The sequence below is a fragment of the Dendropsophus ebraccatus genome, chromosome 12 (genome assembly GCF_027789765.1).
Source record: "Dendropsophus ebraccatus isolate aDenEbr1 chromosome 12, aDenEbr1.pat, whole genome shotgun sequence".
In the NCBI taxonomy this organism is placed as follows: domain Eukaryota; kingdom Metazoa; phylum Chordata; class Amphibia; order Anura; family Hylidae; genus Dendropsophus; species Dendropsophus ebraccatus.
Genome location: NC_091465.1, coordinates 48,804,812 through 48,948,990, shown reverse-complemented (window position 1 = coordinate 48,948,990; position 144,179 = coordinate 48,804,812). Strand labels below are relative to the sequence as shown.

Below are 144,179 nucleotides of genomic sequence, written 5' to 3'. Positions count from 1 at the left end.
CTGTCGGTTTACACCCTAGATGGCGGAGCTGGTTAACAACAATTGAGTAAGTGTAATAAACCACACTTGCCGGGTGGGGAGCACGTTGAAGGGGGCCCATCTGCAAAAAAAAACATACAATAATTTGCACCACTTTGTAATATGTGTTTGTTAGTAAATTATGTGTAAATGCCGCATTACCCGTTATGTGTGTGTGAACCATATTGGGCCCATGAGCATATTGACTACCATAACATCTATTTGTTACTCTGTCAGTCAAGAGTGGTCGTTTTTGTTAAATTAGTGTTGGTTAATCCTAAGTAAATCTGCACAACTGTAATTTGGATCTGCCTTTTTATGTGCCCTAATGCATGGACAAATGTTGAGTTTAGTTTTTGATAATTGTGTAATATTTGTTATGTTCATTACAGTGTCAGCCTGTGATGTTTTGAATCTCAGTTATTTACTCAACCCACTTGTGCAGAATGGCTTAAGTTGTGCATTTTATCTCCTTGGGCAGATGTGTACCATTCATTTAGAAATGTTACCATTTTTGGTTTTCTTTTATTTGCCCAATATAAGTAACATATGTTTACACATACAGATATGGCAAATAATCTCTAACCACACTGGGGTGCAAGTGTTAATGTTTCCAACATGACCACATGATGTCTATTTTACATTTTGGAACCTTTGGTCCCCTTATGGGGACATTTAGAGTGAAGAGTTGGGGTAAGGGGTCTCCCGGCGAGGAACCATAAGGGGGGTCTCTGCGACCACGACCGGAAGGTTGCTAGAGGGTTTAGTTGTAGTGGGGGATAATGGTGGTTTGGTCTCATGAGGGAGTTAAAATGGCTGCTGGAGTTAGTAGAGTGGGTGGGCTTAGCTGGGGGGCTTTGTGCAGAGACAAAGAGAATTAGCTAGGCAGCGGGAATACCTGTGGGAGGTATGTCAGGTGAGATAGGTGTGAGAGGGGGCGGGGTTAGGGGAATAAAAGGAGAGGGAGTGTAGGATGGGTTAAGCACTTTTTTGCAGGTACCTGAAGAGTGAAGACTGCAGCCATACGACCAAGATGAGCAGCCAGGAGATCCAGGACTTCAGCCCTTCCCAGATGGTCGGAGGAGAGCCCCAGGCGAGGAGGACCCGGCGGCAAGGGAGAGCGACTAAGAGGAGCCAGGCAGCCACTAGAACTAGTAAGCAGCCCCTTAAATTTACTGCTGGAAGGGCGGGTGGTGCTGGCCGTGGGAGTGGGGTGGGGGGTTCTGGCTCCGTTTCCCCCTCTGTGCCCGGTCCTTGTCCTTTTCCCCCTCCAGCTCCTTCCATTGCGTCCCCTGCTGCTCCCCTGCTCCAGGCTCCTTCCTCCTTTCCTTTCCCTGCGTCTGTCCCCCCTCCGGTTCCCCCTGCTGTGCTTTCCTCTGCTCCGGCTCCCCACCCTCACCCTCTTTCCTATTTCCCGGGCACTTTCCCCCCCTCCCACCTTGCTCCGTTCCCCCCGTCCTCTGCCCCCTTTTCTCCCCCGCTTGCTGCTCCTGTTTTCCCGGCTCCGGCCCCTCAGTCCTCCGCTCCAGCTCCTCCTTTCCTGGCCCCCGCTCCGGCTCCCCCGGCATCCGCTCCCGCTGCACCTCCGGCCTTCTCACCTCTTTCTCTGCCCCCTCCGGTCCTGCGCTCTCCGCCCGTGCTGCTCCCGGCCTCCGCCCGGCCTCTGCCCGGCCTCTTCTCAGCTCGCCGGGCCACGTGGATAATGGCCGCGATGCGGCGCATCCACTTCCGGCCAGCGGTCACGTGCTTCCGGTCCCGACCGGAAGTGACGTGTCCGGAGCGCAGACGCTCGCGGCGCACGCAGCGATCCCGGCTGCGAGCGCCGTGCAACCCCTGGCCACCAATGACTACACCAGGTACCCCCTGGCCACCAATGGTAGCAGTCACGGGCCGCAGCAGTACGCTAGCGGACTTGTGACTGCACAAGGTCTCTTGGGTCCTGTGGACCCTGCATCCTGTAGCAGCGTGGCGTTGGCCCCCTACCCCCTTCCAGGCACACAGCAGTTCCCCCATGGCACGGTTGCCCAGGGAGCCACAGGCATAAGTGGCAGTGTCATGGGGCAGCAATTGGGGGCTTTCAGTGCTGTCCCCCCATATAATTCTGTTTATGGTCCGGGTTTGGGGGGTGCTGGCCAGTGGCAGGGGAATGTTTTGCCAGCAGTTTGGGGGGCAGGGGGTGTATGGGGTCCTGCTTCACAATTTGTGCCAGTGGGAGGTTTAAATTCAGCCCAGTTGCCAGCCCCCTATAGTTATATGTATCCTCAAGGGGCGGCTTGGCCCATTCAGTTTCCCTATGCTCAGGTGAATCAGGGGGCTAGTGTTGCGCTTATGCAGGGTACGAATCCTCCTGTTGTACATTCCCAAGTAGCGGGGGGTGCGGGTGGTGCCCAGCCTGCTACGTGGCAGGTGGTGAACAAGCAGGCACCTTCAGGGGGCAGGGGTGAAGACAGAATGATCAATCAGCCGCAGGAAGGTGTGGGGACGACATCAGTTGTGTGGAATGGAAACTGGCCTTCTGCTTGTGATTCCAGAAACCAAAGACCGGAAGAGGACGGCGGGCAAGGAGCAGGGAGTTCATTGCAGAAGACGGCGACCGCAGAGGAACAACTGGATGTCCAGGAGGAGTTCGAGCTGGGTGAGTCGTCCTCTGATTCGTCAGAGGACGAGGAGACGGAAGAAGGGGAAGGGGGCATGTTGAGAGCCTTTAGGAAGTGCGTTAAGCTATTGAAAAGGAAGGGTAAGAATCGGGGGGATAGTGGCAGTAAGAAGGTTAAGGCCCTTAGAGGGGTGTTGGGGGCTGGGGATACTTATGCTTGTAGCTTGTCCCCCACCTACTCACATTTACCTCGTAAGTTGATTAAAAAAATAAGGGAAGGGAAGTTTGTCGATATCTTTGAGCTCACGAGGGAAGCAGTAGCAGAGAGGGACGATAAGAAAGGGGTGGGTGAGAAGAAAAGGAAGCTTATTGTGGATTGGGTTAAGGGCTTTGTAGTTTTTGCCAGTATAGTGACAGAACAAAAGCCAGAATGGTGCGGGGATCTGTGGCGTTACATGGATTTAATTATCGATGCTTATTCTTTTTATGGGGGTGTGGGTTGGTATGAGTATGACAGAGCATTTAGGAGGAAGATGGTGGGGAGTAAGATCTTGGGGTATGGGCAAAAGGATCTGGATCTGTGGTCTCGACTGATTGCTAGGGAGAGGCCAGTGGTTTCAGGGTCCAGCATTGGGGCTGGTTTGGGTAAGTCTAAGGCAGTTTGCTGGGCTTATAATGAGAAGCGGTGTAACAGGGGGTTTGCTTGCAAATTTCGTCACAGCTGCAGTGTTTGCGGTTTTAACCATCCTCAGGTAGATTGCTTCAGGAAGGCCCCGGGTAACAGGAGTGTAGGGCCGCAGTCCTTTCGGACTGCAGGAAAAGGGGGCAACTCCAGTGAGGGTGGCCAATTTAAGGGAGTGGCTCAGAGCGTATCCAGATAAGGGGAAGGCAGAATTATTGGAGAATGGATTTTCTGAGGGATTTATATTGCCTGTAACTGGGGTAGTTAAGATTTCGGAAGGGGTTAAGAATCTGAAGTCGGTAAGGGAGCACCCAGAGGTTTTGAGGGAGAAGTTGGGGAAGGAGGTGAGCTTGGGCAGGATGGCTGGCCCGTTTGCAGATCCCCCTTTGGGAGAGTTGGTCCTTTCTCCACTTGGAGTAGTCCCCAAGAAGGAGTATGGTAAGTTTAGAATGATTCAGCACTTGTCTTATCCTGAAGGGGGTTCAGTAAATGAGGCGATTGAGAAGGAGCTGTGTGAAGTGCGTTATCAGTCATTCGAGGAGGCTGTACAGCTGGTGAGAAGTATGGGCAAGGGGGCTTTGCTAGCCAAGGTAGATATTGAGTCGGCATTTAGGTTACTCCCGTTGCATCCTAGTAGTTTCAGGTTTACGGGGTGTTGTTTTGAAGGGGGTTATTATGTTGATAAATGTCTACCAATGGGGTGTGCTATCTCGTGTGCATGGTTTGAAGCGTTTAGTTCATTTTTGCACTGGTGTTTGGTGGAGTTAACAGGGTGGGACAGAGTTGCACATTATTTGGATGATTTCTTGTTTATTGGTCCGGGAGGGTCAGACAGGTGCAGGTCAGCGGCAGAGGCTTTTGGCGGTTTATTGGGGGAATTTGGTGTGCCGGTGGCACATGATAAGACTGTGGGACCTACAACTAGGCTGTCTTATCTGGGAATTGAAATTGATACGGTGGCTGGGGTGTGTAGATTGCCGAGAGAGAAGGTTGTTGCTTTGAGGGAATTGGTGAAGAGAATTGGTGGGAGTAAGAAGGTTAAGTTAAGGGAGATGCAGTCTCTAGTTGGTTCCCTTAATTTTGCTTGTCGAGTGATTCCCATAGGTAAGATATTCAGCAGACGGCTGGAGAGGAGCATGGCGGGGGCTAAAAAACCGTTTCATAAAATCAGGGTGACGAGGGAGTTGAAGGAGGACTTGACTGTTTGGGATACCTTTTTGCAGAAGTTCAATGGGACGGCAGTATGGATCGAGGAGCCAGCTTCTAATTTAAAGTTGAGGTTGTTTACGGACGCAGCAGGTTCTTATGGCTTTGGCGCATATTTTGATGGTAGATGGTGTGCGGGGAGATGGCCTGTGAGTTGGGTAGACGGGGGTTTAGTTAAAAATCTGACTTTGCTGGAGCTATTTCCAATTGTGGTGGCAGTGGAGTTGTGGGGGGAGGAGTTGAGCAATAAGTGGGTTGAGTTTTGGTCAGATAACATGAGCGTGGTGAACGATATCAATAATCTCTCCAGTGGTTCCGGGCCGGTCATACACTTGTTAAGGTTCTTGGTGCTCAAGTGTCTGCAGTGTAATATACAGTTCAGGGCTAGACATGTACCAGGGGTAAGCAACGGGATAGCAGACGCACTGTCGAGGGGCAAGATGGATGAATTCTTTACACTAGTGCCTAAAGCAGAGAAGATCGGTGAACACTGCCCCGCTTGTGTTTGGCAGGTGGTGACCCCATTCTGAGTGGACTTGTGAGAAGATCGTTGGCGGAGAAGACGTGGAAGACATATGCCAAGGAATGGAGGAGATGGAGGGCATTTTCAACTCAGTATCCGGGTGAAACTGTGGCTAACATTTTGTGGAGGTGGTTGGGGAGCATAAAACGGGCTGGTGCTGGGAAAGGAAGGGCCTCCACTGTGGTAGCTGCAGTTTCTTTCTTTTCTCGAGTATATGGGTTGGAAGACCCCTCGAGGTCTTTTGCGGTAAGGAGGGTATTGAGGGGTTGGGCGAGAGCTGAAGGAAAGAGGAGGGACAGGAGGAAGCCGATAGACTCTGGGCGTTTGGTTATACTGTTAGAGGTTTTGGAGTCTGTATGTAGGGACAAGTATGAGATAGTGTTGTGGGAGACAGCTTTTGTGTTGGCTTTTTCTGGGGCATTTAGGGTAGGAGAGTTGGTCGCGGAATCGAAGCAGGGGCAGCTGGGCCTGCGGTGGGGAGATGTGCAGTTGTCAGGGGGGAATGTCATGTGTCTGATTTCTCGGTCCAAGACAGATCAGATGGGTAAGGGGAAGTGGGTGTCCCTGAGGGAGATGGGTGGGCGGATATGCCCTTGGGGAGCGGTAGTGAAGTATATGGCGGTAAGGGGTAACAGGGATGGAGCTTTTTTGTTGCATGAGGACGGGAGTGCGTTCTCGTTTTCAGTTTTGTGCAATGTTGAAAAAATCTCTGGCAGCAGCTGGTTTGAATGCAGACGAGTACGGTTCACATTCGTTTCGTATTGGGGCAGCCTCGGAAGCAGCAGCGAGGGGTCTGGGGGAGGAGCAGATTAAGAGGCTGGGCAGATGGAAATCGGCAGCGTTTAAGACCTATGTGCGTGATATTGTCCACTGATGGGGAAGTGGATTGATAAACTTACTGGTTGAAATGTTTGGGTTATGGTGTACTGTCACTGTTTCTGTTTTGTTTCAGGAAAGAAGTCGGTGTGGATTGTGGGGCATTCGTACATCCATTGGGCAGAGAGACGGGCCAGGAGGCGTCCTTATGGCCGGCAGTTGGGCTTGCCCATGGAGAAGTGCATGGTCAAGTGGTGTGGCAAGAGAGGTCTGCACTGGGATGAGTTGCCAAAGAGGATTGATGACATATCCAGAGGGTGCGCACCCCCGGACGTGATCATCGTTCATGCTGGAGGCAACGATTTGTGTCGGATGATGTCACTGGAGTTGATACATGGTATCCGACGGGAGATGGACAGATGGCTGGCAAGGTGGCCAGGAGTGACCATCATGTGGTCTTGTATGGTGCAGAGGAGATGGTGGAAGGAGGCAAGGTCGATGCCCGCCATTGAGAGATCCCGGAAGAAAGTCAATAAGGCAATCAAGCAGTTTGTGTTGGACCGGGGTGGTGTGGCTATTGATTATGACGAACTGATTGACTATACATGTGAGGGTCTGTATCATACAGACAATGTACACCTGTCGGACATTGGGCTGGACATTTTCAACAATGCGCTTCAGGATGCGCTGGAGCAATGGTGGAGTCCGTGAAGATGGTAGGTGGTGGCGGAAAGTAGGGCATGTGGGTGGGCCCTACTTTTGGTGGCGGAAATCACGCTCCCCTTTTCCAGGTGGTTCCATTTGGTGAGGGGCCCCTTGTCGTGGTTTGGCTAGGCGGCTGCCTGCGGTCAATGGGGGAGGAATGGCCTAGGCGGGTCACCCTCACCCTCACCTTGGTTCCTGCGGAGAAGGAGGGCGTGATTTGTGTCGGGCCTCCCCATATGTGTAAGTTATAATAAAAGGCAGCAGACGCTGCCAAAAATTTTTTGCCAAAAAGGTGTGTGTGTTATTTATTTCTGTATTATGTGAGTTTTAGCGAGGGAGGGAGTGGGGTTAGCAGGTTCCCCCCTTATGCCTGCTATCTTCATCCACTTTGAAATCTGGCTGAAGCAAGCGGCTGAGTGATGGGTATGGCCACAGGGATGTTTTGGGTTGGCCTTCTGGATGATCACTTATTTATTTACCACACTCAAGGCATACATCAGCGTGCTTGTGCCATAACTTCTATTTCTGGGTACTAGGGCCTAACAGGCAATACCTCTTACAATTTTGATTATTCACATGTGTAGTAACAAACTAATGCACAATTCAACCACCATGTTGGATTTTTGCTGATTGTTGCCTTTCATTACCTCCACTGATGCCAAAATAATAGGCAATATTCACCCAGTAAAAATATTTTAAATTGGGTCATTTGCACTTCAAGTCCAACAGGATATTAATATTAAATTTTATCAAACATAAAGTTCAGCCCCCATACTTGGGTACCAAATTTCCGAAATTATTTAGTTTTTGGATGTGTACTCTACATGTGTTTGAGTCTCTCTGTATTGCGCTCTCTCTTTCGTTATATGTGTATATATGTGTATATATATATATATATATATATATACATATGTATATGTGTATGTTCCTAGCTAGATTTTTAGTTATCTGTATCTAGATAGATATATCTCTCCTGATAGATATATCTCGCTAGATAGAGAGACCTATATCTCTTAAGTTAGATACAGCTATATCTCTGTAGAAAGATATTGTAGGGATCTTCCCGGGGGATGGTGTGTTTGGACACAGTTCACAACAGACTTGGTTTTATAAAACAGGAGCTTGGCGTTTATTTGCAGCATAAACAGTCCAGCAAACAAAAATTTAGCAACACTGTGCTTTTATAAACAAAACAAAACAAGCAGGTCACCTGTCTGACACTTTAATAGGCTGTATCGCAGGGTATGAATAGGCCCCAGCAGCGGCAGTATTCCTTGCTCCCAGGAGAACCAGCATGCAGGCTGTTCACCCCTGGCTGAGAGCAATCCCCTGTAGCTCTGTGGAGCTTTTAACTTGTTGCAGGCTCATCAGGGCACACCTGACTGCAACACCCGAACTGGATCGGGGGGAAGGGAATGGCAGGTCCCACTACCAACCTACCCACCATTCCAGTAAATCCAGGCCCGGAAAATGGAAAGAACAACTCAGCAGCATAATACTGCTGAGTGACAGATCTCACCTGGATTCACCATCTCACCATATGCCTTAGCCTGGGTGAGATGTACCTCCCCTCGAACACTTTTCCAGTGACACTTCTACAATATATATACATAGAGAGAAAGAGAGAGAGATATCACCATCTGATTATATATTGGTATCTATATAGAGATATATGTTTAGATCTATATAAATGGATATAGATATATTTATCGTAATATAACAAGATATGTATCATCTTAGGCTAAGCTGCTTGATGTAGCCATATATCATTGTGCCAATCTATGTATGTCATTTACATCACCATTTGCATCATATTTGTGGTGGCTAATGGCCACAGAACAAAAGTTAAAACGTAGTCAGACACAAAAGAAGGAAGATACGGTATTTTTGTCATTTTGTTGTTGTTTTTTTTAAATTGCAAATCATGAACCCTTTGAGGGCTGTGACCAATAATTGCCAAATGCCACTACACACTCACACATGGATGCTGATGGTAAGTATTAATTATTATTATTTTTTTTGTTTGGGTGGGGGGGGGGGGTAAAAAAACACATAAACAGTATATACACATAACACACAAATCAAATAAAGTCCAACCATTCTGTGTGGTTCCCAATCACCACATCAATTCCAGAAATCAACAACTGGTTGGCTGCTGGCAGTGTGTCCAATAGGTTGTCCTGGATGTAGAGGTCAAATCTTCAAGCTGCAAGCGTTGATTGATGAGACATGTAGTGTGCATCCATGTCCATTCCCCCCTAGGCCCTGGGTGGATACTCATCACCAACACAGGAGTTTTGCCAGGGCACGGCACCTTCAGGAGTTATTAAATAGTCAGCAAACAGATCTCGAACCTGCGCACCCAGATTGGATAAGAAACCCCCACGCCAGTTGATGCCTGCATCAACTGGGGCTTGCTGTGCCTCCACAACTACGTCAGAGATGTTAGATCGACTGTAGTTGTGAAGAACACAGCAAGCCTTGATAACCAGATCAACCGTGGGGGTATCCAATTGGATGACAGTGTTCAAGACCCGCCACTGGCTACACATAATCCCGAAGGTGCACTCCACAACTCTACGTGCCCTAGACATCCGGAAATTAAAAATCCTCTTCCGGGGATCCAGTTCTCTCCGTGGGTATGGGCGCAGCAGGTCTGGCATTATTGGGAAAGCCTTATCCGATACCATCACAAAGGGTACTGGCTCTGTAGAGCACGGAAGAGGTCGGGCGGCTGGAAGCGTTACGCCCTCTCGGAGAACTTGCAGTCCAATTTGAGATGCTTGCAGCACCCGAGAATCACCCAAACTGCCATAGGCACCAACATCAATGGCTACAAACATGCAGTTAGAATCAGCCACAGCCATCAAAATCACAGAAAAGTACTTTTTATAATTGAAAAATCTGGATCCTGAGTGCGGTGGCTGCTTCACCCTGACATGTTTGCCATCAACCGCACCTAAGCAGTTCGGATAGTTGGCTACAGTTTGAAAGCCTGCCGCGACCTGGAGCCAACGTTCTTCGGATGGGCGCGTCATCACCTTAGGCTGCAATTTCTGCCAGATTGCGCTGCATGTACACCTAACTATTCCAGAGATGGCAGATTTACCAACCCGGAATAGAAGGTGCAGGGATGCATAGCTTTCTCCTGTGGCTAAAAAACTACATATGCAAAAAGAGAAGAGGGGGGGGGGGGGGAGACAAAGAAGACAAAAACATTAAAATCAAACAAATTATGAAAAGCTTAATGTACATATGTACACAAGCAAGTAGATGTGCTGGCACTATCAGCAAACCGTGGTATTCTAAGATTATTTGTATGTCCAGGTTAAGTGATCTTACGTGATAGGGAGCGTTGTGATCTCTGTTTACTGAGTGATCTCAGTGCAGTGTCTGCATCACAGTGGTGCTCAGCATGAATAGGAAAACAGTTCATTCAATAAGCACAAGCCATTGAGTTAGACAGTAGAAACCAGCTGCACTCACCGGGTTAATGCAGTAATCGTGGTTTATTTACAAGATGTCCTCATGCAGGCAACTTCAGGGCAGGGAGAGACAGGTCCAAGGGAGGCCAGATGAAGCGGGAAAGTTAGCCCGCAAAACGGTTGTATCTTGTAAATAAACCACGATTACTGCATTAACCCGGTGAGTGCTGCTGGTTTCTACTGTCTAACTTAATGTACATATGTAATGTTAAAAATATTCACCGCAAGGTGATGAGTAGTCTTTCCTCAGGGCAAATTGACCTCCGCATCCTGGTGTTCTCAAATGTAAGTGGCAGTTTCACAATCTGCAGTAATTCATCGAACTGCTCAATGGTCAGACCGCAGAAGCTGGTAAACTTGCATGGGTAGCTGTCATTTAGAAGACCACACAAGAGATGAACAGTGTGCAACGACACAAACTTCTTTTGTAACACTCTGTAATTCACCAAGACAATAGTAGACTTCAACTGCATGCTTACCGTCGCAAATCCCCATATAGATTGTAGAAGAAGCCTTTGGTGTTATGCTCCCGAAGATAGGGATGCACCCACAGACGCTTGAAACGACACTCCTAGAAAGAATAAAAGCCAAAGGAATATTTTGGAGCAGCACGGCACATCTCCCAAGCACATTGGAATCTATATTAGGTATATCTAATAATCATTTCCAAGCTAAAAAATCACTGTGTGAGGTGAAAAAGGAATCAAAAAGCATAACCCACAATGCTGCATTCATAAATTTGTGAGCCACGCCGAAAGAAAACCATTACTGCTTACTCTTTTCTAAACCTCCTCAGATCTGCTGCTCCCACCATACCACAAATTATGAAATTCAGCACAGATCCAAAGAAGTGGCGTAGCTACCATTAAGGCAGGGAAGGCTTTTGCTATGAAGCCCTGGCCCTAGGGGTGGCCGGCCCCCCCTGGCAAAACGTGGCCTGTCTCCATGGTGCTACAGCAGTGGCAGTACTGTTCAAGACCCCCCCCCCCCCCGAACAAACACACATACACTGTTGGACAACCACCTAAAGGGAGCCGCATCAATCTCCCATCAAGGCCCTGGCCCTCCCCTGGACACATTGTCCAACAGCCACTGGCAGAGATGATCCCTCTCCATAGTTGACAACAGCCCCGGTTATTTCCTGGTAAGGCCCGGCCCCAATATTGGCAAATCCTGGCCCAGTGCAGTAAGCCACGCCCCCTGATGCCCACCACGGATACTACCTAATCCCAGTGGGCCAGAGGAGGAAAGAATCAATGGGACACAGGAAGGAGGGTAGGTATAGTGGGGACACTGAGGTTCCCTAGCATGCTGTGCCATGTGGTGACTCAGTTTGCCCATCATTATATATAATGGGGTCACTCTTCTTCCCAGGCATCCTGTATAATGGGGTCACTCAATTTCCCTGGCATCAGGTATAATAGGGTCACTCAGCTTCCATGCCATCTGGTATAATGGGGTCACTCTGCTGCCCTGGCATCTGGTATAATGGGGTCATATGGCTTTCCCAGCATCTTGTATAGTATTGAGTCTAATCGAGGTCACCCAGCTTTCCTAGCATCCTGTCTACTAGTCAGTATAATGGAAGTCACCCACCTTGCCGAGGAACTTGTTTAGTAGTCGGTATCGTGAACAGCCTGCAGTGTCAAACCCCACTCTCCCTCCTCCGCCTCAAAGCGGTCCCCACACCTGCAGGGACTCAGTGCGGCACATATACTTAGAGCAACCTCCTACTCCTCACCAACCCCACCCTAGGGCACAGCGTCTCAGAGCTGCTGAAGGGGGGACAACACCATATTGCCGGGACAGATGAGCATGTTGGGGGCCCCATATAAATTTTTTCAATGGAGCCACCTGCTTCCAATTTACGCCACTGCTCCTAAGATGCAATTCTTATTGAGATGTCAGGAACTATGACTAAGTTTTAGAATTGAAAAAGGCCAAAACTAATAATAAGTGTCGTCTCTCAATGGCCAAACAGTGTAATATTTTTTACTAATGTGTTAAAACATTTTTTCGGACCTTAGTAATAAACATTTCCATCTTTCCACTCAACAACACAGATATGGTTGCAAGTCACATATTATAATCTAAAAAAAAATTTCCTTGTGAGGAGGGCATCACTGACATCTGAAAATACAACTATCTACAACCACAACTGCATTTCATGAGGTAAACAGAAAGACAGATAAATTAAATTATAATGTACCAAATTGACCAAACAAATGCCACCCAAGACTCCAAAAAACCAAACACCAGTGAACACCATTGAAATGAAGCGTTTCATTTAAAAAAATTTTTTTACCTCATGCAGAATGTTTTGGTGACACAGCGTAAACGCTAGTCGCAGGAGTAGCGGACTGTAACGTTGCCTAAGGCGAAGACGGCCATGTGAACCTGCCATTTTGTATGTAAATAGGGGCTAAATTCACCACAGTGGCCAAATTTTACCACACTGAAGTGATTCCTGTCACGGATTTAGTGAGGCTAATTTGATAAGACTTTTTTTTTATTATTTCAATTATATGCCAGTCAACTTTATTCAACATTCTATCATTCAAAACGGACATTTCAGTTGCGATAAACTTGCTGCAGAAAAACCGCAAAACGCACACATACGCGGATTTCTCGCAGGTTGAAATCTGCGCTACCAGACCTGCGGATTTTCGCGGAAAAATAAGCTGCGGATGCGGAAGGTGTGAACGCACCCTTATAAAACAAATTATTTTGACATAACCAACACTCTAAGCAGTGAATTTTATGTACAAAGACAGTTCCTGTCGGGAGTTTATCACGTATACTTGAAATAAACAAGAACCACTTGGAATATTTGATGTAAGCCGTGTTCTTGTTTTCTCCTTTATACCATCGTGAGTTTTGCACTCCTAATCTTTTGCTGTCATTTTCGTCTCACTGAAGCCTCCTTTTTAGTCAAATATTTGTCAATTAATGAAGCTGTACAAACTCCTTGTGCCGCTGTACGGGTCCCAGCAGACCAAAGCTTCTAGGGCAGAATACCTGTGTACATACTGAGCCTGATGAAGCGTGCCTCAATTTCATTTTCCTATATTCATTTGGAATGTCATAGAAAAACCTACATGTGGCTGTGCAAGGATGCCATCGGAAATTCATGGGCACCATAGAGCTAAACACCCGGCCCCCACCCCCATAATGGGTTGTGCCAAAAACAATATGCCCTTATAACAGCTGTTTTTATTTTATTTCCCCATAATAATTCTTTAGCATTTATTTTTGTAAGCACAAAAACAGCTTTTTTTTTTCTTCTTTTTTTTTTTTTAAATCTAGGGCATTTTATTTACCAAGACCGGCATTTCACAAACTATTCTTATGCAAGACCCCACTTGTGTTTTATTTTGCAGATTTATTAAGAGGTGCACTGATGTCATAAACAGGCAGCTGTATGGGGGCTACACATGGGGGCCATCTACTCAGGGCCGCTTTAACCAGAGGGCACATGGTGCACGTGCACCGGGCCCACTGGTTAAAGGGGCCCACCCTGCGCAGGGCCGACTTTTGCTCTGTGCGACCAGTGGGGTCGCACAGGGCTCCGGCCACCAGCCTGCCAGGGGGGCGCCATCGGGATGGGTAAGTTACCCATCCATGGCGCCCCCTGCAGGGCCCCCCCGCCTGCTGCTGCGCTCTGTACTGTAGCTATGAGCGCTAGTAACGAGCGCTCATAGGTACAGGCAGCAGCAGCGGCACTGACAGGTCGGGAGCCATTGGCTCCCTCGCTGTCAGTCATCCCTGTGGCCGCAGGCAGTGCTTTACCTGCGGTCACAAGAGGCCGCTCTTCCGTAGTGGTATCGGCGCTGAGTGACGTCACTCAGTGCCGACACCGCGAGAGGGGAGAGCGGCCTCTTGTGACCGCAGGCAAAGCACTGCCTGCGGTCACAAGGGTGAAGTGATGAGAAGAGAAGAGGAACGCGCGGACCCAGGTGAGTATAAAGTGTTTTTTTTTTTATTTGCTATATGGGAGGGGGGAGCACAAAGGGGGGCTATATAACGGGGGGCAGCACACAGCGGGGGTCTATACTACTAGTGGTGCCTCAGGAGGGGCCTATATACTACTGGGGGGGGGAGGCACACAGGGGGTATATATAAGTGGGGGGGGCACACAGGGGGTATATATAACTGGGGGGGAGCGCACAGGGGGGTATATATAACAGGGGGAGCGCACAGGGGGGTATATATAACTCGGGGAGGGCACAGTGGGGCTATATACTACTGGGGGTGCATAGGGGGTATATATAACTTGGGGAGTGCACAGGGGGGCTATATACTACTGGGGGGTGCACAGTGGGGTATATATAACTGGGGGAGTGTACAGGGGGATATATATAACGGGGAGCGCACAGGGGGATATATATAACTGGGGGAGCGCACAGGGGGTATATATATATAACTGGGGTGCGCACAGTGGGTATATATATATATAACTGGGGGAGCGCACGGGGGGTATATATAACGGGGAGCGCAAGGGGGGCTATAGACTACTGGGGGGTGCACAGGGGATATATATATATATTTAACTGGGGGATGCACAGGTTATATATATATATATATAAATGGGGGGTGCACAGGGGTTATATATAACTGGGAAAGCGTACTGGGGGGAGCACAGGGGATATACATACTACTGGGGGTGCACAGGGGGACTATATACTACTGGGGGGAGCAGAGGGGATATATATACTACTGGAGGGTGCACAGGGGGGTATATATACTACTGGGGAATGCACAGGGGGACTATATACTACTGGGGGAGCACAGGGGATATACATACTACTGTGGGTGCACAGGGGGAGTATATACTACTGGGGGAGCACAGGGGATATATATACTACTGGGGGCTGCATGGGGGGTATATATACTACTGGGGGATGCACGGGGGGTATATATAACTGGGGGAGCACAGAGGGGGCTATATACTACTGGGGGCAGCACCTAGTGGTCTATAGTACTGGGGGAAGCACACAAAGGGTCTATTTACTAGGGGCAGCACAATGGGGTCTATATACTACTGGGGGGTGCACAGGGGGTATATATACTACTGGGAGCAGCACCTATTGGTCTATAGTACTGGGGGCAGCACACAGGTGTCTATATACTACTGGGGGCAGCACACAGCTGTGGGGGAGCACAGAGGGGTGTAACTACTATATAGGGGGGTAACTACTGTATAGGGGTACATAGGGGGGTAACTACTGTATAGGGGTACAGGGGACCTTACTACTGTATGTGTTGGAGCCTAAAATGTTTCTCTGGCAGATTCTGGAGAGAAGATTCACAGCCAGGAGAAGACTTCATGGTGGCCCACGCTGGATGGAGTGAAAGAAAAGGTGACAGACTCTGATCCGAGAAGACGCCCCCTGTGAGTAAATGGATGTAACTGTTATAGGGCTGTAGTGATAGTGGTCATGGTGTGGCGGTATTATATAATGGTATCATTGGTGATATCGTTATGAGGTAACTACCGTATGTATTGGAGCTCTTAATACAGTGTGGGGGCATTTTCAGGGGATCATACTGTGTGTGGAGCTCCGATTCTGACAACGCTGGGTTGGGGGGGGGGGCCCACTCTTGAGGCCTGTGCACTGGGCCCACCAATGTATTAAAACGGCCCTGCATCTACTAAATAGAGACTGTCCATACTGGGCCATCTACTGTATGGGGGCTACACATGGGGGCCATCTACTAAACGGAGACTGTCCATACTAAGCCATCTACTCTATGGGGGCTACACATGGGGGCCATCTACTAAATGGAGACTGCCCTTAGGGGGGCATCTACTGTATGGGGGTTGCATGGGGGGGGGAAATCTGCTTTATGGGGACTGCATAAATGAGGTCTACTACTATATGGAAGTTGCATAGAGGGGGCACTACTATATGGGTATATGGGGACTGCACAGAGGGGGGCATCTACTATATGGGGGATGCACAGAGAGGGACAACTACTATATAGGGACTGCAGAGAGGGAGCTATATACTGTATTGAGGCTGTACAAAGGGGCCTAATACTATATTGGAGCTGCATCGAGAGACCTAATACTATATGGAGGCTGCACTGAGAAAACTAATATTATATAGAAGCTGCACAGAAAAGCCTAATACAATATGGGAGTTGCACAGAGGGGCCAAATACTGTATGGGCATAAAGGGGACAATATGGGGCACAGTCTTGGGCCTACTTAGTATATGAGAGGACAGAGATGTGAAGTTTGTTAAGTGATGAGTATGTTGCGAGAGTAAGGAGTCTGAAATGTTTGTCTAGCAGATACTGCACGATAAGTCAAAGCTCTGAGAAGTCCTCATGATGGCCCAAGCCACATAGAGAAGAAAAGGAAAAGTGAACGACTCCACAATCAGAGATAACACCTCCTATAATTAACTTACAAAACATGCCCCCCGTAACTCACCAGATATAACTGCACTGTATTTACTTACAGTAAATGGTGTGCAGAGTCTGTGCAGTGCTGGTATTTACCTCTATATGGTACATATTGCTCTTTGTTCAATGGATTTCATTCAGTAGCAGTGTGGAGGCATTAGTCAGTATGTGGTGGTAGTAGTAATTATGTGATGGCAGTACACTATTTGTCCCTTGTAAACTTGTACTGTTGGCCTTATTGGCTTTGTATACTGGATTTAGTCGGTAACTCTATGGTGGTAATGGCAGTGATCATGTTGGGGCGGTAATATCTGCCTTTTGTATACTGGTGTTATTCATAATTATGGTCTCAGTTTAGTGGATTTGGTTATTAACAATATGATGGTAATATGTATGTGATAATATTTCCTTCTTGTATATTGGTATGATTGGTAATATTGGTTTTGGTATAGTGGATTTGGTCAGTAACAGTAAGGTGGTAATATGTATGGTCATTACATTTGTCCTTTATATACTTATCCACTCTTCCAACAAGCACAATGGCAAATAATGATCAGGAAGAAACACATCCAAAAATGCACTCAGACAGCCAGTCTATCTTGTGCAGATTAAAGCGTTACAAACCAATACAAATGGTAAATACTAAAACTAAGGTGTATTATAAAATGTGCACCGTGTTTTGGCTACAGACATAAAAACAGCCTTCATCAGGCATATACAACATCATTTACTCATTATCCTTAAAGACTTCTTAAAGAATGGACTCTTCATTTTTCAGACCTGTGAATCTCAAGAGTTGGTTGCGCTTATAGTGCTGGTTTAAAGGACTATTACAGTAACAGACAGAGGCAAATTAATGAATAGGTGGATATCTACTGTATATGAGTGACATAACATTCACACCTCTAAGAATGAAAGGGGAAATGGAAATGGATACTTGAATAGTTAAACCTCTATTATGAAAAATCTTTGCTATAAGCTTGAAAGCTTAATTTAGACTGAGATATCTTATCTTTAGAGATGTATGTGAAAGAGAAAATCATTCTGAGGGGTTTACATGTGCCTAATAAATCATCATTTCTTGATGACTTTGAATTTACTAAAGAATTGGATATATTGTTGTAAGATAGTAGTTGTAAAATTATACAGATCATTGTCGCTAAAAGATCGAAAACATGTAGAGTATAGTCGGGAGAGATTAAAGGTATCATCTTGCAGTTAAAGTATTTTATGGATCATTATATATGGATAATGCAGACTATGCACGGCTTTATTTAACAAACATTTATTGAACCATGAGAGTTAGATAATCAACAAGAAATCGGAAAAACAGGGTGGATTACAAAAATGATTGTTTTTATCCTGAAAGTACCAGTTTAGTCTATAGAAGAGAAAAGAAGATAGAGGAGACAAAATAAGCTTCTAGTATCCATTAGAAATCGGGGAAGACCAGAGAACAGGGGAAGGGTATATTTACAAAAGCAAAAGGGATTTGATGGTCTAAAGCAGGCATGTCAAACTCTGGCCCTTTGGCCCTCCTAGAAAATCAAGTAATTTCCTACAGCTGGCCCGTCGATGTATAGGGCCGATGAGGAAGTCAAGTTATTGCATAGAGCTATGGCTGGCCTTCCGATATGCACCAGCTCTTCCCATGGGTCCTGCTGGGCATGAAACGCACACAGAATCCTATGTACGCACAGTACGACAGTATGTGGTACAGGATCCACCTCCAGAGAGGAGCCTATAGCAGCGACAACAGACTAGGTGAGACGTTGGAGGGGTGGTTAATAGCTGGAGTGGAGGGGTGGAGAGGGTTAATAGCAGACATTGGGTGGGCAGAGAAGGTTAATAGCAGATTTGTGCGTGGAGAGGGAAGAATAGCTTTTTTATTATTTTATTTATAACCAATATCAAATAGCCCAATATCAAAAGTTTTTTAAAAAGATATCCCTTTTAATTGCTCTACCTTCCTATCCTATACTTGTCATACTATAGCAATTTATCATATCGAGTATCAGGACAAAGTGTCTGGAGAGGCACGCCACTCTGACAGGAACGCCACACATGCAGTTCAACATCGAGGTTGGCCCTTGACTTTGTGTCACTCTTATTTCAGCATATATTTTCATATTTCTATGGGCTATTGTGATTTTAGGCATTTGCTCTCATGCAAGTATATTCTTACATACTGTATGTGAAATTGATCTCTCACTTGGAAATGGAGAGGACAGGTTTACGCTTGTTTTAATGTATTTAAGGAAAATCAGTGAATGATGTTGTGTATGCCTAATGAAGGCTCCGTTCTTATTTGAGGATCATCATCATTTTATTGGATTGGTTTGTAATGGTGCGTTTACACAGACAGATTGTTCTGACAGATTTTTGAAGCCAAAACCAGGAACAGACTATAAACAGAAAACAGGTCATAAAGGAAACACTGAGATTTCTGCTCTTTTCTAATCCATTCCTGGCTTTGGCTTCAAAAATCTGCCAGATAAATCTGTCTGTGTAAACGCACCATAACAGTCTGAACCGCACAAGATAGACTGAATGTCTGAGTGCATTTTTGGATGCATTTCTTCCTGATCACTGTCTACTACTGCACCTGTTGGAACGGAGGAGTGTTTTGTACCAGTCCAGTCCAAGATATCTCTTTGATATTTCTATACGCCCCAGGATATTACCGTCAGGGTTCCTTCTAGAGCAGCATTGGCGTTTACATCATTAGTGTCCCTCCAGTACGTATCAGCTGCTGTATGTCCTACAGGAAGTGGTGAATTTTTTCCAGTTTGACATGGTGATCTCTGCTGCCACCTCTGTCCATGACAGGAAATGTCTAGAGCAGGTTTTCTATAGAGATTTGCTACTACTCTAGACAGTTCCTGACATAGACAGAGGTGGCAGCAGAGAGCACTGTGTCAGACTGGGAAGAATACATCACTTCCTGCAGGACATACAGCAGCTGTTGAGTACTGAAAGACTTTAGGTTTTTAAATAGAAGAAATAACTTTCTGCTACCAGTTGAAAAACAATGTATTACCTCCAGAATACCGTTTTAATTAAGGTGTTATAATGCATGGAACATTGTTTTACCTTAACTTAGATAAGTGTAGTAGCTGAAGGGTGGGCCCCAAGAATGATTTCCTCTGGTGGGCCCAAGGTACCCAAGCCTGAACCTGGCAAAAGGGGTCTAAAATTGCCCAGCCATGTGTATAAAGAAATTCTCCTTTTACTGCATACTACAATCATAGTTTTTGCCTGACGAATATTTCCACTATTAAAATAACACATTATTATTACATTGTATAATACATTATTATTTTTCCTCTTGCTTTTACAAAACCACTATATTTTATGGTGTTATGCAGAGATCGCCATTACCATCAGTCCTGGTCGGTCTTAATGGGTTTTATAATCTAATTTCACAGTGCTCCAAGGTAAAAGTGCTAACTGCCAAGCCACCAGTATATGCCAGTAATGGGAAACACACAAGCAAGGCTCTGTTCACACCTCCAGTAATTTGCTCCAGTCAAGGCAGGTTTCTGTTGCTTTTTGACGGTGAGGATAAAGTAGTATAGTGTATACAGAGGTTTAGTAGACAGTTCATAACGGATCCATCGTTTCCATTACGGCTCATGTCAAAATGGAAGCCATGATGTCAGTGTGGAAGGAGTTAGGAAGTTACTAGTTTGTTTCTATTCTTTTTTTTTTTTTTTTTTTTTTTTTACATTAGACGAGTATGATCAGAACACGTTTCTGCTTGTTTGTACAGATATTGGATAATGCTGACAGCTCACAATGTGTCCAAGGATTTCATTATATTTCATTCGTCTTTGTTTAAAATGTTTATGAAAAAGATATTGCATAGTGCTGGGAATAACAGGACATGTCCCGGCGGCTTCCAGCCAAGTCTTTCTTTTTTATAGGAAACTTTCTAATAAAACATATATGATTATGCAGAGATGCTGCAGTGATCAGACCCTTTATACAGTATGTATGTAGAGGTTATATGCCCTTTATTTTATAACATGCAGCTATATAGCTTATTGTATTACCCTCTGCTTACATATAACCTTATATACTTAAAGTGAACATTCAGTATTTTGGAGAAAGAATTGTGCCATTACCATGATAAGCCAATGACCTCTTCCTTATCTCCTGGTGCACCTCCTTAGGGTCCTTTTACACAGGCCGATTATGGGCCAGGATCGACGCTAGAGATGCTCCTGCAGCAGATAAATGGCTTGTGTAAAAGGGGCAGTAATCAGCTGAAGAGCGAGCAAATGCCCGATTATCGTCTGATCACATCTTTTGTGACTGCTTAAACATCTATCTTTATCGTCCGCACATCTCCCTGTGTAAACTGTTTTTTGTGCAGGCGAGAAAGATAAAAAGAAATGACAGCACAGATCACAAAGCAGCAGTCTCTATATACCAGCCACACTGCTTGTAATCCAGCATCTGACTGTCTGGTCCTCGCAGCAGCTGTATCTTCATGCCACCGACTCCTCAATTATTCCGTCAATCATTCCGGAGGAAGATACAGCCACCACTTGGACCAGAGCGAAAAATGCCAGATCACAAGCAGCGTTGCTGGTATGTATAGACTGCGGCTTATGATCTGGAAACTGACAGCACAATAATATATGTATATGTGCTGTCAGTTTCCAGGGCTGCACGAAGGCCATTGTGCCGTGTAAAGGCACAGAAAACGAGACGCCGATCTCATGGATGAGAAATCTGTTATCAACCTGTATGCCAGTAGTTTGTAGTCAGTGTCACCTGTCTAATGGACAGAGGCTGACTGGCAAACTTTAGCCCAGGGCAAGCACAACCGGGTTTGATTTGTTTGGGTACTATTTTTATTAGTAACATTTTAGGATAGAGTCTTTTAAATTGCTTCAATTTGACCAAAAATGGCAATTCTACCATTCATTTACAACAGTAAGTCAATACTGCTGTATGTCCTGCAGGAAGTAGTGTTTTCTTTCCAGTCTTTTACAGTGCTCTCTGCTGCCACTGTGTCAGTCCAAAGCAGGAGAGGTTTTCTATGGGGATTTGCTGCTGCTCTGTACAAATCCTGTCATGGACAGAGGTGGCAGCAGAGAACACTGTGTCAGACTTTAAAAACCAAAAAAAAGAAGAAAAGTATGTCATATAAATATGGGTGGCACATCCAAGGTGATAAATAACTATATCTCTCATAAATAAATGCAATATATCTTAGTAGTAGTATCTTATTAGTATATCAGAAAACTACAAGTGCAAGACAAACATCTAAAAACATTTAAAAACAGAGAAAACTTCATTGAACCAGGCAAAATAGCCACGGTGCCAAAGCACCCCGACTGTTACAAGTATAACCCCCCTCCTATGGATACAAATGATATGCAATAATACAAAGAAAATAACAAATGAATATAATTGTGCACAGCTGTATCTCAATCTAGATCTGAAATGGACACAAAACCTAGGGTAACTCAGGAAAATGGAAAAAAATGCACATAAATATAATATAAGAGCAGATATCACCATAGGAGGGAGTCCATGTCGGGGTCTGAGAACCCCACGCGTGTCCCGAGACTTTCTTGTACCAGTCGGGGTGCTTTGGCACCGTGGCTATTTTGCCCGGTCCAATGAAGTTTTCTCTTTTTTTAAATGTTTTTAGATGTTTGTCTTGCACTTGTGTAGTTTTCTGATATACTAATAAAGATATATTGCATTTATTTATGAGAGATATAGTTATTTATCATCTTGGATGTGCCACCCATATTTATATTAGAAGAAAGAAGGAAGGAAAAAGCGCCTTCTGGTGCAATATCACTCAGGCAAATAATATCTTAAAAATGTGTGTGCAGATGCACTCACCTTTTAGTGTTGTGCTAATATAGGCACAACACTATTGAAGGCTCACAATATACACCGCAGCCGAAGTCACTCGGAGTATTCCAACTGACCCAATTGTCAGCGGGTAGATCCAACAAGAGTTCTGAGGGGAGTCAAAGGACCGACCCCAACCTCCAAAGTGCTCCTTGAGTGTCGTGGCGCAGATGTATAGTGATGTCCACAAGATTCAACATCCAACCAGTGGGATAATGATACAAACCGCTACTTTGTATCATTATCCCACTGGTTGGATGTTGAATCTTGTGGACATCACGATACATCTGCGCCACGACACTCAAGGAGCACTTTGAAGGTTGGGGTCGGTCCTTTGACTCCCCTCAGAACTTTTGTTTGACCCATATTTATATGACATACTTTTCTTCTTTTTTTTTGGTTTGGTTGTTTTTTTATGTCATTTTGGGTTTAGCACCCCTTACTCTACATTTCATTCTTTGAATTGATCTAAGTAGTAGTGCCTTGTCGTTTCTTTGTATAGACTTTAAAGAAATTCATCATTTTCTGCAGGACATACAGTAGCTAATCAGTAAAACTTAAGAATTTTAAATAGAAGTAAATTACAAATCTATAGAACTTTCTGAAACCAGTTGATCTAAAAAAAAAAAAAAATCACTGAAGTATCCATTTGCATATATTGAGTATTGTGTAAAGGGGAGATGTGAACAGGATCTTAGCCTAGCAGCAGACACTAGCTACAGATGACAGGTTATGTCTGCAGCTTTGTGTACACATTAAGGCTATGTTCACACTACGTAAAACTACGGCCGTAGTTTTGCGGTGTGTAACATAGCCTTATTTTTAATGGGATCCCGGCCGGAGCGTACACACATCGTATGCACTCCGTCCGGGATCCCATGCGGCGCCGGAAAAAACTGACATGTCAGTTTTCTGCGGCCGGAATTCAGTGAATCACACAGTGAAGCGAGCGGCTCCGGCCGCTTGCTTCACTGTGTGCTATGGGAAGCTCTGATGCAGGCGCTCACTGATGCGCCCGCATCAGAGCGCCGCGGCCGGAAAGATCACCCAGCCTAATAGTATATAGTATATCAGCCTAGCCTTATAGTATATAGTATATACAGCACTCAGCATCATTTACAGACCACAGTGTAGAATCAGAATTCCCTATAAAAGAGATCATTACTTATATGTAAGGGAACGACTGCTCGTATGTGTGCGTAGCATGCCATTATTGTAGCTCTCTACTGTGATGACTTATTCCTGTCTTATCCTTGCTTCACAACATGTTGTTATATAATTCCCCTGTTTTCTTACTGTCACAAGCTGCTGAACAATAACGTGTCATGACTCTTTACTTCAGGCACCAGTCAGGAGTGAAGCAGAAAAAAATGTGTTGTGACAATACTTGCAGCACTATGGCTTCAGCAGTCTTGGTTTAATGTGTTTTCCTTCCTATACCAAAATTATAGAACAGATGTATTAATAATTAAACATTCTCCTGCGCTTACAGTTTATTAGCTACTGTATGGCCGGACAAGACGGCAGCAGGTGGAGAAGTAGAGCTGCATCCCAGGGGGCAGACATGAAACATGATATGGTCTGTACCATATGAAAATCTGTGCTTCTGTTTTCTCTTATTGAGTTGTGTTCATTTTGGCAGAATACAAAGATAAGGCGAGGTTCACACTGGTGTTATTCTCTCTGCCAGATTTCTGTTTAGCTGTTTCGTTTTTAAACTACATAAAGGAAATCTGACATATCCGTCCAATGCCCCACTCCTTGCTATGTATTTTTTAATGTGCTCCGTTTGTCATAGCTGTGCTCCGTTTGTATGTATCCTATCAGTGTTCAGTTTTTGGTTGTTCTTTTTTGGACAGAAATTAAAAAAAAAATTGCATGCAATTTTTTCTTCATTATAGTCAATGAGCATTGATCTAAACAAAAGGTATTTCCGTTCACATCCGTTTACAAGTTATGAGTTTTCATCAGTTTTTTTTACCAAGCATGCGCAGAAGAAGTGAGAAACCAAAGAAGAAAAATAAACTGACATGTAATGGATGCTGACTCAAGCACACTGATGCTGACTCAAGCACACTGATGCTGACTCAAGCACACTGATGCTGACTCAAGCACACTGATGCTGACTCAAGCACACTGATGCTGACTCAAGCACACTGATGCTGACTCAAGCACACTGATGCTGACTCAAGCACACTGATGCTGACTCAAGCACACTGATGCTGACTCAAGCACACTGATGCTGACTCAAGCACACTGATGCTGACTCAAGCACACTGATGCTGACTCAAGCACACTGATGCTGACTCAAGCACACTGATGCTGACTCAAGCACACTGATGCTGACTCAAGCACACTGATGCTGACTCAAGCACACTGATGCTGACTCAAGCACACTGATGCTGACTCAAGCACACTGATGCTGACTCAAGCACACTGATGCTGACTCAAGCACACTGATGCTGACTCAAGCACACTGATGCTGACTCAAGCACACTGATGCTGACTGATGCAAATGGATGCTGACTGAAGCACACTGATGCTGACTGAAGCACACTGATGCTGACTGAAGCACACTGATGCTGACTGAAGCACACTGATGCTGACTGAAGCACACTGATGCTGACTGATGCAAATGGATGCTGACTGATGCAAATGGATGCTGACTGAAGCACACTGATACTGACTGATGCAAATGGATGCTGACTGATGCAAATGGATGCTGACTGAAGCACACTGATGCTGACTGATGCAAATGGATGCTGACTGAAGCAAATGGATGCTGACTGATGCAAATGGATGCTGACAGAAGCACACTGATGCTGACTGATGCAAATGGATGCTGACTGATGCAAATGGATGCTGACTGAAGCACACTGATGCTGACTGATGCAAATGGATGCTGACTGAAGCAAATGGATGCTGACTGAAGCAAGCGGATGTATAAAAAAGTTTGTTTGTAAAGCCAAAATGGAAACTGACCATTAGATAAATGAATGTTTTGCAATCAGTTTGCATCAGTCTGCTCCTCAGTTTATGCTTTTCCTGTCAATTAATATAGATTCCATTAGCAAATAAGAAAAACGCTAGTGTGAGCCCAGCCCATTATGCATTTGAGACAAACTGATGAGAAATTGTGTTGCAAAAAACAAATTTTTTTTCAACAGGGATGGACTTTTATTAGAGTGACAGTTTAGTCATCTCAACCACTGTGAGCTCCATCATACTGAGTACAACATGCTGGGAAGCTGAGTGACCTTCATGATACAAGATGCTGGGAAATCTGGGTGACCTCTAAGTGGCAGTGATGGAGTAAATATCCCACCTGCTGCTGTATAGCCCCTCTCTCCTCCTCAGGCCTTGTTCATTCTGGCAGAAATAGGGTTAATATCCCACCCGTGGTCGGGGATGGGGCTTGTCGGGATATACCCAGGACATTAATTTACTGGGATAGTCCCAGCAAAAACGAGTGCCACCCCCACCCCCAGGCTGTAGGTCCCCGCTGTCCAGTAAGACCCCCACTGTGCAGTGCAAGATCCCCCCTTCTTCTTCTTGTATAGTGGAAGTTTATAGAACACACACTCACACACACCTACTCACCTCACCCGCTCCCCAGCTCTTCTGCAGCTGAATCCTAAGGCTGCATTCACACGTCCGCAAATTTTGCCACTGGGCTCTGTCATTACAGTGCAGTGGAGATTCAAACAATTTACCAGCTGTCGGCATGATATTGATAAATCCTGGCAAGCAGGGAAACCATGAAGGGCAGCCATTTACCATCCGTAGGTCTGCAAAATTTGCAGACATGTGAATGCAGCCTAAGCCCATCCTCTTTTAGCTTCTGGTGTAGGAAGCCAGCCTGACTTACAGACTCTGCCTACACAAAGTTCCAGGGTGATGTTCTCTCGGGCTCAGGGATCTGGAATCTAAATTTCAGATGCCCTGGTGGGTTCCCTTTGGTCGCCGAAAAGAGTGGCTTTGGCCCTAAGCAGCTGTTGGGGGACTGGCCCGGGGGCAAATGCAACCCTGCTCCTGGGCCAACCCATCTGTGTCAGTGGGCCCCCCTCTCCCCTTATTTCACTACTGTTTTAATATATAGCTGCCTTCTTGCAGAAACATCACCACTCTTGTCCTCAGTTTATGTGTGGTATTGCAGGTTGCAACACTAGAGTGACATGCCTCACACAAGCATAGTACATTGCTCTTTACACTTTAGATAGAGATGCATATTTCAGATTGCCTTGGCCAGATACTTAGTGCCAAACCCATGGCATCCCTGCACAGTAAGCTAGAGATTCCCTAGTTTACTATTAGTAGACTTTCTCTCTTCACTGTGTGCTGCAAAAACAGCTTCTGCCCTTGAACTCCATAGCAATAAGCAGGTGGCAGCTGTACGCAGTGTTGACTTTCTGTGTAGTGCAGGGGGGAAACATTCTACTGACAGTAAACTAGGGATACATAAAGCATCCCTAGCTTACTGTCCCTACAGTACTTCCCAGGATGCCTTACACTGCAGCCATGGAAACTAGGCAAAGGAGTACAAACATCTCACAAAAGCTGCTTTGTACACGATTGTTGAAGCAGGTTACATCTGTAGTTCCAATAGTGAGTGGTGAGTGATCATATGACGTGAAGACTGGTATGATGCTGTTATTGTAAGAAGCAGCTAGGCTTTTCTAATCCTAAAAATCCATAAACCATGTCTTTACCTCTATGTCTCCAGCATCCAGGTCCGACAGGCTTGTTTCATAACCTGGGTGCCTGACTTCATACTTTGTGACAAATATGTATTTTAGTAGCAGAACCGCTACACTCTATAGGCATCAGGGAATTTTTCTCATTGCCCCCCCCCCCCCCCAAAGCATAGTTCTATTTTTCCACAAAACTCAAGAGTGAATGACAAATAACAAAAAAATAATGCAATAAAATTTCACCCAGTCTCTGTTCTAAAAGTAGCCTAAAACTACAATAATAGCTTTTGGTGAAATTCTTACTGAAAATGTCAAACTTAACTTTAAGTTCAAAAGAAAAGCAATAAAAAGCTTGGAATTGAAGGAATTCTCGTTGCTCTCAAACATAATTGTTATTCTTTGTTCTGTGAGGATTTGTCTAACAATGCATTAAAGTCTAGCATCTCCTAGGTCAACATGATGAGAAATGGATTGCTGACTACCGTATGTCTGACCAGCATGCTGTGATGAAGTGGAACCTGTATTGTCCTCGTCTAAAAGATGAAAATATGTGGGTAAACACACAGGACCCATTTTGAAGACTAGAATCTTGCAGCACCTCAGCGCTGTGTTTGCGTTTTGACATTTATTGTGACATTAGCGGCGGAATATTTACTAATAACATAGGGGAAATAAGTGGTATAACGCTAGAAGTAGCAGACTCAATAAAATGACTTCCCCATGGTAACCAGTGTAATGTACTGTACTATAAATGCATCCTCTGGGTACAATAATAGTTAACATCAAGAGATTTTCTGTTGCACTATACATTTACTGGAAACAAGAAAAATAATAACAACCAGAATGATAGACTGATATGGCGTACAATCAATGACAGTAGAAAGACTGGATGATGCTGACACAAAGCACCCAGCTATACTGTTCTGTATGTAGAAAGGATAAAAAGCTCCTCTTAACAGTCGCCTTTTAGTTTCTGGGAAAAGAGATTCTGAAGGAATATATAAATAGTATTTCAGCCTATTTATCCTTTTTTGCCTCAGTACATTTTAAGCTGCTAGGTAAGGTTTGTGGGTTTATTTTTTACTTTTTTTTTCATTGCAGCACGGGCAACATCTGCAAAGAGTTTGTATGTTCTCTCTGTGTTTGCATAGGTTTTCTCCAACACCCAAAAACATACAGATAGGTGAATTTAGATTGTGAGCGCTAATGGGCACAGGGACCAAAACTGGCAAACTATGTAAATAAATAAAAGCTTTATTGTTCTCCATAGTTTCATTGAGCATGGTAAATTATATTCAAATTAGTACTGTCTGTCAGAATTAAATATTCAATCTCAACTTCAGCTACTGTATGTGCTGCAGGAAGTGGTGTTTTCTTTCCAGTCTGACACAGGGCTCTCTGCTGCCTCCTCTGTCCGTGACAGGAAAAGTCCAGAGTGTAAGGGTCCATTTACACAGAAATATTATCTGCCAAAGATTTGAAGCCAAAGCCAGAAACAGACTATAAACAGAGTTCAGGTCATACAGGAAAGCCTGGGATTTTTCCTCTTTTCAAATAAATTCCTGGCTTTAGCTTTAAATCTTTGGCAGATAATCTTTCTGTGTAAATGGACCCTTAGCAAATCCCATAAAATAGCTTTTCTGCTTTGGACAGTGCCTGACATGGGCAGAAGTGGCAGCAGAAAGCATTGTGTAAGGGCGCGTTTACACTATGGAATTCACGCGGAGAACTTCCTGCAGATTTAAACGTTGAGTCTCTTAAAGAGAAGTCATTTACAAATCTGTACAGCTTTCTGACACCATGTGATTAAAAGAGTACCCCTTTAATTTATTAGCAGGCAATAGTTAATTTGGGCCAGTCTAATTCTGTAGCAATACTCCCTTTTATCTGTGTTATTTCTTCTCAATCATCCGAATGCACGTATCATAACAAAAGGAATAGGGTGGATGTAAGGGAGTAGAAACGCAACAGAAGTAGATCTAAGTTGTTTCTTTATTTTTCCTATATAATGCATCGGAAGGAATACAATATAACCCCAGCTGTACTCTGCTGCCTGTAAGGCTGCATTCACATGTTCCGTGTTTTGCACAGAACACAGACGTGGAATGCCTGTAATGGACTCTCCCCCGCCCGGGCAGCATCTGTAAAAAGATGCTGGGAGCGGGGGAACTGTATTCATATGTGCCGCGCTGTAATGACAGAGTCGTGTGGCTGATTCATTACAGCGTGGAGCATATCTGTACAGTTCCCCCGCTCCTAGCATCTTATAACAGATGCTGCCAGGTGGGGGAGAAGTCCGTTACAGGCATTCCACGTCCGTGTTCCATGCAGAACAAGGAAGCCTCAGTGTTCAATCGCCTTGCAGCTCCACAACAGTGGGAATAAAGTATTACACTGATCTCATTCAAATCAATGCATCATAAACATGTGATAACACAATATACGGCAGTAAAAGCCTCCAGTATACACAGAATATGCCTGATAACACAGTATACAGCAGTAAGAGCCTCCAGTAAACACAGTATACATCCGATAAACCCCAGCCCTCCACCTACTTACTCTCATGATGTTTTCTACATCCCAATAGCTGGTAGTGACATAAAGAGGTGAGTCCTGTACATAATCCACCCCTGCTTCAGGCCATCAGTGCAGAGGGGTCATGGGATTTCTGACTTGGCCTGGGGAGGGGCCTCGGCCTTGCAGACAGCGGCTGGAGTGTCTTGGCAGAGTGTCAGACACACCGCGGGCAGGCCCCCACCCAGCAGCCCAGTATAAAGTAGATCCCAGGACTCACCGATAATTTCTCAAAGTTTTGTAAAGGAATTCACATATCCAATATAGACACATGACGTTTCGGCATCAGCCTTTCTCAACTTTCTCAACTGTGTCTCAACCATGTGCAGCACCTTTTTTATCCAGAGTGCCATCCAGAAGTTGTGTTTCCCACCCAGCAGCCTGCATCCATGGATCTGTGTGACCTATGGAAGCAAGCAACTGTGCAAACCAGGTTGTTGACATTGTGAGGTGGCAAGCGTGGCCCTGAAGCAAGTGGGCCCAATGCAAATGCACCATCTACCCCAATGCTTCTCAATTCCGGTCCTCAGGCCTCATCAACAGGTCATGTTTTGACGATTTCCTTAGTATTTCACAGGTGATATCATTATACTCAGTGCATCAGGTATCATCACTGGTGTTCTTTCTATGGCATATCCTCAAAACATGACCTGTTGGTGAGGCCTGAGGACTGGAATTGAGAAGCACTGTTCTACACTATGGTTAAAGCGGCCCTGCATAAGGTAGTAGATTTGCTTTAATAAAAACCTTTGACATGTTTTTATTGGTTGGGTCTGAGTGTTTAGACTGTGACCGTTAAGGAGAACAAGCCATAAAATATGCAAGATGCTGCATGCCTCTCCCCCTGCTCTGTGTCTATGTAAGTGAGACAGCCCCATAGACTTTCATTGTGTGGCTGTCGTGATCAAGAGACACAGATCCAGGAGAGAATGTCTTCTCCTGGTTTTCCCGAATGGTCGAGATCTGAACACTCAGACTCGACCACTGAAAAATTTTAATATGTACAAAGTCTTTCTAATGACAGTGACCATTTTTTTTCTTTTTAACTAGAAAACCTATTTATAGTTTCAAGATAACCTCTTAAGCAATATGCAGTATATCATGTATGTATTAGGCACATAATATACCTAAGAGCATAATTTCAAGGGGAAGTGGTATGTGTCTTGGGTACTAGATGCCTGGAAGGTGGCACCAAGCCATTGATTGAGCTGGGGCATTTTGCTAAAGGACTATGGGCAGCAATCTCAGTCTCAGTGAAGAGAAATAAATATATATATACATATATATATATATCTTATAGGGGTGAGATCTATCTTTTTATCCTTATCCTTGTAAAGGAACCCTACATAAAAGGGGAAACCCGTAATGGGGATGGTTACCTCCAATCCCTCCCCCTCCAAAGATTAAGTATGGGAACTAACCTTAGGGACTCTTTGAGATTCTGCCCCTATTTTGTAGTTGAATGAAAGAAGTATTAAGGATGTTCTCTTTTATGATTCCCGACTATCGATCTCGGGGACCGTGCCTGCAGGTGTCCTTTATTATAGGCATTATGTGTTATTATGTAGTAGCTGAGACAAAACTGAGCAGATGGGTAAATTAACTAGTATCCTATTAATGCAGTTTATAGTTTCAGATCAGTGAGAGATTATATTGGTGACAGTAATTGCCAAAGCAGAGACATGAATCTTTGTTAATAGGTGCTCTAGAATACAGATGGACTAAAAAAGATTATTTTCAGTACAGCAGGTATCATATCCGCACTGATCTACATTGTTATGATGATCATCTGTATCCCTTCCTCACAGCAGGTACCAATATGGACCACAGACGTTATACACACACTTTATCATTATATGGGATATGCTTTCTTCTCTCGGATACCCAGCTGAGGAACAGCCGGACAAGTTGATTAAAATGACAGGATCTTGCGGGGAGTTTCTGTGGGATTTTTGACACTCTGTGTGTGCTCAATATGTTTATAGGAACTTAATGACATATCCAGTAAAATTTTATCATAGGCTAAAGAGATACGACAGAGTCTGGAATCATCCAGAGATTACACTGAGGCTAACAGTATTTCAATGATATGAACCTAGAGATAATGGAAAATGTGTATTTTATAGGTTTATGATTATGGGATCTGAATCCTAGAAGTTAGTGCAGATAAGTGATAGAATCCATATTGAGAACATTCAGAAATACAACACTGGTCAGCTTTTATCTTGTCTCTTATAAATAGTTTACACTAGATAGCTTTACAATGAATTGTGTTTGTATATTAGGCAGGTTGTAATGTTTTATAATGATTTCTGCCCTTGGCCCAGAACCAGCAAAATTTGTATGAATTATTGACCATTGCACTTATGTAATTCGGTGTAACAATGCACACAAATCGCCTTTATGTATAGCCATCTTGGAAACCTTCACCTTCTAACAGTCACATTAAAAATTAATAAAATACACCCCCAATAATGTCACCTTTTATTATAGATTTTAAGTTTCGTTTGTACATAAACCAGGTGTCTTTCAAATATATTTAACCCCTTAGTTGTATAGCTAATATTAGCCTAAAAGAGGTTATCCAGGATTAGGAGAAAAGGCTTTCCACACTCAAAGTCTGTGTCCACACCCAATCTGAGAACAAGAGTGGTGATGTTTCTGGAAGAAAGCCGCCATGTTTTTTAAGCCTGGATAAACCTTTTAAATGGTCACTGTTGTTTTAAAAAAAATACCAAAAAGAGTCCTTATCTCCAGAAAAAAGTTCTGTCTTAGCCACTAGGTGTCTCCCTTCTATGCAAACTGTTTGTGCTGTCAGTCAATCTCTAGAGACAAAGACACCAGGATGGAACACAGAAGGTAGGCATGCGGTTTAAAGGGATCACCACAATCATTACAAAATCGGACCAGGTATATTTCTCCGCTCTTCAGAGACTCCGACACTGTGAATGAAAGGTAAATCAAATATTTCCTCTTATCTCAGCAGCAGCAGTAGCTCAGTGAGGAGTCATAAGTCCTTTTTTGCAGTACTGCTCTTTGCAGTACTTTTCAAACCCAGTGCATCAGTAACCCATTTCTCCCTCCCGATACCATCTAAAGAAGTATACTTTCCCCAGTATGGTACAGCCTGTTCAATCGGGTGCGCATTCACCAACTGTAAAAAGTCAATGCTGAAAAGTAGGAATTACTTATGTGTGCACTACTGTCAAACAGCACAACGTTGTCCTGCCTTCTGAAATGTAGAAAAGTAGAAATAGCTGTGCACCATGAAGGGGGCTCTCAGGAGCTTGAAAACCGCAGTAGGAACACTAAAATCACCTTGTTACCACTCTGCAGGGATACTATAAGAACACCATGTGGGTTTGTAACAATAAGCCAGCTCCACTTTAGGTAAAGCAGACAAAGCACATAGCATGCAGGAAGGATGTAAAACTCTAGTAACTCTAGTAAAATGATGGGAAGAAAGCATATGCAAATAGCTCTCACACTACTTAGGCAAAATGGAGTCCCCTCTAGTCAGTGTTTCACTCTATCTAGGAGTCTTTGAACATTCACTGGAGATATATTGCAAACAAAAAATTTCTCCAAAAGGAAAGACTTTCCATCTGCATACAGCTGTTTCGGGGTTGTTGCCCCTCTTCAATGCATAGCAGGGTGTTGGCTGGCTAGTGATGAAAACTGAAAGCTGTGGCTGTATAAGACCTTGTACTTTAACCCCTTCAGGACCGTGCAAATTTTCGTTTTCTCTGCTTTCGTTTTTTCCTCCTTGCGTTTAAAAAGCCATAGCACTTCCTTTTTTTTCACTTTTTTTCAGACCCACATGGACCCTTATTTTTTGCGACACTAATTGTACTTTGAAGTCAAGATCCTCAAGTCAGTATGATTACAACTATATGTAAGTTGTATAACTTGTATTTTATTTGAGGACTTTTAAAACATTAAAACCTTTTTAAAAATCTAAATGCTCCTTTAAATTGCTCTATTACCAGGCTTATAACGCTTTTGTCCTTTGGTCTACGGGGCTGTGTGAGGTGTCATTTTTTGCGCCATGATCTGTACTTTCTATCGGTATCTTGATTGCTTATACGCGACTTTTTGGTCGCTTTTTATAAAAATTTTTGGGGATTTAATGCAACTAAAAATGCACAATTTTGCCCTTTGGCAGGTTGTTGCGCTTACACCATTTACCAGATCAGGAATGTGATAATTTAATAGTTCGGGTGATTATGCACACTGCGATACCAAATATGTTTAATTATTTATTTTTATTTATAAAATTGGAAAAGGGGGGTAATTAAAATTTTTATTAGGAGAGGTTTTTTTTTTATTAATGAAAAAACTTGGGGGACTTCTATATACACAGCATTGATCTCCCATTAGATCGGTGCTCTGTTGGTCTGGCCTGCTGTAGACCAGATCAGCAGAATACCGAGCCGGGATCAGCATCATTATGACGCTAAGGCCCGGCCGGGTAATTTAAGCGGATCGCCTCTCCGCGATCGCATACTACTGCTCCTCCAATATGCAAGACACAAACAGTTTTTATAGTATAAATGCCATAAACAAAAGCTATATAAAATGGATATCACTGTAATCATACCGACCTGGCAAATAACGATAACATGTCATATGTAACGTATAGTAAACGGCGTACAAAAAATGTTGAAAAACAGCTGCTAAATTGTGTTTTTTATTCGTACCACCTTATAAAAATGTAATAAAAAATGATCAGGGTGTCACTTGTCCCCCAGAATGGTACAGATGGAAACGTCAACTTGTCTTACACAAATATTTTGGCACCGCAAGGCCTCTGTGACATGGTATAATGGCTAAAAAAAAAAGGCACCAAAATTCCCCAGGTCCCTTTAACATCTGCCCAAAAAATGAAATTTTTAAATTTCCCCTCCAACTTGCCTAAATTTCTGCAAAACACCTAAAGGATTAATAAACTTATCAAATGTTACTTTGAGGGGTGCAGTTTTTACAGTGGAGGGATTTATGTGGATAACTAACATACAAATCCACTTCAGAACTGAATTGGTCCCAAATAAAATCAGAATTAGAAATTTTCATGAACATTTTAAAAGTCCTCTAACATCCTAAAAAGTAAAAGAAAATTCACCAAATGACTTCACCATAAAGTAGACATGTTGTAGATGTTGCAGTAATAATAAGTTGTGTATATGTATATACATACAATGTACTGTGCAACAGCAGCGGCTAAGAAGTAGTATATAATACATTATTACAGATACATAGCATGACAGTACAACACAGGCATCTCTACACTAGACATCATACCATGTTATATAGTTACCAAGATTAGAATTCTTCCATAGACATTTCAGCTCTAACAACTAGAGGTGTGGCTTATTGTGGATGTTACCTGTGTTAGGTGTAGGGGGTTTGGCTTGTCACTGTGAGGGTTTTTTTCTGAATTTTCCTGAAAAATCGCTCTTATTGTACACACCGTACAGTTAGGACAATACAAAGGGAGCAGGGTTGTACAGCATGGCAGCTGACAGTCATCCCTATTCAGGGATCACCAGGAATACTAGAGCTGGGGGCCTGATACAGAGGTCTGTAATATGCTTGGGGCCTAATAGAGGGGTATGTAATATGCTGGGTGCCTGATACAGGGGTCTGTAATATGCTGGGGGCCTGATACAGGGGTCTGTAATATGCTGGGGGCCTAATAGAGGGGTCTGTAATAAGCTGGGGGCCTGATACAGGGGTCTGTAATATGCTGGGGGCCTGATACAGGGGTCTGTAATATGCTGGGGGCCTGATACAGGGGTCTGTAATATGCTAAGGGCCTGATACAGGGGTCTGTAATATGCTGGGGGCCTGATACAGGGGTCTGTAATATGCTGGGGGCCTGATAGAGGGGTCTGTAATATGTTGGGGGCCTAAAACAGGGGTCTGTTATATGCTGGGGGCTTAATACAGGGGTTTGTAATATGCTGGGGGCCTAAGAGAGGGGTCTGTAATATGCTGGGGGCCTGATTCTGGGGTCTGTATTATGCAGGGGCCAGGGCTGTATTAACAGTTTGTACTGCCCTAGGCATTCAGACTGAATAACCCCCATTAGGGCAATTCCACAATGACTTACATGCGGATGTTGTCACAGATTGACCTTAGATCTCACCCCCATACAAAGAAAGTAGTGAAATCAGTCAAAACTTCTACAGCCACAACATGGTAGCCAGTGGCGTTTCTAGGCATGAACATTCGGGGCTTGGGACGAAGCCCCCCATACACTGTAATAATCCCTCCTATACCCTCATATACCATAGCAGAGCCCCCTTAGCCCCCCATACACTGTAATAATCCCTCCTGTATCCTCATATACCATTGCAGAGCTCCCTCAGCCCCCCGCACACTGTAATAATCCCTCCTATGTCCTCATATACCATAGCAGAGCCCCCTCAGCCCCCAATACACTGTAATAATCCCTCCTATATCCTCATATACCATAGCAGAGCCCCCTCAGCCCCTCATACACAGTAATAATCCCTCCTGTATCCTCATATACCATAGCAGAGCCCCCTCAGCCCCTCATACACAGTAATAATCCCTCCTGTATCCTCATATACCATAGCAGAGCCCCCTCAGCCCCTCATACACAGTAATAATCCCTCCTATATCCTCATATACCATAGCAGAGCCACCTCAGCCCCTCATACACAGTAATAATCCCTCCTGTATCCTCATATACCATAGCAGAGCCCCCTCAGCCCCCCATACACTGTAATAATCCCTCCTATGTCCTGATATACCATAGCAGAGCCCCCCCATACACTGTAATAATGACCTGGACCATGAGCTGTATTACATTGGGCTACAGGCAGGCACAGCAGAGCTGAGTTGTCAGTGTGGTAGGAATTCGTTCAGCAGAAGCAGATTTATATACTATTCCAGGATGGGCACACACACACACACACACACACACACACACTCTCTCTCTCTCTCACACACGTGCACACACACACACACTCACTCTCTCTCTCTCTCACACTCACACACTCTCTCTCTCACACACACACTTACTCTATACAGGGAAGCTCCAGGCCCGTCTTCTGCTCCTCACACAACGGCTCCTCCCCCTCCCTCTCATGTTCCGACCTTGCAGCATGTGAGAGAGAGGGAGGGGGCCCTGTGTCTCTACCTCTTCCTTCCTGTGTGGTACAGCTGTAAGGAGCCTGTATGAAGGGAGGCTGGATGGCCGGGCCCCCCTGGATCCTAGATCGAGGCCGGGCCCCTTACAGCTGTACCGCCAATACTGCCCTGATGGCGGCCCTGCCATAGACTGCCATTGTGCAACCTTCTGCTCTCATGACACAGAGCCAGGAGAGGAATGCGCTGAGCGTTATTTCTCCTGAATCTGTCTACCGATTGGTTGCATTCTGAACACAGAGATCCTGACCAATCAAAACTTTTGACATGTGAAATGTTTTTATTCATGACAGTGCCTCTTTAAATCTTGCTTGCCAAGTAGGCATGGCTTAGCGTAAAGTGGGCGTTGTAGTAGACATGGCTTCCTGCAGTGCCGGTTTTATCACGGTTTAGAGGGCAGAGGTCACACCATATGCAGCCAATGACACAGAACATGGATTGCATACTCAATAAAACTGAATTCTTTATTTATGACTTCTTGGAATTATAATAGCATATGTGGGGGACACACCTATACTTCAGCAACCACCTCTGTAACGGAGTGCCATAGACTTTTGCTTGTTGCTACAATCAATGCTATCTCACATCTAGTGTAGGTTTTATAGGCATGGTGCACGGCCTGCTTCACTGTCTGATTTATTAAGAGGCGTGAACCTCTTAATAAATCTGGAAAGTGGAAAGCAGCACCAAACGTGTTTTGATCAATTCCCCCCATAATCTTTTATATGTGGATTTGCTGTCATTTTAGATGTTCTTTAAGCACTTTTAAACATAAATTCTGATAAATATTCCCAATATCACAGAACATTAATCTTACATACATTAACGGCAGCAGGGATGAAAATAGCAATATATTGAAAATCCAATAGAATACCTCAAATGATAGAAATAATAAAGACCGTCAATAGTAATTGTTGGTGTGACTCTGTGATTGCATCTTCTCTACACAGGGGATAGATATTTCTAGTTAGATGGGATGTATGGCTGATATGTAATCACAACACAGTTCATCTGTAATATGTTTCCTTGCAATTCCTTTTATTACATTTTTGTGCGTCTTTCCTCTATGCCCTTTTTGATATTGTTGAAGCAGAAGTGGAATAACACTTCTGAATCTATGGCGCAGTGTACAGGAATAAGCGCTTTGCACTACATAGATATATCAGTCTTTTCTTTTGTCTTATATTCCTAACCAGACTCCGTGGTGATACAAAGTATTTTGTGATTACCCTTCTATATGAAGATTCTAAATAAGCATAAATTAAATTTACAAAATTAATTTTCAAATTGTTTCTTGTGACAATTAAAAATCTTGGGGTCAGGGAGTGATGGTAAAAATACAAAACAAAACATGACTTGGCACGCTTCGGGTATCACAATTATTTATTTTTAATTATTTATTTATTTAATTAATTATTTTTGAAGGGAACACTTAACTCTTTTCAAGCTCTTCAATCCAAATATAACTTGCCTCTAAGTTTCTACAGCTGCGCCGTTTGCTGACCAAGTTTAAGCCTTTACCACTGAAGGTAAATTCTAAAATATTTAAATATTATGGGGCGGATGTTAAAGGCCTACATTTTATCTATGACTGTAACTACACAAAGTTCCGTAAATCCCACCCTTAGGCTATGTTCACACAACGTATCTTTTCCTAAAAGTACGGCCAATGTTGCAATCGGCAACAACGGACGTACTTTTTACGAATAGATACGCTGCCCAGCCTTCTATGGGATCCTGGCTGGAGTGTATACAGATAGTATACGCTCCTGCCGGGATCCCTTGCGGCGCCGCAAAGAACTGACATGTCAGTTTTCTGTGGCCGCTATTCAGTGAATAGCGGCCATAGAAAACCATGTCAGTGCACACAATGAAGCGAGCGGCTCCGGACGCAAGCTCCATAGTGTGCTGTGGGGAGTTCTGATGCGGGCATGCACGGATGCGCCCACATGAGAACACTACTGCCTAAAAGATCATCCGGCCGGTACTGCAGTAGATCTTTGCAGGGACCGGCTGCTACATGACCCGGCCGGGTCACGGAACGGCCCGTCTCTTACGCCATGTGAACATGGCCTTAAAGGGCATGGGAAACGGACCTCAACCTTTTTTCTAGCACATGGGAAAGGGCCTTCCATGATTCACAAACACCTACATTGTAGTTCGCATGTGGAGGCTGCTATGAAGACCATCCTACGGTGGTATTAAACACCAACCAAATTGGCAAGAATCTTCCAGGGGGCATCTGATCTGTGTTGGAGACAGTGTGGCCAAAAGGGGTCAATCATGCATACTTTGTGGTCATGCCCCTTAATACAACAATATTGATGGGAATGTAAATCCCTGATAGAAGAGGTTTTATCTCTGAGAGTTACCTGGGCGCCAGAACTATATTCATAGGCCTAGATGACTTACTGTCTCAGCCCTCCCACTAGCCTGTCAGTTCTTCTTGCTGGGGAAAATCCCAGACCCTACCCCCAATAGAGTAATTTAAAACTGCAATAAACACGATCTATTCATACAAGAGAACAATAGCCATAGGAACCACCTCCTACAAACGATGCCACTGGAAATGGTCCTACTGGATAGAATCTAAATATTGTGTTGCTACCCACAACTAAAACTGGCCCATAACGCACCCACTAGACTTTAGCGCACTGTAGACTCATTAGCATATCACTGCAATGTCTCTTTACATTCGTTACATGCACTGTTACGCTACCACAGAATGGTACCACTGGTTTTGTTCACTTTATTGTTGATTTACTGTTTTGCTGTCTATTACTGTAGTTGGCACCAAGACTCGCATTTGCTGTAATACCTTTCTTTCTACTGCATGCTTGCCAACAAAGTTGGTTCTATGTTTTGTTTGTGTATTCTACCCCTAGTACATGTATACGATGTACGTGATTCACTGCACAACAACAGTGTTTGATCTGATCAATATGATCTTTATTAAAAAACTGAAAAATTTCAATAAAAACATTAAAACGAAATACAAAACAACCTATGTTCACTTCTGTGCTGGCTCCCCATCCAGCTTGGACGTTCTCGGCAGAAAAGCCCATGCATACAGTATCACTGGGTGCTGGATGCTGCAGCCAATTACTGGCCTCAGTGGTCACATGCACTTGCCCGAATCTAACCTGATATCTTCCTTTTGTGAATGGGACGCTGAGGATAAAGGTAAGCCTTTTACCCTCCTCCTTTGTTCCATTTGTCCTCTGTGTATTTCGTCATATCCTCAAGCCAATCAGGGGGTTTGGAACACTGGGGGCGGGGCTACCGCTGCCAGAGCATGGGACTGCCCCCAGCTGGCCCATCCCTCCTAATGAATATCAACGGAGTGGGGGGTAGGATTAGTTTAGTGCTCTGAAGACAGTAGTCCCACCCCCCAGTGCAGCAAACTGCCTGATTAGCCTGTGGATATAAATACTAGATACACAGAAATGGCGAAAAGGTAAGGTAAAATGAAGGTGAAATAAGGGAGGTATCAGCAGGTTGATTCTTCTAACCTGCTGATGGTTTCCCTTTAACTTGGAATACCCCTTTAAGCTACAAGTTAAAACACTCCTGCACATTCTGCACAGTGAAAAGAAACTATTTTGGTATTGGGGGTTGATCTGTATGAAATGGCCATACTAACTTGCAAAATGTTTGCTGATTGCTCTACAACCATTCAAATTCAATTGCAAACCATAATAAAATCTGAAAAACCTTAATAAAAAAAGAAGAGTTTTACTTTTAAGTGTTTATCCAGGTAAGATGTCCTGAAAAGCTATTCACAGGATGGGTCATGAGTAACTAATTGGCGGGGTATGTTTGTCCTTGTTCATTGTGTAGCGGTGGCCATGTACAACTGCAGCTCAGCTCCTGTTCAAATAAATAGGAGCTGAGCTGCAGTTACAAACTCCATTCCCTGTGTAGTGCAGCTCTGTACAGCTGATTGGAGTGGGTGCAGGGGATCGACCTCCCAAAGAAGTCGGAAGGTGAAACGTGCATCGGGTCTAAGGTGGGGTCCCCCATTTTTCAAGCAATTAAATGGTGTGGCCAGCAAACTGTGAAATATATACCTCTTCTATGTTTTATTTGTGCTGTGCTACTAGAAAAGTTTTGTTACTTCCCAAGCATGGTCCTGGTGTGGCTATTCAGAGGTCAGATAGCTCAGTGGTGACTGTCAGAGGAGAGAGCCTGTGTTGTAGCTTTTAATTAACTCTTTGTTGTCCTGTTTTGGTTTTTTATTTAGCTTTCTCCATAGAAGAACAATGAAGACAGGGGGGAGAGCTTCAAACTGCTTTTTCATGATAAAAATTCATTTTTCGGCTAATAAACCCAATTACAAAGTTTCTTAAAATCGCCTGGACTATTGATTTCTGCAAAAAAAATTTCACGACAGTGACACTATAATGTTCAAAGCACAAATAAAAAAGTAGAAGAGGTTAGTATTTCAAAATTTACTGTCCACCCCATAGAATTACTTGAAAAATGGGGGACCCCACCTAAGACCCAGACTCACCTTCCAGCTTCCTCGGGAACAGCTGTCTCATGTCATGAGGGCTGTATCTTGCTCCTGGTGCTTTCAAATCTGCCCTGAGCTGAGACACGTGTTCTTTCTGATATTAAAAGAGCCAGAAAAAACATCCCTAAAACCTTCTCGCCGCCTATCCACACTCAGCCTCTCTTATATAAGGGTGATCTACACATCTTCCTGTGCTGAGGGTCTATTTGCTGAGGTTTTTCTGGATCTGCTGATGCCTCCTCTACTTCTCATCTGGCTGATCTGGATTCAGTTTCGGGGGTATCTGGAGCCCACCAAAGGAAATGGTCCTGGGGGCCCACCAATGAAGAACCAGTGAGAAACAACATGTCAGTCAGTGTTTGTGCAGGTTCTAAAGCTGGTAGCCCACCAAAGGACCCTCCAGTCCTCTGGTGGGCCAGTCCGACTGTCTGGATTGTTGATGCAGACCCAGATCCTGTGCCGTTTGCTTCAACCCTATTGCCTGTTACATACTCTGCTTCTGCCTGACCTCCATGTACTGTCATGACTCTCCAGTGCTTGACACCATGATGCCACACACCACTACCATCTGGTCTGGTTCCAGTAGCTACCCAACTACTGGGCAACTAACCTTCGCTAGTAGTAGAAGTCCAACCTCCATATCCTAAAGCAGGAGAGAGAGTGAAAACCTAAAAAGCACTTAGACTCAGCTCCTGGTTTGTTAGCACAGCCGGTTCACACTGGTTGCCCGTTACACCTACAGAGCTAGTTTCTCTTCAGATTCCATATTCTAACAAGAACCTTCTGGGCTCTATTAGATGGCATATGGCAAACAAGAGTTCCTGGAGCTTCACAGTATGGAGTATATACCCGTGTACAGGCTCTGTGCACATGCATTTGTAGGGCCTTTTTTTGCGCAGGGCGCTCCATGAACATTGTAAATACAATGTCTGGATTTTTTTTTCTTTTGTTGCCAAACCTAATTTAGGAAGTTTTCTAAGAACTAATTCTAGGAACAAAAGAGGGATTGCATTTGCATTCCAGCAGGCCATGTAAAAATGAAAGAATAATACATATAATGACATATCATAGGGTGAATCATTATGTGCTAATTTTATGCATGAAGAGAATATACTGTGAAACCAATATTCTGCTATTGTGTTCTTTCCACATGTTACTATAATAGAAACATTAGATACAGAGATACCTAGTCAGATAAAGCCAACAAATGGCTGGTGTATCAATGATAGAATATTCTTAATTTCATTAGGTAAACACTGAATGAGTTATGATCAGACAGAAAGCACATTTTCCAATTTCCATATTTAATGCTGAAATGCTAATTATTTGGCTGTAAATAGGTTTCCATGAAGGGCATCAGTTCCTGGAATTGTCAAATAGTTCTCGTGATTGTTCTTGGAAAGTGTAAGCAAAATGTCAGTATCCCCCGAGAGCCATAGTTTACAGAATAATCAATGAAGGTACAAGGAAGTAACAAAACACAGATTACCTATGTGACATAAATATAGCAGTTATGTATGTGTCCGCCTCAAATAGGAGAACTGCTATATTTATTAAGGCTAGGTTCTCTCTTGTGGTATTTCACAGTAATAATTTTTCATTATTTATCAGGTTTTTTTTTCAGTCAGCTGTAAAAAAAAAGTCAGCAGATGGATGAAATAAATGACTTAACATAAATAGGTTATATCAATGGGTCCAATCTTTTGGCTTGTAAAGATGTAAGCTATATTCACACACAGTGAAAGAAAAACAAATGACAACAGTAAAATTGGCTGTATTTTGAATTTAATAATGTGCTGCATTAAAGTCTATGGAAAAACATCAGTCTGCGCACACATTGTATAAAATAAATTTCTTAATGTAGCACATTGATTGAAAATATAGCAACATTTTATCCCTACTTTAATGTCGTATTGTGCTTTTATCTTCTGTGTGTGAACATAGCCTTATACCTATTTTACTGTGGTGTTTCCTTTTTATTTTACTGTGTGTGAACATTGCCATAGGAAGGAATTTTTTAAGACTGGCGTCTCTAACTTGCTCATATAGGAATTTTTTAAGACTGGCGTCTCTAACTTGCTGATATCTCCCTAAAGGGAGGATGAAGGTAAGTTTCATCCTTGGCTCAGTTAATCCATATGCTAATGAGGCTCTGGGGCAGGATTTTTGCACTGGCCAGCCCGCCTATTCAAATGAATATTATATGCATAAAGAGTCTCGAAACACAGGACTAGCCACATATCCCTCCAGGGAGGTGCCCATCCAAGAGCTGGCTCCAGTAAGGAAGCCACCAAAACCATCATTTTAAGTGGCCCTTTCAGTCAATATCCAGCTCAAGTACAGCTATTTCAGAGTGTTTCCCCTCATCAGCATGGAGCAGGATTTTGGCTAGGTGGAAGCAATGCCTAGTAAAGGCATATGGTAAACAGATCACTTAATCCTACTGAATCCTACTCCACACTGATGAGGGGCAACACCGTGAAACAGCTGTCTGTTCATAGATACCTGGCTTTGGTTTTCCCTTGTCATGTCATGTCATTGATATTGAGCTGAATATTTACTGAAAGGAACACTTAATATTGTGGTTGTGGTGGTCTCCTTCCAGGGGCCATCCCCTGGCTAGTTCCTTTCCTGGAGAGATATCGGGCTATTCCTGTGTTTTGAAATTCTCAAATGAGGCTTCACTGATTCTTTTTGCATAGTCATGTTTCCCAGGAAGAAATGCAACTAGGATTTTACTGTATTGAGCACTTTAACCAGCAGCCAACAGTGTTTTCTTTGGCTGGCCTCACTGAGATCAGTGATGTTTCCCATATGGCTTTACTAGGCATTGCTCGCACCTAGCCAGAATCCTATTCCACACTGTTGAGGGGCAACAACTTAAAACAGCTGTTTGACGATGGATACCTGGCTTTGTTTTTCCCTTGTCATGTCCTGAGACTTGTAAATTGAGCTGGATATTAACTGAAACGGCAACTTAATATGGTGGTTTTGTTGGTCTCCTTCTAGGAGCCACCCCTTGGCTAGTTCCTTTCTTGGAGGGATATCTGGCTAGTCCTGTGTTTCGAGATTCTTAAATGAGGCTCCACTGACTCTTTTTGCATACTGTATTTCCCAGTGAGCAATGCATCTAGGATTTCACTGTAATGAGTGGTTTAGTAAGCAGCCGACAGTGTTTTCTTTGGCTGGTTTCCCTGAAATCAGTGATCTGTTTACTATTTTTCAGATTAATATTTTGGGTGGCTATCTGCAGTAATGTCACTCCAGCAATTCAGTGACTTGGGGCATTAGTCCTGCTCCCAGTCACCGCCTGCCTTAGGGTAGATGCCCTGATGACCCGTGCAGAATTTTCTTTTTACACCCCTTGTGGTGCTTAGTAGATGTATACTGTAGGTGTTGTTGTGACAGCTCAGCCAAAGATGGTATATTCATGACGCCAGTGCTAGTCTAGCACACAGGTATGGTGGTACCTGCTTTGTGTTGTGGCTGGCTGTACTCCCCAAAATGGTCGGTGACCTGCCGGGTTGCGATGGGTCCCTTGGGCTCTTGTCATGGTAGTCCTGAGTGGCAACTGACCCACCTGTACTATCAGTAACGCCACCCACAGAAAGGGGGAAAATAACCCAAGGTGTACGGCTACTGTGTATAGTTGCTGGTGTGGAGGAAAAGATGACAAAGTCCCAGTGATAGAAAAATAAAACAGTATCACCTAAAGGTCAATAGTAACCCGCTCAGCTGTGCAATACATAAGAGCATACATACTGCCATCTAGTGGTGAAACCTCACAGCACACTTCATTACCACTTCACCTGGAGTAAGAGGCTTTTGCGACAGGTTTACCCATTCTTCCCCCAAATGGTAAATAAAAGTAATATAACAATGGCATACTGCTCCTGCTTGTAAATCAAGCCACTGGCCTGCACGATTCTGTAACACCTCTGGGACTTTTTTACACTACCCTGCCCGTCCCTAGCCTAGCTGATTTTCAACCCATCCCCATCCAATTCCTTATAGATTGCAATCCACAGACAGCTTTGGTTGGACAAGGGAAAATGTAGCATGTTTTTCTATTGCTAGACAAACTCTTGAAATTTTTTTTTCTTTCCTTTTTTTTGGGTGAACCTAAAGTAGATATTCCTTCAGGGGTTAGTAATACATTTAGTTTTAACTAGTGTAAGCTCTCAGTGGATGGTACATACAATTCACAGAACAGCGTCAGTGTTATGGATTCCTGCCTTTGGCTCTCCAGTAGATATAACACAATGTGTCAGCGTTGCCCACAGTGTTCCTCTAATGTGAGATAGGAATAAACATTAATGTAGTATAATAAAGGGCTTTTCTAATTTCTCTAGACAAGATGCATTTTAAAAACAACTACTATGTGAGTCAAAGTTACAAACCATTGTTACCCAGTGTTTAGAGATGCTTCCCCCTGTTCGAGAAGATGATGGAACAATACACATAGATTCCTCATTCTACCCTATATTACTAGCCAGAGAACATTTTTTATTAATTTTATTACATTCTGCAGAAAAAAATTGTTACATACGACTCCCTGATTCAGCACAGCTCCTCTTTGTCTTGCTATCATGAGCTATCATGTAAGCTGAGCACTTGGCAACAACATCACCGACCTTCACCTTCATTAGCCTGCCAGTGATCTGACCTAACTCTCCCAGCTAGCCAGGGCCTTACCACTAGGCACCCGTGGTCTGGTTCCTAGGGCAGCACCAGGGAGCAGGGGGTAAGTCTCCAATCCCCGTTCAGACTTGCCAGTGTCTTTTTGAGGAGCGGGGGGGGGGGGGGGGGGGGGGGGTTGGACAGGTCTGGAATGGAGGTGTTAATCCGGGTGTTGCCAGGATTATTGGCCATACGCCTATTGGTTACCGAATGAGGGTCTGGTTTCGGCTGTGTGTGGTGACGTACAGTAATGTGGGAATGCGGCCTAAGACTGATCAGATATCAATATGATGTTCAAAACTTGAGAATTCTGATGCTAATTGGTGGGTGAACATGAAGCGTCTGCAGGTTTAGTGCCCAGGGCAGCAGCAGCTGGTAATACCGCCCTGCAGCTAGCAATCCTGAATTTTGCCTTCTTCCATAAAGTGTTATTCTGATTTGTAATAACTTCTCACTTGTCATCAGACATGTCAGAAGTTATTGATTGCAGTGGGTGTCACTCCTGAGACCTACTGTAATCCTGAGCTACAGCTGGGGAAAGAGCGTAGCAGTGCATGTCTCTCCCCAGCTTTGAATTAAATCTGACTTCTTCGCTTCATTATACTCTATGAAGCAAAACAAAAAAGTTGGATCTTTGGCTGGTCGGAAAGTAGGCCACCTCCGACTGTATCTTACTGCGGAGACCTGCTCAGATCAACATTTGTCCCCTAGTTGCCCAGGCATCACAACAGTTGCATGGCCTGCCTTTACGGTAGCTACGCTACTGCCTCTATATATAAAATTCCCCTAAACCCCTCTAATATGTCTATAACAGATACAAGCTGGCATAGAGAGGGTTAGTTCAGATACAAGCAGGCATAGGACGGATTAGTACAGATACAAGCGGGCATACGGAGGGTTAGTTCAGATACAAGCGGGCATACGGAGGGTTAGTTCAGATACAAGCGGGCATACGGACGGTTAGTTCAGATACAAGCGGGCATATACGGATTAGTACAGAAACAAGCAGGCATACAGAGGGTTAGTACAGATACAAGCGGGCATATGGAGGGTTAGTTCAGATACAAGCAGGCATAGACGGATTAGTACAGATACAAGCGGGCATATAAAGGGTTAGTTCAGATACAAGAGGGCATACGGAGGGTTAGTTCAGATACAAGCGGGCATACGGAGGGTTAGTTCAGATACAAGAGGGCATACGGAGGGTTAGTACAGATACAAGCGGGCATACGGAGGGTTAGTTCAGATACAAGCAGGCATACGGCGGGTTAGTTCAGATACAAGAGGGCATACGGAGGGTTAGTTCAGATACAAGCGGGCATACGGAGGGTTAGTACAGATACAAGCAGGCATAGACGGATTAGTACAGATACAAGCGGGCATATAAAGGGTTAGTTCAGATACAAGCGGGCATACAGAGGGTTAGTTCAGATACAAGCGGCATAGACGGATTAGTACAGAAACAAGCAGGCATACAGAGGGTTAGTACAGATACAAGCGGGCATATGGAGGGTTAGTTCAGATACAAGCGGGCATAGACGGATTAGTACAGATACAAGTGGGAATACGGAGGGTTATTAAAGATACAAGGGGGCATAGGGAGGGTTAGTACAGATACAAGCGGGCATTTGGAGGGTTAGTTCAGATACAAGCGGGCATTTGGAGGGTTAGTTCAGATACAAGCGGGCATATGACAGATTAGTACAGATACAAGCGGGCATTTGGAGGGTTAGCTCGGATACAAGCGTGCAAAGGCAGTAATAAATACAGGAGGGGGCAGCGCAGAAGCAGTCACTGCAGAAAGAATGGCCACTACAGCTTTTTGTAGGGAAAGCAAATTTCATTCCCAGGAGATTCCTGCATACTGCACAAGTTACTGCATTTCCCCCTCCTTGCAAGTGCATATGCGCTTTTTCACATTACAGTTACATCTGATTTGACTACTGGCAAATAAGGGTCCTCAGAAATTGTGGAGGCATCACAGCCATGGACCAGATGTCAGTCACAGCAAATAAGACTTCAGCTGCTTCCCTCCGTCCTAGTGCTGCTTCTGCTTTCCATCTCTTCTCTTATCCATCTACTATTCCTTTTTATTTGTATAAATATGTGACTCTTCTCACTGGGTGAAGAGACCTAGGTAGTCTCAAAAGTTTTTTAGTTAGCCATGTACAGATATCAATGATAGAGGACACTTATCTTTCCTTACTAATGACTAATATGGTGCAAAAACTTTTTCCCTTTGAAAACTGAAGCTGTTAGTTACTATATACAGCGATAACAGATAGGTAAGACCCGAATAGTAGTGCATTAATGGGTGATAATGCTTCCATTCACTGGATATTGAGGTTAGTTATTTATATCTTTGAAGTATGATTGACATAATCACCCTTTAAGAAGCTAAAATTGCAAATACATCTAAGTATTCACTGGAAGGAATACTTTTTTTTTTTTTTTTACTAAGAATAACCCCACATAATATTTTTAGATGACCCACAAAGGATTATGCTCTAAATAAGCAGTAGGCTGTAAAACACTATATGCCTGAGGGGAGGCAATCATTAGTGGACTATAGGGACCCATATCTGACCAAGAAGTTTCCATAGCTTAGGGCAAACATGGTCCCTAGGGCCGTCCCATGAAACTGTCTTTTGATCATGGATTCAGCGCTAATTTTGACTATGAAGCCTAATATCTTTGTGTGTTTAGTAAAACATTGCTTTTCCAACTATGTGATATAGTAAATTAGGAAACCCCACTCACTTTCCTATGGACCCTCAGTCCAGTAGTTGGTCATATGACATTCCAAGTAGGTGAAATAATACCTAGTATTGTAGATGTCTCAATGTAAAAAATAAGTATGTAATGTATTTACTAGGCCAGTCTGTCTGGATCAGTTTGGCATCACCGCTCAGCAAGTGAACAACAATGGTGGCTTTCAAGAGCGCTCCTGCCCATCTATAGTGTTTAGTTAGAATCTGTGTATGGACATCCGAAGGATAAGTGACAAAAGGAACAGCGTGTTTTGAAGGTCCAATATCACCTTCTTCCTCAGGTCCCCTCACTTGGACTGTTGACATTGTATTTGTACCTACAACTTGCTAGCCCCTATGGCAACTATTTGTATATTTGCTCTTCTACATCACCTCCTAAATAAGCTAAGAAACTGTAAGTATACAGTCAGGGAGGCGGAACTGTCATCTCCCCCATAACCACTATCTGACAGAAGCTGTAGAAGCATCCTCAGTAACTGTGATCCCCCCTCATGAAGAGCTTATGTGGAACAGTCCATGCAGCTGGATCATATAGGACATTCTAAAGACTGAGATGCTTCTCTGTATATATACTACTGACTAGCCCTGTATATACAGTACTCTCTGCTATGTCTGTATATATACTACTAACTAGTCCTGTATATACAGTACTCTCTGCTATGTCTGTATATGTACTACTAACTAGTCCTGTATATACAGTACTTTCTGCTATGTATGTATATATACTACTAACTAGTCCTGTATATACAGTACTCTCTGTTATGTATGTATATATACTACTAACTAGCCCTGTATATACAGTACTCTCTGCTGTCTGTATATATACTAACTAGTGCTGTATATACAGTACTCTCTGCTATGTCTGTATATATACTACTAACTAGTCCTGTATATACAGTACTTTCTGCTATGTCTGTATATATACTACTGACTAGCCCTGTATATACAGTACTCTCTGCTATGTCTGTATATATACTACTGACTAGCCCTGTATATACAGTACTCTCTGCTATGTCTGCATATATACTACTAACTAGTCCTGTATATACAGTACTCTCTGCTATGTCTGTATATATACTACTAATTAGTGCTGTATACACAGTACTCTCTGCTATGTCTGTATATATACTACTAACTAGTCCTGTATACACAGTACTCTCTGCTATGTCTGTATATATACTACTAACTAGACCTGTATATACAGTAATCTCTGCTATGTCTGTTTATATACTACTAACTAGTGCTGTATATACAGTACTCTGCTATGTCTGTATATATACTAACTAGTGCTGTATATACAGTACTTTCTGCTATGTCTGTATACTGTATATACTACTAACTAGTCCTGTATACACAGTACTCTCTGCTATGTCTGTATATATACTACTAACTAGTCCTGTATATACAGTAATCTCTGCTATGTCTGTATATATACTACTAACTAGTGCTGTATATACAGTAATCTCTGCTATGTCTGTATATATACTACTAACTAGTGCTGTATATACAGTACTCTCTGCTATGTCTGTATATATACTACTAACTAGTCCTGTATATACAGTACTTTCTGCTATGTCTGTATACTGTATATACTACTAACTAGTCCTGTATATACAGTACTCTCTGCTATGTCTGTATATATACTACTATATATGGATTATATATTCATACAAATATATACACACAAGTAGGCTATGGTCACGCAACGTCAAAAATATTGAAAAGGCGTCCGATTTTGGTATTTCAAAAAACTTCTGCCGCAATTTAACTGATTGCACTGGCAATGCATTGTAGTCAATGAGAAGACGGACGTCCAATGCACACAGTGTATTGAATAAGGGACGTTTTTTACTGCAGACGTTAAAATAATGAGCATGATCAATATTTTTGGACGTCTTTTGCAAACAGCGGACGTTTTTAATTAGTTGTTCAAGCACAGTTTTTCTTTTGTCACCGTTCTTTCTCCGTTTTTACTATTAAATTCAATGGACTTTTCAATTAAGCCACAGCCAAAGGGCAATTAGTAACCAAACTAGAATAATGTGCAAACACCAGTCATTGCACTAAGGGTGCTAAATGATGTGTTATTTTAGACTCAAAATAACGAACGTCATTTTAAACAGAGCTGAAAAACGTTTTGTGAACATAGCCGAACACATACATTCAGGCACATGCACATATAGTCACACACTGTATATACACCCAGACACAGACACACATTCAGGCTCATATACATACTTACAGGCTTAGGTCGGGTTCACACACAGTTTTTTTCAGTCAGTATTTTGCAACCTCAACCAGGAGTGGAATGAAAACACAGAAAGGATCTGTTCACACACTGTTGAAATTGAGTGGATGGCCGCCATATAATGGCAAATATTTGCTGTTATTTTAAAACGGCTGTTATATTGAAATAATGGCCCTTATTTACTGTTATATGGCGGCCATCCACTCAATTTCAACATTGTGTGAACAGATCCTTTCTGTGTTTTTAATGCACTCCTGGTTGAGGTTGCAAAATACAGACCAAATACTGACAGAAATATACTGTGTGTGAACCCGGCCTCACACTGTAGATACTGTCACATATACACATACTGACAGGCACATACTGTATATACCCTACAGAAACACACACACCTACACATATACAGGCACTTAAAGTAAGCCCTCCCCCCCCCCTTTCTTCAAAGAACATTGTGTGGACGGGGCTTCCTCCTGCAGCATGTGGGCGGAGCTTCCTCTTCCATTCCCCTCTCATTCTGTTTCCTCTGCGTGTAAACCGGAGTCGCAAGCAAATTTAAAATTGTTCCTGCACTTAGTAAAACATGGCAGGTTATGTCAAGGGGCACCCCCTTCCTACCAGAGCACTGTGCTGGCACACCTCTAAGGCCTGCCCTGTGAGATAGTAATGCAATTGAGAGCACAGAAACACATGTAATTTCCAGGGGGTCATTATTACATCATATGACTCAAATGAAGAAAAGGATGCCAGGATTTGTAAGACAAAATGGAACAACTAAATGAGCTGGCTGAACTAATATATCTATACAATGATGCCTGAAGTTACAATATTAAGTGGTTCCAGTACAACCATTGTATGTTGAAATTACTATCTAGAGACCAAAACTCTATGGAAAACTGGTAATTGTAGTACCTGTGTGCTATAGCCACTTTTATTGGCTGATCATCCACTCAATCACATGTGTTGCTAAATATTGTAACCAGAGGCTAATGTGAGTTGAGGGACCACTGTATGTGTGTGTATATATATATATATATATATATATATATATGTAGTGGTGCCAGGGGCGTAGCTAAAGGCTGATGGGCCCTGGTGCAAAATGTTAGCTTGGGGCTCCCCAATCTCACCCGATCAGGCAAAGTCATATCTAACGTTATATCCAATTACTCTAATGTGCCGCCATGTTCTAATGCCCTGTCACTGCCTCCACCTCATGTACTGCACTACTGCCCCCTATAATTAATGGACTGTACTGTGTCATTATCTAATCATTGTATTCCAATCTTTGACTCTCCAGCTGAAAAACTACAACTCTCATCATAAACTGCCAGTTGTAAAAGATGGGGGATGTAGTGCTGCAACCTGAAGAGCCACATGCTGCAAAACTACAACTCCCATAATAAACTGTCAGCAGGGCACGATGAAGTTTGAACTTCTGCAACTTGGAGAAGTCACCTGATATCACCTGCAGTCCTATGTAACACCACAGATAACAGTGATATCCCTCTGAGTACAGATAATGTAGTAGTCACCTGCAGTCCTATGTAACACCACATAACACAGTGGTATCTCTGAGTACAGATAATGTAGATTTCACTTGCAGTCCTATGTAACAGCACAGATAACACAGTGATATCTCTGAGTACAGATCATGTAGTAGATGTCACCTTAAGCCCTATGTAACACCACAGATAACACAGTGATATCCCTCTGAGTACAGATAATGTAGTAGTCACCTGCAGTCCTATGTAACAGCACAGATAACACAGTGATATCTCTGAGTACAGATAATGTAGATGTCACCTGCAGTCCTATGTAACACCACAGATAACACAGTGATATCCCTCTGAGTACAGATAATGTAGTAGTCACCTGCAGTCCTATGTAACCTCACAGATAACACAGTGATATCTTTGAGTACAGATATTGTAGTAGTCACCTGCAGTCCTATGTAACACCACAGATAACACAGTGATATCTCTGAGTACAGATAATGTAGTAGTTACCTGCAGTGACACCACAGATAACACAGTGATATCTCTGAGTACAGATAATGTAGATGTCACCTGCAGTCCTATGTAACACCACAGATAACACAGTGATATCTCTGAGTACAGATAATGTAGTAGCTGTCACCCCTACTAAACGATGTTCTACAAAATAAGAAAAGTGGCATACAGTGACTCACAGGTGACGTCTTCTTTGATCTGAGGCGTCACTTTCCCTTTTCCTCTCCATCCGGCCCAGTCCGCCATAATGATTTCTTCCAGATACGTTTCATCTTTTCAGAACCTGCGAGACAAACAATTTAGGCTCCGCACATTTCTAGCAACTTCCTTCCCTTTCTCCCCCCTGTAGGCTCCCATAGTAACTGCACTGTGTGGGATGCCCCCTGTATGTAGGATCCCCTGCTGTGCCCCCTGTATGTAGGATCCCCTGCTGTGCCCCCATGAGCTAATAATGCCCCCAGAGGTGGCCCCCATGAACTAATAATGCCCCCAGAGGTACCCCCAAGAGCTAATAATGCCCCCAGAAGTGCCCCCATGAGCTAATAATGCCCCCAGAGGTGCCCCCATATACCAATAATGCCCCCAGAGGTGCACCCATGAACTAATAATGCCCCCAGAGGTGCCCCCTATGAACTAATAATGCCCCCAGAGGTGCCCCCTATGAACTAATAATGCCCCCAGAGGTGCCCCCATGAGCTAATAATGCCCCCAGAGGTGCCCCCATATACTAATAATGCCCCCAGAGGTTCCCCCAATGAACTAATAATGCCCCCAGAGGTTCCCCCAATGAACTAATAATGCCCCCAGAGGTGCCCCCATATACTAATAATGCCTCCAGAGGTGCCCCCATATACTAATAATGCCCCCAGAGGTGCCCCCATATACTAATAATGCCCCCAGAGGTGCCCCCATATACTAATAATGCCCCCAGAGGTTCCCCCAATGAACTAATAATGCCCCCAGAGGTGCCCCCATGAGCTAATAATGTCCCCAGAGGTGCCCCCATATACTAATAATGCCCCCAGAGGTGGCCCCCATATACTAATTATGCCCACAGAGGTGCCCCCAATGAACTAATAATGCCCACAGAGGTGCCCCCATGAGCTAATAATGCCCCCAGAGGTGCCCCCATGAGCTAATAATACCCCCAGAGGTGTCCCCATGAGCTAATAATACCCCCAGAGGTGCCCCCCATGAACTAATAATGCCCCCAGAGGTGCCCCCCATGAACTAATAATGCCCCCAGAGGTGCCCCCCATGAACTAATAATGCCCCCAGAGGTGCCCCCATATACTAATAATGTCCCCAGAGGTGCCCCCATGAACTAATAATGCCCCCAGAGGTGCCCCATATACTAATAATGCCCCCAGAGGTGCCCCCATGAACTAATAATGCCCCCAGAGGTGCCCACATATACTAATAATGCCCCCAGAGGTGCCCCCATGAACTAATAATGCCCCCAGAGGTGCCCCCATATACTAATAATGCCCCCAGAGGTGCCCCCCATATACTAATAATGCCCCCAGAGGTGCCCCCATATACTAATAATGCCCCCAGAGGTGCCCCTAAAAAAACAAACATCATACTCACCTAATCCGCGCTGTGGCTGCAGGCAGCATCTCTTTCTCCTCTTCGGGCTCCATCTTGCGAGCCGCAGGGTCGGGACTTCCGGCAGGCGTGATGACGTCACATGATCACGCCTGCCGGAGAGGTCACGGCCCGGCCTCCCATAGGCTGCTGGTATGAAGTGCCGGCAGCCTATGGGAGGGAATACAGGAGGAGGACGCTGACAGGTCCTGCTCCTGTATTCAGATCGCTTTAATGTTCCGCCCGCTCACTGTGCGGGCGGATCAAAGCGATCAGTGCATCCCGAGAAGCTGCGCGGCCGCAGCTTCTCGGGATGCTTAAAGAGACAAGTGGCAAGGGGGGCCGTGAGGGCCCCCCTAGCGTAGAGGCCTGGTCGCCATGGCGACCGCTGCGACCCCTATAGCTACGCCACTGAGTGGTGCCATGTATTACGAGCATAATTCGTTTCGGGGCCGTGCTTGTAATCCAAATACACTCTTAAACCAAAGCAAATTTTCCCATAAGAAATCATAGAAATGCAGACAATTGGTTCCACACCCCCAAATAATGATTTATTATTCTGAATAACATGTAAAACAGATGAAACAAACATTCAGAAACAGCAGAATATGTGATATTATAAGTTACTGTACAGTAATGGAGATGATGGGAAACACAAGGGCCAACAGAGACTGCAGGGAGCATGAAGGAATGAGCAGGACAGATGTGGGCACATACATGCAGCGCTCTCTGTCCAGGGAGAGAGGGGTTACAGCTATATAGAGATTACCTCCACAGTCCTGTCCCCTGATGCAAGCCCCAGCCTGAAGTGGATCTGCTATGATTTGGAAGGTGAGGGAGACGTCCTGGGTCAGAGTACAGTGCTGTGTTGATTATTTATTTAAATTAATTTCGGTGCAGAAGATGAACAAAGCACAGCAACACATAGGTGGACATTTATTAATCCCGACGTTTTCTGCGCCGGACTTAAAAATGTCCCCGCATCTCCGGCGATTTATGTAGAGGCGGACTGCCTGTACATAAATCCTGTGCGCGCGGCAGGAAACCTACGCCAGCTCAGAGCTGGAGTAGGTTTCCTGCTTATTTCTACGCCAAAATATTGATGAATGAAGCTGACCTTGAGTCCGCGCCACCACCCGCCCACTCCACCCCCCCCCCCAGCGTAAAGGTCGGAAATGGTCCCATTGCGAATAATTTATTCGTAAAACGGCCATTTGCAAATAAATTTATTCCCATCGGGCCCATTTCCGCCAAAAAATATGCATTTTTCCTGTTGATACATCTCCCCCTAACAGTTTGTTCGAAAATATTTTAATAGCAGTTATAGTGCGGTATATTATTATTGCTCATTCATATCTATTATCTGCCGTACATTGCTGGTATCTGTGTTCACATGGCAACATATCCGCAGCCAACAATCAATAGATGCCAGGTTCCTATTCACCACATCAGGTAAGGCAGTGAGGGGTAGGGGGAAACCAGGCAGCTCTGAACTTAAGTGCCACCTTCACCTCTCTGAACATACAGTGTTTCCCCTGAAATAAGGCATCCTCCTTCAGGGTACGTTCACACATACAGGATCTCCAGCAGATTTGATGGCGCAGATTTGAAGATGCAGATTCAAAGCAAATCAATTCTGGGCCATCAAATCTGCTGCAGATCTGCTCTAGATCCTGCACATGTGAACACACCCTAAATAAGACACCCCAACTAATCTACCAAGTAGCTTATAGTAAGGCACCCCCGCAAAAGTAAGGCTGTCCACCACTACCCGCTGCCGCTCACTAGAGATGATCGAACAGCCCTGATGTTAAGGTTCGTACAAACTCGAACCGTTGGCATTTGACTCTCACAGTCTTCCAGTTCCGTGGGGAAGATGGAGACAGCCCGAGTCCCACCTGGAAAACAGGAATACAGCCTATGTCCCAGGCTGTATCTCTGTCTTCCAGACGGGACTTGGGCTGTCTCCATCTTCCCCACGGAACTGGAAGACTGTGAGAGTCAAATGCCAACGGTTCGAGTTTGTACGAACCTGAACATCAGCGCTGTTCGATCATCTCTACCGCTCGCCCCTCCCTCCCCATGATTGTCCTGTGCCGCTCACCAGTATCCCCTCCCGTGCCACTCAGCCCTCCATCTCCCTCCCGTGCCGCTCACCCCTGTGTCTCCCCTCCCGTGCCACTCACTCCTCCGTCTCCCCTCCATCTCCACTCCCGTGCCGCTCACCCCTCCATCTCCCTCTCATGCCGCTCACCCCTGCATCTCCCCTCCCGTGCCGCTCACCCCTCCATCTCCCCTCCCGTGCCGCTCACCCCTGCGTCTCCCCTCCCGTGCCGATCACCCCTGCGTCTCCCCTCCCGTGCCGCACACCCCTGCGTCTCCCCTCCCATGCCACTCACCCCTGTGTCTCCCCTCCCATGCCGCTCGAAAGAAATCAAACACCACCTGAAAATAAGACAGAGTACCTCTTTGGGAAACAAGGCACTGTCTTATTTTCAGGGAAACACGGTAGTTAGGGCCTGAGCAAATTTACAGTAGGAAACGGTGCACAGCAAGGCTACTTCATTCACAAAGCAAAAAAGTTTTTATTTTATTTTATTATTAACTGATCGCAATACATACACAAATACCCTGTATTAATGCAGCAAGGGCATCGCTTCTCGGCCTTTGGCTAAAATCAAGTGTAGTATCTGTTCTTATCAGTTTAATATCTGATACGTCTCCAATCCAGGGACCATATAGTAAATGGATTTTTAGAACAGGGAGATGGAAAAAGAGCTTGTTTTGTCCTCTCTAGGGCTAAAATGCTTGAGTGTGAATGAGACTAAGGGTGCGTTCACACCTACAGGATCTGCAGCAGATTTGATGCTGTGTTCAGTTATTTAACCCATAGACGCACTAGGACGTTATAGTACGTCCTGGCAGGAGGTTACTTTCCGCACCAGGACGTACTATAACTTCCCGGCTCCCAGTGCTCACTGTTTACATAAACAGTGACCGGGAGCTGAAACTAAACTGTCAGCTGATAGCTGACAGTTCAGTGTAGCTGCTGCTGGACCCCCTGAGGGGCTCCAGTACAGCCAATCACCTGCATCAGAGGATCGGTAACGATTCACGGATGACGGTGAAATAAGCAGTAAACCCCCGGTCCCGGTCTCTGCCGAGTTCCGGGATCCGGGGGAAGCTGCTGCCGCGCCGTCCCCGCCCCCCGTTGCCGTTTGTTTCTGACCCCCCCCCCCCCGGTGCCGTGTCCTGTGTCCTCCGTACCCCCCCTCCCGTGTCCTGTGTCCTCCGTACCCCACCACCTCCCGCGATGTTGTGTCCTCCGTCCTCCCCTGATCCTCCCCCTGCTGCTGTGCCATCCCGCCCCCTATCCATACCACCCACCCAGCACCGCCGCCGCTGCTGCTCACCGGAGGGTCACAGCCGAGGTCGCTCCATCCCCCTCCTCCTTGCAGCAGCACTAGCTCGCCGGATCCCGGAGCTCAGAGTGGGTTCCGGGACCGGAGAGCCAGTGCTGCGAGGAGGTGGGGGAAGGAGCGATCTCTGCTGTGACCCCCTCCTGCTGGTGCAGCATGTACCAGCGTCTGTGTAATGACGCTGGTACATGCTGCTATATACTGTGATTGGCAGCTCTGTGATCAGAGCTGCCAATCACAGTATCTGATCATGGATGCAGGCTCTGATCCTTCACTTTGTGAGGAAATCAGAGCCTGCATCCATATATTGTAAAAAACCGACACACACACACATATAATAAAAAGTACCCCCTCCCCAGTGATCTCCCAGTAATAAGGGAGATCAGTTAGTTAGTGTCCGTCAGTCAGCGTCCGTAGTAAGCGTCAGTCAGCATCCGTTAGTAAGCGTCAGTCAGCGTCCGTTAGTAAGTGTCAGTCAGCGTCCGTTAGTAAGCGTCAGGCAGCGTCCGTTAGTAAGCGCCAGTCAGCGCCCGTTAGTAAGCGTCAGTCAGCGTCCGTTAGTAAGCGTCAGTCAGCATCCGTTAGTAAGCGCCAGGCAGCGTCCGTTAGTAAGCGCCAGGCAGCGTCCGTTAGTAAGCGTAAGCGTCAGTAAGCGTCTGTCAGTATCAGTCAACGTCCGTTAGTAAGTGTCGGTGTCAGTAAGTGTCCGTTAGTAAGCGTCAGTATCAGTCAATGTCAGTTAGTAAGAGTCAGTCAGCGTCCATTAGCAGGTGCCAGCAAGCGTCAGTCACCTTCTGTAAGTGTCAGCCAGCGTCCATTAGTAAGAGTCCGTCAGTGTCCGTTACTGAGCATCAATCAGTGTCAGTTAGTTATCGTCAGTCAGCATCCATTAGTAAGTGTAAGTAAGTGTCAGTCAGTGTCCGTTAGTAAGTGTGAGTAAACGTCAGTCCGTGTCCGTTAGTAAGTGTCAGTAAATGTCCGTGCATTTACTGCTACAGCAGTAGTGCACACAGACATAGGTGCTCCTTCTCTTCTGAACCCTGTTGTGCACCCGTACAATAATTTACGTTCACAAATGGGGTATTTCCGTACTCAGGAAAAACTGCTTTACAAATATTGGGGGGCTTTTTCTCCTCCATGCTTTTGGAAATTTGAAAAATTTGGGGTTTCACCAATGCATAAGTGTGAAAAATGTAATTTTTCATTTTCACGGTCCACTTTTGCAAAAAACTGTGAAAAACCTGTAGGGTCCAAATGCCCACTGCCCCCCTTGTTACATTCCTTAAGGGGTGTAGTTTTCAAAATGGGGTCACCTGTGGGGGGTTCCTACTGTCTCGGCACTAGGGGGGCTCTGTAATTGTAACATGGTCTCCTACATTTATTTCAGCCAAATCCACACTCCAAAATTTAAAGGGTGCTCCTTCTCTTCTGAGCCATGTTGTGCGCTTGTGCAACACTTTGGGAGGCATTTATTAAGTCCGGCGTTTTTTACGCCGGACTTAAAAATGCCCCCGCAGCTCCAGCGGTACGGGGATTTATGTAGAGGCGGACTGCCTGTACATAAATCCTGTGCGCGCCGGTGCGCACCGCCGAAAACCTACGCCAGCTGAGGACTGGAGTAGGTTTTCGGCGTACATTTGGGCGGAACGGATGATAAATCGCGCGGACTCTGAGTCCGCGCCCTCCGTTCCGCCCACTTCCCGCCTACTTTCCGCCCCCTGGCGTACTCGGCGGAAAGTGCCGATTTGCGATTATTTTATTCGCAAATCGGCCATTTGCGTATAAAATAATACGCAAATCAGCACTTTCCGCCAAAAATCATCCGTCCGCCGGATGATACATGTGGCCCTTTATGTCCACAAATGGGGTATTTGTAAAAACTGCAGATTCAGAGGAATAAATTTTTTATTGCATTTTACTTTTTATAGCAGGTTTGGTATGAAAAATATAGGATTGAATTGCAATGTCTGCAAAGAAAATGGAAATTTTTACTTTTCACACCTACTTTGCAGTTATTCCTGTGAAATGCCTAAAGGGTTAAAAACTGTTTTAAATTTCAATTTGAATACTTCAAAGGGTGAAGAGTTCAAAATGGGGGGGATTATGGGGGTTTCTAGTATACAGGCCTCTGGAATATGCTTCGAAACTGAACTGGTCCCTAAAAAATTCTGAGTTTAAATTTTCACAAAAATTTTGAAAATTGCTAATAAACAATTACAGCCTCTAAAATCCTAAAAAAGTTAAAGCATGCTCACCAAATGCTGCCAACATAAAGTAGACATGTTATAGATGTGAATTAATCAATAACCTTTGTGGCATAACTATCTTCCTTATTGGCAGAGACTTTCAAATTTAGAGAAATGTAATTTTTTTCAATTTTTCACAACATTTTGGAGTTTTTCACAAAAAAAAGTTAAAGGTATCGGCCCAAATGTATCACTAACATAAAGTAGAACATGTCACGAAAAAACAATCTTGGAACCACAAGGATCGGTAAAAGCATTCCAGTTATTAATATATAAAGTGACACATGTCATATTTGAAAAATTTGGCCGTGTCATAAACACCAAAACTAGCTGTGTCCCCTAAGGGTTAAATGAAATCTGCTGCAGAAAATCAGCTGCAGATCCTGTAGGTGTGAACGCACCATAAGGGTCCTATTCCACGGGCCGAGGAGGGCCCAATCAACGATGTAAACAAGCAGCAATCTGCTAGATCGAAGCTCGTTTACTGGGCCTATTCCACGGCCCGATGATCGTTGAGCGAGGGCTGCAAGGACATTGTTACCAATGTCCTTGCAGCATCATACATTACCTGTCCGGTCTTCTCCTCTGCGCTGTCTTCATCCCCGAGTCCCGCACGCTCTAACTTCAGAATGGCCGGTCAGGTGACAGGCCACACTCAGCCAATCACAGGCTGCGGCGGTCCCGGCCTGTGATTGGCTGAGCGCTCTGTCAGCCAACCGGCCGTTCTGAAGTTAGAGCGCGCGGGACCTGGGGATGAAGATAGCGCGGAGAAGACCGGACAGGTAATGTATGCTGCTACTGCTTGTCAAATCGTCGGTCGCCCGCCGCGCACCGCTATTCAACCGTAGCGATGCGCGGTGGGGGAACAATGATTTTAGGTCTGACCCTAAATGAACGATCAGCCGATGACACGACCATCAGCTGATCGTTCTCTCTATTTCACTGAACGATTATCGGCCGAATGGGGCCGATCCGGCCGATTATCGTTACTGTGGAATAGGGCCCTAAGGAGGGGGGAAAAAGTACAAAAAGTTAATGTATAAAGGCAGCCATAGAGAAGTATTAGGCTCCATTCACACGTACAGGATCTGCAGCAGATCTGATGCTACACATATCAATGTAACTTTGATTAAATCCTGTAAGTGTGAATAGACCCTGCAGGTCATAGTGACCTATAAGCGTCCTATAAACAGTGAAATGCACCACAGAAAACGCAAATGCCTCAGTCACTAGCTGGGTCTGTCAGCGCGGTACCGCAGGCGGGCGGCAGTTCCTGGTTCCTGTAGGGGCAGCAGTGCAGCCGCCGCTCCCTCCTCCCTCTCTCTCCGGAATCCTCCCCGCCTCCTCCCACACACAAGGCCTAGCACACCGCACGTCCTGCCGACACCGACACCGCTCGGCCCCGGTCACCATGAACATCTTCAGGTTCCTGGGGGACATCTCCCACCTGGCCGCCATCATCATCCTGCTGCTGAAGATCTGGAAGTCCCGCTCGTGTGCCGGTAAGACGCCGAGCAGCCGCCGCCGGGATGTGCGCTAGGTGTGAGCGCTGTCGGGGCGGGCTCCGGTACCGCTGCTGCGGTTTATGCCGGGTGACAGGGACGGTCAGTGTATACAGGGCTGTACGGAGGGAATGAGCGGCTCTCGGCAGGAGGCTGATGCATCTATGGGAGGGATGAGCCGGTGATGACGTGGACGCTCCATTACCGCAGATCAATGTACGGGGGATGCGGCTATATGTGCGGTGTGTGTGTGTCACATTGTATACAGAGGAGGCTGCATCAGCCCCCAGAGCTGCAATCACACTTCTGCTGAATGTTGCAGTGTTTTAGAGAGTGTAGTTATCCCCAGTACAGCAGAGCATCTGATCAGTCTGTGTAAGAAGAACTAACAGTCCCAGCAGGCTGACACACTGTGCACTGAGAACCCATGTCCCTATGGTAAATATAGGAGGCTGAGAGATGACTATACAGTGTCCCTTGGAAGGTGGGAAAACTTTTGCCAGTTTGCAGATTGGTCATTGGTTGGGGTCTGAGTGTTTACACCCCAATGATCAATAGAGGGAGCCCCTGGACTGTGCGCTTCACCCCCTAGCCTGCTGGTACAGGAGATGGCCCCATAGACATATAATGGAGCAACTGGACAGAGATGACAGCAAGCCAGGGAGTGAAGAGCTCAGCCAAGTGCTTCTCTCTGCTCATTCTAATGATCTGTCAGGTCTGGACACTTAGTCCCTCACCCATGAAAACTATTGACAGGTCTAAAGCTTTGTTAAATGACAAGGAGTCGTGCTCCCTCCTGACCTGCCTGTAATAGTATATATATATAGTATATATTCCGGCACATCCTATAGCTCTGTGATGTGCGGCTTCTCTGCTATTCTTGCCTTCTGAATAACCAACTGGGTGTTACCAATTGGGGGGCGTGTCCTACACTGTCAGCTCTGATTGGATAGAGTCAGACAGTGTAGGGACACTCCCCTGACTAGTAACACCCAGTTGCTTATTTAGTCATAGATTTCTAGTCCCAGTAACAGAGGAAGGGCACATCACATAAGGAAAGGTGTTCCGGAATTGATATTTCATGGGGAATACGAGTATATACTGATATAGAAAGGAGAGGCAATGGACCCTTATAAGTTATCCTTTAAGTTATTAATATCCAATAATCCAAGTAGATGAAGCCGACGCCTCCACATGGTGTCAAGGGAAGCTGTCCCAGTGGTAACAATGACTAGAAGGGCAGCAATCCAATCTGTAGAGCTGTCCGCAGACCTGCAGCTATGGACACAGCACTATGGATGTGCATCTGTAGTATTATGGACTCATTCACTGAGAGTAGGTGATCCCTGTCTGGTTTCTTTGCTGCATGGATCACGGCCTGAACACCGACTTTTACCACCTGCGGGGCCCCAAAAATGAATGGGTCACCTTAGAATGCTTTTAACCTTCAACAGTTTCTATCGGTCAGGGGCTGGGTGGATAGAAGTATGCGAGTGAGCGCATCTCTGTCCGCAAGACACAAGACGTCCCATACACTCGCATTAGGATTTCATCTCAGTCGTGGGCACGGTCATCGGAAAGAGAATGTGTCTCAGCTCATCCAGGGTTAAAAAACCGAGACTCCCACTGATCAAGACTCTTGTCATGTGTCTACAATATGTCAAAAACTTTTATTAACCCCTAAACGACCCATGGCGTAAATGTACGTCCTGGCGCTGCTAACGGAGTTCAGAGGGGGGGCCTCGCGGCGACCCCGCTCTGAACCGCCGTGATCCTGGCTGCTTTCTGCGGCAATTAGCGGGCATGGTCCGATTGCCGTGCTTACTAATTAACCATTTAAATGCAGCTGTCTGAATTGCACATTTTTGGTTGCATCAAATCCTGAAAAATTGTAATAAAAAGCGATCAAAAAGTCGCATATACGCAAGTAAGGTACCAATAGAAAGTAAACATCATGGCGCAAAAAGTAACAACTCACACAGCCCCATAGACCAAAAAATAAAAGCGTTATAAGCCTGGGAATAGAGCAATTTAAAGGAACATTTATTTTTGTAAAAGTTACATATCGTTGTAAGCGTACTGACTTAAGGAACATGTATAACGTCAGTTTTACCATAAGGCAAATGGCATAAACACCCCCCCCAAATAAAAAAAAAAAATGCATTTTTTTTATTATTTCACCGCACATATAATTTTTTTCTGGTTTCGCAGTGTACTTTATTCAAAAATTCAGCCATTGCAAAGTACAATTAGTGGCACAAAAATAAGGGCTCATGTGGGTCTATAGGTAAAAAAATGCAACTGCTATGGCCTTTTAAGCACAAGGAGGTCTTTTAAGGGTTAAAGCCGCTCGTCCATTGTGTGAACTGACAGGTTTTCTGTGGGCACTATTCAAAGGAAAACGGCCGCAGAAAACTGACATGTCAGTTTTTTGCTGCACTGCTAGATATTCCGGCCAGAGTTTATACTATGTGTATACATTCCGGCCGGGATTCCCTCAGCTACAGCACAGTGTAGTTAAAGTATTGATCACGGCCGCATTGCAAATCGGCAACGATGGCCATGATTAATACTTATGTTGTGTGAACATAGCCTTATAGTGAATTTGTTATTCACTGATTTCTGACAGCCTTAAAATAAGTCATCAGTGCAACCAGGCGGTAGGGAAAGCAAATCGTATGCTGGGCTATATATATATATATATATATATATATATGGAGATTGTGATCCTGCTGTATAGAGCTCTGGTGAGGCCACATCTGGAATACTGTGTCCAGTTCTGGAGACCTCACCTACAAAAGATATTGATAAAATAGAGCAGGTCCAAAGACTGGCTACAAAAATGGTGGAGGGTGTGAGGCATAAACCATATCTGGAAAGAGTTAAGGATTTGACTCTTTATAGTCTGGAGGAAATAAGAGAAAGGGGGGGGTATGATTAAAACCTTTAAATAAAGAAATAGAAGGATAAACAAATAGAAGGAAGTGTTTGTAGAAAAAAAACTGAACTGAGGACACAGGTTAGTTGGGGGAATGATCAAAAGCAACATTCCACGCTGAAATTTTCATGCGTGTGTGAATGGACCCTAAGGGTATGTTCACTTCACACTGAGCAGATGTGGCGGAATTCTGCAACAGAACTCTGTGCCGCAGAATCTCACCTGCCTCAGTGCCAAACGGCTTCTCCGATCTCAAGTCTTTGAATGGAGGCGCACAAGCCATCCCATAGAGAAGCCGTTTGACACTGAGCCAGACGGGAACTCTCCGCCGTTGAACTCCTCCACATTTGCTCAGTGTGAACATACCCTAACAGGTGCACTATTACACGGCTCAGACAGAGTAGGAGCATCTGTGAGCATATGCAAATTTTTTATTGTTTTGGGTGGAGATGTGCTGCCCCAACATGGCTGTTCATAGTGATCCTTTTGTTATCCGTACATATCTGTACATACTGCTTTCACTGCTTTTAACCCTCAAGCAGATGGTTACAGTAAGCTGTGCTGCTGTTGCGGGGATAAGGGGGAGGCCATTGTCTTCTCTATCTTGTCTGTATGCGGCAAGGGAAGTAGTTTGGAATGACATTACGTATGACAGACCCGATCCATTAGAAACTTTTGTGTGGTCTCTGTGACAGAGCTTTTCCGTCCATGACAGATACGCTTTATACAGTACCGGTTGTGTCCTGATCAGCCTACGGTGCCGATATCACTTAATACATTGTTGTATTGGCGCCTCCTGAGCGTGCGGCTGTTGACGTTGCTGTGAGCCGGTTACCTGGCAGTGCTGTGGTGATATGCTTACATATTGTATAATGGACTGTAGAGGTGCAGCTCTGTGGTTTTCTGTATCTCAGAAAGGTTATGTGGTGTAATATCCTCAGAGCCCGTAGCACATCATTCTCCGCTCCGCCTGTACACTGATGGTTCTGCAGCTGGGAATCTTATGAGATTTCGCCCAGAAACGTCTCCTCTGGTGTCACTTACGTAAAGTCTTGAAGTTGTGTAATTTGACATTATTCACAGATGAAAGGTTTTCAGTGGTGGCGGGCGTTAGTATGGCTCTGATTTACAAGGATGCTGAATAGAAGAACAGTAGGGAGCACGCTCCTGTGGACTGGCTACTCTGTACAGGCGGAATTGTTTACTCTATCACCTCGCCCGGAGCGCTGACTAGGTATATACCTTTCTGAGTTATCTATTACCCTGAAGGCTTTATTTTCTTTTTACCTGTAATGAATTATTTTTGTCTTCTAATTCGTGGCTGACGTCACCAAGCTTTCCTCTGACACTGAGCAGAATGGAGATCCACTATGGGGAAGCATATTTCCACTTTATCTGTTAGGACATTCACACTGAGATTGTGGCTTCCAAGGCAAAGATACATTGGTACAAGTGTATACATGTTTTCATGAGCCTCAAAAGGGTGGTTTGCAGCACTTCTGAGTCTGAGGAAAAACCTGTATACGTGTGGGAGACGACCTAATAGCTGACTACTTTCGGTTTATAAAAGTAAATGGGGTTTGTGCCTGTCCGTGCACTGATTTGCACCTGATTTGACAGGGTCCCAGTGTACCTGTGGCTTGAAAGGCACAATCATATCGTAAACCGGCTTAAGGGTACATGCACACTGAGGAATTCTCGCTCATCCCCACGTGCTCCCGCTTGACTCTCCACCCGTCCCATAGACTCCATTCTATGCTTGGGCAGACTACCCCATCTGCTCAAAGAATTGGCATGTCGATTCTTTGGTCGGATGGCAGAATCTTCCCCAGCATAGAATGGAGTCTATGGGACGGGTGGAGAGTCAGTGTGCACATACCCTCACATAGATGTGCGGTTGGGTGCACACTGACCTTAAACACTGGGCAACAGGGTGTGTGCAATAGAATCCCATTTACACAATGGAGGCCAATGTCATCTAAAAACTAGTGCACATTGATTTATATTGGGCTATTCACATAGTCCGTTTTAATTTTGATCCAAAATCCGTTCTGTAAAAAAAAAAGGGACCTCCTCTGGTGCGGAATATGATTTTGGTATGGATTACTAATGGAAGCCTATGGGATCTGTGCAAAGTAACTAGTACTATTCACATTTTACGGAAACGGATGCAAATACAGATTAATTTATATGGACCGTGCGGTCCAGAAAAATTACTGAGGCCTTACCCTCCCCTGCAGGGTTTACAGAAAGTTTGGCATTTTGTAACAGCCGTCCGGAGCTTGGCCATGTGTTAAATAGGCAGCAAAACTGCAGTGGGAACCTAGCCTTATTACTATTTTTGCGTTGATTTACATCAAAATATATCAGTTGTGTTTGGTGGGCTGTTTTTTTAGTGTAGGACTCCATATTTTCTGGCTCCATCCACGCAACCTAAGGTTGGGTTCACACACACAGTATATTTCAGTCAGTATTTTGGAACCTCAACTAGGAGTGGATTGAATACACAGAAAGGCTCTGCTCACACAATGTTGAAATTGAGTGGATGGCCGCCATATAACAGTAAATAACGGCCATTATTTCAATACAACAGCCGTTGTTTTAAGATAACAGCAAATATTTGCCATTAAATGGCGGCCATCCACTCAATTTCAACATTGTGTGAACAGATCCTTTCTGTGTTTTCAATCCACTCCTGGTTTTGGTTGCAATATGAGGACCACAATACTGACTGAAATATACGTAGTGTGAACCCAGCCTTAAAGTAAAAAGGCTTGTATTTAAAGGAAACTGCCATTCAGTATGCCCTTCTTGAGCTTCTGAAGAAGACAGATGCATGGCCTCAGTCTTTTATTTTGAAAACGACCCTTTCCAATGATAAAGCGCCTGCAGGGCCGCTGAATATATACTGCTTCCATTAAAAGCAATATTAAATCCATCTTCAATAAGCTTTTTCCCTGTGGTAATTGCAAACATCCAGAATTTTGATGGATTTGCACCATTGCCTTCTACCCCTGGGGTTGTAGGTTTGAATCCACCCAAGGGTAACATCGGCATGTCGTATGTTCTTGTCTAGGTTGTGGTTTTTTTTTATCCACCCTCCATAATAAAACTGATAAATTTGCTTCATATGAAAATCAAGCCCAGTGTGTTCTTTTAAAAAAAGGAAATTTGATTGTGAGCCCCATTGGTGACATATATTAGGGGAATATAAACAATGGGATAAAAAATTAACTCTATGAATTAATGGCTGGCTGTGATAGAAACGAGAAGCTTTGCTCAAATTCTGCCACTCAGCGCTATACAAAGCTTGGGCAGCCCTGCAGTTACTGACACAAACATTGGTGGCAGCAGAGGGGGCTGTGTTGCCCCTTCCCGCTAACAGTCAGTGAAAGTGCATATGTAAATAAAAACTATACATTTAATTTATGTTACAAAGTGATATACCAAAGGGAACTATCTGCAGGTTTGTGCATACAGTGCATCTAGTTTTCAGTAGCAGCTTACCTTCCCTTGTCATTGTGGCCCTTCTGATCATTTTAAGTCCTGCTATTTTTGACAAATGAAACTGTATAAAAAAACAAATTATCTCCTATGGAGCACTGGGGGCGTTCCTCGGCCCTTCAGAGCACCGTTCGGCCTGCCTGCCAACTTCAATGTTCATGCCTACTTACACATATGCATAGGCAGGCTGGACTATGCTTCAAACCTACAAACAGAGCACATTCTGTAGCCCAAATAGAATGCAGTATTCCCGGTTCTGGAACATAATTGGTTCTGGAAGGCTGTTCGAGAACCGAGCTGCAAGTTCTCATAGGGAACAATGTAAATCTTATTAATAGGTTTTTGCACTCTATGGGTCAAGTACAGAGCACCTGGCCCACAGAGTGTAAAAACTAGTAGTAAGTAGTGATGCATCTTGCACCCCTGCTTACTGTAAAGTGCAGGGATTCCCGTCATTATGACAGGAATCCCCACTCCACGTTCCCCGCAACAGAGAGAAAGGCAGGAGCTTCTTTAGAGGTTGTGCCCCGCAGCTGAGAGAAGCAGGAGCACTCCTGCCTCTCTCTGGGGAACCCCCTGTGCTGTAGGTCCACACTGCTCCCCTATCATCTTCCCTCTCTTCCTGGATCCCCCCCAGGCCCAGAGTACCTACCGCGCCCTTCCCCAGGCTGCCGGTGCCCGTGCTGTTGCGCCGGTGGCCCCGCTCATCAAATCCTCAGCCACTTGCTCCCGCTTCATCTGCGGGGGGATGGAGAGTCTGCAGAGAAAAGAAGGAGCAGACTGATATTTAAACTTGCCACCCTGCTCCTGCTTCTCTCAGCTGCGGGAAACACCCTGTAAAGAAGCAGGGATTCCCATCATAATGAGGGGAATCCCTGCTCCTTTACAGGGTGTTCCCCACAGCTGAGAGAAGCAGGAGCACGGCGGCAAGTTTAAATAGCCGCCCGCTCCTACCTTTCTCTTTGTTGCGGGGAATGTGGAGGGGAGATTCCCATCATTATGACGAGATTCCCCGCTCCAGTTCCTGAACACCTCTAACTGCCAGCTGAACAGTAGTTCAGCTGACAGTAATCCCCCCTGATTTTGTTCGGATACCGAGCAATGTTCGACTAGTAACCAAATTTCATGGGGAAATTTAGATCGGATGCCGAATTGTTTGAACACTGAGGTGTAAATACAATCTTTATTTACATAAAATATCCCAGAATATATAATAAAACAGATGAACCAGAACTGAAAAATGACATGCAAGGAATATGTATCTGTAGGCATGAGCATTGGAGGTGGCGGGGGGCCAAGGAACACCCCCAATGTGCCAGTGAAGCTAATTTGATTATTTTATTAAAGAGGACCTGTCACCCGGGAGGACAGCGCCGAGCCCGCCCGACCCCCAGTGGAGCCCCGGATACCTCCCGTTTCCTGCAAGTCCCGCTCCTGGACCCGGTCCCCGGACGGAGATATCGGCGCCGGAAGGTGAGCGCGCTGTATGCTAATTACCTGAGATGATTCCAGTGCCCATAGAGAATGACTGGAGCAGTCATTCTCTATGGGCATCGGACTCATCTCTGCTGAGCGTGCACACGGCTTCCGACGGAGAGATCTCGGTCCCGAAAGCGGGTCTAGGAGTGGGATTTGCAGGAAAGGGTGAGTATCCGGGGGTCAGGCGGGCACGGCGCTGTCATCCCAGCTGACAGGTTCCCTCTAAGATTAATTTCTCAAAAACAGCGGGACTTACAAGGATCAGAAGAGCTGTGCCGGTAAGGGAAGGTAAGCAGCTACCGGGAACTATATGCAGCTATTAGTTTGCCTTTTGAAGTGATGTATTAGTAGCATTTTTTTTTTGTCTCCGTTGTACCCCTTTGAAGGGGTTATCCAGGATTAGAAAAACATGGCTGCTCTCTTGCAAAAACAGCAACACCCCTGTCCTCATGTTGTGTGTGGTATTGCAATTCAGCTTTATTCACTTCCATGGAATTGAGCTGCAAATCCCACACCCCAACTGAGGACAGGAGAGGTGCTGTTTCTGAAAGAAAGTGGCCATGTTTTTCTAAGCCTGGATAATCCCTTTAAATCCGTCTAAAGGTGGAGAAGCACTTTAACAATAAAGTCTTTGACAATGCGTCTACAAGCAGGTCATAGAATATATGTTTGACTTGGTTCTTTTTTCTACCGGAATATAGATATTGCTGCAGTCGTAAACTGGACTAGAACGCAGTGTAGAATATAAATCCAGAGTATTGTCTCATTTTATTACTGTATTTCTGTAGCGCTCAGTAGGTGAGGCGTTTATCTCCTCTTTCTGTATCTGTAAAACTCTATTGATCACACCAGTAAGCATTCGCTAACACAGCCTGTCATACCTGGCTAACATCAGTGTAAATGAATCTGTGTGAGTTATGACATGCACAGAATAATGATATATACTCCAGGAGCCATTAACTGTGCAAGTCGTATTCAAGAGGCAGCAGTAAAGGAGGCTCCTGGGATATTAGCACTAAAGCTGCTTTGATAAAGAGGATCGGACCATCCCCGGTCGCATAGTAAGAAGGGGACGCTCAAGGAGTCTTAATTGAAACTTATATTGACGAGCAGGTTGTTGCATTTTATTTCCAGTATTAAAGAAATGTTCTGGAACATGAAAGTGTCAGGACGTTTTTTTTCTTATTCCTTTCCCTTTGAAAAATCACAAAGCGCACAAAACCGTCTTCCTGACTCTGATAAAATGCACTGCATAGGGTGAGGATAATAATGCGGGAGATCTGCAAGGAGGGAGGGTGTTTTTCTCTTTGTAGAACAAGCGTATTCCTTCCAGGTAGAGGAGGGCAGGGAGTCCTCATTCACATGCATGAGAATGGAGGTGGTGGACATACAATGTGGTTGATAAGAATGTGTCATTTATCATATTCATTTCTCTGTGTTTAGGCATCTCGGGGAAGAGCCAGATCCTATTTGCGGTTGTATTCACCACTCGATACTTAGACCTGTTCACTAACTTTATCTCCCTCTACAATACTTCTATGAAGGTAATGCTCTCTATTATGTTGTACACTGTATTATCATTGCTAAGCATAGGTGTTAAATCCTCACTATGTCGAATACAATATTGTTCTTGCATGGTTTTTTGGCCCAAATCATTTCAGAAATGTGTGATCACTTGTAATTGTACCCCTGTGAGGGTTGGCCTGTGCTTACTCTAGTGACATCCAGCCTGAAGGTAACATATGCCTTTCATAATGATCAATTCCACTATTGGATTTAATAGTAATATACAAGGTTAATTGACTTGAAAGAAGGGAAAATTAAAGTCCGGTGAAAAATTTTATTAAAGTATTGTATTGCTCCCCAAAAGTTATACAAATCTATATACACTTATTACGGGAAATGCTTATAAAGTGCTTTTTTCCCTGCACTTACTACTGCATCAAGGCTTCACTTCCTGGATAAAATGGTGATGTTACGACCCGACTCCTAGAGCTGTGCGGGCTGTGGCTGCTGGGGAGGATGATGGCAGGGGGACACTGAGGGACACAGGGCACTGGAGGGACACATCATCCTCTCCAGCAGCCACAGCCCGCTCAGCTCTGGGAGTTGGGTCGTAACATCACCATTTTATCCAGGAAGTGAAGCCTTGATGCAGTAGTAAGTGCAGGGAAAAAAAACACTTTATGTGCATTTCCAATAACAAGTGTATATTGGTGATATGTATAACTTTTGGGGGGCAATACAATACTTTAATAAAAATTTTCACCGGACTTCTCTTTTAAACATCTTTTCGCTTTTCTTTACAAGGAGTGGTAATTTTAGTGCTGTTATTGAGCCGTGAGAGTCCCCATGGTAAATGGCTATTTCTTGGCTGTTTGCCACTTGTACACATATATGGATGTCCTTTCTCTTACTTTTCAGGCCAAGTAAAGCTCATACTCTTCTCTACTATGCAATGACATAGTGCTGGACGAAGTATATTGGACTGAACAGGCTAACACTGTGCTGGGCTGATATTTTACACAGTACAGTAATAGCTGGCATGTGGAGGGAGAAGAGGTTACTGATGCACTGAGTTTGCAAGGTGCTAGGTGAGCATAATGGAAAGAAAAATAAGCAGGATCACAGCAAGGAAGGTTTATGCTATGCATTGAGCTGCTACTGTTTCCACTGCTGCTCACCAGCTAAAGGGAGGAGGGAATTGCATTTCAGCACTGTAGACATACAAAAGTAGGTACACTGGTATTTACCCAAGGGACAGCTGCCCTAAGCTTTTTGGATGGCGAGAGATGGGAGGGCAGTCTTAAAGCGACTCTGTACCCACAGTCTGCCCCCCTCAAACTGCTTGTACCTTCGGATAGCTGCTTTTAATCCGAGATCTGTCCTGGGGTCCGTTCGGCAGGTGATGCAGTTATTGTCCTAAAAAACAACTTTTAAACTTGCAGCCCTGTGCCAAATTGGTGTGGCCTAGAGTGTCTGTGGATTAGACTTGCAACAGCCCTCCCTCCCTCCCTCCTCCCTGCCCTCTTCACCATTAGGAAAGCCCCAGGCAGCATTTTTCCTATTCATCACCTGTCTGAACACTGCACATAAGCTGCATCTTTAAAGGGGTACTCAGGGTCGGGGGTATTTTGGCGGATCGCCAGGGAGGGGGTGGAAATTGAAGCTGGAGGTCACTTACCTCCCCCATTCCGGTGCCCGGACCGCGCCCGGTACTCCCATCCTGCGGCCGCTTTCTGGCCAGAGCTGCCGCACGAGATGTGACGTCTCAAGGCAGCTGTGCCATTCAGCGGCCGAGGCAGGACTTTCCTACGGCCGCTGATTGGCAGAGCTGCCTTGAGACGTCACGTCTCATGTGGCAGCTCTGACCAGGAAGCGGTCGCAGGACGGGAGTACCGGGTGGCGCGATCCGGGCACCGACACTGGAATGAGGGAGGTAAGTGACCAACGGCTTCAATTTCCACCCCCTCCCCGGCGATCCGCCAAAATATCCCCCTGCCCGGAGTACCCCTTTAAGGCCCATGAGCAGTGTTCAGAAAAGTGATGAATCGAAAAAAGCCTGTATACACCAGTGTAATATGTAACACCAAGTACTAGATGACTGATTATCCTAGCAATATGCACAATAGTTACAGAATAGGATATGCGTAATCAAACAACATTTATTTAGGTAACACCTTCACCATTATATACAAATATATATCTCCAAAAATCTGCTAGTTGTGGGATTCATGCACCATGTTGTGCCGTTCTATCCCTGTGTCAAAACTATCCAGTACAGTCAAAAACCCTTGTCGGTCTATCAGCTGTAACCAGATCTATAAACATTCCATCAATTAATCAAGATGGAACAATGTCCCTGCAGCCCTCACTAACGATTGTCGGGTCGTGGAATAGGCCCAGTAAACGAGCGCCGATCTAGCAGATCGGCGCTCGTTTACATCGTTGGTCGGGCCCTGCTCGGCCTGTGGAATACCTATCCCTGGGGATTAAAAGCAGCTATAAGAAGGTACAAACAGTGTGTAAGGGTCAGACTGTGGGTACAGAGTCGCTTTAAAGGAAAACTATCAGCAGGTTAGAAGTATCTACACTGCTGATATATCACTGTAACACACAGGCCGCTAAGAATAAAGGTACGTGTTTTTTTTTTTTTTACTAAAGTCAGACTTCTCTCTCAAAAGACAGAGGGAAGCACATTGTAGGGAAGTTAGACACCCAGTGGCCAAGCTATTTTTTTCTGGGGTAAAGAGTACAGATGAGCGAAGCACGCTCCACTTTTGAATCCCGATGTCTGGCTTTTCCGTGGAGGTGGAGAGAGCCTGAGGAAAACCTGAAAAACATGGATACAGCGGCTGTTTTCCAGGCAATCCTCAGGCTGTCTCCATGGAGCCAGACATCTTGATTCAAAAGCCAAGCGTGCCGCATCGTACAAATCGTAACAAAACATGCTTTGCATATCTAGTAAAGAGTCATTTTTAATAAACAAAATGATTTACACAGATGTTAGGAATCGCATAGGGTATTAAATAGAAGTGATTTAAAACGACAGTGCCCATTTAATTCAATGTCAATGCCAGAAACATACAGCTCTGTAACAGAATAAGAATGCAGCTATCTGTGAAGACGTATAAAGAAATGACTATCCTGTGGATTTGGAACCTGTTTAGAATATTATATATTAGTGATTATATATTTTGATGTGGCCCTGATTTCAGCTTTCACTTCTCAGATCCCTCTAGTAAAATAAAAAGCTGAGCTGTGATTGGCTGCTATGGGTATATCAGGCAGTTTCTGTCAGTTATATTTATATTATCTTCATTTTCTTTTACTTATATTTTTCCAGCTTGTATATGTTGGAAGTTCGTATGCCACAGTGTGGCTGATCTACAACAAATTTAAAGCTACTTATGATGGGAACCATGATACATTCCGTGTGGAGTTCCTTATTGTTCCTACAGCTATATTGGCTTTCCTTGTCAACCACGATTTCACTCCATTAGAGGTAAGGGACAGACATTTGTATTTCTTGCTTGTTTTGGCTGTTTTGTGGCCAGGGGTGTAGCTAGGATTCATGGGGCCCCATAGCAAAAAACTGTAAGGGGTCCCCTGAATCCTGTACGTCCCCACCCCCCATAGCCAACTCTCAAACACACACAATGACACACACATATATACACACACAGAGGCACCATTAACATATATACAAATCCACCACTGACATGCACACATTTACACTGGAATGTGATTACACTAGTGATAACATATATACCATGAATAGACCATATGCAGGGAAATCATCTCCCAAGTATAATTAGAGCCAGAAATATTATCTGCAGCATTTTCTTTTAATGGTGGGTTCTTTTATTAGAGCCCAGCATTAATAGAAGCTGCTGCAGAACATCTTTGGGAGCAAACCTGTCAATCACTTGAGACACTGTTGACACACACACACACCACTGTTACACACACATATATACACAGACACATATGTACACACACACACACACATACACATATATACACCTCTGTTACACACACATATATACACAGACACATATGTACACACACTGACACACATACACAGCACTTACACCTCCCAGGGTAGAAACTAGAATGGAGTGTCCAGAAGGAGGTGTAAAGGACCTTTGATGACGTCATGCCCATCCTTACACAGAGGTATTGAGGACCTTTGGGTCATGTGATAAGGTCCTTCATCTCTCTCCTTCTGTGCGTACAGGACCTGGCAGGTCCTGCTCCTCTGTCCCTCTCCTTCTGATGTGCAGCCCGCTCACCCTGCACTACAGTGAGGAGGCTGAAGAGTACAGTGGCGGGTCCTTCTTCCTCTGCGGGAGGGGGGATGCGGTAGTCTGCTGTCAGTGGCATACCTAACATGAAGGCAGAGCAGGGCTTTCTGGGGCCCCCTTCTTGCAAGAGCCCCATAGCAGTCGCCTTCCCTGCCTTCATGGTAGCTACGCCACTGCTTGTGGCACATATACCGCCATCTTATCTTACTGATCGTTTCTTTATACTGTGTACCTGAAGTCTAAGTATTTTTTGGCTGATAGAAGGGGAAACCCACAGGCTCATTGGTTCCATATGTCATTGCAATATGACACATTCCCTTTAGGACCATTTTGGACGGTAACTAGTATAACTATGACATTTGTAAACTGTGTCAATGATATCTAAATGTCTGTCATTGACTCTTTATTTTGCAGATTTTGTGGACATTTTCCATCTACCTGGAGTCCGTTGCAATTTTGCCCCAACTTTTTATGGTTAGCAAGACCGGAGAAGCCGAGACTATCACCAGCCATTACCTCTTTGCATTGGGAATTTATCGTACCCTCTACCTTTTTAATTGGATTTGGCGTTACCAGTTTGAGGGATTCTTTGATCTAATTGCAATAGTTGCAGGAATTGTACAGACCATCTTGTATTGTGACTTCTTTTATCTATACATTACCAAAGGTGAGATGAAAATGTGGGGTATATACATAAGGCATTCAAGTGGCAATTTTAATCTGGAAAATGAGACACAGTTTTCATTGTTGTGAGCAGAAGGAATACTGAACTCTAAATAAGTAAACTGCTTGACAGATTTTCTACATAGTCCTTACAGTTTTAGGCTCACAGCGTGCAATTGGCAACAACGGCCGTACTTTGTACGAAAAGACACACTGCCTTATCTTCTATGGGATCCCGGCCGGAGCGTATACACATAGTACATAGACATGTCAGTTTTCTGCGGCCGCTATTTACTGAATAGCGACCGCAGAAAGCCCTGTCGGTGCACGCTACGAAATGAAGGGAGCGGATGCGGCCGCACGCTTCATAGTGTGCTGTGATGAACTTTGTGGCGTGAAAGATTATCCGGGATGTTCTTTTCAGAGACCGGCTTTTCCGTGAACAGGCCAGGTCACGGAACGACCGGTCTCCCACGCTGTGGGAACATAGGCTTACAGTGGAAATTTTGCAGATAACCTAAATGTTAATTTCCTTCTGATCCATTTTATTTTCAGTAGGCAGATTACAGGGGCAGATGGGCTTTCCCTGAGGTGCTTAACATGCCTGTTCATCTATTGCTGGTGGTAGGGATGGCTCCTACTGCAGCCAGGGGTTATCCAGCGCTACAAAAACATGTCCACTTTCTTCCAAAGACAGCACCACTCTTGTCTCCCACTTCAGGTGTACAACTAGGCTCCATTCACTTCAATGGAACTAAGCAAAACCTGCACCCGAACTGGTGACAAGAGTGGTGCTGTCTCTGGAAGACAGTGGCCATGTAGCGCTGGGTAAAAGATTTAAAGATACAGGTTTACAAGGAGGGAGGGAAAATAGTCTCTTTGGATACATTAAGATAAATTCCAGAAGTCATCATGTATTTTCTACGTGTAGTATTGCATTCTAAATTACATAAATCCTACAAATAGAGATTTCTAACTATATGAAAGAGAAGCCGCTTGATAGAGCAGGGATAGTGAAACAGGGAAACATACAGAGATTGTCAATGCCGCTATTGGCTTAGGGATCATGCAGTTGCCACCATGCTGGTCATGTGAATAAACAGTGGGGTCTTATTCACCAGTTTAGCTTTGACAGTAAGAAATGTCAGGTCAGCGCTCGCTTGCTCCTCGCTTGTGGGGGCTACGTGGGGGATGCCCAGGTGACTGCTAGATCATCCAGGCAGCCCATAGAAGATAGTGGTGGTCTGCTGCCGCTGCTCCTATTGCGCGGAGTGCAAAGGGTCGGCTGATCGTGGTCTTCTATGACACGAGACAATTACCGGCCGATATCAGCTGATAGACGCTTCGTTTAATAGCATCTTAACTTGTCAGGGCTATAAAATAACATTTCTCCTCCAATTCTTATATTTGTATATGTATTTATATATAATTTTAAAATGTTTGACAAGAGAGCACTTTTATTGATATTTTGCTGTTTACTTGTGGATGTAAAAATTTAGTTTGTTTTTTTTTTCCCTCCCCCTCCTATTTCCAGTCCTAAAAGGAAAGAAGCTCAGTTTGCCAGCATAAGAATAAGACATGCACTGTCCTCTACTGCAGTGTATCAGTTTCCGCTGTGAGAAGAGGAATTACTAAGGGAAAAAGATGTGTATCACTTAAAAAGTACAAACTCCAGGGCGGAATGACACAAAACTGAACGGGAGCTGCTTTTTACTTCCACTACTCCTCAAGAAATACTAAAGGAAGAGTTCCTGAAGAAGAAAATTGCTATCAAGCTGACTGATACTTTCTTAAAGAGACTGGAGTTGGGTGTCAGCTATTTGTAGTTCAGGCCTTAAGAAACTAACAAAACACTTTCAAATTACAATTCCTTGTCTTTAATTGTCTTTCATTTCCCATTTCACATCTCTAGTCTTTTGCTGGAGATGTAAGGATTGAGAAAACAATGTACCCAAACCTTTTACTTTTTTTGTTCCAATAATTGATTAAAGCTTTGTTAGCCAGTGTAGTTGGGGCTTTCTCTTCCTTTGATAATAGAATCAAATAAAAAGTTTTTGCCTTTCCATTTTTGCAAACTACAAGTGTTAAAAAAAAGAATAAATTGAAATTTCATTTGTACGTTATTCACACTACAGAACAAATGTATTTTTGGCCCCCAAAAAATGCACCAAGAAATTTACTTTTTTGAAATATTTGAGTGCAGTCTTTCTATGCAATCTTTAATGTTTTATATTCATTAAATGATGTTCACTATCTCTGCCCTTCTATTATTTATGCTGACTGATCCACTTCCAGATGGCTGCTGCAGGATTCCACACATTTGCGTGATTTATTAACAGTATTTGAGTGTTTTGCCTTTTATTTTGTGCTTTAAAAAAAAAAAAAAATTAAACAACAAAATAACTGTAAAATAAATTTAAGGGAATTAAAATGAAGGTACAGTTTGACACTTTATAGTTTTTTTTTTATAGGTTCCAATAGGGCTGGACCATACAGCCCAAAAAATCTCAATTTCTTTTTTTCTTATTTTTGCTAAATAAACAACATTTTCTCCTTGCAGGTGCCTTAGATACTATTTTAATGATGATTGAGGCAGCAACTGTACAGTGCAGCCTCTGTGCAAAATATAAGCTATTATACCCAATATGTGCCTCGAAATGTTAGTCAGGCCGCTCTGTTCCCCTATATAGTATAGGAGGTCTTCTCTGTGCATCCATATAGTAGTTAGGCCCCTGCATCAATTCAGGTTGTCCAGAGGTAGTCCCTGATGTACCTGTTGTCCATGTAGGTAGTCCCCCCAGTACCCCTTACCCTATAGGTAAGACCCACCAGTAGTAAACACCCCCCATAGGTAATACCCCCTTTGTAGCCCCCCCTTTTGGTGGTTTCCCTACAGGAGCCACCCTTGACTGGGCCATTCCTGGAGGGATATCCGGCTAGTCCTGTGTTTTGAGACTCTTTAATGAGGCTCCACTTCAACTTTTCTTTGTCACTGCGCCAAGGAGCTGGAGCGGACAGCGGCCTCTTGTGGCCAGAGGTGGAATGCTGCCTGAGGTCACAAGAGTGGCTGGCAAGGAGCCAATGGCTTCTCGCTCTGTTAGTGCACTGGGAGCAGCACCTAGCGGCTGAGATATGCCTCCTATCATGCAGACAGGGCAATTAATAAAAAACACAGCTGCTGCTTCTGCAAACTAACCAGTCTTAGGGGTGACAGCTTGCTCAGCTATGAATTGGAGGCAGAATTCCGCAACAGAACTCTCCACCTCCATGTCATACAGGCCATCTATGGGAGGGCTCACGCCTCTCCGCTCAAAGAATTCACATGCCTCTTTTACTCTGTGTGAACTGGCCCTTACTGAGACATGGAATTGTTTCTTCATTGCATTACATCAAAGTGTCAGCTAATGTAATAGGGTCTTTAACCCCTTAAGGTCAAAGCCAATTTTCGTTTTTGCGCTTTTGCTTTTTCCATTTTATGTTTAAAAGTCCATAACGCTTGCATTTTTTCACCTAGAGACTTATTTGAGCACTTATTTTTTGCGAAACCAATTGTACTTTGCAATGACAGGCATTATTTTTCCATAAAATATGCTGCGAAACCGGAGAAAAATAATTTGCGCTGTCAAATTGAAAAAAAAAAACGAATTTGTTTTGATTTCGGGGAGTTGTGCATTTAGGCCGTTCGCCCTATGGTAAAACTGACTTGTTATACATGTTCCTCAAGTTGTTACGATTACAACGATATGTAACATGTATAACTTTTCTTTTATCTGATGGCTTTTAAAAAATTCAAACCATTGTTAACAAATATATGTTCCTTAAAATCGCTCCATTCCCAGGCTTATAGCGCTTTTATCCTTTGGTCTATGGGGCTGTGTGAGGTGTCATTTTTGTGCCATGATGTGTTCTTTCTATCGGGACCTTGATTGCACATATACGACTTTTTGATCACTTTTTATTAAATTTTTTCTGGATTTGATGCGACCAAAAATGGGCAATTTTGCACTTTGGAATTTTTTTGCGCTGACGCGGTTTACCGTGCGAGATCAGGAATGTGATTAATCAATAGTTCGGGCGATTACGCACGCGCCGATACCAAATATGTTTATTTATTTATTTGTTTATTTAATCATTTATATTTATAAAATGGGAAAAGGGGGGTGATTTGGACTTTTATTAGGGGAGGGGATTTTTTATTAATAAAAACACTTTTTTTTACTTTTTTTTTTTTACATAAACTAGAAGTCCCCCTGGGGGACTTGTATATACAAAGCACTGATCTCTCATAGAGATGCAGGCCATAGCAATCTATTGCCGAGCCGGGATCAGCGTTATTCCGACGCTGAGGCCCAGGTCGGCCAGAAGAACGGATCTACCCCCCCCCCGGCGATGCGATTGCAGGGGGGGGAGATCCGTTCTTCTGGCCGACCTGGGCCTCAGCGTCGGAATAACCGTGCCACTAGACACCAGGGATGTTGTGCATAAAGCACTTCAATGCAGCTGTCAGGTTTGACAGCTGCATTGAAGTGCTTAATTAGCTGGCGCGGCAACGGGACCCGCGCCGGCTAATAGAGGCACTGCCCAGCTGCAATCTGCCTGCTCTGAACACCCCCCGCGGCACCATGACGTACCAGGTACGTTATGGGTCGCTAAGGGGTTAAAGAGTCACTGTCGTGGAAATCAATAGTCCAGGCGATTTTAAGAAACTTTTTAATTGGGTTTATTAGGCAAATATGCCATTATCTGCATTTAAAAAGCCTTTCCCAGGTCCCCCCTCTCCTCTCCTTTCTGTCATCCACTGCTCAGAATCAGAAAATCCCTACTGTTTTTTTTATCAGTCGGATCCTCTCTGAGCTGAGGAGAGGGGGGAGGAGGAAGGAGCGAGATTGGTTGGCAGCAGAGAGCAGAGAACAAAGGATTACTCAGTGGGGGAGCTATTCAGAGTGCTATTCAGAGGTCAGAGAGGTCAGTGGTGACTGTCAGAGGAGAGAGCCGGTGATGTTGCTGTAAATTAACTCTTTGTTGTCCTGTTTTGGTGCCTCATTTCCCTCTCTCCATAGGAAAACCATGAAGACAGAGGGAGAGCTTCAAACTGCTGTTTCATGATATTTCATTTTTCGGCTAATAAACCCAATAACAAAGTTTCTTAAAATCGCCTGTCACGACGGTGACACTTTAAGTTCATGCATCTGCTCTCTTTATCTGCAGTTCTCCTAAACTCAGTGGTCATTTTGGTTGTTTCCAGAAAGTCATGACATTTGTCCTCACAGCCTGCTAGCTTCTTTTCCCTTAGTTAACTGACTGACAGAAGCAGAGGCTCTAGTAATAAGCAAATTACCATCTGGAATATAGCTTCTTGATTCTAGTCCTCATGGCTCACCAACAGGTCTTTTTTTGAGGATTTCTTAGTTCTTCCTTTCCTTATTATCACAGGTGTTCTTTGTACGGGATATCCTGAAAGCATGACCTCTTGGTGGGCCATGAGAACTGGAATTGAGAAGCACTGATCTAAGGGTCCTAGTACACGGAGCGATTTTTAACGACTAACGATAAACGATCTCAAACAAGATTGTTAATCGTAACCTAAAATCGTTCCCCATATTACACAGAACAATGTTAGATACAACGTTAGAACAACGTTAGATACGATCGTTATTGCGATGGTTTATTCCTTGTGATCCCAGCAAAACAATGAACAATGTGCAATTACACTGAACGATTAGTAAAAAATGTGGAACTTGAGCGAATGAATGTTGAATTACAGCGAACTATTAGCGATAATTTTAGGTTCAGATCTAAATCAACGACATAGGAACCATTTTTTCATCGTTGCCTGCAATTACACAGAACAATTATCGTTTAAATTTGAACAATATAATGATTCTTCACACGGCAGTTGTCCCGTGTAATAGGGCCCTAAAACAATCAAACAGCAGCCTTATCCTTAGGGATGTACCATAACCACTGATGTAAAGTTTAGCAAACTACAACTCCCATCATGTCAATGACTTTGAAGGCATGATAATAGTTGTAGTTCTTCAACTGCTGGAGAGCCACAGGTTTAAGTACACTAATATACATACCGTATCACTGTTACTCAGTTATGTATATTGTTGTGTTTCCTAACTACACTTCATGTTTTTTGGCATAAGATGAATTATATTTCAGATTGCATAAAAGAAAATTGTGTACACATCACTGTAATAAAATAGAAACTTTGCCCAGTGTCAGGCAAGGCCATTCATGCACACTATCATGGCACTCTTATGACATGCAGTCACTATGCTAGGACAGTTGCTTAAAGTAGTCGCATACACGTGGAAAAGGGTACAGCTCACACAACTGCACATATCACTGTGACTTCACACACTACTGACTTCTCACAGCGAGCTGTAACACCTTCTTACTCCTCTGTCCCGTAGTTGACCCTGCTTGGGACTCTGCTTCCAGGTGTCAGTCAAGCAGTGACGGGGAGAAAAGAGGCATTACAGCTTGTAGCTATTCAGGAGCTTTTGAATATTTGTGGCACTGTAATGACACAGCTGTGCAGCCAATACTGCCTAAAATGCTGAGCCAAAATACTGTGTGTGAACATAGCCTTAAAGTGTACCCATTACTTGGAGACTGTGGTAGGTTATGTTGAAAAAATCCTGCATGTACATGGTCTAATGTCAGTGGTAGCTGGAATTCCTGGAAGTGCTGTAGACTGCATTGTAAGTGTATTATAATGCAGTCTATGGCTCTTCTGGGGGGATGTTCCATCTTATGCTTGTGTCAGAAGAGGCCAGCATACCTGGAAGATTTTTCCAAAGTATCTTCAAGTGATTGGTATGCTACCAAACAAGTCCAGGTGTTTGCAATTATGAGGGAATCTCCAGTGCAAGCATCTAACAGCCTATATCGGTGACAGCCGCAAAGAGTAGACACATGAGGTGTCCACATGCTCATACCACCACATGTAACAGCAGCCTTAGAACTCTACTGTTCACTTTGCTTTATTTGTTAAAAATAAACGATTAACACTTATTATTGCATAAAAACATTGCAGCATTTTTTCCACACCTGTCTAAAATTTTGGACAGTACTACCCACACACTCCAATCCACCGATCAGATACATTTTGATATCAGGATAACTTGTTTAATCAAGTTATAAAGAATTGTAAATACCCCACTCCCCTGAAAAGCTGTGTCACTCTCAGGATGCTGTGTAGCTTAGGAGACCTGACAGACACTTTAAGATTTGTTTTCTATTAACCTAATTTTTGCTGCAAAAGTAGTATACAAACCTCAGAGCAAAGATGAAGATTTCCTGTGATATCTATGTTTTAATTAAAATGTAAACACTTTATATAATAACAATACTATCTTTACTGCGCTAAAAAAAAAAAAAAAAAAAAACAACAACAAAAAAGTAAAATGTCACAAAAGAAAGCATGTGATGCCTGAACTGTAGCCTGGTACTTTTTAAGAGGCAACCTATAAAGAGAGAAAACAAAATTAGTTTATTAGAATGGTTAAGTGTTAGGGCCAGTTCACACAGGGTAAAAGAGGCGGAATTCTACGACTGAACTCTCCGTCTCTGTGTCTTACAGGCTGTCTATGGGAGGGCTTGCCCCTCTCCGCTCAAAGAATTGACATTCTGCATTACACTGTGTCACTGTTATACCTTTCAGAATCTAAATCAATAAGGACGTGCTATTAGGAAAGTTTGCAATTTACATTTCCTTTTTTTTTTAAATCATGCTTTAAAACAAAGCTATAGCTACTTGAAATTCATGTCCATTCTCCTGAAGGCAGCTTTTTAGCCTTGTGCTGCTTCCAGTAGGTGTAGACTTGTATCCTATAGATCATGATAAACATAAAAAATGAATGAGAATCGTTAGTGGCCTCTCTGCCAGTCAATCTCTGCTCTACACTCTGAGAGGCAGAGAGCCGTGACTAGTCACAGGTGTCTCCCCGCCCAGATGACTGATTTCCGCCCCTCTACCGGCCTTCCACAGCATAATAAAACATCTTTTTCCCCTTTGTAAAGCTAATGGCGCAGCTGGTATGTTCAGCGAGCTGCACAGTAGATCTATACTGTGCTGCTGGGAACCATATCAGCACAATCATAAAAACATGGAAGAAAAAAAAGATACAAAACAATGCCAAGACTATGCATTGTAGTAATTGTTACCAAACATTGTGCTATCAAGTATAAGAGAAGGGTGCCTTTAATACTGTTGATGTCACATAGTATGTTTATTATATATTTCTTTTCTTTTTTTTATAAATTAAGGATAATATACACTTCCTGATGATGTCATTGTGGCAACGATAGTAGTTGAAGAGGCTAATATAACGTTTTAATTAGTGTTCTTCCTTCATGGCAATAGGTAATAAGACTATGGTAGCGGGGTGCTTTCCTAGGTCTCAGATGCGATTTAGCGCAGTGGCAATAGACAGCAAAGGCTACAGCATAGCTGGGTACTTTCCCAGATTTACAGCCAAGTGACTTATTTGCAGTTTTGAATGTCATATTTTATTAGCAAGCAATGAAAATTACTTTCTAACAGTAAGTGCCACATTACACGGCCCAATGACTTGGTGTAAGCTAGCGCTGATTAGCTAGATTGGCAAACACTTACTGAGCCCATATACGGCCCAATAATCAGGCAGCAAGGGCTGCACGGACATTGTTTGCGATGTCCATGCAGCCCTGGTAAAATAATAAACTATACATATCTCTCCACACTTCCTGATGTCCTGCTAGCTTTGGCCCATTGGTAGCAGTGTCTAAAGTGACAGCCTGCTCAGCCAATCACTGGGCACGGCGCTGTCCTAGTGACTGACTGAGTGGCTTGTCACTTTAGACATGCCGGGCGTGGGCCGAAGCTAGCAAGACTTCAAGGAGCATGGAGAGATATATATGTTTTTTTTTAATTCATCAACCATAACGATGCGCGCCCAGCGACCAATGATTTTTAGTCAGGAGCAAAAGAGACGATCAGCTGATGACCATTCTCATTGGCTGATCTTTGTCTTTATTACACAGAGCGATGATCCTGTAATAGCCTTGCTCCGTGTAATAGGGCCCTAAAGGAAGGGGGAGGTAGTTAAAGGGGTTAGGGTTTTGTGGTCAAATTTTTTTTATAAATTGCTGCGTATATGTTAAAGGGTCAACTTTTTGATGAATGTATTTGGACATTCTATTTAAATATTTTAAGGATACAATGGCTGTACACTAATGTCTGAGAGGTTAATTTGGAATTAAGATTCTGATGCCTACTGGGGACAAAGACCAATATGAAGAATAAGGCCCTATTACACTAAACAATTATCATCTGTACTTCCGCCCTTCCGGATGATAATCGTTTGGTGTAATAACTCATGTTAAAAGACCAACTGATCATGGTCTTTCAACATGTTAAAAAAAATCACAATAGCAACAGCCTGCTTCACATCGCTCTGTATAATAGGAGCGGTGGCAGCAGACCACTGCTGACTTCAATGGACAGCCCGGGCGATCTAAGAATCGTCCAGACAGCCCCTCCCACAGCTCTCCGCCTCACGCATCACCGACCCACAGAGTGCCGTCTTTCTCACCAATGTGAGTGATCTCTGTACAGCACTGCAAAATATGTTGGCGCTACACACATACATAAAGGAGATAATATTATTATTATTTCTGAAGGTATTTGCTTTTTTTTCATAATAAACAAATACAAGTTACTCTTGTAGTCCGGTTTATACACTGTAACTTACGTTTTCCAATGTATTATGCATTTCCTGAGCAGATGTCATAGCAATTGCATTGTTACTTCTCTGTAATGGGTCAACCTTGCCACTTAATGATGACAGTCTCCTCATGGCAGGGAAAATGGCCTCCATTGTAGAATGTTTACAGTCACCCAAAGAGGTGGGACATAATCGAGTAAAGGCCAAATATGACAACGCTACCTAGTAAAAGAAAACAATATATACAATTTTAATCTGACATGGTTGTCTTTATGCCATTGGTTTACTACAGTATAATACAAATAGACTTGAATATGATGTTTGATCACTTTTCAGTGTGAAGAAAATGTGCCTAAGGGTGGTATCGGGTTGTCATCGGCTGATCGTTGCATTTATTACACGGAGCGATAATCGGCCGAATCGGGCCAATTCGGCCAATTATCGTTCCGTGTAATAGTACCCTAAGGCTATGTTCACATCAGCGTTTGACCATCCGGCACCATTCCGTCTACCTTTTCCGTTTTGGAGTAATCAAAACGGAAACTGGCGGATCCGTTAAAATCCCCATAGATTCCCATGATATATTAGTGTGCTCCGTTTGCCCTAATTGTGCTCCGTTTGCATGCAATCCGTTCAAGATCCGTTTTTTTGAATGGAGAAAAAAATTGTGTTTGCAGTATTTTTTTTCTGTTTAAAAAAACGGATCACGAACGGAAAGTGCACTTCCGTTTTTTTTTACATTGTAGTCAATGAGGACGGATCTAAACGGAAGGTATTTCCATTTACATCTGTTTGTTTTCATCCGTTTTTGCACTGAGAATGCGCAGAAGCAGCAAGAAACCAAAGAAGAAAAATAAACTGATAGAAAAACAGATGCTGACTGATGCAAACGGATGCAAACTGATGTACAAAAGTTAGTTTTTTTTAAGCCAAAATACAAACGGACCATTAAAAAAGATTGATATTTTGCAATCAGTTTGCATCAGTCTGCTCATCAGTTTATGCTCATCCGTTAAATTAATATGGACGGATCCGTTAGAAAAAAAAGAAAACCGCTAGTGTGGCCGAGCCCTAAAATAACCAAAAATTACTCCTTGGTTCAGAAAAACAGCTCTAAAATCTGGGCTACCTAGCCTCACTTCTCTGAAATCTGCTGTCAATCTGTCTCTAGTATTTTGATATATTTTTTTTTATTTATTTATTTATTTATTTTTCTTTTATTAATGTCTTTTATTAATGTGTCTTGTCTAAATAAATAATTAAATATTATATCTTTGTACCAAATATGTTTTTGTGATTGATTTAAAGCAAATGTACTCTTTTTTTTTTTTTTTTTACATTGATAGACCTCCGCTGGGCCGCCCCCAGCTTCCCAGGCGGGGCAGCACACTGATTGGCTGAGTGCAGGGAGACGCCAGACTCCCGAAGCAGGCTGGAGCAGGGAACCCAGTAATGCGCACGCGGGGGCTGACATTTCCATACTCGCACTGGGATGACAATTCCGCTGCGAGTATGTCATCTCACTGAAGTGACTGGGAAGGCATCTGCAGCGGATTTCGCTGCGAACTCGCAGCGTGAAATCCACTGCGGGTACGATACGTGTGAGCCCGCCCTTTTAGTGATAAATTCACAAAGTAGTACAGTAACATTCATAGATAAAACTTCACCACCACATGCAAAAACGCCAGGTTCTCTATTCTAGTCTGCTCAGCACCTGAGAAAGGGGTGTTACCCCAATACATTGTGGGTCTGACGTCACTGACACGGCATCTCTTTGAGGAAGGAGTCTCTATGGACATGAGGAACTCTGGAGTGCTGCTGCTGTAAAGACTAGAGAACCTGGTGTTATTGCACGTGGTGGTTATATTAAATCTGTGAATGTTATTGCACTACTTTGGGAATTTTCCACACACAAAAAAAGAGAAAAAGTTTGCATTGATTTTGTCCTAGGGAAAGTTTAATGGAGTAAACTGTTTGGAATTGTGCCAGGCTGACAATATACGCAGTTCAATAGTAGTTGGCATGTGGGGTGGAAGTGAGGTTATTGATGTATTCGATTAGCAAGGTTTTTATGTGAGAAGAAAGGAAAGAAACAGCTGCAGTGGGATCACACCAAGAAAAACATTGCAGCAGTATACATTGCTACCTACACAAGAGAGAGCTGCTTAGAACCTCATGGGTTGTGATAGATGAAAAGGAAGCACTGATTTACCTTAAAGTGTCACTGTTTTTTTTTTTGTTTTTTGTTTTTTTGCAGAAAATAACAGTACAGGCAATTTTAAGAAACTTAGTAATTGGGTTTATTAGCCAAATATGCCATTATCTGCATTCAAAAAGACTTTCCCCAGCCCCCCCTCCCTCCTCTCTCTCATCCACTGCTCATTATCAGGAAATCTCGACTCTTTTACACAGTCGAGTCCTGTCTGTTCTATGGAGGAGGAAGGAGGGAGATTAGTCGCCAGCAGAGAGCAGAGAACAAAGTATTACACAGTGGGACCTGTGTGAAAGTCGGTATTCAGAGATCAGAGAGGTCAGTGCTGACTTCAGAGGAGATAGCCCAGTGATGTAGCTGTAAATTATCTCTTTGATGTCCTGTTTTGGTGCCTCATCTCCCTCAGCCCCTCCCCTCTCCATAAGAGAACCATGAAGACAGGGGGTAGAGCTGTTTTTTCATGATAAAAATGCATTTTTCGGCTAATGAGCCCAATTACAAAGTTTCTTAAAATTGCCTGTACAATTGATTTCTGCAAAACAATTAAACCGACAGAGACACTTAAAAGGAACAGGGCACAGAGCACTTAGTAATCTTCAACCCACTTCCTGTAATTTGTCCGGCTCTATTAAGAGAGACAAATTTTCAGATTGCTCAGAAGTGAGACACCTACCGTGTTTCTCAGAAAATAAGGCTTACCCGAAAATAAGAACCTACTGTAGCTTCAATGTGGCAGGATGGAGGGTATGTGGACCAACTACAAAGGGGGATGTATACCATACAGTATGGGGGAAGAACTACAGAGGGGGGAGAGAGGTATACAGTATAGCAGCTAACTAGCATATAGAGTTAAGGGGGCTGAATTTTTCATACTCGCAGTGGGATGACAGATGTACTACTACTGTACTGTATATGCACTCCAGCAGTCTTAGGGCTCGTTCCCACTGAGGAAAGATAGCGGAATTCCGCGACGGAATTGTCCGCCGCGGAATGCCGTTAGCCTCCCGCTCATAATGGGAGTCTATGGAAGGCGCGCGCTCCTGCCCTGTCCGCGCTGAAGAATGAACATGTTCATTCTTCAGCGCGGACAGGGCAGGAGCGCGCACCTCCCATAGACTCCCATTATGAGCGGGAGGCTAACGGCATTCCGCGGTGGACAATTCCGTCGCGGAATTCCGCTACCTTTCCTCAGTGGGAACGAGCCCTTATACTGTACAGAATGTGAAGCTTCACCAGTGCTAAACTCGCCACTTACAACCCACCATTCACGCTCCCAAAAACATAGATACCGAGCACTTCCAGACTGGGTGCCCGAAAAGTGTTTGAGAACCGAGCAAGAGTTTGACAACCAAAGCAAACTTTACTTAAAAATACAGTTTGAGTTCCAAGCTGTTTGAAAACAGAGGTACCACTGTGTGTATATATATATATATATATATATATATATATATATATATATATATTGTAGACATGTCACAGGAGATGTGTTCGAGGGGGTGTACATCTCACCTAGGCTGATGCATAGTGTGAGATGGTAAGTCCAGGAGGGATCTGTTGCTCAGCAGTGTTATGCTGCTGAGTTATTATTTATTTTTACCGGGCCTGGATTTACATGGAATGGCAGGTAGGTTTTGGTAGTGGGACTTGCCATTCCCTCCCCCCGATCCAGTTTGGGTTTTGCCATCAGGTGAGCAATCAGCCTGAGAAGGTAAGAGCTCCACAGAGATGCAGGTGGGAGCTCTCAGACAGGAGTGAACAGCCTGCATGCTGTTTGGTGAGAGCTGGGAAGACAGCCGCTGCTGGGGCCTGTTCACACCCCGCAATACTGCCGACTGAAGTGTCAGAGAGGTAACCTGCTGTGTTAGTTAGCGCCCAGACGGGCAAGACCTTTTTGTTTTGTTCTTAAAGCGCAGTGTTGCTATATTTCTGTTATGGACTGTTTATGCTGCAAATAAACGCCAAGCTGTTATTTTACAAGTCCAAGTCTGCTGTGAACTGTGTCCAAACACACCATCCCCCGGGAAGATCCCTACAATATATATATATATATATATATACTCAGTGATGTGTCCAAAAAATAAAATCTCTTGTGGCCTGAGTGACTGGCAGAGCAGAGAGCCAATGGCTGCTTCCTATGTCAGTCCACTGTATTTAACTATAAGGGCCCATTAGGAGCCCTTATGGTTAAATACATAGGTGCAGGAGCAGACTACCTTCTGCTGAACCCCTTATGTACTGCAGTGTGTAAGTGACCCAAAGTTCAGAAGACAAGGAGATATCTGCTTTACTGCTCCTGCACTCATAACCCCTGACCTCTCCATGGAGCGGGTACATTTTCCTACTTGATTGCAGGCAGCCTAGAACAGAGGTCAGGGGTTATCAGTGCAGTAAAGCAGAGATCTCTTTGTCTTTTGCTTGTTAACCTTTTTTTTTGTGTTGCAGCATGTAAGTAAACATTGGGCTACTTACATACTGCAGTACATAGGGGTTTAAGAAGAAGGACACAGGACAGCTCTTACCTTCTCCCCTGCGCCCTCCTGCTGCATGGGCCACATAGCAGCTGCCTACCCTGCCTCTATGGTTGCTACGCCACTCTATACATACATACACAACTCACCCAGCACGGAATAGAAAAAAAGGAGAAGACAATTGCAGTTTGGCCACTTGCAACTCCCAGTGGATAGGTATCAGGTACTGACAAAGCCCAGGCATGTGCCATGAAGCAGAATCCAATAAACCAAAGGGCAGTGCAGAGAGCTAGAGATATAATATGCATATTCAGTTATCATATAAAAATTTACAGCAATTATAGCAATACATCCACATTAGAAATTAGTGAGCATGTTCTTTCGAGCACACTACTTGCTCGAATATTGGGGTACTTGATACTCGCATGGTACTCAAGTAAAAATTATAGTCTCCTCCCCGCATCCTACGATACTGCAGCCATGTTGGCTGCTGGTATAGTAGTGTATATAGACCCAAGTCCCCTGGTGTAGGAAATAAGTTTAGTAGCTAGCCAGGCCAGTAGCTGTTAAAGACCCACAAGCCCTTTTCAGGAGAATTTTCAGCAGAAAGAGTGTGACAAAAAAAAAATCTCACATACAATATACCATTTTTTTTTTGGTATACAGCTAGTATAGTCAGTAATCTACAACAACCATAAAGTAATTTTTAGTACTAGTGTTATCCGGGGGGGGGAGGGGGGGGGAAGCATCCAACATAAAGTATGCGCCCAGTATTATACAGTGTAAGCAGCAGGGGCGTAACTAGAAATGGCTGGGCCCCATAGCAAACTTTTGATTGGGGCCCCCCTTACCTGTATGTAAGGAGCAAAAATCATTACCAAAATTATCATACATTATTAACATATATATCACCGTCACATAAATCAAATCCTGTATACAGAGACCGATATAACTAATAATACCAGTATACAAGGAGCAACTATTACCACCACACCATGACCACTAACATCACCACCATACTGTTACCACCAAATCCAGTATAGTAAGATGAATAGTACAAACAGTACCAGTTTACAAGGGACAAATATTACCACCATATACTGACTAATACCACCACTCTACTACTGAATAAGATCCACTGTACAAAGACCAATATTACCTTATACAGTGACCATATAGAGAAGTACCAGCTCTACCCAGGCTCTGCCCACCATAAGTGACCACAGTGCAGTTAGAGCCAATGACTCACAGGAGACGTCTTCTTTGAGTGAATCACAGGGGGCTTCTACTCCGATCGTCAATGCCCACTTTTCCTCTTCTTCTCCATCCGGCCCGGGCCATCATGAGGACTTCTCTCAATAACGAGTCCTCCATGTAGGATCTGCCAGACAAACATTTTAGGCTCCTCACTCTTGCACCATCATCATCCTCCATATCTATAATGCTTTGACTGTGCCCTCATATAGTGGTAAGTCCCCTCTGTATCCATAGAGTAGTTAGACCCCTCTATGCCCCTATATAGTGGTCAGGCCCCTCTCTGTGCATCTGTATAGTAGTTAGGCCTCCCTGTGCAGGTAACCCTCCTAGTAGCTGGATGTGACACTGTCGGCTACAGCTACTCGCAGGCCACAGGCCTAATGCAGCTACAAGAGAGAGTGACAGCTGCTATCTACTCTATGGGTACTTTCACACATACAGTATTGCAATGGATTTCATGCTGTGAGTTCTGCAGTGAAATCTGCTGCGATACTCTGTAGTGTCATTCGTTATGGCTATACAGTCTCGCAGCGGATTTTCATTCTGCTGCGAGAATGTGGCCCCTTCCCACCTAACCCATCAGCTGTCCGGCTAATACATTACCTGTCCCTGTCCGCGCTCCCACCTGCTTCTCTGGCGTCCTGCTCAGCCAATCCGTGGCTGCGACCGGTCACCACACTAACTGACTCAGCAGGACGCCAGGGAGCCAGAGAAGGGAAATCTGCTACGATGCGATACATGTGAAGGCAGCTACCGCTGCAAAACAGCGACTGTCTGGGAATCGGGATTGTACAGTGGGGGCTGCAACTGAATATGGACCATGTGAGTGGCTATGGTCCCCCTGGGAGTCTTGGATGACCACCTATACCGCCCATATTACAGTATAATCCACCAATATATACACATACCCACACATAACACACTTTACATATATTGTACTATCACACAGAAAGACACATGACATAAATATATAATATATGCACAAATCCATACTGTACAAACAGGCAGATATACACAAGTATGCACACACACACACACAGATACAAACACATGCAGATTACACATAGATCCAAAATACATGTATACACACAGATATGCACATGACAGGATAAACAAATATGCCAAATATATATGTAATCTGCATGTGCTTGTATCTGTACCTCCACTAACACACAAACACATAACATAGATGCAGAAACACACACATTATACAGATACAAACACAGTCACACATACATACACTTATTATACACTTATACCCAGTCATACATACACTTATACACATACACAGTCATGCATACACTTATCATACACACATACATACAATCATACATACTGTATGTATGACTGTATGTGTGTATGATAACGGTATGTATGACTGTGACTGTGTATGTGGGTATAAGTGTATGTAACATACACTTATACACACATACACAGTCACACATACATTTATTATACACACATTACACATATAGACCAATGTGAACACAGTCACACATACACTTACTTTTTATACATGAGGCTGGGGGGTCCAACTTATGAAGTGTCTGCTCCAGGCCCGGTCTGTGCAGCCTGCAGCCCCTCCCCCTCAGCACCGACTGCAGAGATAGGCACCGGAGGGAACAGACCTCATTGCTGGATGGGAGGGGGAGGCAGGAGAGGGGGCCACAGCCTCTTCCTGTCACCTGTGAGAGGGCACACCCGGTGACAGCTGCTGAGGAGGGAGACGATTCATGGGGGTGAGGGGGTTCTGCAGCCTGTCCACAGAGAGTGCAGGGGGAGCGGGTGTGTCCTGCTGATGCAAGAGCCCAAAGATTCATCAGCAACTCTCATCCCCTTCCCCTGCACTCTCTGTATACCAGGCTCTACCAAGTTCACTGAAGTGTGTGGGAGGCAGCGCCGGGCCCCTGATGGCGTCCCCTGCAGGAGTGATTGGCAGGGCCCGGAGCCACTGGCTCCTGACCCTGTCAGATACAGCCGTACATTGGAACTGTGACCGCTCATCAAGAGCGCTCACAGAGAAAGCCCCATATCCTTTGAAAGCATTTGCAGCACCTGGAACGCCCGCTCGCCGGCCGGGTGCTGCAAATGACAGCTCAGGGGGCCTGGTCCATTACAGGATCGGACGCCGGGCCCCCTGATGCGCCGGGCCCCATAGCAACGGCTACGGCTGCTATGGCGGTAGTTCCGCCACTGGTAAGCAGTCTGATAGTGGTACAATGTTATGGAACCGCTCATATACTGGTCTTAATTGAAAGAATGTCTAGAGCTGCATCCAACTTTAGCAGCCACTGCTAATCAATTGCTGCTCGGCTGTGTCAGTTCACTAGCGCAAACTTTTAAACAGTTTAGGAGCTCCCAACATCATAATTAACCATGTTGCTTGGAGCTCGCGCAGAAAGCTGTCCGCGCAAGGACAGAACTCTATCAATGTGTGAATGCCCTCTTACTGATATGGTAAAATACCTCCCAAATTTTTGGACGCCCAAAGAGGGACACTATAGGAGAATTGCTTCAGTAACTGTCCACATTTGCAGGGAGCCACTATCAGATAGGTGACGTACAATGGCTTAATCATTTTTTTATGGCACGGATCATGGCCCCAAAACGTATTCGTAACACCTACAGATGTGTCTATGGGGCTATATGAACTGCAAGTATGAAATTATGTGTGAAAGGGGCTGTAATGTCACATGATTCATATGAATAAAACAATTTTTAGGATTCAACTTTCACCACATGATAGAATAACAAGCAAGTGTGGGTCTATTATACTGTAAGAAACCAAACACTTTCTAGAGCAACATAAAAAGTTTATTAATGAAAATCTAGGTCGAAAAAAAGGACATGTAAGGGGCCAAGAGGGACACTTGGGAGGTATGTGGTACCCAACGACAGAGACAGATAACATCAGGCAATTCATCAAGTAAACCATTTAAGTGCTGGCCAGGGCTGAGAATGCATGATCTGTCATCCCCTGCTACGTCCTCATGCGGGTGGGGAGTTCAGATAGGGGTCGCACGGCGACCCCACTCTGAACCGCCACGATCCCGGGTGCTATCTTCAGCCCGGGACCGCTGCAATTAGTGGGCACAGTCCGATTGCCGTGCCCGCTAATTAGCCTTTTAAATGCAGCTGTTAAAGGGAACCTGTCACCCCCCGTGCCGGGGTGACAGGCTCCCGACCCCCCGTTAGAGCCCCCTATACTCACCTGATCCCGCCGGGTCCCGCTTCTGGAGGTGGTCGGGTGACGGAGATCTCAGCCGCTGCAGCCCGGCGCGCGCACTGAGAGATGAGTCCAACGCTCATAGAGAATGACGGAGCGCTGGACTCTCCTGTCATTCTCTATGGGTGTTGGACTCATCTTTCAGCGCGCGCGCCGGGCTGCAGCGGCTGAGATCTTCATCACCCGACCACCTCCAGAAGCGGATCCCGGCGGGATTAGGTGAGTATAGGGGGCTCTAACGGGGGGTCCGGAGCCTGTCACCCCGGCACGGGGGTGACAGGTTACCTTTAAAGTTGACATTTAAAGCAACTCTGTACCCACAATCTGACCCCCCAAACCACTTGTACCTTTGGATAGCTGCTTTTAATCCAATATATGTCCTGGGGTCCGTTCGGCAGGTGATGCAGTTATTGTCCTAAAAAACTACTTTTAAACTTACAGCCCCGTGCCCTACAGGCGTGGCTTAGAATATCTGTGCCTTAACTTTGCACCACCCCTCCGTCCCTCCTCCCCACCCTCTTCATCATTAGGAATGTCACTGGAACATTTTCTCCATGCTGAACATTTGCACAGGTGTCTTAACGATCCAGCCCATGTGCTGTGCTGACACAGCTGACGAATAGTAGGTAATCTGCCTGGAGCATTCCTAATGATGAGGAGGGTGGGGAGGAGGGACAGAGAGGTTGTGCCAGCCTAATGCATACACAATCTAGGCCACTCCCATAGGGCACGGACTGCCAGTTTAAAAGTTGTTTTTTAGAAAAATATTTGCATCACCTGCCAAATGGACCCCAGGACAGATCTTGGATTAAAAGCAGCTATGTGAAGGTACAAGCAGTTTGGGGGGGGTCAGATTGTGGGTACAGAGTCACTTTAAAATGGTGCTTTTCCCCTTCCCTGGTGTCTAGTGGGGGGGATTGATGTGGTCGCGGAAGAGCGATCTCCGCATCCTCACCTGGGGCTGGGGTCTGCGCCGTAATGGCACTGATCCCGACTCAGCATTCTATTGTTTTCAGTTGCAGCCGAAAGCAATAGCGTGCCTATCTCAAGGATATAAGCAGTATATCTATATTGCATAGATCTCTATGAGAGATCAGTGTAGTGATATTAGAAGTCCCCCAGGGGGACTTCTAGTATGTGTGTAAAAAAAAATGTTTGTTTTTTTTTAATAAAAAAAATCCCCTCCCCTAATAAAAGTTTGAATCACCCCCCTTTCCCCATTTTATAAATAAACATGTTTGGTATCGCTGCCCGCATGCAAAATTGCCTGAACTATTAAAGTTACTCTGTACCCACAATCTGACCCCCCCAAACCACTTGTACCTTCAGATAGCTGCTTTTAATCCAGGATCTGTCCTGGGGTCCGTTCGGCAGGGGATGCAGTTATTGTCATAAAAACAACTTTTAATCCTGCAGTGCTGTGTCTAACGGCCGGGGCTTAGGGTCCATTTACACAGAAAGATTATCTGACAGATTATCTGCAGTGGCGTAGCTACCATAGAGGCAGGGTAGGCAGTCGCTATGGGGCCCGTGCAAGAAGGGGGCCTGGGGGACAAGGTAAGAGCGTGTGTCCTTCTGCTTAACCCCTTATGTATTGTAGTGTATAAGTGACCCAATGTTAACTTACATGCTGCAACACAAAAAAAGGCTTAACAAGCAGAAGACAGAGATCAGCTTCACCGCACTGATAACCTCTGACCTCTTTTCTCCAGCTGCGTAATCAAATAGGAAAAGAAAATGCAGAGATCAGGGGTTATCAGTGCACGAGCAGTAAAGCAGATATCTTGTCTTCTGAACTTTGGGTCACTTACAGACTGCAGTATATAAGGGGTTAAGCAGAAGGTAGCCTGCTCCTGCACATATGTAGACACTCTTGTAGCTGCAGGCAGTAGCACATCACAGAGCATACACTGGATAGATAGATAGATAGATAGATAGATAGATAGATAGATAGATAGATAGATAGATAGATAGATAGATAGATAGATGTGTACAGTGCCTTGTGTTGTGCGTAGGAGAGGGGGGCCCCTTAGAATTTTTGGCTATGGGGCCCCGTGAATCCTAGCTACGCCCCTGATTGTCTGTCAAAGATTTGAAGCCAAAGCCAGGAATAGATTTGAAAAGAGGAGAAATCTCAGGCTTTCCTTTATGACCTGATCTCTGTTTATAGTCTGTTCCTGGCTTTGGCTTCAAATCTTTGGCAGATAATCTTTCTGTGTAAATGGACCCTAACATTTGTATATGCATTAGGCTGGCACAACCTCTCTGTCCCCACCCTCCTCATCATTAGGAATACTCCAGGCAGATTGCTTCCTATTCCCCACCTGTGGCAGCCCGGCACATGGGCTGTATCATTAATACACCTGTGCAAAGCTCAAACAGCAGTAAATGTTCCTGGATCATTCCTAATAATGAGGAGGGTGGGGAGAAAGGACGGAGAGGGTGTGCAAGCCTAATGCATATACAAATGTAAGCCCCGCCTGTTAAGACACAGCGATGTAGGATTAAAAGTTGTTTTTATGACAATAACTGCATCACCTGCCGAAAGGACCCCAGGACAGATCTTGGATTAAAAGCAGCTATCTGAAGGTACAAGTGGTTTGGGGGGGTCAGATTGTGGGTACGGAGTCGCTTTAATTTAATTTTCATTCCTGATCTCTCACGGTAAATGGCGTAAAAAAAAAAATTCCAAAGTGCAAAATTGCGCATTTTTTGTCGCATCAAATCCAGAAAAATTGTAATAAAAAGCGATTAAAAAGTCGGATATGCGACTTACCGGTAGAAACTACAGATCATGGCACAAAAAATGACACCTCATTTTTGACCAAAGGATAAAAGCACTATAAGCATGGTAATAGAGCAATTTTAAGGAACATTAATTTTCTAAAAAAGGTTTTAATTTTTTAAAAGCCATCAAATAAAATAAAAGTTATACGAGTTACATATCGTTGTAATCTTAACAACTTGAGGAACATATATAACAAGTCAGTTTTACCCTAGGGCAAACGGGGTAAACACAAAAACTCCCCAAATGAAAAAAAATCATTTTTTTTCAGGGTTTTTTTTCAATTTCACCATACATTTAATTTTTTTTTCTGGTTTTGCAGCGTACTATAAAAGCCTGTCATTGCAAAGTACAATTAGTGGCGCAAAAAATAAGGGCTCATGTGGGTCTGTAGGTAAAAAAATGCAAGTGCTATGGCCTTTTAAACAAAAGAAGGAAAAACCGAAAGTGCAAAAAGGAAAATTAGCCCGGTCCAGAAGGGGTTAAAGAGCTTAAAGGGGTAGTGCGGTGTAAAGCATTATTTCACTAAATAACACACATTACAAAGTTATACAACTTTGTAATGTGTGTTATTTAAGTGAACTGCTCCCCTCTCCATGTTTCTCCATGCTAGACCCGGAAGTGTGATGCTGTCATCAGCTGCTCAGCATAACTGTGCTCAGCCAATCGAGGCTGAGCAGCTGATGACGCGGCAGAGGGCAACCGGCACTCGGGACGATTGGAGAGCTTCGGCCGTCCGTCTGAAGATGACGTTGTGGCACGAGATGGCGGACGAGCGCGACACGGATCAGGTAATGTATTATGCACCACACTTCCGGGTACACGTGCAGGGGTGGTGGGACACAGGGAAGGGGGCGATTCACAGACATAACATACATTACAAAGTTGTATAACTTTGTAATGTGTGTTATTCTGTGAATAATTTCTTAGCGCCGCACTACCCCTTTAATGTCAATCATCCCAGCACAGCGCGCGGCTCTCCACCCAGAAGATTAGTTGCTGTCCCTCCCCTGGCCAAGGGTGACACAATTAAACATGTTTTTTTTTCACAATATAAAGATAACCCGGCAGACGCAGCTGCTATGGTAGGGGAGCTGCATTGTAGATCTATAGGGTGCATCTGGACACTAAATCAGCACAATCGTGCTGATTGGTTCCCTTTTAATAAGATATACTGCATCTTCATATATAAATATGTTTTACTGATTCACGAAATAAAAAGTTACATAATTGATAAGGTTGAAAAAAAACAAAGGTCCATCAAGTACAATGTATATTTCTACAGTATATAAAATAATAATGATGCGTATCATGCTATAGGGGGAAACAAGTTATCCTCTAAACTAAATACCTTTACTAACAATATTGAACCGGAGTAGCTTCAATGCATTATACATATATAATGAAACATAGCAACTTACCGGAACAGGCAAAGTCAGCAATACGGATCACTTTATGTAAAAAGTATGTTTTTATATATAGGTCAGAGATATCAAGTAGCAAAAACAATAAAGACAATATCGCTGCTACAATGCCAAGGCCAATTCCATATCCACAAGCTGCAGAGTTTTCATTCAGGACACACTTTAGTTCAGAGGAGATGGGCACATTTTGGAATCCTCCTTGCGTAATGGATCCGCATACAATAACAGAAAAAATCTACAAAACACAAAATATAGCTATTGTTCCAAGCTAGCTCAGAATGTGCTTTCAATCAAAAAAAGTAGTTCTGTGTAAGGCTATGTTCAAACACCATCTGTTTTAAGTGGGAAAAAAAAAAAGTTTTTTTTTTTTTATAATAACAGACATAAATAATGACCATGATCATTATTGACGGCCATCATTGTAAAATAAAAGCAGTTTTTTCTTTTTGCATAAAAAGCTTTATGAAAGCTTTACACTAACAGAATCGCAGATTTCAGGCTGCGAGTTCGAAGCAAAGTCCGCTGCGATTCCCCTCCTGTCAGTTTCAATAGGATTACATACTCGCAGCGGAATTGCCATCCCGCCGCAAGTATGTAAGCGCAGCCCCCTTAACGCACGGTGCATGCATAACCCGTTTCGCACTCCGGCTTGTTCTGAGGCTCCCGGCTTCTGGATGTCCCACTCAGCCAATCCCGCTTTGAGTATGTAATCCTGTTGAAACTGCCAGGAGGGGAATCGCAGCGGAATTCAGCAATTTTAAGAAACTCTTTTATAGAAGTAAAAGAGTTTCCATCTGTACACAAAAAGCAGTTTTACAGCCTCCCCCCTCACTTCAGAAGAAGCAGGTTTTCTGTGTCCATTATGGTCTATGGAGAGGGCCGGGTCGAAGGGGGTGAGGGGAGCAGGGAGGTTAGAGAAACAGCCTGTGTACAGGAACCAGCACAACAGCTTCAACCTTACCTCACCAAGTTTCTAGACCAGCATTGAGCAGTCTGACCTGTGTCAGATCCAGCGTTTCTCTGCCCAGAAAGTCTCAAAGCAGCAGGGCTTGTTCTCCACTCTCCCTGCTCACTCAACCCCCTCTTCGGCCCCCTCCCCCCTCCATAGGTTATAATTGATACAGCAAACCTATCTTCCCTTTGCTCCAATGTAATGTAGACGTCTTTGCCTAATGATGAACAAAGGGGGGAGGCTGAAAAAACAGCTTTTTGAGTACAGAAAGAGTCCTTTTTGTCTAAAAAACTTATTATAGGGTCTCTTAAAATGTACTATTGAATTCTGAACAAATATTTTAAATGACAGTTACACTTTAAATGATGCATATGCCAGTCCCTATTCTGTACAGAAGCCTGTAATGAATATTCATTTCCCACTAATTTCCACATATTTTACTTTATCTCTGCTAATACAGTGCCTCATTGAGCTACTACAGCCGTGCAGTTGAGTGGTTCCTTAGCAAGTGTATGGCCACCTTACAATTTTCTATAAAAATTGTTCAAAGGTACTACTTTGGCTGTGAACAGCAATGTCTCCTTGCTGGTAGATCTTCATAAAGTAAGTGTGGGTCAATCGCTTACATTAAAAATACATAAGAAATTAGCAATGATTTTGTGAAAAGAAATCAGTGCAGGTCATGTAAGCGTACATTGTTCAGGTCTCTTACCCAGCTGGTCATCCTAGCTATTGTCTGAGGACTTAAAATAAACTGAACTGATGGATTCTTCATGAACTGACTGCAGAAGCTCTCTGTTGTCTCCATAACTATTTGTTACTTTATTCTGTAACAAAAGGAACACAATATTAAAATGTCATGTATATTTGTATACATGTACAGCTGTCAATGTCGTGGTGACCATCATATACATTTTGGTGCTGGAATACATGTACAAATGCGTCCCACAGAGCGTCCCACTCCATTTTTAAAGCAACCAGCACCATAGAATTACAGTATGATGGGTCTGGTGCTAGGTTCCGTGGGGATGGAGAGGATAGGGTGGGCAGGGTCCTCTATCCCTATGTATCAGTCTGCCATGCACCTCATTTATGTGCTTGTAATCTGTCACCTCCTATCACTTGTATAGCGCTCTGGGATCAAGGGCACTGTAAAAATAAATATTAATAATACATATTTTCATAGGGCTCTGTATTGGGCCATTATCATATTATTTCTCCAGTAGATACTGTATATCTACTGGATATACATGTTTTATTGTCATTTATTACGTGATCTTTTGCGTTTAATGATTAATTATTTTTTTTTGATAACTTAATCTCCTGTTCACACTTGTAGTCTATGCCCTGCAGGGACCATGTAACATTGCTGTGGCGGTGCTACTGTTCCCAGCTTCGCAATGGTGGTGATAACTTTGTTTAAGTCATTTACTTTGGTTTGAGCAGCTCATTTTGGGCACCATGATGAGGAAGAGTCTCACCCTCAAAAGGTAATTTTCAACTCTGAGAAAGGCTGCAGCTCTGGAAGATTGAGGGAGGCAGTTGTAATTCAGTTCCACTGAAGTCAATAAAGCTTAAGTCTGGGGCTGCTATAACTTTAGGAAAAGGCACGTGCGTGTGTGTGTATGGGGGGTGGGGGGACTTGGCTTGACATAACAAACAATGTTAAATTGACAGCGGAATCTGTCACACCATACAATGAAGTCTATGGGAGCAGAGGAGATGCGTGCGTCCGCCAGCCTCCGTGAGCTGTGAAGTTGGTGACATTAAGTCACATAAACTGCAGACTCCTGCTGCTCCAATCTGTCCCACCACTGCAGCAGGAGTCGGCAGTTTATGTGACGTGACATCACCAACTTTACAGAGACCTAAACACGCCATGCTGTAGTAAGTGCAGAGAAAATGCACTATAGGTGCATCTCCCATAATAAGTGTCTATTAGTGATTTTCATAACTTTTGTTGGGCAATAAGATATCTTAAAATTATTTTGCCCAAACTTCCCCTTTAACCTCCCACGGCCCGATGCATTCATTTCCGGTCCATGCTCCAGCTTGTTTTTTGGCTCCCGGCGTCTGAATGTCAGCCAATCAGTGAGTTGCGGTGGGACAGCACACTGATTGTCTGAGCGGGATGTCAGGATGCCGCGAGCCACAGAACAAGCTGGAGCGCAGATCAGGTAATGTATGCAGCGGGCCGCAGGGGGTTAAGGGGGAGGACAATTCCACTGCGTATGTAATTCAATTGAAACTGACAAGAGGGGAATTGCAGCAGATTTTGCTGCTAACTCACAGCATGAAATCAGCTACCCTCATGCTGCGTTTACATGGAGCGATAATTCGCCCAATCGATCGTTTCGATTTTGAAGCAACGATTTGGTTTTTATAACGATCAGCGTTTAGACGAATAAATCATTAGAAAATCCGTAAGAAAAATTGTTATTGCGATCGTTTTTAAGATCACTTAAGCCCATCTTTTACATAGGGTGAATCGTTGACTGTTTACACTAAGCGATCTGTGAATTTTTAGCGAACGACGATTTGAGAACATGTTGAAAGATCAAAATGAATGATTTTTTTGCTCGTTGCTTGTTTGCTGTGTTTACACGGAGCGATTATCACTCAGATGCAATCGTTATTGCAAAATTTCGAACAATAATCGTTCCGTGTAAACGCAGCATCAGCTCACACTATGAAAAACAGGTGGGGGTTACAATTAGAATTTCCACCTGTTTTCCATAGTCTGAACGGGCCCTCAAAGAGGACCTGTCACCCCCGGTGCCGGGGTGACAGGCTCCCAACCTCCCGCTAGAGCTCCTCATACTTACTTGATCGTGCCGGTTCCCGCTTCTTCGGTCGGTCTCGGGACGAAGATATCCCCGCGGGAAGCCCGGCGTACGCGTTGCTGAGATGAGTCCGACGCTCATTGAGAATGAATGGAGCGTTGAACTCACCATTCATTCTCTATGAGCGCCAGACCCATCTCAGCTTCCCGCGGGGATATCTCAGCTTCCCGCGGGGATATCTCCGTCCGGGACCGGCTGAAGAAGCACAATCAAGTAAGTATGAGGGGCTCTAGCGGGGGGTGGGGCACCGGGGGTGACAGGTCCTCTTTAAGGTTTATTGGGGGGATTCTCACCACTCCACTGAAAGCTCATGTCCAACTACTTGGGTTTGCACTAGCGATGCCCATGTTTCCTGCAGTGTTAAGGAGGTCATATACTAGAGGTCATATAATAGTGTATGTAGGGTGCACTGCAGCACTGATCTCCAAGCTCAGGCTCCCCATAAGAACAAAGAAGTAGTTCTCCAACAGCTAGAGCCACGGGTGGGGTTATTTGCACTACAGGAGTCACTGGTGATCGAGGACTATAGTATGTGTGTAGTCTGGGCTCAGCCAGCCGGGTGTAGTGTTCTCCTCCCACCAGAGAGGGCGCCAAGGGGCGGCCATTCCCTGCCTCAGCACCGACACCTGCAGGACGCGGCTGTAGTATAAACTAGAAGACTTCGGGACACTATTCGTTCCCGCCAGTGTGACTCTGAGGTGAAAACGAGCCTGCTTCTCACCACTAAACACCAATCACCTCAAACCAACAAGCGCGGGAAAAGTTCGTACATGCGCAATGTCACCCACTCCCCCAACCCCCGTGCGTCGTGACGTAATCCCGAAATGACGCTAGAGGGGAGGAAGGCTGTCTCTGCGCATGCCCGAGGATCTCAATGTCAGCTCTGCTTGCCCAGAGGTTAGCATAACGCAGTCTGGGAGGAGGGGGGAGACGTCGCTATGACGACTCATGGCTGACGCCTATAGACGTCTATAGGTTCATGTAGAAGTGAGCGCACAGAGCTCTATGACTGGCGGCTACGTGTGTGTGTGAGTCCAGGAAGCATGGCAGGGGTAGGAGTTGCCGGTACTGCTGAAGCATGCTCACCGGGGTGGGCACTAGTAGTTAGGAATTTCCATTAAACTTAGTGCTCTGCCGCCTGGTCTTGTGGTGTCAGGGGCGGGGGGATGTCTGTATGAAATAAAACGGAACGGGTGGCTGGAGGACATGGAGCTGGTACCGTCCGGGCTAGCGGCTGTACAGTCTACAGCAAGGAAGGAGAACCTTCAACACTCCAGCTGGTGCAAAACTACATTTCCCATCAGCCTTCGGCTGTCCAGGCATGATGGGAATTGTAGTTTTGCAACAGCTGGAGGGCCAAAGGTTCCCTACCCCTACTCCAGTATAGCATTCATGTGTAACATGCCATAACGGTTACAGTGGTCGCTATGGTGATAAGATTGTCTCTCTTCAGCTCTATAGCGCCCCTGTGCTGTGAGGCAGCAGAGCTGCACCTGTCTATGCGGCCACTGTCAGCATGTCAGGAGCGGGGGTTTGCACAGTTGTCCCCCGTTAGCTGAGGTGGTCCTCCCGATATTGGAGGTTTTTCTTCCGCGCTCCTGTGTGCGGCCGGTATCTGTAGTATAGGTGAACAATGGTGTGTCTGCCTTACAGAGGTGGTACTGTGTCAGCCATAGATCTGGGGTCACTCCAGTTCACATTCATCAAACAACGGCCCGGATTTATCCATCTGAGGGTGACTTTATGCTGTGCATATCGCAGCAAACTCGCTGTGATACTCCGTAACATTACAGTCTATGGCCCCGAATTCTAAGGAAAGCCATATTTAAAGTGACTGTACCACCAGGCCCAGGCTGAAGCACTGGAGGTGGGCCGACCCACTTTTAGTGGTAAGAAACTCCAGCCCCTCCATGACGTGACTCCATTAGAATCAATGGAACCCTATCATAGAGGGGCTAGGGTTTCTTCCCACTAAGGGTGGTTGGCCCGCCTCCAGTGCTTCAGCCTGGGCCTGGTGGTACAGTCACTTTAAGTATGGTAACATGGTGATGTCACAACCCGACTCCCAGAGCTGTGGTGGCTGCTGGAGAGGATGATGGCAGAGGGATGCTCAGTGTCCTGTGTCCCTCAGTGTCCCTCTGCCATCATCCTCTCCAGCATCCACTGCCCGCACAGCTTTGGGAGTCGGGTCGTGACATCACCATTTTATCCAGGAAGTGACATCACCATTTTATCCAGGAAGTGAAGCCTTGATGCAGTAGTAAGTGCAGGGAAAAACCACTTTATGTGCATTTCCTGTAATAAGTGTATATTTGTAATTTGTATAACTTTTGGGGGGCAATATAATACTTTAATAAAAGTTTTCACCGGACTTCTCCTCTAACTGATTAGCTGCCAGTAAATATAATAAACAGCCAATGCTTACCTGTCCATGATCCCCTGGCATGCTTCTGCTTTAGTGTCTGGGTCGCAGCTCACTGATGGTCCACTCAGCCAATCACTGGCTGCGGCATGACAGCTCACTGATTGGCTGAGGAGGCTGAAGCAAGAGCACTATGTGTGAACGAACGCATTCTGAGGCTAAATCTGATTTGCTCATAGGAAACAATTACAAAAAAAAGTAAGAAATACAAACTCGCCTGTGATTGGTTGCTTTAGGCAACACAAACGTGGGTCATGCAAAGAAACAATGGAGCAGTTGCCCATAGCAACTAGATTCCAGCATTTTAAAAATGAAAGAAGCAATCTGATTGGTTGCTATGGGTGACTACTGCACATGTTTTGATAAGGTTTCCAATATGGCTAGTGTTTACTAGTGACAGCTGAAGCAGTAGCCTTGAAAATTAAAAATATTCTGGTACATGTGTATGACTGTACTATAAATCCTTATCTTGTGTAATTTGGCCTAAGGCTTGAGACACATATCTGCGTTCAGCCCGTTGATATATGTGTGCTGGTCAGATATCACAGACTGAACCCTTATGTTTTACAGGACTCTCCGCATCGTACTTCATGATGCAGTAAACTCCCAGTCAGCCGGAGCATTACTTTTTGTCAGATCAGTAGTGTAGTTCTTGGCCCATTTAGGAGCTCACTGCACTATAAGGGTATGTTCACACTGAGTAATTGGCGCAGAATTTCAAGTGGATTTCACATCAAAATGCACGCAGTATCCGCTTGAAATTCCGCCTGTAAAATATAAAGATTTTTATTTTCCATTGTGTATAATGGGCTTTCCGCTCATTCGTGCACACGGCGAAATTTCTGTGCTCCATCTCAAGAATTACCATAGAGGCATCCTGTATAAGTCAGTGGGGCTTGCGTTCTGCTTGTGTTCTGCTTGCAGAAAACTTTCCTCTTCAATTCCGCACCTATTCCTCAGTGTGCACATACCCTAACAAATTAAAATGTGGAGAGGCCCGTTAGAGCCAGTTCACACTGAGGAATCAGTGCAGAATCCGCGAGGAAAGTTTTCTGCCCGGAATCATCTCTGGCGGAATTCCGTGCAAATTCATTTTTCATTGAATCAAATATATTCTTTTTTTTTTTTTTCAATTCCATGCTAAAAAAATTTCTGAGCAAAACATGAATTTTTTATGTGGAAGTTGGCACATTTCCACTTGGGGAAAAAAAAAGAACAATTGAAAAAAAGTGTCTCTCTAGCCCATATAAGCTTACCTTTAGGGTACAAACCCACTTGCCGGATCCGCAGCGAGTCCTCTCGCTGCGGATCCCAGCCCTATTCTTTCAATGGCAGACAAAATCCCTTCTGCGAGTTTGTCCCCAGCCCGCCCCGTTAACCCCCCGGCCGCTGGAGTATATACTTTACCTGATCCCGGCTCCGGCTTGCTTCGGCGGTTCACGGTGTCTTCAGCAAGCCGGAGCCGGGATCAGGTAAAGTATATGCCCGCTCCAGCCACCTGATCAGCCACGCCCCCCCACCCCCGCAGCCCCGGCCACTTGTTCACCCCCCCGCAGCCCCAGCCGCCTTATCACCCCCCCGCAGCCCCGGACGTCTTATCACCCCCCCGCAGCCCCGGACGCCTTATCACCCCCCCCCCCCCCCGCAGCCCCGGACGCCTTATCACCCCCCCCCCCGCAGCCCCGGACGCCTGATCACCCCCCGCAGCCCCGGCCGCTTGCCCCCTCCCCCCCGCAGCACTGATCTGCGGGTGGCCGGGTCTGCAGGGGGGCGATCGGGGCTGCGGGGGTGGGAGGAGGTAGGGCGGCGATCGGGCAGGGGGGGTTAAGGCGGACGGGGCTGCGGGCGGGCGGCTGGAGCGAACATATACTTTACCTGATCCCGGCTGACACCGGGAACCGCCGAAGCAAGCCGGAGCCGGGATCAGGTAAAGTATATACTCCAGCGGCCGGGGGGTTAACGGGGCGGGCTGGGGACAAACTCGCAGCAGGGATGCACATCCCTGCTGCGATTTTGTCTGCCATTGAAAGAATAGGGCCGGGATCTGCAGCGAGTCTCGCTGCAAATACGCAGCGGGAGGACTCGCTGCGGATCCGGCAATTGTGTTTGTACCCTTAGGATGCATTCACATGTACAGGATCTGCAGCAGATTTGTGCTATGTTCAGCTATTTAGATGAAATCTGCTACGGATCCGCACCATCAAATCCGCTGCGATACGGTGGGTGTGAAGCTACCCTTACAGTACAGAACTCCGTCTTGTAGCTTACTATGCACTTCTCAAGAGCAGGATGGATATTTATTCACTAGCAGTAAAAAATAGAGACTTCCACTGATCGTGAGAACAGCGAGGAGTTGATACAGAATGTATATTTTCTATGGCTAGACTTATACAATAAATAACCTTTACTAGCACACTGAGGATCCTGATAGAATAGACTAGCAGCAGAGTACTGTGCAGCCATCACATGTAATAAGGACACTTTTTTTTTCCCCCCTAGGGACATTTTTGGCCTACAGCATGATGTACATAGCCTCGGGGGTTCTCAGAACTGGGATTGGGCTGAGGAGTTCATTATCCCGTACTATGGGCACTCTTACCGCTAAAATGGGAGAATACAGAAAAATGTGGAAACCAATTGAACCCAAGGACTGGACATCACAGTATCAAGAGCGATATATCCCATTTTCTACAAATCAGCTTGTGGAGCATTTATCCCAGGTTAGTAAAGCTTCATATACTTGATATACTCAGCTTTTCATATTTACTGATCAGGCTATGTTTCCACTGTGTTTAGGCAGTTCTAATCCCACTGGAGCTGATAATGGGGAAAAAACTTTCTAGTGGTAATACATGTGTAATGCATAAAGGAATCTAAATCTATAATATAGGGCTAGATCCACATCACACAGTACAGTTCAATGAATAATAGTTTGCCAATAATTTACTAAATACAGTGCACACATTAAAGGGAACCTGTCACCCGGGAGGACGGCACCGAGCCCGCCCGACCCCCCCCGGTGGAGCTTTGGATACTTACCCTTTCCTGCAAGTCCCGCTCCTGGACCCGGTCTCAGGACGGAGATATCGTGCCGGAAGGTGAGCGCGCGTTGTATGCTAATTACCTGGTATGAGTCCGTTGCCCATAGAGAATGACTGGAGCAGTCATTCTCTATGGGCATCGGACTCATCTCTGCTGAGCATGCACACGGCTTCCGACGGCGAGATCTCCGTCCCGGGACCGGGTCCAGGAGCGGGACTTGCAGGCAAGGGTAAGTATCCAGGCCTCTACCAGGGGGTCAGGCGGGCTCGGCACTGTCATCCCAGCTGACAGGTTCCCTTTAAACTATGCCTTTTATTACTGCAATGCTAAAATACACCAAATATAGAAGTGCACACTTCTGACCAATGATATCCATAACAAGGTGAGATCCACATATCCACATCGTGCGTATGCACTGCTTTGAGCATCTCTGTGATATACGGGAGATCTATAGAGAAGGCGTAAAGGTAGGTGTTCAAGGCAGAGCCACTTACACCAAGGGAGGAGATGCTGAATACATAGTCATGTTTAAAGGGGTTGTCCAGCGAAAATCTTTTTCTTTTAAATCAACTAGTGTCAGAAAGTTAGATAAATTTGTAATTTACTTCTATTAAAAAATCTGAAGTCTTCCCATACTTATTAGCTGCTGTTTGTCATGCAGTAAGTGTTTTATTTACACTCAGAAACAGGTCTCTCTGCTGACATCTCTGGCCGAGACAGGAATTGTCCAGAGCAGGAGAGGTTTTCTATGGGGATTCATAGAAAACCGAGACAGAGTTCCTTTCTCAGCCAGAGATGTCAGCAGAGAGCACTGTGTCAGACTGAAAATAAAACAACGTTTCCTGTAGGACATACAGCAGCTAATAAGTATGGGAAGACTTGAGATTTTTTAATAGAAGTAAATTACAAATCTATATAACTTTCTGATATAAGTTGATTTGAAAGAACAAGATTTTTGCTGGACAACCCCTTTAAGCTGACAGCCCTCCTACAAGTCCAAGAAATCCCACAGCAACCATACCTCAGCCAGCCAATACACAGCTCAGGGCCCACAGCGGTGCTTCGTCAGGCAAACACAAGAAGTCCACTATCCAAATATTATATTTGGAGACTGTTGCACCTATATACCTGTTGCACATATGGACAGCACTACACATTTCCACAATTCCTAACAATAGTAAAAATATCCCCTGGTCCGGAAACAAATGTAAACCATGTCTCACTTTAATACAACTGTCCCCAACCTCTAAATTGTACTGTGGCATCCTTACAAGAACAGTTACAGGATAAGGGGCTGATAAAATTAGTCCCAGTCAATAATACAGAAGACCATTTTATTTCTTCCTCCCAGGCTAGATTCACACTACGTGTATTCTTTACATTACATCTATTCATTGGCATTACGTCAAGAATAGTGTTGCAGCAGGTCCCCGATCATTTTAATAGCCTAAATAAAATTAGGTAGTAACAATGCTCAGACCACTGGCATGGTCTTCTGTGCTGTTGAGTCCCAGTGAATGAGAGTTTAGCAGCTGGAAGCGCCCTCAATGTAATCACTTGGTGACTAATGCTACGTTTACACAGAGCGTAATTCGCCCAATCGATAGTTTAACGATTTTGAAGCAACAGTTTGATTTTTATCAACAGTTTATGATTATTTTTTAACAATCAGCGTTTAGATGATTGAAAAATTGTTAAAGTTGTTATTGTGATCGTTTAAAGATCGCTTAAGCCCATTTCACATAGCGTGAATCTGTGAAAGACTGTTTACACAAAGCGATCTGCAAATTTTTAGCGAACGACCAACGCCTTTTTGAGAATGCGTTGAAAGATCAAAAAGAACGATTTCTCCCTCGTAGCTTGATCGTTCGCTGTGTTTACACGAGCCGACTACCGCACAAATGCGATCATTATCGTGAAAAATTTGAATGATCGTTCTGTGTAAACGCACCATTAGGTTCCTGTTACACAAAATTATTACTGGCCGAACTAGGCCGAATACTGGACGCTCCAGCCAATAATCGTTTCGTGTAGTAGCTCTTGTTGGAATTACCTGAGTTGTTGGCTTCATGCAACTACATTTGGCTGCTGTCATTTTTATGTATTCCACCATCATTTAAAAAAACAAAAACCACAACACATAAATTAAAAGCTACATAAATGTACCCTATATGAAGTCTAACAATACCAGTGCTGTAAGGGGGTATAACATGGGGTATTGCCCTGTTAGGTTCTTGGGATTATCATTTGTGTAATGAATTCTAAATATGCATTTTCTCATTCAGCAATACATTGACAGACTAGCAACTTTCCTAGGTGTAATGGCTGTGGATTCTCCTTTATTGTGCTAATATATTTCCCATCATATAAGAGTCCAGGGGGAAATCAGTTAATGAACAGTGACCTGTTTTACTCGCCCATATTACCAGTTGCATATTGTGCTTTCTCTCAGGGAAAACCCACTACCATGTGACTGTACAGAATGGCTAGAAGCAGCTGTCACTTGACTTCTTTCTGTTACCTATTATTATTTTCCTCATTAATTGGCAGCAGTATCCTGCCCAGTCAGCATTCCGTATGCCAGGCGTAGGGTAAAGGCCACAGAAAGACAGCGCTGTGCTAGTTATATTATTATTTATGGATAATGTGTGTACCGTATTCTTATAACAATTTACTATATAGACATATTTTTGCAGAGCCATAGCTGAAGGATTGCTCAACAGAAACCTACCTTTTATCCTGGAATAATAAATGCAGTTTTTCCAAAAGGAGTTTTGCACTAACAGTTGCGTTAAATTCTGCATATGGGATCCCTTTTACGTTCCAATCTGCTGATACTATTAGATAGCTGTTAGGTCAGAAGACCTTTCATATACCTGTTTGTGTTTCCAAAACTTAGAAACTTTTTATCCTCTTGTGGCGTACACTGTATGTGTTATACCTGTAACACACACACACAGTTTAGGTTCTAATCAAAAAAGCAACAAAAACACAAATGGAGAAGCACAGCCTTAGGGTCCTATTCCACGGGCCGAGGAGGGCCCGATTAACGATGTAAACGAGCGGCGATCTGCTAAATCGACGCTCGTTTACTGGGCCTATTCCACGACCCGATGATCGTTGAGCGAGGGCTGCAAGGACATAGTTACCGATGCTCTTGCAGCATCATACATAACCTGTCCAGGCTTCTTCTCCGCGCTGTCTTCATCCCCGGGTCCCGCGCGCTCTATCTTCAGAATGGCCGGTCAGCTGACAGGCCACACTCAGCCAATCACAGGCCGCGGCGGTCCTGGCCTGTGATTGGCTGAGCGCTCTGTCAGCTTACCGGCCATTCTGAAGATAGAGCGCGTGGGAACCGGGGATGAAGACAGCGCGGAGAAGAAGCCTGGACAGGTAATGTATGCTGCTACTGCTTGTCAAATCGTCGGTCGCCCGCCGCGCACCGCTATTCAACCGTAGCGATGTGCGGTAGGGGAACGATGATTTTAGGTCTGGCCCTAAATGAACGATCAGCTGATAATCGTGTCTCTCTATTTCACCAAACGATAATCGGCCGAATCGGGCCAAATGGAATAGGGCCCTTAGTCACCAGTAAGAACACCAAAGGCCCTATTACACGGAACGATTATTGTGCAGAAAATTATTATACCGTTTGAATCTAAATGATAATCGTTCTGTGTAATTGCAGGCAACGATCGAAAAATCGTTTGTGTGTCGTTGACCATCTTTAGATCTGACACTAAAATAATTGCTAATTGTTCGCTGTAATTTCACGTTCGTTTGCTGTATTTCCACATTCGTTCACTAATGATTCAGTGTAATTGCACATTGTTCATTCTTTTGCTGGGATCAGATGGAGTAAACCATCATAGTAACCATCACAACTAACGACTATCGTTTTGTGTAATATGATGATTGATTTCAGGTTAACAATAAACAATCTTATTTGCTATCGTTAGTTGTTAACCATTAAAAATCCCTTTGTCTAATAGGACCCTAAACTGTCTTTTGCCTTGCAGGAGTTTCACTCATCAAATGAAACTGAAAAGCAATCCTTCCTTTCTTTTGTGAAACAACTGGAAGTCTCCCTCCTTCAGCCGTATCACTCTGCCCTGCAGGATCTTCAAGTAAGCAGTGTTTTTCCTACCAAAATGTAACACCCTTTCCTCTGTTCATCTGTTTTACAGGGGTTTTATACACTATTCTCATAGTCTAATCCCTGTCTAATCATTTTAGTATATGCACACTCAGTTCCCCAGGGGAGTATTCCTCCTGTTCTGGATGTTACATAAAACTTTGTTTAGCATCTTTAGCATCTGCTTTAGAATTCTTAAAGGGGTTGTCCAGGCAATGGCCTAACAGTCTGGGTACAGACACCCAGCTATTCGGTGCCCACACTACATGGTGAGTGGAGTTTGTCTCAATTTACTGTATAGTGGTGGCAACCTGTAATTGTTACAGATTAGTGCCATCTGAGCATGCTCAGGTTCGTCCAAACCCGAGCATGCGGCATTTGATTAGTGGCATACAGCCATGTTTTCCAGGACTCCCTAGGGCTGCATCCTAATTCTTCGGCCACTGCTAATCAAATTCTGCTTGCTCAAGTTCAGAGGGAGTTATGCTTACTTCTGGTATCTGCAGCTCAGCTGCTGCTCAATTTAAAGAGGAGCTGAGCTGCAGTTACAGTTCGCCACCGCTACATGGTGAATGGAGAAAACTGCCTCCGTCCCCTTTCACTGTGTCGTGCAGCCATTGAATAGCTGATCAGTGTGTGTGCTGGGTTTCAACACCCCACCGATTAGTCTATTTTGTCCAGAAAACCCCTTAAATTAGTTCTGTTAATAAAAAGCAAGTATTCTCAGATAGTTATGAAATCCAATTCATGAGTGCAGAATTACTACTTTTATACTTAACCAGGGATGCTTCATAAACCTTCTCCCGCTACTGCACTGTAAATTAACGTCGCTGCAGCCTATGCCTGATGCTGCAGCGACGTCAATTTACACTGCAGGTGACACAGGCGCAGAAGCGCTGCGCCTGTGTCATCTGCTGCGGGTCCCGGCTATCAGTAATAGCAGGGGACCCGCCACAACTCTCAGCACCGGAGACATGCTAACCCTATAGATACTGTGGTCAGCACGACGCCAGTATCTATAGGGCTTCTGACAGAGAATTCTCCCTCTACGGAGGGAGAATTCTATGTCTGCTGCTCATCGGGGCTCTGCGAAGTGATCGCAGAGCCCTCATGGTAGCCATTATGATTATCATTATGCTCCCATAAGCTGATGTCCTAAAACGACCTGGGCATTGATGCATCAATGATCCATGGTCGTGAAAGAGTTAAGATCTATATAGCCGGACTGATGGTCAGCTAAGAGTTTTAAGTAGTATGGGGAGATTTATGAAAGGGTGTAAATACACACCTGGTGTAAACTGCCCACAGCAACCAATCACAGCCTAGCTTTCAGCTCTAGTAAAATAAAAGTGGAGCTGTGATTGGTTGCTGTGGGCAGTTTACACAAGGTATATTTTTACAACCTTTCATAAATCTCCCCCTATGGCTTTACAGTTGCCCATGCAGGTCTATGGAGGGGGGGGGAGATGCTGGAGAGAACGCGAAGCAGACAGGAGAGACTACAGGACTTTATAGTGAATATTTGTTCTCACTTCAGAGCTCACAGCTTATACTGCTCAGTAATACTCTTTAATGTCCTGCATGTTTTGGGGCGTATTTTATAGGGGAGCAGAATCTCCTCTTTTGCATGTGTATTCACTGGGAGAAGTCATAGGTTTAGGCTCAACTTACTTGCTCAGGAACAACTACAAATTGGAGATGGACCCTGCAGAGGGGGGAAACTGGTTAAAATGTGCTGTGCCCCATGTACACACATGACTTCTTATCCTGTTAAGTTACCTGAAAAAGTAGTAAATATGTAGATAACTGCATTCAATATATGTTGTCTTTTTTAGGTTTTGTATGATCCCATTAATCCTGACCGTGATGCCCTGATGGAAACTACAGGCCTTTCAGATTCAGAGAAACTATCCAGGGAGGAGGAAGTACTGGAACATTTACAGCCTATTTTGGATCAGGCAAATTTCAACGTTTTGTCAGAGGATGCCTTGGCCTATGCTCTAATAGTGCATCACCCCCAGGATGGCGTGCAGGTAGTAGATTTAAAGTCTACTTATCGGTATAACTTTCAAAATCTAAATAGCAGTAAATGTGATATAAAGCAAGTTTGCAATTTACATTATTATTATTATTTTTTTTTAGTTATCATGGAAAACATGGCACTTCCTGTTTTATTTTTTTCTCAAGGAGTCAGAAAACAGGAAGTCCTGTGTATCTCTGAGCGCTTACAGAGAGAAGGCAGTCATGTGACTGACGGACACATTGAGAAGTGACTCTCTCTACTGGCCGGAATTCTTGTGTTTAGTCTGTTTTTTTCACCAGCACAAATCAGAAAATCTGCCTGCAGGAGACTGGACCTGGATTTCTAAGTATAGCTTTATTTTACGGCATGATACCAACAACAACAACAAAAAATAATGAATGTATATTGCAAACTTGCTTTATTTCTCATTTACTGTCGATTTAGATTTTGAAAGTTATAACGATAGTGACACTTTAAGATGCCGGGCTTATTACAAACAACAAAATAGTACTGTGAATGCTGCAGTGTTTCAGAGAAACACCTAGCAACCAGCATCACAGCACATCATTTTCTTTAATAGTGTGCTTGAAAGGTATTCATATAACTACAGGTCGGTACTCTTAGTAACCAATGGCACAAATACCTTGTTAGGTACTAGGAGTATGAACTTGTAGCATGTGACATATGACACAATTTCTTCTTACAGATTTGACAATTTACAATAATTTGTTTTAGGTGTATGTAAATCTTGACAAATATGAGTACATCCGTTACTGGGCTCTTGGACAGAGAGTAGGACCTCTCGCATTGCAGATGGGCCCCACATCTCAAGATTCATTCTCCTTTAGATCTCCTCGCCCCCCACCAGAAAGGCAAGACATGTTTCTGGAAGCTCATCATGTACAATGTAAATATAGTGTTGTAAAGTATACAAAAAATACAGTAGAAAATAATGATGGACTGTGTGCATTGTTTTACTAGACAAATTATGTTAAGTTCTGAACTTTATGTCAAACTATTTAGTGATTTATTTGATGCACATTGGATATGAACATTTATTTTATGCACATTGGGTATGAACATTTATTTTATGTAAATTGGGTATGAACATTTAGGCTCAGATTTATTAAAGTGCGTAAAATAGAAACTGTTGTTAAGGCCCTATTACATATCTCTATATTACACATAGAGACGGCAGTCAGTCGACAAGCAAGCAAACACTCTCTTGTCAGCTGATGATTGTCTTCCAACAGCTTAGCTTTATATTAAAACAATTTTTGGTTGCTATAGGCAGTTTACACCAGTTTCTGTTTTACACACGTTGATACAGCTGGGCCTTAGTCTTATATTTTTAGTGTAACATAATTTTCTTTCCATAGGCGATACTTCAAGAGAGTTCTAGTAGCCGCTCGCCCTAAACATTCTCATATGGTGTTAAAGTGCTTTAAGGACATACCACTGGAGGGGCTGGAGCAACTTCTTCCTGTGGTAAAGGTCCGGACCTCAGTAATAGACCGCACCTTAATTAACACTATGCTGTTGGTGAGTGGAGGAATAGTCTTTGTCAATGTTGGAATGGTGGTGCTCACAGACTTGAAGATTGGAACATCTTTACTACTATTCTTGTTTGCGGGATTTATGACATTTCGAGCTTGGAAGGTAAGGAGGCAAAGCTTAGTTTGATACCTTTCTTCCTGACCACAGCTATAAAGAGTTTATGGCTTCAGTACAATATATGGTAACAGTGCAAAAATCATCCATATACGGAAGGTAGTCATTAGGCAGATTTACCTTTATTGCCTACTATTGGTCACTATTACCATAGTTAACCTCTAGAGCAGTGCTTCTCAAACTGTGAGGCGCCCCCTATTTGCTGGAGAGGCACAGCTAGGGAGGCAGTTTTCACAAAAGTGATTAAGGCTGGGTTCACACTACGTTTTTGCAATCCGTTTTTTGCAATCCGTTTTTTGGAAAAATGAATGCATGTGTGTGCATCCGTTGTGATTCGTTTTCCCATTGAATTCCATTATGTTTTTATTTTTACGGACACAAAAAAGAGGTTGACTAAGTTTTTGTGTACGTAAAAAAAACTGATCTGTTTTGAGCCGTTTTTTTATAATGGAATTCAGTGGAAAACGGATCAAAATGCATGTACATACATGTATCCGTTCTTTGCAAAAAAAAAAACAAAAACAAAAAACGAATGAAAAAAATGGATTACAAAAACGTAGTGTGAACCCAGCCTAAGCTGCACCGTCCTTCCCTGGCTGCAACAATCTCTGGTTTATTAACATAATTGACTTATTTTGTTCTTATTAATTATTGTACAGAGACAAATAAAGGGCAGATTAGGAGACAAATAAAGGGCAGACTGAGCAATAGTTTTTAGATTTGCCTGGACCTCCACCATAGATTGCAAGGCCCGGCATCCTCTTGGTCAGTCTGGTGAGGCCTAGTTATCATTTTGTCTGTTGGGTGAGGATCCAGTAAAAAAAAAAAAAAAAGTTTGAGAAACACCACTTTAGACAGAGACATTGATACATGCAGTGACCCTGGGTAGAAGTGGTATAGTGTGGAGCAAGGACATACTTGTATTACAACGACATAGTTAATAATGCAATATCTGTCTGGGCTGTGATAAACATTGCCATGGTTTGAGGTGAAAGTGCATGAATAGTCTATATACACACACACACACCATTGCCAGAGGCGACTACCTGCAGTTTAGCCACCTGTCTCTAATATACACATGTATGCTTGGTTGATTTGTGTGATTAGGAATACGTGTCCCCCAATGGATTTACATCTATATACCTCATACAAGCAGTACATGAAAATCCACCAGTGTGTGATCCATAACCGTGCTGCAGTGTGTACTCGGCTGTAACTCTGTACATGCAAGAAATAATACATTTTAGCTGCCAAAGTGGGTGTATCCATTTGTGACATTGAGGCCAGGTTCACCGATCACAGATTTGTGATTTCTGTATTGTTTACTCATTAATATCTCGTGCAAGAAAGTACAGTACAATATTATCTGCAACAGTGCTATATGCTTCCTTTTTATACAGATTAGAATGTAATGTTTTATGCCCTTTCAATTTTTCAACACTTGGTGACAATATGCTCGACAGTCGTCTAAAAGTCGTAGTCATTGTTATGTCTGTCATTCTCAGACATTCTCTCAGAGAAGGAAAGCACATTCACTGGAACTGGCGCACATGCTGTATTACAGAAGCACTTCCAACAACTCCGAGCTCCTTGGTGCCCTTATTATAAGAGCTCAAGAAGAACATGCAAAAGAAGTCCTCTTAGCGCACAGCTTTATGAAACAACTTAACCTGCAGTGTGATGGAGATAAGATAGGTGGGTACTTGCTGAAATCTGACACAGGCCATTGTACAGTATGTTCATATCACAGCACAATTGGCCTTTTGCAGCTTTATTGTTTACTTGATTACTTAAATCACCCATTTTTTTGTGGCTCAGACTAGTGCTGGTTTTACGCTTGCATTGAGTTAACATCAGGAATTTCAATATTTTGACCAGCTAGAAAGGAACAGTCTGTTGGACTATAGGGTCCATCAGGATTCACTATTACTCATTGAATTATGTGTCAAGGATGCTGTAGCTGTCATGACACTGTTGTAATCTGATGTCATGGCGCTAGTGTAAGCAGAGCCTTAAAGTGACACTGTCACCCCTTTTTTGCATTCTGACTTCTCTGCACAGATGAAAAGGGTAAATGTTGCAGTTTTCATACCTTATTTATATCATACGTCATGGTGCTTGTTCCTGTAAAAAGTGATCTTTTATCATTTGCGGATTGTGCTACACGGCCAAAGTGGCACTTAGCCCCCCCACAATGCCACCGTTGGCCCCACACCTTGTGACGTCATCGGTGCATAGGCCCTGCATCTCCGCGACCATTGGTATGGGCCAACCTAGAGGGGGGCCAGTTCCAATGGCCGTCGAAGGTCGGGGCCTATGTACTGATTGCATCACAGGGCAAGCCCAACTCTGAAGTTGTTGGCGGGGCTAAGTGGTGCTTCAACCGTGAAGCCTTGCCCAGATACCTAAATCCACAGATGATAAAAGATCACTTTTTACTGGAACAAGCACCATGACGTATGATATAAAATAAGGTATGAAAACTGCTAAATTTACCCTTCACACCTGTGTAGAAAATTCATAATGCAAAAAGTTCCCTGCAGGGAGGGCTACTGTCCTGTTTCGCGCTGGTTGGTCATTTTGAAGCAACTGTATGACACCCAGTGAGTAATGTGCTTGGGTCATATTCTAATTCTCCTGCATGATACTTGCTAAGTGCTTTGATAACTGTATGGGCCAGTGTACTGCTGCAGCTCTCCACACCAGTTCTGAAGATTGGACAGAAAGGTGCCATTGGAGGAACAGCACTGCCCTGCTAATATGGCTGAACACCCTCCGTGTCCTCCAAAGGAATATACAGGTTCAGTGAAGGAGTCTGAGGGTGGAGCATGGTCATGTGCTCCTCTGTGCTCACCCATCTTATAGATTGGCATTGTAGATAAGTACAAGGCACGTCCTTCATAATACAGTAGACTGATGCATTTTACTATAAAGTGCCCAACCCCTTTAAATCTTGTTCTCCTGACTACTTAGGGCTGTTAGCGAAAACATATAGAACCTAAGGGTAAAATGACCATGTAAATCAAATTCACTGCCATACTCTGCAGCAGCCCCAACCTTACCCTTTATCTTACATACAATAGGCTTTACATTCAGCTCCATATGCCAGTTAATGACTACAGAAGATAAATTGGTATCATTGCTCTTACAAGCACTTCCATACCAAAAAAGCTTATAGACACAGGAAGATGTGGTCATTTATAGCGTCATATTGAGGACATCTGTCTTCTTTATTTTGTGTTAATAATAGGCTGTTCTTTTTTGCTACATCAATGCTAAATAACTCTTATCTTGTACATGCTAAAGTTTATTGAATTGTTAACTGGAATTCATAAAAAAAATGTATTCTTTTATATTTCTGACAAGACCCTGAAACAACGCTAAAGATCAAAAAGCACGTTGAATCCTGGCTGCAATCAAAAGCTGGATTAGAGATCACGTTCTCGGCAGAACGAGCACTTGAGAATCTAAAGAATTTGAATAGGAAAGAAGAAAGTACAAGCAGTTCCAAAGAACATATTGTACTGATGCACAACTAAAGACAAGTCTATTATGAAGATGTATAAAGAAGTTACACTCCACGTGTGTGACTGTGCGTGAGTTGCACAGCAACTTATTACTACTGTATTTTGATCATGAAAGTCTATGTAAATACATTGCATGTTTTATATATTTGGACAATTAAGTTATAAAGTATTCTCTACATTGGCTGCTTCATATATTTATGTATTTGTATGGAAAAAAGATTCTATGACTTTTAAAATAATCAACATTTATTCTCAAAAGTTGTTGAAGAACCCTACAGTAATGACATTTACAGGACTTATGGGAGAATCAAAGTTCTATAGTGAAGTGAATGTCCTGATTCATGTTGTCAAATATCCTTATAGCAATTAGATCTGTTTCTCCTTGTTGCAGAGATACAAATGCTCTGGCTAACCACAGAGATAAATAATACATTTATTTCACAGCTGGGTGGTGAATGACTTATACAAAGACACCGTATGCATTGAGCCCCTAAGCTCTCTTTAGTGGTTGCACAGTTTTATTTTGTTTTTGTTTTCTTTTTAATTCGACTGTTAACAAGTAAAATCTAAAAAAAAAGCTTGACTTTATTCCCACCTTATATAGTTAAACTTTTAGGGCTCGCCACGTTAAACAGTTTTGCAAATACATTAATTTAGCAAACATGCCTCCTTCTCAAAGGCAGCTCTTTCCTTTCCATAGTTGACAGCTTGTTGTCTAGATTATTGACCACCGCACTGTGTATATATTGTGCACGTGTATAAAAATATAAAAAAAATATATATATATATATATATATATATATATATATATATATATGTGTGTATGTATATACACTATATAAAATTTATCAATATGTATGTAGCTATGGTATACATATTTACTAGACATATTTGGTGTACATATATTTGATACAGTGTGTATGTGTGTGTGTGTATATATATATATATATATATATATACTGTGTATGTATATGTGTATATATATATATATATATATATATATATATATATATATACATACACATTTACATTCTATCTATCAGCTCCGCCACTGCTTTTAGATCAGAGTGGTGGTCTTACCTAGACAACAAGCTGTCAGCGATGGGAGGGAAAAGAGTGGGCATATTAGAAGAAGGAAGCAAGTTTGCTATATGAATGTACGGTATTTAACTTGATATGCCCTACAAGTTTACCAATGTTTGTTCAGATGGGAATACCCCTTTAAAAAAGACTTGATGACAAGAATTGATTATTGACCTAAAGGAGAAGTCCCATGAAAAAAAAATAAAATACAGACAGGCGGGTGCGGGAGCATAATAAAAAAAAAAAAAGCATACTTGCCTATCCTCTTGACCCTGTATCGCTGCCTGAATGATACTGGACAGCCTCTGGTTTCCTGCAGGTCCGGCTGCTGGAAAGTTACGTACCCCATTGTAGGGCTGGGCGATTAATCGATTTAATTCGATTAATTCGCCCAGAAGGTTAGAATCGATTAGATTTTTTGTGAAAATCGTAAATTCGATTTTCACAAAAAATCATTGTGGGCAGAGAAGCGCGGAGAGTCAGTCGGGCGGGCGGACGGGAGGTGCAGGTGCCGGGCGGGAGATGGAGGGCGGGCAGCACTGCGTGGAGGTGCCGGCCGGGCATGAGGTGCAGGTTACGGCCGGCGGGAAGTGAGCGGGCGGCGCTGTGTGGAGGTGCCGGGCGGGCGGGCGGGAAGTGCGGCGAGGTGCAGGTCGGTCGGCAGTCCCCCAGAGCCGCGACCGACCTTCCCCAGCTGTACACATAGCGTTCCGTTCCCCTACCGGCCACACATGCAGGTCCCGGTCTCTGCAGGAGGCTGCAGGGACTGTAGTGGTGATAGCGTCGCTGCCATTACTGGAGCTGTACAGCAGGATCTTCACCCCTGATCCCGCTGTACAGCTCCAGTAATGGCAGCGACGCTATCACCACTACAGTCCCTGCAGCCTCCTGCAGAGACCGGGACCTGCATGTGTGGCCGGGGTGAGGGGAGGAGGGCTATGTGTACTCCTTTTTCCAATCATTCCCAGCTGCCCCAGCCCCCCTCCATCACCCCCAGCCCCCCTCCATCACCCCCAGTCGCCCTCCATCACCCCCAGTCGCCCTCCATCACCCCCAGTCGCCCTCCATCACCGCCAGTCGCCCTCCATCACCCCCAGTCCCCCTTCAGTCACCCCCAGTCGCCCTCCATCACCCCCAGTCCTCCTTCAGTCACCCCCAGTCGCCCTCCATCACCCCCAGTCCCCCTTCAGTCACCCCCAGTCGCCCTCCATCACCCCCAGTCCCCCTTCAGTCACCCCCAGTCCCCCTTCATCACCCCCAGTCGCCCTCCATCACCCCCAGTCCCCCTCCATCACCCCCAGTCACCCTCCATCACCCCCAGTCGCCCTCCATCACCCCCAGTCCCCCTTCAGTCCCCCCCAGTCCCCCTCCATCACCCCCAGTCACCCTCCATCACCCCCAGTCGCCCTTCAGTCCCCCCCAGTCCCCCTCCATCACCCCCAGTCGCCCTCCATCACCCCCAGTCCCCCTCCATCACCCCCAGTCGCCCTCCATCACCCCCAGTCCCCCTTCAGTCACCCCCAGTCCCCCTCCATCACCCCCAGTTGCCCTCCATCACCCCCACTCCTCCTTCAGTCACCCCCAGTCGCCCTCCATCACCCCCACTCCTCCTTCAGTCACCCCCAGTCGCCCTCCATCACCCCCACTCCTCCTTCAGTCGCCCACGTCACCCCCAGTCGCCCTCCGTCACCCCCAGTCGCCCTCCGTCACCCCCAGTCGCCCTCCGTCACCCCCAGTCGCCCTCCGTCACCCCCAGTCGCCCTCCATCCCCCCCTAGCTGCCCATCTATACCTGTACTACTACAGCCCTCATCTGTACCTGTACTACCACACCCCTCATCTATACCTGTACTACCACACCCCTCATCTATACCTGTACTACCACACCCCTCATCTATACCTGTACTACCACACCCCTCATCTATACCTGTACTACTACTACTACACCCCTCATCTATACCTGTACTACTACTACACCCCTCATCTATACCTGTACTACTACTACACCCCTCATCTATACCTGTACTACTACTACACCCCTCATCTATACCTGTACTACTACTACACCCCTCATCTATACCTGTACTACTACTACACCCCTCATCTATACCTGTACTACTACTACACCCCTCATCTTTACCTGTACTACTACAGCCCTCATCTGTACCTGTACTACTACACCCCTCATCTTTACCTGTACTACTACTACTACACCCCTTATCCACTATACCTCCACTACTAAACACACAAAGAAGATCTCCTATACTATATGGGGGCCCAGAATGGCACACAGGGGGCTTGTCTACTACAGAGGAGCACTGTTACAGTGAGAAGCAATACAGTTGTCTCAAATGTCATTAAAATAGTATCTGATGCTGCAAGGACAAAACTATTCTGTTTATTTAGCAAAAAGGAAAAAAAAAATCGAGATTTAAATCGAGAATCGTCCAAAATTTTTTAAAAATCGAGATTTTATTTTTTGGCCATATCGCCCAGCTCTACCCCATTGATGGATTGCCCGCTCAGCCAATCAGTAACTAGGGCATTACACTGCTGCAGTTGCTAACTGGCTGAGCTGGCAATCCAACAGGCCGTGACATTGCAGCAGCAGGACCCAGGGCCTTGACGTGGAGAAGCCAACCGAAAATTACTTTCAGGGGCTGTCCAAGAGAGGTGAGAAAAGCTCAATGGAGGCACGGGAATAGGTATGTATACTTTTCACATTGAATTCACATTTCAAACTGCTGACACTGTTAGATAGCTGTTAGATAAGGGAGACACATAGTACATTTCATATTATCTGTTTGTGATTCAAGAACATAGAAAAATGCTGAGGTGCACCAAGCTGTAACACCCACTTATCCCCCCTCCCATACCTGACCCTTCTTGGGATTTAGCTTCCAGGTCTAAATTAAGTAGGGAGGGAGGGAGAGAGAGAGAGAGAGAGAAAGCTACCAGCATTGTAGCTATTCAGAAGCTTGGAAAAGCCTCTTTGAATCCTTCTACCAAAAAATAAAAGCATTTCTCTACATCCTGGAAGCACAGCTGGATATATGAAAGGTACCATGGGTCTCCTTTTTCTAACAGTTGTATAACAATGTCATCAGTTGACAAATTCTCTTTAACGGTATGTGTACACTGCTGAAAAGTGACTAAAACTCCGTCGCGCAATCCGCCGCTCCTACCCGCTCGCAGACTGCGTCGGGCGTGCGCGTTTCTACCCGTGTCATAGACTCCATTCTATGCACGGGCGGATTCCTTCCTCCGTCCAAAGAATGATCAAATTTATTCAGACGGAGGAAGGAATCCGCCCGTACAAAGAATGGAGTATAAGACACGGGCAAAGACGCACGCACCCGCCGCAGTCCGCAAGCGGGCGCGAGGGGCGGATTATGCGACGGAGTTTGTCACTTTTCCGTAGTGTGCACATACCCTAATGCAGAGATCAAAAGCATTCTCATGTAAGTTACTAAGGGTTTTGTTTTTTTCCTTCTTTTTAAATGGCCTGATTTGGGCCACAAGTGAGAACGATCAGCAAGATCAATGTAAATTGTGCGGGCTATTGACTTAATGATGGTCGCCCACACATTCCTATATGTGGGAAGATGTGTTGGTCATTACCTCTAATCTGAATGCCTACACAAAAGATGGCCCTTTCACATGGGCCGATTATTGGCCATGAAAGTTTCTGAATGCTAATAATCATCCTGTGTAAAAGGATACATACACTAGATAGCAACTTAATGGTTATAAAAAGTGCAGGAAATCTCAGTGGAAGTGTTGTTTTTTTTTTTGTTTTTTGTTTTTTTAAGGTTATGAAGAATAAGGTAATCTCTTAAGACAAATTGCATATTGAATTGATTGAATTCTTTAAAGCGAATGTACCAGCAGTACATTCGCTTTAAGATTTTCTCATGGACAAAACAGCAACGGCACAAGGAAGCTGGTGCTGCGGTCCTTTTTTGAACCACAGCCCGGTTCCTGCACCTTTCTATGCCCGAGCACCGGATGTGGGTGAAGCACTGGAGGCGTGACGGCCTGCCCCCGCCCCCTATAAAAACGGCTTCATTGAAATGTCAGAATATCATTTGATTGGTTTTTAGACATCTACCTCAAGTGTAGGGTAGCTCTATGATATCAATGTTAAATATCTTTTAAAAATTGTGGGCAGAAATTTTCCTTGTTTCACTTTACTTTTTAGTTTGTATCATTTGGTAGAGATGAGGGTTTATAGTCACAGTACTTAATGACAGTAAACACTACCAAATTATGCTTATTGCATACCTTTCAGTCTGTCAATAGGCCGCTGCTGATGTGCATGAGATGTAAAATAGCCAGAACTGTGTTGTGTAACTTGCATATTTTGGGTCCCCCCATACTGCAAATGTTTTATGTTCTCTCTGTAACTGTGCTGAGTGGGCAGATTCGTGGAGTAGGAACGTTATGCTGACCACTGACCAATCCGCTATCTCCCTTTCCTGCTGCTCTACCCGCTTTAGGATACTTTGAAACAGAGAGACAGTAACATCAGCTCAATTCTTCACCCTTCTCCTCTTTCAGCCCTTTATGTTGATACTTCAGTTATAGACAGTCACAAATTGCAAGAAAAACCATGTGTTATATCAGTTGATTACTACAGATTTCCGTATCCCTATTCTCTACAAAATGATGTCCCTATTCTTCCTACTTTATTTGGTTATTGTAAAGAGAAGTGAACCTCGAGCATTTTCAGGTTCGCCCGAACTCTAGCGTGCCGCATTTGATTACCGGTGGCTGAAGAAGTTGGATGCAGCTCTCTTCCATAGGTCAGATATAGTGAGTAAAATAAGTTTTTGATACACTGCCGATTTTGCAAGTTTTTCACCAACAAAGGGAGAGGTCTGTCATTTTTAACTTAGGTGTACTTACACTATGAGGGACAGAATCTATAAGAAAAAATCCAGAAAATCACATTGTATTATTTTTAAATAATTATTTTGCATTTTATTGCATGAAATAATGCTGCGTTTACACAGAACGATTATTGTTCGAATTTGCACGATAACGATCGAATTCGAACGATAATCGTTCGCGTAAACGCAGCGAACAAACGACTAGCGAAAAATCGTTCATTTTGATCTTACAACATGTTCTTAACTCGCCGTTCGCAAAAAATTCGCAGAAAGTTCTGTGTAAACAGTCGCTCACCGATTTAACCTATGTGCGAGATAGGATTAAGCGATCGCAAAACGATTTTTCCGTACGATATATCGTTCCGTCTAAACGCTGATCGTTATAGAAAAAAAATTGTTACTTTGAAATCGTTAATCGTACAATCAGGCGAATTATTGCTCCGTGTAAACGCAGCGTAAGTGTTTGATACAATAGAAAAACAGAACCTTATATTTGGTATAGAAACCTTTGTTTGCAGTCACAGAGGTCAGATGTTTCCTGTAGTTCTTGACCAAGTTAACACACCCTGCAGCAGAGATTTTGTCTCATTCCATATAGATCTCCCGATCTTTCAGGTTTTGACGCTCTCGTTGGGCAATGAGTTTCAGCTCTTTCCAAAGATTTTCTATTGGGCTCAGGACTGGAGACTGGCTAGACCACCCTAGGACCTTGAAATGCTTCTTATGGAGCCATTACTTGGTTTAGCTGGCTGTGTGTTTTGGTTTATGGTCATGATTTAACACCCAGCCACAACCCATCTTCAATGCTCTTACTGAGGAAAGGAGGTTCTCGGCCAAAATCTCACAATACATGGCCCCATCCATCCTTCCTTCAGTATGCAGCAGTCCATGCTTCATGGTTGGGACTGTGTTCTTGGCATTGTACTTGTCTAAACATGGTGAGTGGAGTTGGTACCAAAAAGTTCTGTTTTGGTCTCATCTGACCACTTGACCTTCTCCCATGTCTCCTTTGGATCATCCAGATTTCATTGGCCTGAACATGTGATGGCATGAGCAGAGGGCCCTTGCCTGTCCTGCAGGATTCTAATCCATTATGGTGTAGTATGTTACTAACAGTAATCTTTGGGACTGTGGCCCCAGCTCTCTTCAAGTCATTGACCAGGTCTTCTTGTGTAGGTCTGGGCTGATTTCTGTCCTTTTCTTAGAATCATCTTTACCCCATAAGGCGAGATCTTGCATGGAGTCCCAGATCAAGGAAGTCTGACGGTCATCTTGTGTTTCTTTCATTTTCTAGTAACTGCGTCTTCTTACCAAAATGCTTGTCTATGTCTTGTAGCCCATTCCAGCCTTGTGCAGTTATACAATTTTGTCTCTGGTGTCCTTAGACAGGCTCTTTGGTCTTGGCTATGTGGATAGGTTGGAGTGTGATTGATTGAGCGTGGGAACAGGTATTTCTTATACAGGCGCAATTAATACAGGTAATAAGTGCAGAGTAGGAGGAACATCTTATAGAAAAACTAACAGGTCTGTGAGAGCCAGAATTTATGTTGGTTATATGGTTATCAAATGCTTATTCCATGCAATAAAATGCAAACAAAATATTTAATAATCAAGTATTGTGATTTTCTGGATTTTTTTTTCTAGATTCAGGGTGTAAAAATTACACCCCTCTCCATTCTTTGTAGGTGGCAAAAGTTGCAACATGTGTATCAAATACTTATTTTCCCCACTGAATATAGTAATATTTGAGTACAGTATGTTAAGATATTTTCAAATAATGTAAAAGGAGCTGTATTTGCTTACGGTTTGGGGTTGCTTTAATAAAAAAAATTAAATACTTAAATTCTTACAGCTTTTCTTTATTATAAGTGAAAAGTTTCCTTATATATCTTATTCTGAGAAGACCAGGACACCTGTTAAGGAACCTTTTTTTTTTCTTCCAACTTACCTAGATCATGTCCTGCTGTATGTCTGTTGTAAATGGTGTATATGTTATGTATTCTATTAACATACTCGCAGGTAGAAATCTGAAATTTGCTTTTATTTCCAAGGCTCCTTTGTTGTCAGAATGTCTCCTGATCATAAGGTCATATATTGGTGGCACAAGCCAAGGTGAACATACACGATGTCTAGTACTACACTTTAATCCTGGTGGTGGTTGTAGTCCTATTACTATGTACAACATAGTGCACATGCAAACCAACATTTGAGAGAGATCTAAATCTGCACAATAATTGGTCGTACATTGCAAGCAGCTTTTCTGGCAAATAAGGGCTATATAACCCAAATCACACCCTGAGTACCTATTTACAGAGGGCTATCAAGTCAACTCTTTGAGAGGAGAGCAGAGGCGCGAGCCCTCCCATAGAGATGCCGTCTGACAATAAAGCAGGCAGGATTCCACCTAAATTTGCTCAGTGTGAACATACCTATAGGGATATGTTCACACATAGTATTTCTGTCAGTATCTTTGCAACCACTCCTGGGTTGGAAACTCAGAAACTGTACGAATCTTTTCATTATAATTTTGCCCTGTCATTTCCACTTTAGATTTTGGTTACAAAATACTAACGGAAACACCATGTGTGAACATACCCTAAAGGGAAACTCCAGCAGTTTACACCAGTGTACATTTTACACCCTATGATAAATCTCCCCACTGCTCATAATATTGCATTTACCTTAAAGGGGTATTCCCCCCAAGAGCTAAAAAAAATGAAATGCTCCCAAACTGGCTGGTCTTACTCACCAAGTCCCCCTGAGTATTTTGAGCCGTCTCTCGTCTTTCTAGCTGCTGCCGTTCCTGAGAAAAAGTTTTTCTAAAAGCTGATATACAGTATACATGCAAGATTGAGCTGGCCAGGAAACTACATTTCCCATCATTGCTTCCTGCTTCCTGCTGCTTGCTGGGACCTGTAGTTCTACAGAAGCTCTGTGACCTGATATATTGTGATGTGGACTGAAAGCAGCTTACTGGGACCTTTAGTTCTATACAACATATCAGGTCACAGAACTTCTGCAAGCTGCTATCAGTCCAAATCAGAAACTGTGTGACTGAGGGAGGATACAGAACTAGACAGAGGAGAGAGAAGAATCATCCAGCTTACAGCAGAGGCAGGGACACTGCAAGGGGAGGCTGAGGAGGGAGGACGCACATGGCCAGACAGAGGTCACAGGTCACCACACTGCCCGGGAAGCGGCCGAACTCCTCAGCTGACACACACACAGTGATTTATGACACACAGGTTGGCCGGTTGCAGTGTTCTCTTCACACATGCTGCTTCCCTGTCACAGAGCTAGCCGAGGGAGCGGACGTGTCATCCCATTGAAGAGAGAGGAGGACACCTGATCCCGACTCCAAAAGTGGGGGCCAGGAGGAAGGAGCGTGTCGGCCTGGACTCCATTTAGCTCATTTTGTGAATACTGAGGGGGTGAATAGGCAGGAATAGTTCCAAAACGGCTCAAAACAGGTAATTACTTGCTTTGAGCAATATATTGAGCTAGGGATGGGCTATTTAACACTGCAAAAAAGATTTTGGGGGGAATACCCCTTTAATACCCTGTTGATGAAAAATACTTAGAACTATACCTTACTTACTCCTATATCCCTAATATTTTTCCTGGAGGGCACTGGAGTCTAGGATTGACCGTATGCTACTGTAGGTAGGTATACCACAATGTTCTAGACCTTTATAAATCAGCAATCTTCAGTCACTCCATCTGCCTGAGATTTCATGGTCCGACTAGTGTTGCTAAATGCTGCAGCAGGAAACACTTCAGTGAGTCTTCTTTTCTCTTTCAAGCTTTGCAGAACAAATTTCTAACCTCTTACACTACAGAGAGAAAAAAAATATTTATTTTTAAAAGATGAACCTATCAATCAGGCTGGAGGCAAGTTTGTGATGGTGACTGAGCACAACATGCGGCACGGTGGATATTGTGAGGTATTTTCATTCATGCTTCAAAGATTGGGAGAGTCATGCATGTAATTTACGGTGACTAAAAGAAATTAACTGTTTTTATTGTAGAAGTTTATTTTTTAGTTATATATTGGAGTCCAGCTCCTTTTAACATATTTCGAAGTCAGAAAGCTACACTGAAATAAATCCTTATTGTAGGCCTATTATGTTATAATCAAGATTTAAGTTTGTATAGTAGTTAATGCAGAAATCGTTGCTCAGCCATCTGCAGGCAGTGTAAGGTATTGCATTTCAGCTGGGTTGCAATACATGTGAGGCTGGAGTGGGTATTTTTATAAAAAAAAAAAAAAAAAAGAACGCCTAGGTTATAGCATGGAATTTTTTTTGTAGGGGTGGGGGGTAATAAACACTGCGGCTGAGAGTTGGTAGGGAAATACGCAATACCCACAGGCTGGCATATTTTGGGCAGTTTGGCGTGTTTACTCCACTTGCAGTTTGGAAAAATTACAGCTGGCTCTGCGTTTGATGTATTTATTTATTTTTTACAAGGTCATTGGTGTTTTAACCCCATAGACTGATATAGGGGGCTAAAAATGCCAAAAATGGCATGTCTAAATGCATATTGACTTTATTTTTTCAGTTTTTTTTCCCTTAATTATTTAATAGAGATCCTGGAATCAAAAGACAAAGGAAAAAATGCTATAAAACACACTCTGTGCTGGGAAAAGCTGGATCCAGTCCCAGTTTCCCAAATCTGGATTCAGCTTTTCCCAGCACCCTGGGAGTAACGGCAGAACAGACTTCAAAGTCCCGTAGCCTAACGAGCAGAATGCAGATATAAATGAAGCAATTTGCTTTGTTCCTACTGTAAATTCGCTCATCTCTACTGTGGTGTTTGTGTCTGAGGGAAGCCTAGTATGGACAAAGTGTCCGCCATGTTTTTCTACTCCTGCATAAACCCTATTAGCAACCACCCTCATCACCACAATTCTAACAATGGCACAATGCCAGCTACTTGTATATTGACTGGAGCCCAGAAAAGCTGGGTTCCTAAATATAGGCATTTGGTTGGTTAGCTGGGGATAGGTGACCACAGAAACAGACTGTACAGAGTTTGCACTTTGTAACTAGAGGTATATATAGATATAGCAGTAGGAGATTTTGCAAAGTTGATTCCTGTAATAGTTTACAACTAGAGATGAGCAAATTTACATGACAAAGAAACACTTCATTTGCTTGGCAGTCACCTTATACTCTGGCTGCCTTTCTTCTCAGGGCTGCTCCCTGCCGCTCCACCCCAGGTACCTGGAAAAGCTGGATCCAGTCCTGGGAAACTAGGAGAAGTTTCCCAGGACTGGATCCAGCTTTTCCAGGCAACCAGGGCACAGCAATACAGAGATCGAAGGCAGGCGGCGTATGAGTCGACTGCTGAGCAAATGAAGCACTTCACTTTATTTGTAATGTAAATTCATTTATCTCTATTTACAACAGTGAAACGATGGTTATGAATATAAATACTATAATATTTGTGTAAGAACCAAAATCAAATGTTATAAAAGAAGGAGGAAAAAAAAGAAAGAACAACAAATGGTCACTTCTAATCCCCTGTTGCAGTCACTCCAGTCCCCCAGAAAATGATCGATTTTTGATATAATGTTTTTATGTTAAACACATTTTTAAGATGTTTTGGTGACATTTTGTCTTATTTTCCATTTTTTTGTCAATAATATAAAATAATCCTGAGATTTTGCAGTTCTGTCTGTGGTGATAGTTGGAGGATGCTGTGAAGAGAGTTGAACAACATTGCAGCAACATGTGACACCAGTAGATAGAGCAGACAATAGCAACTCTGTGTGGAATGATCTGTTCAAAGGTCACAGAGCATGCTTGGTAATGTTTTACTTTCATCAAAGGGACAGGCTATGTCTATTGTTGTCTATGTCCATGAGTCTTGCTGTAAAGCACGTCACTAAATGCTGTTAAAAACAGCTCAGGCAAGATGGCAGTATAACTGTGTAAAAAAAAAATTGAGTTACAAAATGGAAACAGATTAGAAAACAAGAACAAGTTTTAGTATCCAACTGTAATCAGTAAAAGAAAGTCTAAGTGATACATTCCTTTAACATTGTGGTTGCCATCACTGACTGGGGATGCTAGTTGTACAGCACATGATTTCTAAGGCCAGTGATTGGTTTCATGTGTCAGCCATTTCTATACAAAGACCTAAGGGGTGGCATAAGAGCATCTACCGTATGGTTTATAACATGCCGACAGTTCAGTAATTGTACTTAGGCAGATAACCCCTTTAACCTCTTCATGGTAATATCTTCTGTTTGTGATGCACAATAATTGAATTGCCTGCATAGAGCTGTAACTACATTATAATATACAGCATACTAGGTTTTGTCTTCTGTGGCGACTACAATACTTATGGATGCAGTGCAGCTTGTTTCTCCTCTTCTGTTAGTCATTAAATTAAAGTCCTCTCTGGCTTATATCGCTCTTAGTTTTCAAAGTGCAGAGTTCACACAGAATGTGAAAATGAGCTGCTGCAAGAGCTCTGCGTGCAGAAACAAGTACTAATAATTGTATGGAGTGAGAGCGTGGTGAGGTCCTGTCCACACACCTTTACTCTAAAGCTTACTTAAAGGGTAAATGATTTAATCACTCTTAATAATGTTACCTACTTAAAATAAGCAGGTACCTTACCCCAGGTTACATCTGATACTTCAGATAGCGCTGTCTCACTATACAACAAAGCACTTTTTATTCTACGCCTCTGAACTTTAAGGGCTATTACAGATTCTGCAAATAAAGTTTGTGCAATGAAAAGTTAAACATTTTTCCAATATATATTGTGTTTAATACTTCCTTAAAGGTTTTCAAGCTCTCTACTTGCGGTTATGTATTTAATTGTTAACCTCCAGTGGATAAAATCTGTTCTGATCATGTGGTGATGCACACAAGTATGTAGGGCTGAATATATTTACATTTAGTATAACCGCAATCATGTGAGGTTGGCACTGCCGTCTTGCTGGCTGCTTATTTCTCCATTGTAGAAAGATCCACTGCACAAAACATGTACCAAGTTATCCCATGGGCCCTGGCATTTACTTGGTACTACACGTAGAGCTCAGGAGCATGCGGAAAAAAATCCCCAAAGTGATCTAAACAGGCCTCTGCCTCTTAGCGGCTCCAATGACTGTTTGCCGTTGCAGCGCAGAGCAATTAACAAGCCCTGGTGTACATAGGATACAGCATTTGTGCCAGAGGGAAACACCCAGAGGTGGGGCCAGAGTTCCCCATTAAGGCGGAGCTACGAATTAATGGAATAATAGTCATTTTTAAATTGTATGGCTTAATTCTAATAAATGCTATGAAACATCTATGGGGCAAACACCCCAAAATTCCCTACACTGCTATATACATTCCTTAAAGGGAACCTGTCACCACCCGTACCGGGGTGACAGGTTCCCGACCCCCCGTTAGAGACCCCTATACTTACCTCATCCCGCCGGGTCCCGCTTCTGGATTCGGTCGGGTCCCGGAGATCTCAGCCGCTGCAGCCCGGCGCGCGCGCTGAGAGATGAGTCCAACACCCATAGAGAATGACAGGAGAGTCCAGCGCTCCGTCATTCTCTATGAGCGTTGGACTCATCTGTCAGCGCGCGCGCCGGGCTGCAGCGGCTGAGATCTCCGGGACCCGACCGAATCCAGAAGCGGGACCCGGCGGGATGAGGTAAGTATAGGGGTCTCTAACGGGGGGTCGGGAGCCTGTCACCCCGGCACGGGGGGTGACAGGTTCCCTTTAAGGAGTGTAGTTTCCAAAATGTGGACATTTGTTTGTTATATTTTGTTACCTTAAAGGGGTTGTCCAGCAAAAATCTTTTTCTTTCAAGTCAGCTGATATATATAGATTTGTAGTTTACTTCTATTAAAAAATCTCAAGTCTTCCCATACTTATTAGCTGCTGTATGTCATGCAGGAAATGTTGTTTTCTTTTCAGTCTGACACAGTGCTCTCTGCTGACATCTTTGGCCGAGACAGGAACTGTCAAGAGTAGGAAAGGTTTTCTATGAGGATTCATAGAAAACCGAGACAAAGTTCCTGCCTCGACCGAAGATGTCAGCAGAGAGTACTGTGTCAGAGTGAAAAGAAAACAACAATTACAGCATGACATACAGCAGCTGATAAGTATGGGAAGACTTGTGATTTTTTAATAGAAGTAAATTATAAATCCATATAACTTTCAGTTGATTTGAAAGAAAAATATTTTCGCTGGACAACCCCTTTAAACCTTAGCGAAACAATGCAGTACGTGAAAGACACCATAGTAAAAAGATGGCCCCAAAGTGCACAAGGTGGTCCTTTATTTTCTAGGCCTCTTATATAATACTATACAGTGCTACAATGATCCTTATAGTGCTAACACAATAGCATATCCCATGGTCCTATTCCGAAACCTTAGTATTTTTGATGAAGTCAAAGGCTTGTTTGTACAGTGTCCATTCCCTGAGGTCCAAGTAGGTTAGAAATGTGTTGGGAGCAGGCCCCGTCCAGCAGCTCCAATACAACCAACAATGAGCATGTTGCATGCAGTCCACAAAGTTCAAGTGACGTCACTCCTTTCATGGGTGTGGTGACTGGTAAGCGCCAAGCTTCCAATGCAACCATAGTACGATTGTGTGTGTGTGAGTCAGGTAGCGCACAAGCGCCACATTATGGAGTTGTTGTAAAACTCAATTTTAATTTTCACTTCCTGTTTTGGATTTTTTTGAGCTGTGCAGTTTTTAAAATTAGGTGATTTAATGGGACTTATAAAATACCGACCTCCCAAAGCCATCTTAGAGTGTAACTGGTTCATAGAACCCAAGTTTTGACATTGGTTATATTAGCGACACACAGAAGTAGGCATGAAACCTGCCTATCCCTGACTCGGCATACTCGAGGCAAGAATAAGGTAACAATTCTTCCACAAGAAAGGAAGCTTTTAACTGACACTTTGGTTTCTCTACAATGCTATTATTTTTAGAAGAGGCACCTTAAAGGCATTTATAGGACAATGCAGTTTCTCATTAATCCCTCATGTCCTCAAGCAAATAGTGTAATGAATAACGGTGATGAGTTGTTAAGCACAAATATGGTCTCAAAGATATGGACTTAAAGGTTTTTTAGAAAATGCCTAAATGCTAAAACTAAGTGAAGTAAAATAATTTGTCTCCTAAATGAAAATATAAAAGCATCAATGAAGAATATGTTTACACCCCCATCTGGAGCTTACAGGGATATAGGGTATTCTTGGGGAAGGGGGGATTTCGGAAAGTTGTTGCTACTATCCAGAAGTACAGAACCTACTGAATGACTAAGTGGGCGACTTCTGCTCTTAAAGGGAATCTGTCACTAGGTTTATGCTGCCTTAAATGAGCAGATGCTGAACATATTGGTGTAATAGTTATTTTGTTCAGCCGTTCTCCTAATATGCAGGAGAATAGGATTCTTGTCTCACCCCACCCCCAGCTGCTGTTTAACAGTTGACTGCCTATACACAACATGGATGGATAACTGCTAATCAACAGCTGGTGGGTGGAGTTTTCTGCTTCTCATGAATATCCAGGACTACCTAGCTCATGCACATAATGGAGAGGACTACTTATTTTCCAACTTATTTAGAAGGATATCGCTGGATAAGCTGCACAGAACAATGTAAGTAATACATCATACTCTTCAGCTTCTCTGTCTCTAGTTTATGCTACCCTGAGATAGGACAGCACAAACCTACTGACAGAGTCTCTTTAAGACTCATCTTAGAAGTAGCAACAAGTGGCCATGTGGATGGGGACCAAGTCAGGTGAATATCATTCTTTTTTTTTATTCTTACTGCGCCCTCAGATACATATGAAACATGTTTGGATACTACTGTAGAATACCACTTCATCCCTATATGTTGCCTGTCCCCATAAATTTAAGGTAACATTTTTACTTGTTTTATTTAACTTGAGGGAAAATATAACAGTTCTTTTTATATCACAGTCTATATAAATAGATAATGCAATAAGTGTGTACTTCGTAGAGGTATACACTAAACGGCGCTGCACTGCAGGTACCTGGCTACTGTGCTGCTATATAGATCTCGAGGGTTCCGTGTCCTCTATGGTGGTGTGAAAAAATGATAGCAAAAAATGGTGATCTAAAGCGCTGTAACTGGTTCGAGGGTAATATATTACAGAACAATATATATATATGCGTCCTACGAGAGAAGGGAAATAATGTGGGGACTAGCAAAGCCAGATGGATGCTTGGTGTATATATGTGGTATTGTCTTGATAACGGTAATAACGGATATACTGGTATTGCACGTAGCAATGCACAAATGTACTGGTAGGTTTAATGTTGCAACAGTGTCCTACCTGTTATTCACCATGCTCTCCTTCTATGGTGATCTTGCTGTAGAGTCCATCTTGTAAAGTGTAGAAAGGAAAGTTCTTGCTATCGGAGTTGGGAGCGAGCCCCGGCCGGCGGCTCTGCTGCTACCTAACACCCGGCGCGGTGGAGAGAGTTCAAAGGAGTCCACGTTTGAGTGACGTCACTGTAGTGGATTCGGAGGCCGATGTGTGGCAAAAAGACAACTAACGCGTTTCAGCGAACTTGCGGTCGCCCTCGTCAGAGAAACGCTCATCTTTGGTGGTTATGCAAAGGTAAGGCACAACTCGCATATGTAATAGTCGAACTCCTATGTTGTCCTCACTACGAACAAACTGTTGCACTTCACTTCACTCCAAAACATAGGTGAAATTGGGCGCAGGTCACACAAGGTTTTGATTATAAAAAACTATTTATTAAAACACACAACGGGTTTCGAAGCCGGACTGGCTTCTATATCAAGTGTGATCACTTGATATTCGAGACCTCATTTGACTTGTGCCCGTTTTCACCTATGTTTTGGAGTGAAGTGCAACTGTGGGTTTCATTGGGCACCGTTCATGTAGGAGATCCACTGCAGCAGAACAACAAAATATGCAGCTCAAATAAAAACCCAACTTAAATTGTTAGGTAAACATGGAGGTCCAGCTCAATAGGTTGAAGAAATAGCTAGATTACTGTCTTACTCCAGTGTTGGTTTCACTGCCTAGACTACTCAAGTACTCAAGTAGTATGTGCTGCTGCTGCTGCTACTAAGAGCCTGTGCTTCTGTCCATAAGATGACCGACATGGAGGAGCATGTGACCATGCCCCTCCTGCCAGTGTCCACCATAGGCATATACAGGCTCAGTGGTGGACACTGGGGGCCGGGCATGGTCACATGCTCCTCCATGTCGGCCATCTTATGGACAAAAACACCACAGAGCAGGGCAGCTTAGCCTGGAAGAGGGGAGTCTGATTTTAGCTCTATAAGGTACACAGGGAGCTGCTGTCAGTATATACAGTGAGTACACCTATTAATACTGTACCCTGAACAATTTTACTATAAAGTGGCTAACCCCTTTTAGTAGTCTGGAGCTGAGCTCTAGGAAGGCTGGGGAGTGTCTTATGGCTTCTGCTGTTAAGTCTACTCCATTAAGAAAACAAGTTATTTATGACTACACCACTTAGGGAAGGTTCTGCTAGGTGCAGGCGTTCAAGGGGCTATGGTCTGATGTTGGCTCTTTATATCCTGCGAGATATATATATATATATATATATATACACACACACACAAAATGAAAAGTAGATTAATGGATTAATGTGGTTGCTCCCTGAGGGCAGACTCTATCAGAAGATCACCAATCCGACAAGACTTAGTAAAGAAGATGTCCTCCGCTTGTCAGGGAAAGTGAGGGGGTCTTGTTCAGTCAGTGACAGGTGCTTATACTGTCACTGACTTGACCAAATTGGAGCGGTCCCGCACACATTAAAAACCCTTTCACTGCAGGAATATATATATATATATAATGTCCCCACTGCACGGGTCATGTGCAGTAGTACCATCTATGTACCGATTGTGCACGTAAAGGGGATACAGGGGTATTCTGCCACTTAAATTTCTAAATTTCTGTCCTAGTCCGACCCTGCCTCTTGGTAATGGTTTCCTTTAGCTCCACTTCTGTAGTCCATTATTATCTTTATTATGCTCCCATCCACGAAATTTATTGTAAAGCAAAATGTGTGGATTAGGTATTGGGTATTTAGTAGCTTGCAACTAAATACTAAATTTGGCAAAGAATTTGTAGTTATTTGTAGAAGTGAGCCTCAATGTGCCCTCCTGTAACATCTTCAAACTGTTATCCTCCCATTATTCATCCCATTATTCATCGAACATCCCAGCATGTCCTCCAACCAGGCTGTGTTTACACTACGTAAAAAACACAGCCGGATTTCATACCAAAAGCCGTATTCGCACAAACAACGGCTGTTATTTTGCAAATAACAAATAACGTAGTGTGAACCCGGCCTTAGGGTTTGTGGAGTACACAGTATGCTAGGTTATTCTATCGGAGCAGCAATACTTGGACCTCTTTGTATTTTTTTTGTCATGTTGGCCTGTTTGTCACTCACAGTAAAAGTCTCTGAAGCTTTCATCAAATTCAGGGCTTCACTGGAATTTTGACATATCCTATGACTTCATAAATCTTTTTCAAATTGCTTTTATCCATTTTTAAGTCAGACATGACAGGAGAGACCCAATTTCTACCATCATTAAGTATCTGTTCAGTTATTTTGCTAGCAGTGATGTCTAGAAATATATATTTTTAATCTCAGGTGAGAAATACCTATGGCACATTTTCATATAAAGACGTGTGATAGTGAGAAAATGGTTCAATGTCAATTAGAAATTCTCCTACTTTTTGCGTCTTGAAAGTGAATACAATCATATAGAAATGTTATATTGCTACAATACTCAGTTATGTCTTATATATGTAAAGGATGAGAGGTGCGATTAGACTCATAGCCCACAAGCCCACAAGAGAGCTTACGAGTGCTTCTCCAGCTGCCCTATAGATAGGCCCTCAATTCCTACTTTTGGGTAATGTACCTCTTGGTGAGAAATTACTGACTGCTTGATGTGTCATACACATTGACAGACTTTGAGAGAAGGCATATTATTGGACTAAAGGATACCGGACGGTTGTTTTGACACTGTTTTGATGAAGGTATATTTTTAATAATTTTTATGTCCCAAAACGCGTCATTGTTTTATACTTAGTTGTATGATTTTATACTCTTTGTATTTGCAAATTAACTACTGGCTTTATTTGCCAATAAAGCCGTTATATCCTTTTACCATCACACCTTCTTGGAGACAACAAAAGTTACCCCGTGTCCATCGGGGCAATATGCACAAAGCCCAAGGGGCTATAGGGTGAGAACCCACCTGTAATACTTACCCAACCTTCTAGCCATCAAACAGGATTACACGAGGCGCCATCCTCCTCATCTTTTTCTTCTCTCCTATACTTCGTGACCAAGCTATAAGGAGGTGTTTAGGGTAATGGTTATATGAGGGCAAGCATGTATCACAGACAGGCTTTAGATATCCCACACAGATGATCAGTAGAGAGGATTGCTTGATCCGCTGAGTATCGCCCACAGTTTCCTTGTCCACCATCAAGACACAGGAGGCCCCTTCACTACACACCCATCTGCCCATATTACTTCCAAATAGACAAAGGCCGCAAATTTGCAGAACATCTTGTGGCCATATATCCACAAGAACCAACTTTTATAGCAGGACAATGCTCCTCCACATGCCAGACTGTAATCCTTCCTTGGCACACTACCCTGTCTGGCTAAGCACATTACTACATCAACAATTACACAAATAACATCACTCCGGTGGAATAATCCAGCTTACATTTCTCAGCTGCATGAAACTTTTCTCCATTCTGGTAAAAAAGCACTTGCTGCATATGAAAATGTGCATTGCCATGTTCCTAGGTCATAGGAGTCAAAGTGAAAATTAGACTTACCTGTGAAAATGATGCTTAAAGGAGCAGTCCGGTGACAATTTTTATTAAAGTATTGTATTGCCCCCCAAAAGTTATAGAAATCACCAAAATACGTTTATTACGGGAAATGCCTATAAAGTGCTTTTTCCCTGCACCTACTACTGCATCAAGGCTTCACTTCCTGGATAAAATGGTGATGTCACGACCCGACTCCCAGAGCTGTGCGGCCTGTGGCTGCTGGAGAGGATGATGGCAGAGGGATGCTCAGTGTCCCTCCAGTGCCCTGTGTTCCTCAGTGTTACTCTGCCGTCTTCTTCAACAGCCCACACAGCTCTGGGAGTCGGGTCGTGACATCACCATTTTATCCAGGAAGTGAAGCCCTGATGCAGAAGTAAGTGCAGGGAAAAAGCACTTTATAGGCATTTCCCGTAATAAGTGTATATTGGTGATTTGTATAACTTTTGGGGGGCAATACAATACTTTAATAAAAATTTTCAACGGACTTCTCCTTTAAAGGGTATTCAATTTCTCTTGTTGTTATACTGTTACAGCATTGCTGGGCATCTAAATCTATTAAGCAGTCTTCTGCCGGCTGCCTTTATTCATGCTCTGTCACAGTCACTCAAACATTCTGTCCTCATATTTTCCTTTTTTATAAGCAAGCAAAAAAAAAAAACCCCAAAGCTTTAAGTCAAGTCACATATTACTATCACTGCAAAGGAAATAATCTTCTTGGATCCCATAAAACATGCTTGTGTATGGAGCTACCTACAGGGCAGACTAGTGGTATCTTTCTGTCATCATTATTCTCTGTTTCTATTGTACTTTGCCCGTTGTCTTGTTTGTTCTTTGCCCATAATAACCTTTAGAGTTGCGCACACAATGTTTCTTTTTGGAAAAGGAAACCCTATTTTTTTGTGTCTGTCATTTCAGTAAGACAAAGCCAGAAGTGGATCCAATAGAAGTTCTGCTCCTGAAGATTTTTGAACATCACTCCAACAAATACTGTGAACACAACAGTCTTCCTAGAGTTGGTTGTAGTGTAAAGAAGTGAAATTTTCCTTGTTCTGTCAAGTAAGTTTCATTATAAATATACGGTCTTAAAGGGAACCTGTCACCCCCCGTGCCGGGGTGACAGGCTCCCGACCCCCCGTTAGAGCCCCCTATACTCACCTAATCCCGCCGGGTCCCGCTTCTGGAGGTGGTCGGGTGATGAAGATCTCAGCCGCTGCAGCCCGGCGCGCGCGCTGAGAGATGAGTCCAACACCCATAGAGAATGACAGGAGAGTCCAGCGCTCCGTCATTCTCTATGAGCGTTGGACTCATCTCTCAGCGCGCGTGCTGAGCTGCAGCGGCTGAGATCTTCATCACCCGACCACCTCCAGAAGCGGGACCCGGCGGGATTAGGTAAGTATAGGGGGCTCTAACGGGGGGTCGGGAGCCTGTCACCCCGGCACGGGGGGTGACAGATTCCCTTTAAGGCCAGTTCACACTGAGGAATCAGTGCTGAATGAGCGAGGAAAGTGTACAAGGCGGAAAATGTCCTTGAGAAATTCCAACGGAATTACGCACGGAATCCGCGAGGAAAATGTTCCGCCTAGAATGAGCGGAAATTCATTTTTCATTTAATCAAATTCATTCATTTTTTCGATTCTGTGCGGATTCTGCGCTGAATTTCCGCGCTGATTCCGCTGAAACATTTCAGGGCGGAAATTCCGCTGTGTGAACTGCAGAGCACAAATTCCATTGAACTCAATGGCTCTGCACTATATTTTCAGGCAGAATTTTCAGTGAAATTCCTCAGTGTGAACTGTTTTTCGGGGGGTTGTTGGGGATAGATACTGAGTGCATTACAGTAGGGTATTTTTTTTTTATAAAAAAAATTTCAATTACAATAAAACAGAAAAGAAAAGCATAATGTAAGTGCAAGCATAAGAAAAAAAGCAAGTAACCATATGGCTCAGTAGGGTATTTTACAGCACAGTATCAAAACACTGTGGAGCATAATTTTTTTTTTGAGCATAGTGCACATCAGCACATTCCATAAGATGCCGTATATAAGCGTTCTCCCAGCAGTCATTTCAATTCTTCTACAAGAGGAAACCTTATACATGAATCATAACCTCATGGAGAAATGTTTGGACTACAATGTGTTATGTAATATGGTTACAGAACGCATATGCAAATAAGCATGGGGCCTAGAAAAATCACATTAAAGACAGGTGACAGTATGAATGTCCACCTTTCCTGAGACTTCTCTGTGACATTTAACACTGTGAAAGTAGGAGCTCAGAATCTGTCATCGTCTCAGCTTGTGTTCTTATAGGATGTGAGTGGCAGCTTGTGGTCAGATCTTGACCTCAGCTGTCAGGATGTCGAATGTCATAAAGCAAATCTCATCAAAGGTGGACTTGCTCTTTAAGAAGCATAAAATATTTTTACGGTGACAGTTATATCTTTTTCATAGCCATAGCTATATGTGACCTCGATCTTTGCTGGTCTAGTTGTATTTTTCAATATCATCATTTATTGCTTTTGACTTTACTTAATTTTTTTTTCTTTTTTTGAGGGTAGTAAAAAAAAAAACAATTTTTTTTTCTTTCTTATTTCTTATTTCTTATTGGAATTATTGGAATACATTATACGTCATACGTTTATACGTTATAATTTAAACATATTATTGGAATTTTCACTATACATTATATGTTATACGTTTATACGTTATAATTTAAACATATATTTTAAGAATTTTTATTCTTAAGATATAAAAAAAATACTAAAATCTTGCAGACTTCTTGTTCTGTCTGTGATGATAAGAAGGAGACTGCTGGAAAGTCATCTATACAGTGTTAGATCATGTTCACACAACGTCTTTTTTTTGCCATTTTGTGGCAATTTTTTTGGACATTATTTTGGCACCAAAACACGGCTGTTTTTTTGTTTGTTTTTTTACGGCCATCATTTGCAGCATAACAAGGTACAATTTATTTTTTTTAAGAATGCCTTCCGAAAATACAAATAGATTAGAAAAAAAAAGTATGTATCTGGTCTGGCACTAATAAGGAACAAACATCTAGCCAATACATTTCCTTTAACTTTATTGTGCGACTCAATATGGTGATAGGGATACTATGTATGCTTTTATTGAATAAAACTATATATTTTTTTCTTTTTACTTTTGCTTTTTTATGTTTGTATCTAATATTTTATTAACCCTTCTCTGCATCCCTATAGGGAATTATATATCGCTTTTTAATACCTTATATACCTATACATTATAGCGCTATGAAATGTCTCTGTATTCCCATGCACTGTAGCCTGTTGCTAAAAGACTCTTATAAAACAACTGTAACTGGTACTTGTACACACATTCGAGTAAAATAGGTTAAAGGAGAACTTCAGGCATTCAGATTTTTTATTTATTGTAGGTGCTACAAGGAACATAATATAGTATACTCACCTAACACGTTTCCTGTGGGGGTTCTCTAATCACAGCTTCTGGTCCCCCATTGAACATTCTGGCGCTCAGATGTCACAGGATGACCCCTAAGGTAGAATGTTAGATGAGTTTGTGTTGTTTATTACTTTCTGTGCATCCCCATAAATATGTAAAAAGCTAAATGACCGGAGTACCCCTTTAACATAACTAGTGAGAAGTGACATTAAAGGGGTTATCTGGGTAACAAAAACAATATTCTAAAGGAACCCACTTCCCAATACCCCCCTATGTCTAATATACATGTATAACCTATCTTGCACCCTTTCCCTGTTTTTTTCTTTAGACGCTCTGGACGTCTAAAATCATCGTCTCTGTGTCCATTCTGACAACACACTGCTCCCTCTTCCCCCCTCCCTTTGTAGACATAGGAAATGTGATCTTCTCTCTGAGGGCTGGGTTAGCTGTCTATTGACTTGGTAACCCAACCCCAAGGAGACATCTTCATCATCTCTATGCACCTATTCACTAGTGAAAGTGCTGCTTCCATAGACTTACATGTGTCCCTAAGCCGAGAGTTCTGTAAAATGAAAAGTTATAGTTCTATCTCTGCTTACTGTCAGCTCTGTATATTGTAAGCATTATGAATTTTACTAGAGTCTGGATGGAACTAGAATGTTTTTATTCACAGTCAGCAAGCAGAGATCTAAACCTACACTACACCCCTGGTAAAAAATGCCCGTTGTACAGCATATAGCTACACCATGTGCGCGTCAGCTCTGCCACACCATGCGCACGTCAGCTCTGCTACATCATTAGCTAGAATACATATTGGGGTAATGTGATGCAAAATCAGTGGAAAAAAACCAGACCTGTGTTTACTGTGCAATAGTAATGATAGCATGGGCAGGAAAGAAAGCTGGACCAATCAGGAAAATGCATGATGGGAAATGTAGTCTCCTGGCTTGCACCATTGTGGCTATAGATTGGCTTTAAAGGGGTTATCTAGCGCTACAAAAACATGGCCACTTTGACCCTACTGTTGTCTCCAGTTTGGGTGGGGTTTTGAAACTCAGTTCCATTGAAATAAA

At 43.8% G+C, this 144,179-nt stretch overlaps 4 protein-coding genes and 1 pseudogene across 12 annotated transcripts; 3 read left to right on the top strand and 2 right to left on the bottom strand.

Annotated features, from left to right (window-relative positions):
• Positions 1 to 8,804: 8,804 nt before the first annotated feature.
• On the bottom strand, positions 8,805 to 10,504 carry LOC138768707 (uncharacterized). The gene is made up of 2 exons (XM_069946661.1): positions 10,254 to 10,504; positions 8,805 to 9,708 (listed from the first exon to the last, which is right to left on the bottom strand). The coding sequence occupies exons 1-2, from the start codon at positions 10,502 to 10,504 to the stop codon at positions 8,805 to 8,807; spliced, it is 1,155 nt and encodes a 384-aa protein (XP_069802762.1).
• Positions 10,505 to 57,223: 46,719 nt separating this feature from the next.
• Positions 57,224 to 57,381, top strand: LOC138770177 (U2 spliceosomal RNA; annotated as a pseudogene).
• Positions 57,382 to 61,550: 4,169 nt separating this feature from the next.
• Positions 61,551 to 78,382, top strand: KDELR1 (KDEL endoplasmic reticulum protein retention receptor 1). Its single transcript, XM_069946464.1, has 5 exons — positions 61,551 to 61,738; positions 71,103 to 71,203; positions 74,506 to 74,664; positions 75,881 to 76,133; positions 77,664 to 78,382. The coding sequence occupies exons 1-5, from the start codon at positions 61,648 to 61,650 to the stop codon at positions 77,696 to 77,698; spliced, it is 639 nt and encodes a 212-aa protein (XP_069802565.1). The 5' UTR covers positions 61,551 to 61,647; the 3' UTR covers positions 77,699 to 78,382.
• Positions 78,383 to 83,151: 4,769 nt separating this feature from the next.
• On the bottom strand, positions 83,152 to 104,305 carry SYNGR4 (synaptogyrin 4). 7 transcript variants are annotated; one of them, XM_069947868.1, is made up of 6 exons: positions 103,786 to 103,914; positions 100,867 to 100,999; positions 99,218 to 99,455; positions 90,678 to 90,817; positions 85,876 to 86,070; positions 83,152 to 83,607 (listed from the first exon to the last, which is right to left on the bottom strand). In XM_069947868.1, exons 2-6 carry the CDS (start codon positions 100,978 to 100,980, stop codon positions 83,596 to 83,598), a joined length of 699 nt encoding a protein of 232 aa, XP_069803969.1. In that variant the 5' UTR covers positions 100,981 to 100,999; positions 103,786 to 103,914; the 3' UTR covers positions 83,152 to 83,595. The 7 variants fall into 7 exon arrangements, with proteins under 7 accessions (XP_069803969.1, XP_069803968.1, XP_069803967.1 ...); XM_069947867.1 differs by lacking the exon at positions 103,786 to 103,914 and adding an exon at positions 103,642 to 103,730; XM_069947866.1 differs by lacking the exon at positions 103,786 to 103,914 and adding an exon at positions 104,102 to 104,305 and having other exon boundaries at positions 83,153 to 83,607.
• On the top strand, positions 103,815 to 120,016 carry TMEM143 (transmembrane protein 143). 3 transcript variants are annotated; one of them, XM_069947860.1, is made up of 8 exons: positions 103,815 to 103,912; positions 107,937 to 108,157; positions 112,499 to 112,606; positions 114,450 to 114,647; positions 115,373 to 115,509; positions 116,017 to 116,296; positions 117,814 to 118,003; positions 119,675 to 120,016. In XM_069947860.1, the coding sequence occupies exons 1-8, from the start codon at positions 103,840 to 103,842 to the stop codon at positions 119,845 to 119,847; spliced, it is 1,380 nt and encodes a 459-aa protein (XP_069803961.1). In that variant the 5' UTR covers positions 103,815 to 103,839; the 3' UTR covers positions 119,848 to 120,016. The 3 variants fall into 3 exon arrangements, with proteins under 3 accessions (XP_069803961.1, XP_069803963.1, XP_069803962.1); XM_069947862.1 differs by lacking the exon at positions 103,815 to 103,912 and adding an exon at positions 103,973 to 104,043; XM_069947861.1 differs by lacking the exon at positions 103,815 to 103,912 and adding an exon at positions 103,997 to 104,067.
• The last annotated feature ends 24,163 nt before the right edge of the window (positions 120,017 to 144,179 follow it).

Bases quoted from the DNA above. Each gene is read 5' to 3' on its own strand.
- LOC138768707 (XM_069946661.1), bottom strand. From the start codon at position 10,504: ATGCAGTTGAAGTCTACTATTGTCTTGGTGAATTACAGAGTGTTACAA. The intron at 9,709-10,253 runs GTGAATATTTTT...TTGCATATGTAG, and splicing joins AGACTACTCATCACCTTGCG to TTTTTTAGCCACAGGAGAAA.
- KDELR1 (XM_069946464.1), top strand. From the start codon at position 61,648: ATGAACATCTTCAGGTTCCTGGGGGACATCTCCCACCTGGCCGCCATC. The intron at 71,204-74,505 runs GTAATGCTCTCT...ATATTTTTCCAG, and splicing joins TCTACAATACTTCTATGAAG to CTTGTATATGTTGGAAGTTC. The intron at 76,134-77,663 runs GTGAGATGAAAA...TCCTATTTCCAG, and splicing joins TTATCTATACATTACCAAAG to TCCTAAAAGGAAAGAAGCTC.
- TMEM143 (XM_069947860.1), top strand. From the start codon at position 103,840: ATGACGCTAGAGGGGAGGAAGGCTGTCTCTGCGCATGCCCGAGGATCT. The intron at 112,607-114,449 runs GTAAGCAGTGTT...TGTCTTTTTTAG, and splicing joins CTGCCCTGCAGGATCTTCAA to GTTTTGTATGATCCCATTAA. The intron at 118,004-119,674 runs GTGGGTACTTGC...ATTTCTGACAAG, and splicing joins GTGTGATGGAGATAAGATAG to ACCCTGAAACAACGCTAAAG.
- SYNGR4 (XM_069947866.1), bottom strand. From the start codon at position 100,980: ATGGAGACAACAGAGAGCTTCTGCAGTCAGTTCATGAAGAATCCATCA. The intron at 90,818-99,217 runs GTAAGTTGCTAT...TTATATCTCTAG, and splicing joins TGCTGACTTTGCCTGTTCCG to CTCTCTGCACTGCCCTTTGG. The intron at 86,071-90,677 runs GTGAGTTGTGTA...TTCTTTTACTAG, and splicing joins TTTTTTCTATTCCGTGCTGG to GTAGCGTTGTCATATTTGGC.